General features: G+C 30.7%; 8 protein-coding genes across 11 annotated transcripts; 4 read left to right on the top strand and 4 right to left on the bottom strand.

Annotated features, from left to right (window-relative positions):
• Positions 1-2,776: 2,776 nt before the first annotated feature.
• Positions 2,777-3,307, bottom strand: LOC147808250 (uncharacterized). Its single transcript, XM_087166952.1, has one exon. It carries the CDS (start codon positions 3,305-3,307, stop codon positions 2,777-2,779), a length of 531 nt encoding a protein of 176 aa, XP_087023078.1.
• A 4,026-nt stretch (positions 3,308-7,333) lies between these two features.
• Positions 7,334-45,693, bottom strand: Nprl3 (GATOR complex protein Nprl3). Of its 4 annotated transcripts, none has more exons than XM_016064874.5 (15): positions 45,574-45,693; positions 43,235-43,364; positions 40,066-40,126; positions 38,971-39,009; positions 36,350-36,518; positions 34,547-34,700; positions 33,141-33,216; positions 32,953-33,052; positions 29,865-29,899; positions 28,834-28,990; positions 26,468-26,574; positions 20,233-20,362; positions 18,439-18,574; positions 9,170-9,335; positions 7,334-7,859 (listed from the first exon to the last, which is right to left on the bottom strand). In XM_016064874.5, exons 2-15 carry the CDS (start codon positions 43,350-43,352, stop codon positions 7,697-7,699), a joined length of 1,611 nt encoding a protein of 536 aa, XP_015920360.2. In that variant the 5' UTR covers positions 43,353-43,364; positions 45,574-45,693; the 3' UTR covers positions 7,334-7,696. The 4 variants fall into 4 exon arrangements, with proteins under 4 accessions (XP_015920360.2, XP_042907083.2, XP_015920361.2 ...); XM_043051149.3 differs by having other exon boundaries at positions 45,423-45,654; XM_016064875.5 differs by having other exon boundaries at positions 45,516-45,650.
• LOC147808249 (uncharacterized) lies at positions 10,859-17,144 on the bottom strand. The gene is made up of 2 exons (XM_087166298.1): positions 17,055-17,144; positions 10,859-13,398 (listed from the first exon to the last, which is right to left on the bottom strand). Exon 2 carries the CDS (start codon positions 13,385-13,387, stop codon positions 11,135-11,137), a length of 2,253 nt encoding a protein of 750 aa, XP_087022424.1. The 5' UTR covers positions 13,388-13,398; positions 17,055-17,144; the 3' UTR covers positions 10,859-11,134.
• Positions 45,694-45,887: 194 nt separating the features above from the next.
• Positions 45,888-49,394, top strand: LOC107449373 (KAT8 regulatory NSL complex subunit 2). Its single transcript, XM_016064877.4, has one exon. It carries the CDS (start codon positions 46,126-46,128, stop codon positions 47,464-47,466), a length of 1,341 nt encoding a protein of 446 aa, XP_015920363.3. The 5' UTR covers positions 45,888-46,125; the 3' UTR covers positions 47,467-49,394.
• A 13,597-nt stretch (positions 49,395-62,991) lies between these two features.
• LOC107449356 (uncharacterized) lies at positions 62,992-72,037 on the top strand. The gene is made up of 2 exons (XM_043051141.3): positions 62,992-63,150; positions 71,078-72,037. Exons 1-2 carry the CDS (start codon positions 63,136-63,138, stop codon positions 71,492-71,494), a joined length of 432 nt encoding a protein of 143 aa, XP_042907075.2. The 5' UTR covers positions 62,992-63,135; the 3' UTR covers positions 71,495-72,037.
• A 6,895-nt stretch (positions 72,038-78,932) lies between these two features.
• On the top strand, positions 78,933-85,756 carry LOC122271101 (uncharacterized). Its single transcript, XM_043051140.3, has 2 exons — positions 78,933-79,188; positions 85,379-85,756. Exons 1-2 carry the CDS (start codon positions 79,174-79,176, stop codon positions 85,754-85,756), a joined length of 393 nt encoding a protein of 130 aa, XP_042907074.2. The 5' UTR covers positions 78,933-79,173.
• Positions 85,757-94,770: 9,014 nt separating this feature from the next.
• On the top strand, positions 94,771-102,372 carry LOC107449357 (uncharacterized). The gene is made up of 3 exons (XM_043051148.3): positions 94,771-94,986; positions 100,204-100,883; positions 102,005-102,372. The coding sequence occupies exons 1-2, from the start codon at positions 94,978-94,980 to the stop codon at positions 100,873-100,875; spliced, it is 681 nt and encodes a 226-aa protein (XP_042907082.1). The 5' UTR covers positions 94,771-94,977; the 3' UTR covers positions 100,876-100,883; positions 102,005-102,372.
• A 4,627-nt stretch (positions 102,373-106,999) lies between these two features.
• On the bottom strand, positions 107,000-109,736 carry LOC147808248 (uncharacterized). The gene is made up of 2 exons (XM_087166951.1): positions 108,158-109,736; positions 107,000-107,079 (listed from the first exon to the last, which is right to left on the bottom strand). The coding sequence occupies exons 1-2, from the start codon at positions 109,734-109,736 to the stop codon at positions 107,000-107,002; spliced, it is 1,659 nt and encodes a 552-aa protein (XP_087023077.1).
• Positions 109,737-117,635: the final 7,899 nt, after the last annotated feature.

Raw genomic sequence — 117,635 nt, 5'->3', positions numbered from 1 at the left:
TATCTTTATTATTTTATGAGTTATTAAACATCAAAATGGGTCCGGGACTTTATAAACACCCTGTATAATTCCAATCTTATTATGCAATTTTAACACTTTTTATTTTTCTATACATCCGTAACATTATGGTACTTGTAAGTTTAATAATTAGATTTCCTTCCCTTTCTTTTTTAAAAATCTTTAAACTCAATAAACCTAGTCTATATTTTTCAACTTTTTGTCAGACTTCATGAAACTGGCAGCTTTTTTTTAAATTTTTGACGCTGATTCTGAAAAGGACTTATGTTATTGTCAATCACATCAGAGTTTCTTAAAAAATAGTTATTTTAATAATTTTTAATCAATGTAATCAAGAATCTACAATTGTTTAATAAATTAAAATTTGAAAGTTATGTACCAATTTTTATTCTTTTTTTACACTCAATCAACAAATTACAAGCTGATAAGGAGCATTTATTTTAAAGTTGTGAGTAATTTTATGTGAGGAAAATGTCTAAGAGAGAATGATTTGAAATAATACTTTTAAAATAAGTTGAGTATAATATCTCCTAGATAACTTATAATACCGAGCAGAATAAAACTAATAGTTAGTTGTTACAAACACTTGTTTAAATATAAATACACATCCCATAGGATGAAATTAAAAATAATGCATATTACTTTCAACAATAAATGTTTTTATTTGCAATTGATTTTATTCAATTCAGGATTAAAATTGCATACTATACTGACTTATTTCTAAAATATTTAAGATTTCCGAAATTCGCACATTTTTGAAGTAGTGAACCATAAACAGCTGCATGCAAAAGCTCATAACCTTGAAACAAATTGTCATATAAACTTGAAATCGGATTTAATTTAACTCTGCCCAATATTCTAATAAGTAATAACAATCTGCTTAGTAAATAATTAACGTGGGTAAAATGCGAGAAAATAACATGTAGTGAAAATAGCAGTTTTGTGATCAAACATGAAGAAGTGAGCTAGTACAGTTACTAGTTTTCAATTATCAAATATCTAGCAAACTATTGTTATCAACAATTACATAAATTCTGTAGTTTATTAGGAGAGATTACTTTTTCTTTTAGGTATAAATTCAGAACTATATCCTAGGGGAAGGCTGAGCAGTAGCTTGCTTGTCTCTTCTTCTGCGCCGCCGCGCATGTGCTATTTACAGCCTAGGCCATCTCAGTAATATCAGGGAACTGTGGATAAGCTCTGTAAATATATATATATATATATATATATATATATATATATATATATATATATAAACTTTGCAACAAATATCCAAACGATAAGCATACAGCTATAGTAGAATTTCAAAGCAAAATTGCTATTTTAAAAATCTTTCAATTTTCAATGATTTATTTATAAGAGAAATTGTGAACATTTTTCTCAATTAATCAGCGTGCATACTGCTGCGTTAAAACATATACATTTAAGCAAAATAAAAAGAATAGTTCTATTTGACTGAACTACAAACAATAAAATATACTGTGCATAACCTGATGTAACGATTCACCAGTAATGTTACCCTAAACAGTGACGAGAAATATTTCGGTTATTCTCTCTTATTGCTAAGCCTACAACGATAGCCTCTAAGAATATCATCCAACTTAAATTATTTAAGATCAGGACGCGTCGTTAAAACAAAAATAATAAAATTTAAGTTTCAAAATCGAAGCATACTTGATTAAAAGTGATAAAACTAAATTAATAAATGTCAAGCACACTTACCGAATTTCGAATAGACTTTCAATTGTCAACACACACGCAATTTGCCGGCTCGCATGGAACTCTGGGAAGTGAGTTAGTTAATATGAAGTGTACTTTAAGCAACCTTAAAACAAGCCTAGGTATAAATAAAATGACTTCAACACCTCAATAAATACCTCAATATCGTTAGTAGAAAAAAGGTATGTAAGAGAAACAACCTCGTATACCTTAAAAATCATCTTATCAGTCTGGATGATTTGAAGTGAATTTAAAACAACCTCAAAATAAGCTTAGGTATAAATAAAATGACTTCATATACCTCAATAAATACCTTTTTATCGTTAGTTGAAATAAGGTAAAAAATTTTATACCTCAAAAATACCTCCTTTGTTACAAGTGTAAGAAAATAAATTTGGTATACCTTAAAAATCACCTTATCAGTCTGGATGATTTGAAGTGAATTTTAGACAACCTCAAAACAAGCTGAAGTATATATAAATCAACCTCGCACACCTTAATTACAACATTTACGAGGTATAATTTTTATTGCTGTTTTCTCTGCAACCTTAAATATACCTCAAATATACCTCAAAACAACCTTAATACCTCAAAAATACCTCAAATCAACCTTAAATATACCTTAAATTTTCATAAGGGAAGCCACATCCACTGCTGTGCGCAGATCATCGACGGTTTGCGCCATTGGTCCTCTGTTCATGCCACGTCCAATGAGATCCCATAGGTGTTCTATGGGATTCAGATCTGGAGAGGCTGCCGGCCAGGGAAGGATGTCAAATCCAGTCAGGCTGTTAAGAGTTCGCCGTGCGACATGCGGCCTGGCATTGTCTTGCTGGAATACCGTGTTGGATGCGCCCTGCAACAAGGGCAGAACAACGGGATACACAACTTGTGTGACGTAGCGGTCCGCTGTCAAACTGCCGTGAATGTGTACCAGGGGCGTTCTGCGATCAATCATTATGCCACCCCAAACCATGATGCCCGGTGAAGGACAGTTGTGACGCTCGACGTAATGGGCTGGTTCGTAGCGTTCTCCGGGTCACCGCCATACCCGTCGACGGCCGACATTTCTCCACAGACAGAAACGAGATTCATCCGTGAACAATACCCGATGCCATTGGGTGGTCCAAGTACGATGACGATGACACCACGCCAGGCGTCTAGCCCTGTGTAAAGCGGTCAACGGTACCCCTGTTGCTGGTACCCGTGCACGTAACTGTACTTCGTGCAATCTGTTGCGTATGGTTTGGGTGGACACAGATCCACCTGCTCCTGAAGGCCACCGGCTTCGGATGGCACGTGCCGTGGAGAAAGGGTCTCGAATAGTCCACTGTCGAATACGCCGGTCTGTGCGCTCTGACGTGCACCTGTGCGCACCACTTCCTCTTCGGTGTGCACGTAGACCTTCCTGAATCCATCGTGTGACACAACGTTGGATGGGACTCACGTTGTGCCCAACACGAGTTGCTATTGCGTGCAGCGACAAACCAAGTTCATGGAGTTCGATAATACGGTCACGTTCCACGGTCGTTAACTGATGGTATTGAGCTCGCCGACGTCTCAGAGGCATTTTCTACGCTTTTTCGAAAGTCGCAAATGCTGCGCACAACCTCAGATGCCGTTTATGAGAAGGGACAGTTGCTGGTCTTTATAGCCCGAATATGCGTACCACGTGATCAGATGCGTGCGCAAATTTAATCATTTGCATATCCATCTCACTACTTTCGCTCCTGAAATTTGCATGACGCTACGTGCATTATTTCTTGGTGTTGCAATTTCACTTTTGAGGAGTGTATGATTATCATCGGTAAATATCTTACGTTATAGTAAAAAAACTATTACTTTCTTACAATTTCATGGTTATACAATAAAATTTAATGTTTTAGTCAAGTATATTGCCAGTGTTTTGCACATTAGATATTAATAAATTAAAAACGAATAAATCATGTTCTGTCAGATTAAAGGTTTTTCTAGTCCTGACAAGTCGTCGCTTTGAAACTCAACCGTAGTAACTCAAAAATAATCGAAAAATGAGATATTTGGGTCATTTTGAGTAAAAAAAGTCACCCTTTTAGTGAAACAAAGTGTTATTTTCATAGGTCCATAAAATTAATTTAGAGAGCAGATAAATCTTTATCGCATTGGCGCGATTCGCCATCTTGGTTTTAGGAAATAGTGTAGCAGTGTGCCAGTTGCAACAAAACCGTGGAGGCGATAACGTCGCTTTGAAACTAAACCGTGGTAACTCAAAACAGCAAGTTTTTCAGGAGAGCAATTATTTTCCTACACTGTTGTATGTCAAAATTTGAAATGAAAGATGTAATATTAGGGAGAATACTTTGAAGAACATCGTTGTATTTTGAAATAACTCTCCCCTTTTAATAAAAGTTTTAGAGAAAAGTGCTGCATCTCAAAGTACCTTAACTTATTTCGAAATTACCTTAAAATTAGAAATGCTACAAGAATCAGGCCTGGTTCATTGAAAAATGTAAAGAAACAGGGTTTTTTGAATGTAAACTATTTTGCAATAGTCGCCATAGCTTCGAGTCAACCTGCGGTGGAAGTTCCTTAAAAGTTAGAAATCGCTCTCCTGAGAAACTTGCTTTTTTGAGTTTCCACGGTTTAGTTTCAAAGTGACGAAGTGTCAATGCTGCACACAACTTTAAATTCTCCGTTGAAATGCTAAGGTATTTCAAGAAATTGTTTCAGAAAACGTATTTTTCATGCATTATCTCTTATCAGCAATATATGTCCAATAAAATTAGTCAAAAGATTTTTTAAAACAAAATTAAATTAAGCGACTCACAATAGTATCAAATAAAAGTGAAATTTTGTTGATCAACTGTGACCCCGGTAGCAGAATTTAATAAGACTGTTTGTAGCATCATGTTCATAAATCAAAATGTGTCTTGCAAGCCAAATACAATCATTTGAATAAATTCATTTCAGGCTATTATAGTCTTTCTTCTTTAAACAGCGGCAGACATTGTCAGACTCAGTTACGATTGTCAGAGTTCATAAGATCGACAGACCACAAAAGTATTAACATTAATAACTATTATTTTCACTTTTCTGCAAATATTATGCGAGAGTTCCTGAAGAGCTCTTTTGCAAACAAATTTCTGCGTTATCGCTGAAGAAATCTCCCTCCGAAAAATTAAAAAATTCTTCAGACAGTATCTCGCTAGCTGTTTATATTTTTGGAATCGCAAACGAAAATTAATCTACAAACTCTGTGATAATCTGCAGCGCCTGCTGCCGTGGTGGAGGATTTTTGTTACAGCAATTATTACCAACACTTTTGGTAGCCTTTTAGCCCATTTCCGCAAAATGTCACAACTAGACTTGCAGAGCCGTGATGGATTAAGGGATAGAACGTTCGCCTTCCAATGAGGTGACCCGAGGTTCGAATCCCAGTGATGGCTGGTCGATACGAATCCGCATCCGGCTTGTAACGACCACAGTGCTTACGAGAAATTCTCGTGGTTTTCTTCGCCATGTAACGCAAATGCGGGTTAGTTTCATCAAAATGTCTCCACGAAGAGAAGGGAGAACATAGAATTTCTCCCAATAGTTGATCCAGGCCGGGATAGCCTGGTTGGTAAGGCACTGGGTCTATATCCAAGAGGGCGCGGGTTCGATCCCCGCCTGTCGAAGACTCCCCGTGTAGTAAATGGTGACTGATGCACGTTTAAGTCTGTCGAGTCTCGAAGTCCTATATGTTCCCATAACAAATCAATACCTCTGGGGGTACTGATCCAGGAGTTTCCTTGTCTTCTGGATTAGTTCAAAATTACAAGGCTACTGAGTTGAACATTAGCAGTCGTGAAGCCAAAAGAATTGGGTCGGCTGTTAAACGACGGTTATAAAATAAAATAATAATCCCAGCCTTATGATATATTAAAACATTATAGAAGTAGAGGAATAATATTTAGATGTGCCATTTTTGTCCAAATTTCATTTTTCTCCTGGGACAATTTTGGCTTAATCAGTGCATACGTTTTACCTTAAGTACCAGAGCAATAGTGTTAAGATCTGCCAATGGAGGGGTCCCATCACATATTTTCTTAGAAAATTGGCAGCTTTGATTTCAAACTTTTTTAGTCGTTGGAACAATTAAAAATTATATGTAGTTGTATGAAATGATGTTTTTTTTTTGCGAAAAATATGCTATTTTCATGACTGATCTAAGTTTACAACAGTTACTCATGACCGTTGGGTCAAGTTTAGCCTAGCTTTAGCCCGCGCTATTTATATCATGAAAAAGGTGCAAGACGTCAACATTGTGAAAAGCCAAAGTTTTGAGAAAATAAAAAGGATTTTCTAATACTATAATATTTAAACATTTTACTTCAAGGTTTTTTTTTTCTTTTCATATCCGTCGTTGAACAGCCGACCCAATTTTGGGTTTACGACTACTAATGTTCAACTCCGTAGCTTTGTAATTTTGATCTCAATCAAGAAGACAAGGAAACTCCTGGATCAGTACCCCCAGAGGTGTGATTTGTAAGTTATGAGAACATGGGGGACTTTGCGACTCGACAGATTTAAAGTGCTTCAGTCACCATTTACTACACGGGGAGTCATCGGTCGACGGGGATCGAACCCACGACCTCTTGGACATTGGCCCAGTGCCCTAACAATCAGGCTACCCCGGCCCCTTACTTCAATATTGCTGGCGATTTTTAAAAAACCTTAATAACTAATAGTATATTTTAGTTACTTGTCCTTATTAAAGCCTAGATGGCTTATACAGTATAAAATTATAGCTTTGCTTCAAGTGTAAGGAGCTTAAACTGTAGTTTTTTAAAATTTTTCCTTGAATAGCTTAAAACCATCCATGAGATCCCCTTCCTTCTCACTCCCGTATAAATGACGGGGTGAGGTTTCGCCCTCTATTTCTCGCTCCCGTGAAACTTCCGGGCTTGAGTGTTCAGCAGTAACGAGCCAATAAGAATAAAACTAATTCATTTTTTTCGCCCAGAAAACATTTTATTTCTCATTTTACACTCCAGATGGCAGAACCAGGATATTTTTAAGGTACTTGTAGATAGTTGGTTTATTTTAAACTAGATACTATCAAATACGTGTATTCGCAAAATGGGCACTTTTTATGACCGTTTTCTTGAAAATTAACCGATCGTTAAGGGGTTAAACAATAATTTAACAAATATATTAATTTACTTAGTTTTATTTTTTTAATGCATTTTTTTATTAACAATTTATTAGAATATTATGTCTCTTTGTATACAAAGAAAACCGGACAAGGTATTTTATCCCGTTATGCAAAAGCACACTTGTTCATAGTGTGTCAAAAATTTATCGTTCCTATAGTAATCTCCTTAATGAATCTTCTTGATCTTAATGTTGTTGCAGAGTTGGGCATCAGTTACAGTAATGGATTACAGATAATTACTGCTATGCAATTACTTGTAATCACAAGTAATCATAATTTCATTGAAACATTTTGTTTTCTATCCAATTCATTACTTTTCATGAGTATTACTATCAAATGGCAGAGTAATTTAGAATGGACTACTTATCATTAGATTTTTTCATTTTTGAACTCTGTTGATGCATGAAGGGAAGAAATAAATTTAAGAAAAATAACAAAATACATTTTATTAATAAATATACATTTTTGTTGAAGAGAACTGATAAATATTCACATATTTATTTTATAAATGTCCCTTATCATTTGAAAAAAAATTTTCCATCATCAATTTACAAATGATTCCTATTTTTTTGCTCATTCGAAAAGAAATTAATTGCCAATTTTGAGGTTTATAATTCCTGTAGGATATATGCAGGTGAGAAGAAAGTGTAAATAGGAAGAAGAAAAAAATATTAATTTATCTCTGTCTTTTTCAACTGTAACTTAAATATATATTTTCCGTAAATATCAGGGATTATGTCATAAAACATCAACTGAAAATTGATTTTTAAAAAATGTTAAAGTTCAGATGCGATTGTTGAGAGCACAAACTGCAGCATCTTCAAATTGGCAAGTGATAAGAATTTTTCTAAATTTATCCAAAAGAGAATGAAGATGGGATCGCCTTATATTTTCACAATACATGATCTCTTCAAGATGATGCTGACCTCTGAAGTAGCGACAAAACCTAAAGTATTGAATAAATAATTTGAGAAGAAAAAATTTCATCATAACAAATTTTGATTTACCTCCACTGGTTAAGAGAGTTCAGATACACTAAGAGTAATTCAAGTTTTTTATCAAGAATCAGCTTCCAAACTTCAAAAATTTTAACAAAACTCAAATAACAAGTAATCATTATACCTCTGTGGCAGAATTTTTTTGAGCTATCAGCGACAAAAACTCTCTTGCACTAATATCTTACTACAAGAAGATACTTTTAATAATAACAAACATATGTTACTAATTTAAAATAATAAAAACGCTGTGTTTACAAGTGTGTGTGTATAAATATAGGAGTATGTATATATTTCATTAACATTAACCCTTTGCATTTTGCAAATAATTATTATAATAAAAAAATCATGAAATAAGCAGTAATTGCCGAAAAAAAAGATTGACGACGAAATCATGCAAATCGACACCCCAAATGCGTGTTTTGTTTAATATATCGTTTCGTTTAAAATATCGGATTTAAAAATTATGTTGAAATCAATAGCAATAACAATAAAATTATTGCCTTATTCAATAAAATTATTCGCTTAAAAAAGAAAACGCTGAAAAACACAATTCAAATTTCCATATTGTTTGCAATATTATTAGGATATTTAAAAGCCACATGAAAATCAATATCAATAACTGCCAAAAATACAATCGGAACATTACAACGATTTTCGATACTATCGGCGTAAATTGAACACGTCCAAAAGTGATTATCGAAATGCGCGATTCAGATATTATGTGCAAATTTCTGAAAAAAAAGAAAAATCTCTCTTTCGAGAACTTTGTAACATTCTGCAACAATTTCGCCGCAATTCTGCAATGGGGCATTACACCAGCCAATGAAATTGCACTCACAAACCTAAACTGACCCAACAACTATTCAATTGTGACATTTATAATACGACCAGTTTTCAATAGTTAGTGAGATCATGATAAAAATTGGAGTTCTTGTTTTTAATGATGTCAAAGTTCTCCCCAGGAACAGGATTTGCGAATAATGTGAGATGATAGATGAGTATCTTGATATCTGATATACTTTAGATTTTCTTTTTGACGAAATTTGAGTGTAAGTTTAGTTTGTCCAAAAGGGTCCATAGAAAAAGGTCAACCTTTATCTATGAAAAGGTACCGCAACATAGAATCGAATTAATATGCCTGATATAGTAGAGAATTGGAATTATATTATTGAAATGGTAGATACACTACACTACAACTCCCTCTTGTGGCAGCATTATTGCTGCAAAATGAAATTCTGTGGAGAAGAAAAAGAGCTACCTGAGAAAATTCTTCAAATCTTCCTTGCTGTTGGAGGAGGAGGAAGAATCCCTGAGAATGTCTCTCTCTGTGGGTTTGAGATTGGCCTGTCGAATGGAATCCTGTTCCCTCAGAGAGAGATCTTCATCTTCAGAAGATGCCTTTGAATGAGATTCATCACTTTGATCTGAAAAAAAAAACACAAAAATGAACAGTTACCACAACACGACTAAATATAAAAATTGTTTGCTAATCTCCACTTCTTTCCCATTTCACCCCACAAGCTCCAAACTACGTGGTTTAAACCAGGGCCCGGGGCAAAAACTTCTTTGTGGGCCCCCCTCTGCTTCACTACTTCAGTAATGAAGAACCGAATTTATGAAGGTATTTAAATTTTTCACCTCATTATAGATATATAACAAGAAAATTGACTAGAACCTAAAATACCTATAAATGTCCCCCTCCCTCAAATGGTCAGACGAAATATTGTTCTGTCCATTTTATTGATTTTTTGACATTTCTATGCCCAGCATGCCGAATGCAATTTTCCGATTGTTAACTTTGTCATATAGCTGCAAAAAATTCATATCCTTGCTGACATTAGGGCGGAATTCAGCTAAATTTTTGCAATTACAATGGCTCAATGAAGCCAATCAGAAGCATGTATTTTTGTAAACAACTCACATTTTGCGATATGTAAAAAAAAACTTTTGATTGGCTGAATTTGTCCATCATAATTGCAAAAATTTAGCTAAATTCGGTACTAGAAAGCCGTGGATTTACGAAATATAGTTTTTTTGTTGTTCATACAATAGATTAATGAAAAAGCTAACATAAAATTTTACACTGTACTAATATTTTTTTTAAAAAAAAGTTAATTAAGAAGGAAACCTAAAATAAACATTCTATTCGATGTGGGAGTTCGGGGCAACTGCCTCGTATGCCCCTGTCTTACTCAGGCTCTGGTTTAAACTTCTTGGATTATTTATAAAACAAAAAAGCTGCAACCATCCCAGAGCGTTTGGGTTTAATTAACATAATTGCCAACAAGGATAGGGAAAAATCCAGTAGATTTTACGAAAGATAAATTTCATTATAATTGTTGTAAAATACACTAAATATTTTACACATAGGGAATTTTAGGGATTTTTATAGCCATCAAAATAGAGAAACTGCAATATTTTCCAGTTAGGATTTCACATCAAATGAACTTGAAATATTATGTATTATGTTTATTCATAATTTTGATCAGTAACAGGCATTTAATTCATCAAAGATAGTTAACTAAATCTTATGAATGAGGCTCGCTTCATTAATGACATTATTTAAATAATCATGCAAGCACTAATCTCAGGGCTCCCAACATATTTTAGACAAGAAAAAAGGGAAAAGAGGACCATTTGTAGGAAAAAGAGGACCTAGGAGGACCAATTAAGACTTTAAAAAAAAAAAACTTAGCACCATTTACAATTGTAACAGTTGCTATTGTGACACCCCTGAATACAGTTTGACTCGATATCTTTACCAAAAAATTAAAAAACATCAGTCATAGAAATTTAAAAACAGAATCCTACTAAAAAGATATAAATTTCACAAGTTTCCTTTACCTTAATTTACTATAAAAACAGCTAGATTTTTTTTCCAACCTCTTTTATTTAATCTCCAAAGCAAGACTGGAAATTTACAAACATGATAAAAAATAACAAATAATCACTGAAGTAAACTAACTTTATATTTAAACATTCTCAATACTTATTTTAATTGTACAGAATAGAGAAATCAATTAAAACAGAAAAAAACATTAATAATACATCTGAAGCTACACATACGCTATTACACATATGCTAAACTATTCTTTTGTTTTTGGCTTCTTGTTAAAAAAAGTTGTGATTAAAGAATCTTTTTTTTTCTCAAGTTCTTTTTCTAGGGTATCAACAATCTTACGTTTATTACTTCCCTCTTCTTTAGATTTCATTGCACCTTCAATCATGCTTTGTGCAATTTAGCCTCTGTAAAATCCCCTTTATCGAGAGCTTTCTTCAATCGTTTAATGGCTTCTTCAAGAAGTTTATCAGTAACTTTGATCTGAAGATTTTCCTCTTTTTTCGCAGCTTTCAGCTCGGTTGATAAACTTTTAATGTCTTGTTTGTTCCTATTTAATTTCAAAAGACTTTCTTCTGCTGCTTTTTTCAAGTCATCAGCCTCTTTAATTTTTCTTGCTTCTTCCTCTTTTTTTTTTCTTTCCTGTTCAATATAGTTATTGTAGCTTTTATAAGCTACACTAGCTAAATTGAGGAGCTTTTTTGTCACAGGAACTACTTCTGGTTTATTTTTATATACTTTAAGAGCATCGCTAACAGTCAATCTTGCATTTAACATCCGAATTGACATGGAGGCTCTATCCTCAGTCATTATTCTAGCTGATCTAGAAAATCCTCGCTCCACATCTGCACTACCGTGGATAAGAGTTAATGCTGGTTTAATTACTTTGCTAAGATTAGTGTACTTTAATTGATCTTTCAGCAAAGTGTTCCAATAATGGTCTATCCGACCATCACATTGTTTAATGTCTTTTAATTGCAATAACTTCCACTCATCAATGAGATGATCGGTATTTACTTCTATGGGTAATAAACTAGCAATTTTCACAATATCGTTCAAACTTTGAGGATTCTTGATCTTCTCAGGTTGCATACAACCTAAAGCTTCTAAAACTCCATTTCCAGTGACAATTCTCTTCTTTAAAATGTAATCTCCAGCAGCAACATAGTGCTTTCTAGCACGTAAAGTAAAATTGTCTCTTTCATTTTGTGAAAGTGATGACAGGCAGTTTAAAAGTGATTCGTTGAAAAAAATATCCTTTCCTTTCAACAAATTTTCTGCTTTGAAAGCATCCGGGCTCGGTTCTTGCTTGAATTCTGTTACAGCTTCTGTTTTGCAAACGCGTCCCATTATAGTTAATATTAACTCCTTGATTTCATCAAATAACACATGTATTAATGGCTCTTCTTTCTGAAATAAACCTGTGAATTTAGTGAATAATGAAGAGCTTGTGCAGATAAAATTCAACTCAGCTCTCATACTTTTCTTTTGCAAGAAAGATACAATTTTTTTGTAGCTGATTGTGGCCATTAGTCTTGATTGTTTTGATGGAATATAAGTTAAAAAATACTCCACAATCGCATCCCATTGCTGCAGAACTCTGTTTGCAGCAGGTTCGAGAGTGAGCCACCTTGAAGTCACGTGCTTAAGAAAATGCAAGTGTGGCACTTTCTTCTTAATTTGGATGTTTGAAAAGTCTTCCCAGCGGGATGGCCAGTCTTGGAAATAGTTAAAAAGGCCAATAATTAAATCTGATGCATCGCATCCTAGTTCCCCCAACCCCTTTTGAAATGCATTATGCATGATATGAATATTACAGAAGCCTACATCAAACAGCCCTTCATTTCGAACCAATTTCATTTCTTCATTCATCAGTCTAAATACCTTTTTATTGACATTTGGCCCATCACTTCCTAACATTAATATCTTACAAAGAGGCAGGTTTGCATTATCTAAACATTCCAAAATGTTCTTCTTTATGTCTTCTGCTGTGGCATGACCCATGCAAACACTCTCCAGATGTTTTGTGCACACTTCTCCTGTGGATTCTGACCAAAATCTTATTAAAATTTGCAGTTCTTTCTGTCCCGCATTGTTGGTTGTCTCATCATACTGAATTGAAAACAAAGCTCCCTGTACTTCTGTTAAAAGCATTTCTTTAAAATACGGAGCAAGCGCATCTGTTATTAAGTAGCTTGCTTTGGTTGGATTCAAAGAAAATTGCTCCGGAATAGCTCCAGGAAACATTCCTTTGAATAAATGAGCAATGTCTTTAGTCGTTTCTACCGACATGTTGCATGCAACTACTTTCATGCACCAGATCAGTTCAGCGCGTAAAGCAGCTTCTTTAGAAGAATATAATTGTAAAGATGGCATCTTATTTGAATTGTCTTCGTCAGAAGTCCCGCAAAATGAAAGATGTAACTGCGAGGAGTCCTTCTTCAGTTTAAAATTGTTCTTGTGTTTAACAGTCTCATAATGTTTTTTGATGGCATTGAATCCTTTCTCAATCGAGATTAAACTGTCACATACTAAGCATAATAAACTGTTTTTCTCTTCTTTTCCCCAATCTTTAATCTTATGTCCATTTTCATCAGTTTTCTCCAACCATCGACTGTCAAATTTACATTTTCCCATTTTTGTTAAACCTTAAAAATAAAAAAAAATATTAGTATCTAAACCATAATAGCATTGAAATTTAATATACTTGCAAAAATACAAAAGATGAAGTTGAAAAGTAATGAGCAAACTACCTTATATCCTCAAAATTTGAAGTATTTTAACAGAACCTTAATTTATGGCCTTAGAAAACAAATAACTATTAGCGTTACCAAAAGTATGCTATTACTATTAAAAATATGGCTACCTTTAGAAATATTTGAGTAGGATAAATTTTGGGAAGGCCAAATAGTTAATACCTTCCATTATTCTTGTCCAAGGGATAATTATGTAAATAAATTTAAATAGTTCTAATCTAAGAACATAAACTAACAATGATAGAAAATATTAATGAACATTGTTTTAAATAATAATTAAAATATGTTTCAGTTAAAGAACAAAATTGATAAAAGATATGCTGGCAACTTAAAAGAGCTAATTTCACCTTAGGCTGCCATCACTCATAAAGGCACGCAATGTAATATACCTAGAGTAGTAGACATAACTTTTTTAAAATAGCTTAAATGTATATAAAGCTATGAAAGAATGACTTAAAAATGAGGGACTTTTGCATATGACATATAAATTTAGTTTTACACTGATTAAATATATTTTACTTGTAAATAAATATCTTCCAAGTGAACCTATAAAGGTGAAACAGCATATATATTTTTACTTTAACTTTAAATGAGTAGCCATGACAACACACTGATATTAGCTTCATCTGCTTTTCACTCTACTATTGTCCAGTCAAATAGTAACAAATCCTCATAATCTTTAACATCATCCTAAACACTCAATCTTAAACATGTTTTATAATTATTTTATTACATTAAAAATGCATGTTTTTTTAAACTTTCAAAATGCCATCAATTTTTATAAATACAGAGATCTTTCGAAAACTTACTAATTTTCTTTTAAATCTCCAATTAGGAAAAAGCTTATTTCTTACACGATAAATGCAAGACTATTTTTAAACCTTGGTTTCAAATAATATTTTGATTTAATTTTATCATTGTTAATTTGATTTAATCAAGTCATTATGGAAAAATCTTCAGAGGAAGGCATTGGCCCACATTGGGCTGTCTAGCCAACTATGATTATGATAATTTGAAATATCAAGCACTACTTAATAATTTTGGAATAAAAATTCTTATTTATTAAAATACTTTTTAATAATAACTTATACTTTTATTACATTTATTATTATTCTACAATAAAATACATTTATAAAATTAATAGTGGTTCTTTAGTTTTATATCTTCTGTATGAATTAAACAACATTTTTAAACCTTTGTTTCAAATAATATTTTGATTTAATCAAGTCATTATGGAGAAATCTTCAGAGGAAGGCATTGGCCCACATTGGGCTGTCTAGCCAACTATGATTATGATAATTTGAAATATCAAGCACTACTTAATAATTTTGGAATAAAAATTCTTATTTATTAAAATACTTTTTAATAATAACTTATACTTTTATTACATTTATTATTATTCTACAATAAAATACATTAATAAAATTAATCGTGGTTCTTTAGTTTTATATCTTCTGTATGAATTAAACAACATTTTTAAACCTTTGTTTCAAATAATATTTTGATTTAATTTTATCATTGTTAATTTGATTTAATCAAGTCATTATGGAGAAATCTTCAGAGGAAGGCATTGGCCCACATTGGGCTGTCTGGCCAACTATAATGATGATAATTTGAAATATCAAGTACTACTTAATAATTTTGGAATACAAATTCTTATTTATTAAAATACTTTTTAATAATAACTTATACTTTTATTACATTAATTATTATTCTATAATAAAATACATTAATAAAATTAATAGTGGTTCTTTAGTTTTATATCTTCTGCATGAATTAAACAACAATTTTTAAACTTTTGATTCAAATAATATTTTGATTTAATTTTATCATTGTTAATTTGATTTAATCAAGTCATTATGGAGAAATCTTCAGAGGAAGGCATTGGCCCACATTGGGCTGTCTGGCCAACTATGATGATGATAATTTGGAATATCAAGTACTACTTAATAATTTTGGAATAAAAATTCTTATTTATTAAAATACTTTTTAATAATAACTTATATTTTTATTACATTAATTATTATTTTACAATAAAATACATTAATAAAATTAATAGTGGTTCTTTAGTTTTATATCTTCTGTATGAATTTAACAACATTTTTAAACTTTTTTTTCAAATAATGTTTTGATTTAATTTTATCATTGTTAATTTGATTTAATCAAGTCATTATGGAGAAATCTTCAGAGAAAGGCATTGGCCCACATTGGGCTGTCTGGCCAACTATGATGATGATAATTTGAAATATCAAGTACAACTTAATAATTTTGGAATAAATGAAAATTCTTATTTATTAAAATACTTTTTAATAACAACTTATACTTTTATTATATATTAATGATTATTATATAATTAAGTACATTAATAAAATTAAGAGTGATTCTTTAGTTTTATATATTCTGTATGAATTAAACAAAAAATTTTATTTGCATTTTTCTGCTTTCTCCATTTTCTTAAAGATTCATAACAATTATTTACAAATTATATTAAAATTAAGTACCTGATAAAAACCTAAAATAATTACAACACATTTTGCAACAATTAGTTAACTATAAATAAAAACCCTAGTCAAACACTGACGGTAAAATAAACAAAAAAAAATTAATTATAATAAATATCAGTATTGATAATTAGAGGGGGGGGGGCAAGAATTTTGATATGTGTAAGTAGTAATTAGAACAAATTTTTTGAGAGAAGATTCAACTAAATACTTTCTTTAAGTGAAGAATTTTGATAAATTATTATTTCAAGTATAAAATTATAAATTATGATTAAAGTGATTATCTAATCAAAAATTCTTTTGAAATTACATATGAAACAGTTAATTATATTACTTGAACAATGACACTTATCTTAAATTAACATGCTAGGCAATAAAAACAAAAGTTCTACTAAAGAAAAATAAGTAAATAAAAAAAATATAAATAAAAATGTCAACTAAATTCTAAATAAAATGAAAAAAAAAAAATTTATGATTTTTATTATGGAAAATCGTTAATGGAGGTGCATATCCTTCTGAACATCAGTTAGTTTAATGAAAAAAAGAATAAAAATCAAGGAAAAAAATAAAAAGCGACAATTGGCAATTTGCCAAACATGCTATTGTAGAAATTCAGAAGAGAATAAGAAAGAAAAAAAAATAAAGGGGGGGGGGGAGCAATAAATCGGGAATCGGAACATGTGCACACAATTATCCCTGCAATATTAGTTACCTGATCATACACTGCTACCATAAAGCACGGGAAAGTGAAAAAGATCGCGATATAAAAAATGGATAAAATTGACAAAGTTTAAAATAATAAAACTAGAATTTATTATATTTTAAATTATAAATTTGATTTCATTTCTTAAAAAGAAAATTTAAAAAAAAAAAAAAAACAAGATCTATTTTCAAAATTATGTCGTTTTTGTTGAATTCACATTTTTTTTTTTTACCTTCTTTTAAACATTAAAATTCTAACAGCTTGCATATATACATTTTCTATCCCACTATAGAATTATTTAAAAATTAATGAAACAAAAAGGAAAAAAGTGAAAAATAACTTACTTTATTTTAGAATGCCTTCTCTGATACACCATTAACAAAATATTCTTGATTTGCTGACTTAGTAGAATTCAAGCAACAGCAGCTGAAAGTAAAAGAATCTCCATGTGGCTGTATTTGCAATGTCCCATGAGCCAGTTGCAATATATCACATTTGACACTCCCCTACTTCTTATCTAGTCAGCTTCTTTCAATTTTCTCAGAAGTCAGGTGTCAACCACAGCAGAGAGCTTAACTAATTGGATAAACCTACCTCTTTTTTTTGTTTGACCTTTGTTAAGATTTATGGCTTGTTCCAAGAGAAAGTTTGGAGGGCTGACATTTGATATGATTGGTCCTACATGCCAGCCACCTGTTTTCCAGCCCCCTTTTGTGGGGTGACCTAAGGTTGTCAGCTAAAATCGCAATTTTAAAGTAATTGAGACGCTTTTTTAAAAAAAAATCTTTTGAATGATTTCAAAATAGTACTAAACGGACCAAATCGTTAAAAAGCGGACTAAAACGGACTTAGCTCTGAAAAACGGACTTTAGCGGGAAAATTAAATGTTAGGAACTTCTAGTGGTGCGAACTAGACTAGGTGAATAGGTGACTTTCTAGTGGTAGCGAACCAAAGTAGAAATTTTTAAAGCAAATGGATCTCTCATAAAACTTTTAGCAGAACTTAAGAATCTAGCCATATGGCCTGCACTTTTATAAGTAATAGTGGACAAGTTACGCTAAAATTAATTTTTTTTAAATATTAAGACATTAATTTTGCTACCATCTGAAAAGAAGATTTCTGAAACTACGGAAATTCCGTAGCAGTTGGAGGGTATGCTAGGCCATGGCCTAGAGCCCCCTTAAAATTGATTTTTTGAAAATTAATTTTAAAAAAATTAAGAAAAACAACGATTTTTCAAAATGTTATGATTATTTATTAGTTCTAATTTAATAAAATAAAGTAAAATTTAATTTGTTATTATTCATTTTAATTTAAAATATGCTTTCTTAAATGAAAAGATATATAAATACTTTTATATTTGAATAAATAAAAAATATACGAGAAATTTTTTTTATTTAAGGTCCCCAAAAAATTTAATGGTCTAGGGCCCCGCATACACTTAATCCAGCCCTGCATCGAAGATCTGCTAGGAACCGTGTCTTGACGATCAGTCTACTGAGCAGATTAGGCGAATGACTAGGGGAGTTCTTACTTACACAAACTATAGATCGCTCATAATTGCATTGTTTATTTATATTTATGTTATGTTTAGCATTATGCAAAATTGCATGTTTAGGAGAGTTTTGATTTCTCATCATTATCAAAACTATAACAAAAATTAGAAAATGATTAGAAAAGAGCAAAATCATGAAAGTAGAAATGATAGGGAAAAAAGGAGTGGTCACCTGAGTAGCTTAAATCAAAAGAATGAATATTTGAGCAAGCAGGCGATCTCTCAGATGGAATGAGGTAGACATACGTATGCAGCTGGATAAGTAGCCTATGCTGAAGCATCCATATCACCATTTGAACCTGTTGAGCCTATTTTTAGGGAGGGAAATTAACTTAGCACAATATTTTGAACATGAAATTGCAGGAGCCCATTTAAGTACTATGCAAGCATCAAATGGAGGGAAGGGGTGTTTACTTAGGAAATAATTATAAAATTATATCCAAATTTAAAAAAAAAAATTATGCACCAAATTTTAAATACAAGTTAATGGGAAAAAAAATTGGAAAAAAAATTTAGTCTAGAAATTTCAGAAGTCAAGAGTTTTAACCAGGAGATGAAAGAATATTCTATTGGAGATTTTGTAACATGAATTGACATAAATTTTATTGCAGGCAAAGTTCATTTTTATTTAATCCTTAAGCTTAGTTGCTATAGAAAAAGTCAAAGTAAATAGTATTGTTACTCCCTTGCATAATCATGGAGGGAGGGGGGTAGTAGTTTGCTTAATTTTGCTGACAAATTGGAGTCCAAAATTGCAAAAATCAGGCTTACGTAATATTTGAATGGCCCTTAGCTGCTAACAGGAAAGAAAAAATATTCGTAGATTTTTATAAAATTAGATTTTCTTTCAAACCATCACACATAAAATATTCCTTATATAAGACATTTTATGGAATAAAATAAAAATGAATTTCGATTTTCTATACCTACTAATTTGAATAAGCTAATAATATAGTATTGATTAATTAATTCACATAAATTTACTTTACACTGCTCATCAAAAGCAACACAAAAATAATTTGAAAATAAAATTATTTACAAATTGCTTAATTTCTTGATCAAAAAGAAAAGCACTCCATCTTGTTCAATCTTAAAAATTGAACCGGTTGTAAAATTTTAAGCGGTTTTAATTAATTAATTCATTTATTTTTGTCTCACACAGAGTAATATTTTGAAATATTTAATCAATTTTCTTTATTGGATAATCATAAAACTCTTACTCTATAAAAATGTATCAATAGACAATTTTTTAAACTCATAATTTACATATTTGCATTAAGTAAATAATTCTGCCCAATAAACTCACACTTGAGAATATAGATTGAAAATATTAATTACACAATGAATAATGCATCTTACGATTGGCTATAAAATAAAACATTTAACATCATAAATTAAAACAGTGAGCACCATAAAACATGATTAAAAAAGTTGTTCATTCCTATATGAATAAGACAAGAGTGACACAGCCAGCAAATAAACAAAGATTGATAGTTGAGAAATAATTGGTTACTTAAATCACTCCTGCACCTGTAAGCAAACTTTTGTAACTGAATTTTTTTTATTCTCAAGTATCAAATTTTATCCAGGGTTTTAAGTTTAATGGAATAATATTTGTGATGCGACATTACAGGAGCAGAAAAAATATATAAACCATATACTAGTTCCAGAATGTATTACAAATTATTGGTCTTAAGAAGAAACCAGCGAACAATCAGAAACAAATGAGAAAAAAAACTTCCTTGAGAGTTGTAAGTATTACATTTTTGTAACATCCTTTACTTCAGAATTTTTTTTCCCATTGTGTTTATAAGCTCCTGTGGGCTGCAGGTTGTTCACCCCTATTCGACTGTATTATTACTTTAGAATTGAAGTCATTGCTCAACACATGTGAAGTAAAGATTGATTAGTTAATGCCTTTTACCAAATGTAAATTTATTTTATATAAATAAGATATACATCTTACCTGCTGATAGGGAGAATTGATTGGGTTGTGTAGTCCACTCAGTGAGATGGGCAGGGAGAATTTACTTAGGATCTTGAGAAGGGAACAGTTAGGAAACCTCTCGTTGAACTTTGGCACCAAAGGGGAGTGTCTAAAATAAACAAGCAATAATAAACTCTCTTTTCATCTCAACCCTAAATATATCTAAACTGTGCTAATAAATATGGGTCGAATAATTAGTTAATTATTTCACTCAAAGGCTATTCATTTCACTGAAGCAAGGGAATACCTTTTACACCTTTGTTTACCCATACTTTGTAAACCTTTGAATGTTTTATTATAAACAGATAAATGGTTATTGCTATAAAAAAATTTATAGCAATAAATTAATGTGACGAGGTGTAAGTTTTATGTATTTTCTCCCAAAGCTCCTAGTTTTAGTTTAAAAAATTTCCAACAGTTAACACTGTAATTTCCTTTGATTTTTTACTAATTTTTTTTTACCCTCCAATTACAGCATGAGATAGTGACTGAGAGTGAGCTTTTTGGGAGAAAAAAAAACATAAAACTATGGGATTTTCAGTTGTTCCACTTGTAGTAGCATCTGTTGAAAATTTTACATAAATTCTTAATTACAGTTAAAAATTTACCAAATCCTTCAACTAAAAATAAACATCTTTTAAGAACTTTTTAAACACTCAAAAAATGTTTTTAAACAGTATATACATTAACAAAGTGCAAAACAATTTTCAAAGACTTTACATGATCATGATAAAATAACTAGTTTCTGATAAGGTGTTCTTTTCTTGATTATATTAGCCATTATATAAAGATCAAAAGATTTTTCGGTTCGATATCAGAGAGTGGAAAATGAAACCTGACAATAATCTCACCGGTCCCAGCTCAGTCAATGCACATGCAAACTCTGAAGTATTTCATCAAACATGTAAAATGATTCGCACTTTCATATACTATGAATTGAATTGTGGTTGGATGAATTATGAAAACATTGAATAGAACAATTTGAAAAGGAAACTTTTGCATAATATGTGGCAAAAATCGCCATGGTAAAGAAAAAAAAAATCTCACTTTCGTAATGGGAAAATTAAGCACTTTTTAAAAACACCCAATAGAAAAAGTACCTTCAACGGCTTTTAAAAAACGAAAATCGAAAATAAGCACCTTTAAAAATGCTTTGCAATATGCAAAAATTATCATACTTATTAGAATGCTAAGTAAACAGTAGCATAGCAAGAGGGAGACAATTCAGGCTGTCCTCCTCACTGGGCATATCCTACGGGTGGCAAAATTACTAATGTCAACAATTTCTATAATTTTTTCTACTATTTTTTGTTAAAATTAAGTACAGTATAAGTAACAATTTTTTTTGAAAAAAATTAGCTTTATCAGAGAAAGGTTTTCTTTTAGACTAATTAAGATTACACGATATATTTCATTTCATAAGTTTTTAATTCCAAATATCTCAGTGTGGATAAAGGAAAAATATGTACATAATACATATTTTTTTAAACAAAATTATATTTCTTGAAAAATATTAAAATTTAACAAAAGCAAATGCTAAGTACTAAAGTTATTAAAAAACACCTTTTTTAAGAAATGAAAGAAATAAAGAAAAAGAAGAATTAGGGCAAAATCCAAATACACTCAAATATTTTGTGTTTTACCTCACGAATATACTAAGAACACAAAGATTGAAAAAGTCAAAATGTTTGATAGCTTTTACATTGATGGACCAACATAATCTTGATGGTAACCATCAATAATTCCATTAGGAACCACTATATTTTTTATGGTAAATAACATAAGTAAGCATGACCCCAATGTAAGAATTCAGACTGATTGATAACGGTCCAACATAAGAATAGCAACTTGTTTCGATGGTTTGTTCATGTCGTACCATCAGAAATTTCCATCATAGCTTCTTAGAAATGTTGGTGGAAAGATCATGAAGCACCATCACCCTACTGTAGGAATTCAGACTGATTTATGATGGGTCAAGATTAAAAAGAAACAAATTGTTTTTAAGTTATATTACTGAAAACCAACAAGAATCCCATAAAATAATCATGGAAATGTATAATTGGAACCATCAAGGATCATTATGGATTGTTGGTCCATGAGAATAAAACTTCTCTTGTCTTAACCATCATCGTATTTTCTTGATCTGGATCATTCAGCCATTCGGCTCAGCAATTATTAAACAAGATGTAAAATGTGAGGAATTGCTGTTATTGGTATTAAAAGTTGAGCTTAATGTTAAAAGAATAATATTATTGAAAAAATCATATTTGTAACAGTATTTTGATAAGAAAAATATTAATACAGTTCATAGAAATATAATTTAAAAATTGAATTGAAGTTTGTACAGTAGGGAACCGATTATCCGAAACGATCGGGACCATCGCTATTCTGGATAAATGATTTTTCCGGTTTTCTGAATCGCTACTAAAAGCTGTCTTTTTCAATGTTAAACCCAACTAAAAAAAAATATTATTTCGAAATAATCTTAAAAAGAAGAAAAAATGATTAAGTAATACACTAATGATTATTTCCAAAATGATGGTAAGGTAAACATATTTCAAAATAGAAAGAAAAATCCTAAAGTCTTATGAGGAAAAAAACATTTTTTTAAAAAAATGGCGGGAAAATTTATCGAACTTTCTTCCGGTTTTTTGGTTTTCTGATTTACAGATAACGGGTTCTGTACTGTATTTCAAGGAGAGTTTATATTTTAAGAACTCATGTAACTTCTTCACTTTTTAAAACCAGATTTAGTGAAAGTGAGAAGTAGTATCCAGATTGTCAGCCTCTCAGTTAAAAAGATATTTGAAAAATAAAGGCCATCCTAATATACATATAAATGCACTAATATATATTATATGAAATAAAGGGCAGATTATAGGAGCTCCACTCCAAGCGGCAAAACCTTACACCACTGCCTAGAAATTAAAAAGTTTGATGTTTGCACCCTTTTAAGATGTTTAAGTGTTACAATTACATTCTAATTTTCTAAACTGGTTAAGTCAGTAGTCTATTGGAGAAAAGTTCATTACGTGGACGCCATACTGCAAAAGAAAATGTTGCAAATTCTCTTTTTCCTTCATTACTAATTTAAAATTGAAAAGAAAGAAAAAGTAAGTTCAGACAAACCTAGAATAAGCCATAAGGTTTCTATTGCTGAAAAAACTACTTCAAAATATTAAAATGCAAACAAATTATTAGAAGAGAACTTCTCCATCACGCAATCCTAAATTATCCTCTCATAGTTTATTTTCATTTGTATATTTTAAAATTTTCTTTTCAGTATTTGAAACATCCTGGCTTACTCTAGGTTTGACTGAACTCACTTTTTCTACACTTTAAAATTTAAATTAGTAACGAAGAAGAAAGGGAATTTGGGAGGAAAATTTTCTACCATGGTATGGCGTCCTCTTAATAGATGAGTTTTAAAATATAAACAAGTAACCAACAGCGAAGCAATAAATTACAAGAACTGCAAGCGATATTAGTCAAAAATATCTAAATCACAGCAGGCAACAAGAAAAATAAAGGAAATCAAGAAGATTTTATAAAATAGTGCACATTGTATGCAAACTCGATATAAATTAGTCTGCACAAAACTAACTTTAAAAGCCAAGAATTTGAGTTAAAATATAAATAAACATTACACCACACTTTAGTACACTACCACTTTTTGCACAATTTAATTTATACTATTGATAGCTATATTTTTTATATTTGATAAACGTAAAATAGACTAAAGTAACAAATTAAAGTAACAAAGAGACCTACAAAAGTGTAGAAGGTAAAAAAGGATTTCTTAAAAAAAAGGAGAAGAATCATGATTTTTTTTAAAAAAGAAGGGAAAAAAATCCGATTTATTTGGCCCAATTTAGAATTTGCAAAAAATTTTTTACATATAGCAATTGAAGCATCTGATAAAATGTATTAATAATATCTAATGTTATTTAAAAACAATATAATAACAAAAATAGGCAATATTTTTTAAATAATTGGTATAATTATTGTGCTTATTTATCAGAAACTAATCACTGTAAAATCATAGTTTTTTTCCTTTTGTTGTTGTTCAAGCTGAAATATATACATATATATATATTTAATGGCAGGCACCTGAGTCTATTTCTCATTGGCCTCAGAAATGCCAGAATTGTTACTTTCTAATCGTTACCCAGTGGGCACCTGTGGCTAACTATGGCAGTGGAGTAACGTCGCCCAAGTCATACAACCACAAACCGGTTTATAGGGCAGGTTACATTCACACAGAAGAAAGGACATGGAACACAGATGGAGAGAAAGTTACATCAATTCCTATTGTGGGATTCAAACCTACAATCACTGGCTCCGTAGTCCAGTACAGTAAAGACTAGACCAGTGATCAGCTATCTTAACATTCTTATTGAATATTAAGGACAGGAAAGCAATTTGTCAATAATATATCCAATGGAGAGTAAATTAGTTTAGATCAGAAAACATTAGGGAAAAAAAAATTATCAATTATTCTAAGTTATTCCGGGTAAAACAAATCTTTTTTCATTATTGATACTTACTAACTATACTGAATAAATTTTAAAATTATTTGTATTTAAATAAACTTAAAATTTAATGAGTATAATTGCAATAAGTTTGTTACCAGCAAATTATTTTCCCATAAATACTGGAAAATTAAAATGTGAAAGTTTAAAGCTACTCTTATTCACTTTTGGAATTTTATTTTTTTCTAATGTATTTTGGAATATAACCTCATTTTCTTTTCTATCTTTTCTTAATTTTTTTTTTTTTGATAAAATTTTTAACAGCAGTGAAATTAGACATTTCTTTACATAATAAAAAAAATTGCACACTTAAACCAAGTTTAATAATGATATTGTATAAAAAATATTAAGACATATATTGATAATTTAAAAAAAAAATCATATTTGACTTAAATAAGTAATTTTTTTTAGAAAAATCAAGTGGTTTAAATCATGCCAATCTTACTATAAAGATTATTTTTTGAAAAAGTAAATTCGAGTAATATTGATTCAGAAATTAAACTCTTGGTTTAATCGGATAAATAAGTTTTATTTCATGCGATTAGAAAGCTTTTTGAGCAGATTAACTGTCTGTTACAGATGTAACACAATTTGCTATTTACTTTAATAAAATTAAGATTCATAAAATTTTTTAAAATTTTAAAATTTTTTAAAATTACTAAAAATAAGGTAAGGTATGGCACAAAGATTTATTTATGGTAGAAAGGTTTATTTTCAAAGACTTATTTATGGCACAAAGATTTATTATCACAAAATTTTTTGGAACTACTCTATTATTTTAAAATTGAATTTTATGCTTTTAGAGTCTACAAATACGATATTCATTAATGGTGTAATTGCTCTGACCTAATCGGGATTGATTTCTTCACAATTAGGGAAAACACCACATCATTTAAAGACAGAAACTTACATTTCAGTGGGTGCATGGCGTGAGGTAACATAGAAATTACTCTCACAGATAGGGTTTATTATTGTGGCTTATTTTCAGATTTTTTATCACAAATTTTTTTGGAACTGCTCAAATATTTTTAACTGAATTTTAAGCTTTTAAAGTCTACAAATGTGATATTCATAAATGGTGTAATTGCTCTGACCTAATAGGGATTGATTTCTTAACAATTAGGGAAAACACCACATCATTTAAAGACATACAATTAGACAGAAACTTACATTTCAGCGGGTGCATGACGTGGGGTAACATAGAAATTACTCTCACAGATAGGGCTTATTATTGTGACTTATTTTCAAAGATTTATTATCACAAATTTTTTTAGAACTGCTCAAATATTTTTAACTGAATTTTATGCTTTTAAAGCCTACAAATATGATATTCATAAATGGTGTAATTGCTCTGACCTAATAGGGATTGATTTCTTAACAATTAGGGAAAACACCACATCATTTAAAGACATACAATTAGACAGAAACTTACATTTCAGTGCATGACATGGGGTAACATAGAAATTACTTTCACAGATAGGGTTTATTATTGTGACTTATTTTCAAAGATTTATTATCACAAATTTTTTTGGAACTGCTCAAATATTTTTAACTGAATTTTATGCTTTTAAAGTCTACAAATATGATATTCATAAATGGTGTAATTGTTCTGGCCTAATAGGAATTGATTTCTTAACAAGTAAGAAAAAAACAACATCATTTAAAGATAGACAGAAACTTACATTTCGGTGGGTGCATGAGGAGAGATAACATAGAAATTACTCTCACAGATAGGGTATATTATTGTAGCCTTGCCCCAATACAGCAGGTGACTCACTAATTGAAAAACCTGTGAGAGAAGAAAGATTAAGACACAATATTTCAATTTCATTTCAAATTTTGATATTTTTTTACATTTTCAAACAGCATTTCAAAATTTCATGAGTCGTTTATAATAAAAAAAAAATAGACTTCCCAGGCAACGGATTTCTTGGAATTAAACACTCATAGTTACACTTTCGCAATTAAATGATCTTCACAATGGACTTTTAAGATGTGACCTAGCTTATTAATTAATAAGTTGTGTAGGCAGATCTACAATTTTGTGTAGATTGCCTAACAGGAAGAGATATTTTTAGTTAGAGCTAGTACCTAAAACACCTTCTGATTAACAAAATACTTTTAGTTATTTCAAATTCCACAAGTATTTTTACATAACCTGGAAGCAGAGTGTTCATGATTTAAACCGTGATTTTTTCTTTTATTTATTAGATTCTTTTTGATGTTTTAAGTTGTTCCAGAGGATACATAACATATTTTGAAGTCATTAAATATTTATTGGATTATTTCAGAAAAAATAATTTATGTTTAGATTTACATAATTAACTTCTGCATTAAGAAAGAACTGATTTACACATGTTATATTTTTTATTCAATTTAATGAAGGATAATATGATTAGAACAGAAGTGATAGGATATAAATAGTTACACAAGATCGAAAAATAACTTGCTTATTTCATAGCATTACTTTTAGCATAACTTTTTAGCTGCAAAATAAGTCATTTTTATATACACTAAAAAAAATTTTAAAAAATTAAAAAATAACTCTGAAACAAGAGTATTCTGAGAGTGAATGTAACTTTATAGTAAATGCAAATCTATTATCTACATGTTTTTTCACTTACCCAGCATTGCTTTAAGAATAGTTAGCTTACAATTTATTTTATTATTATTTTTATTTTTCCAGTCAATATTTGTTATAATGCTATACTTACATAAATTTTTTTAAATAGTTCTAAATACTTTTCTTAAGAAAACCTGACAAAATATCTTAAATTTTTTTTTTTTTTTTTTACCTTAGATTAAAAAAAATGATTGCGAAAATTCAAGTGATTTATATGATTTAGGTGTAGTTTTCTCTAATAAAAATACAACTAAACACTTATCAGAACCATAATATATTTAAACTAATAAGAGGTTAAATTAGCATGCTTTGAAAGCTAACTAGAAAATAAACCTCCTCTTAAAACAGATCAAAGAAATAAGGGAAACATAAAAACTTCTTAAATTAAACACTTTATTTGATACATATTTTTTTTTTTTTTTAAAAGAAATTTGATTTTTTTTTTGCAATTCTCTACTATTCTAAAGGACAGAAAAAGATTAAGATGACATTAAAATTGCCTACATTTTTGCAATTTCTGTTTGGTGATTGAAAGAGTTTTCAAATCTTTTTCAAGATATCTTCACTATTTTCAACTTTCTGTCAAATTTTTAATATACATGACTTGCATTTATATATAAAAAAGTTCTTCTACAAACAGGGGTGAGCCACGACTTTTGAAGTATAGTTTCTTTCCTTACTCACATTCAGTGGCATATTACTTTTTGGTGCCATTCAAATATGACTTTTAAATAATAATTTATTTTCTTATTGACATTCAGTGGCATATTACTTTTTGGTGCCATTCAAATATGACTTTTAAATAATAATTTATTTTCTTATTGACATTCAATGGCATATTACTTTTTGGGGTCATTCAAATATTATGTGAGAGCTTAAAAGGCTTTGTGGATTACTCATTTTTACTGACGAAGGGGGCAAGGGGTTTGAGCAATACTTAAAAAAGACCCTAACATGCAATTATTTAAAAAAAAAAATTTTAAATGCAAAAAAATGAGCATACAAAAATTTGGAAAAATTTACCATTGCAAAAATTTTAAGCTCGAAATAAAAGTTAAATTAGGAATAAGAATAAATAAAAAAAAAGAATAAATTAAAGAAAGATTTATTCAAGAAGTTTCAAAATTTTATATAACTTAAAAAAAATATAGATCTTCCTTTATAAAAAGTTAAAACTTTTATTTGAATTTATTCTTGAACTTCATAAAATTAGACTATCATAGGTTACACTAAAAACAGGCAGGCGTTGCGACTTTCTAACGTAAGCATGGGTGGGGGGTTTATAATATGCATATTTTTGTTAACAAGAGGGAGTCATAAAAATGATAAAAACATGCTGTTAATTACATACATCAAATAGAATGGAAACATACTGTACATAAAAATTGGAACTTTTTATAAAAATATTCAAAAATATCGTTTTACGTGCGTTAGAATTATGTCAGCATCAGCAGCCAACTGTTGAAAGTTCTTTAGGGGGCTTGTCACACTGATAAGTCTTATGAGAGCAGGAGAGGAATCTTCAGGAAGAGAACTCAGTAATTCTGTTGCTCCCGTCAGTAATAATAAACCATGGTAAGGCCTACAAAACATATTTTCATTTTTTTAAACAAAATGATAGTCTTAAATTTCACACAAGCATTTATAACTGTTAACATAGAAACAACTCAAGTATGATGCAATTTCAATAACATATAGCGAGTCCCTAAATCAATTTATCTGAAATTGTGACCAAGTAAAATAGCATCAAGTAACTGATTTAAGGCACAAATATATTACATAGCTATTAAGAAATGGTTAAGGAAAGTTGTATTCATCTGAAATAAAAACTATAAATTTATAAATCTAAAAATTTATTATGTTTGATCTATTTCTATAGCTTTTAGAAACAGTTTACAAAAAAATCTTAAATAAAAAGATAAATTAAATTTTGGAGGCAGGAAAGTTAATGCATGCATGTGAACATTGGAGAAATAAAATAACAGAGACTTTACTAGTGGTATTTCTTAAGCTACGAGCAAAGTTTTGATACATTATGCATAATCATTTAAGTAAAAAAAAATTTCAAAATTAAAAATAATAAGCACTTACATTTAGCGAAGAAAAAAATATGTATATATATCTTAATCTAAAGAAGATTTTTTTAAACCATTATTTACAATAACTTAAAACTATTCACACTCAACATACTGCAGTACTGGCAATAGCACCATTTGTTGAAGAATTAGAGAAGTATTTTTGCCATCAGCGAATATTTTATCGAAAAAAAAAATTTCTTCCACAAATACAGAGAAATTTGAGAATATACGGGTAAACAGGAGATAGTCATAAAATACAGAAGACTTCATTAAAAAACAGGAGACTTGGCAAGTATGTTAATGTTTCAAATTGACAATATGTATTGAAAAGCTTATTTAGTAAAATAATATGGCCAAAATTTAAATTGTAATACCCACCTCAAGTTCTTCAAACAAGCTTGAATACATGCAGGCTGAAATAAAAAGTCTTCAATATATCATATAAAATAATTAATTTAACACATAATTATTTCAGCACATGATATAGTACTTTTCTTAATCATAACAAAATAAGAATTTTAGTTAAAGGTGAAAAAAACATGGATTCCATCCCATAAATTATTTAAAAGTGATATAATGAACTATTTAAAAATAGAATTAATTTAAATTATTTTAAAAAAATTATTTCGATATAATTAACGAAAAAGGAAGCACGGTTTTTTTAAAAGATATTGACGAGGGAGTCTATGGAAACCAATTTACAAAATTCACAGTGCGAATTATTAATGTTGAATGAATTAAAGCCCTATGTCGTTGGAATTCTAATCACAGATTAGAGTTCTCTTTTGTTGAAATCAGTCAACATTGCTCGATTTCTGGTAATCATTCCACGTTTTGAAAAAAATCTAATAATTTGAATAATGATCTTTCCAGTACCTCATACTTTCGCATTGTTTGTAAATCTATTTAAAATTCATTTTCCACACCTTCCTCACAAGAGTTTCCACCCATGCCTCACACACTTGTTTTTTTACATCCTTTCCTTTATTATCTTGTTCAAGTTCATTCCTCTTCCCCAATTGATTAAACTACAATGCATTTGTTTGTTTTGGTTTCTTTTCTACTGTCCTTTTGTGTTTAGACACTAAAGAAGGTTCTTGTTCACAGAACTGCAACTATAGTATATTCATTTGTGCTTTATTCACATTGTTTTTGTTTAATTCACAGAGCAAAGCCTCTTAAATTCTCTACACTTGGGACTCTTTTGAAATTGTGGCGGTAAATTTAAAAATGAAGAACATTTTTCCCATTGGCTAAAAATCTATTGAATAAAACATATAAAACCCACAAAGCGGACAGTTAATTGTACCCTAAGAAATCTGGAAATTAGATATATAACATAAAAAACACAGCTAAGTTTTTTTACGGGCTTAAGTGCAAAATTGACAATTTTAATTAAATTCATTATCATTTGTATTAAATTCATTCAAAATTTTCAAGCAATTTCTATTAATTTAAATTATTTGATTTTTTTCCTCCTTCAAAAAAAATCTTTTAGGTTTAGACTTTTAGGTTTAGAAACTTGTTTTAAAGGATTTGGAATAAATAAGTATATTAAATGTATTTCGATCTAAACTTATTTCACATGAAGCTTATAGCTGCTGCATATTGCGACAGAATTGTGGCGACACAGCGACGTTGTTGCGTAACGTTACAGAAAGATTTTTCCTTTGGGAAGTTAAAAAATTTCGTTTCTTTGACTGCAGAAATATTTGAAACCTAACATTTTTTCCCCTGCTGAATCATATTCAAAACATGCCCATTTTTCACGATCAGAAGGAAAAGAAATGTTTGCATTTTTTTTTCGATTCTCATTTGAAAATGAAAAAAAAAATTATGACTGTCTTAAGCTAGAATTTCAAATAGATAATAGCAAAAAGAAAAGAAACCTGAAATGACAAAAGTTTAAAAGACAGCTTACTCTAAAAATCATGTTCATACTTTCATTTTTTAACGAATATCGTATTTTATATTTTAATAAAATATGACTGTGAGTGGGAATTTTGTTATGAATTCAGATTTGTAGCAAAAGAATTATTTAATCAATATGGTACATTTGCCCCTATTTCTTTTAAAATTTGGTTGAAATATAATCAATCCAATATTTTTAACATAATACGCACAGAAAATTTTTTAATATATTACACATATGAAAATTTTGAATCACACCTTTCAGCCTTCACTTTATTACTCACAACTCACACCAATCACATTGTAAATATTTGTAGCGTTTTGATATTTTTTCCCCGGTAATTATTCCTACAAATTTTTACATATTTAAATTTTTTTTTTTCAATATCGATTATATTAGGCACATGAAGTTTGAATAACAGATTCAAGGAATCTTAGATACACTCAGTTTGTGTTGATATTAGTGTTAATCCATGTGGTGTTTCAAACATTCTTTCAACAGTTATTGCTATGAATTTTCAATTTTTTTAAAAAAAAATATCCTCAAGCAAAATATATAAAAATATCCTATAGCAAGCTCAATTAAGCTGATAGTATCATAAACCCATGAAGTGTTTCGATGGTAATTTTTAACAGTTATTAATATTGATTTTCACATGGTTTTTAAATATCCCAATATATTTCAGACAGTATAGGAAATTTGAATTGTGCAGTTGAGTATTTACTTTTTAACACAATGATGCTATCAATGTTTTGGCAGTTATTGCTAATGATTTCCACGTAGCTTTAAAAATCTGATATTTTTAATCCCATATCATTTATCACAATAGCAGAATCTTGAAACGAAATAAGCATTTGGTAACCCTTTTTTGAAGAGTCAAATAAGCATGATTTCATCATAAATTTTTTTCGGTAGTTATTCACGTATTTCACGATTTTTAATTATTTGTTTTATTGCAGTGACGATTGCAAAATATGGAAAAGGAAAAAATTGGTGTGTTTTACCTCCAATAAAATGTGCGAATAATGTCCATAATATTAGACTAAAAATATATTACATATTCAATTAAAAATATTATCTACAGTTTTAAATTATTTATTAACTTATTCATTTATTTATTTATTTATTGTAAACACAGCTTCTGTTACTTTCAATTAGTAACATATGTATTTCTTATGTTACTAAGCTACAAGTGCTTAAGAGTATTGTTGCAAAAAGCATGAAAAAATTCTGCACAAGGTGCATATAAAGTACTGATATTTCAATTATAATTATACACACATAAAATTTAACTAATTATCCCTATAAAATTTAATAAATGTCCCAAAATAGCTTTAAAAAGCATTGATTCAAATCAAATAAATCAAAATATTTTATAATTAAAAAAAAAACACACACACAATGCAGTGGAACTTAGTAAATAAAGTAACACTGCAAAACAAAAAATAAAAAAGAATGAGGGGAGATTAAATATTTTAAATGACATCAGAGAATGGAGGACTGTATTCCGATGGAGAAAGCTAGCAACTTAGCACTAATGAATGGTGATCTTACCTCTATCAACAGCCTCTCCTCTTCTAATGTATTGGGTAAACAAAAACTAAGCTCGATCCAGCCATTTATTTTGAGGCGAACCATTCCATTTGTTTTCAGACTTTAATAGGTAAAAAGAATAGAGTTTAGTATGGAGCAAATAAAAAAAGGGCAAAAACAAGAGAAAAAAGTGACAAAATGAGACTCACTCAACAAAAGCCATTTTCAGTTGAACAGCAAGTTCACTTCTTGAAAGGATGAGTTGGAAAGGAGACTCCTCATTATCTGCCAATATTTCATTTTATACATTAAAATAATAAATATAATTATTCAATTACAGCCTGCAGTTTAAAGTTAGAAAAAAATTTTTGTTCTGATAAGGTAACCTAAACAGACATAAGGAGTCATTTAAATATTATGTAAGCAACAAACAGGTGGAGAAGGTTTACGATTGGCTTATTTTTGCTGACATGGGGAAATGAAATCCCCTTATTTTCAAAATTGTTTTAAAATGTAAAAAGAAAGAAACAAAAAGATTAAAATTGAAATACCGCAAATTTGGAATTCGATTCAGGATCAGTTGGAAAAATGTCTTTGAAGAATTTTAAAAGTTAGTTAATTTTGGAGAATTTTAAAAGTTAGTTAAGTTTTGCCCACAGAAGGAAAACACAAGAGGCTGCTTATAAATATTCTACTCAAAACTTTATAAAATTTTGTGCAAAACATCTTTAATTTGAATTTAATCCTTAAATTAGATTGCTACAAGTAAAAAAAAAAGTGAGGAAGGTATTGCTTCATGGAAGGCATTTATGATTAGCTTATTTTTGCAAAAAAAGGAGAAGTCCAAAATTGTCCAAAATATGCTTACATAATATTTGAATGGCCCCAAAATATCTCTTCAAATTCCCTCAAATGATGTTTTAAATGGAAAACTAAAAGAGGTTTTAAGTGTTTTAAATATATAAATTTTTTTCAAAAACAAAGGTATAACATCTTAAAAATGTTTTTCCAAAGTTCGAGATAAATTTCTTATTCTGAAATATGTGGACATGATAGAACAAAAATCAATGCTCTGATCTTATTGAAATTTCACATTTAATGAAGGATTTTTTTTTTAGTGCTACTTACTTTACAAAATAATACAAATTACATTACCAAAACAAAAATCACATTTCTTTTTATCTAATCAATTTTTTTGAGAAAAAGTGTGCTAAATTTCAATAAAATTAGTGTATTAGTTTTTGATAAATTGTATTCATAGCAAGAACCAAAGTTTTTTTCAAAAACCAGGAGGGCTAAAAATCTTCCCTCAACTACTAAATTTTCAAAATCATTTGTTGGAAATTTTACAAAAACATTGTTTCATATGCTTAAGTATTTGAAAATATTTTTTTTTTTTTTTGAGTTGTTCATTTTGTTCAATACTGGAATCCATGACTTTCCATGATTTTTCATGACTTTACAGATGCGCAGATACCCTGAATATGCTGAAATGTGCAAAAAAACATGTGGAGATTCAGTGTTTCTTGAATTAGATTATATTCTGTTGGAAAATGAGAAATATATTCCTGAATAAAATCTGATTTTAAAAAAAATCAAAACAATAGTGAATTACCTTCAGGTAGAGATGCAATCTCATCGTGAGCACTCTGCATAAGTTTGACCTGCGAAGTGAGGTAGTTACATCGGCTTTCCTCGTGCCTGATAGCAACAGCCAATCTATGACTCAGATCATGATAACAGGACACCACAGAATAACTTGCATCTGCCTACAAAATGAATTATCTTATTTAGAAAATTAGTTTTTTTAAATAATAAATAATTTTGTTTAACAGTTGTACAAAATTGAAGCAAATTACATATATACACTAACATTTATAATACTTTAAAATTCACATGAGCATATATCTCTAAAATATGAAACAAAGATACAAGAAAACAAAAATTAAAGAGGTATACTTAGTAATCAATAAAATAAGAGAACAACTTTTCAACAACTAAGTCATTCTAAAAAATAATAAAAAAAACTAAATTAATAAAAATATTATACAAATAAACATTATTTGTTATTTGAAATTATATTATGTTACTTGAAGTTAAAAACGTATTTATTATGTTATTTGAAATTAGAAACGTATTTAAGCAAGAACTGTGTTATGAACAGAAGAAAAAATATATAAAAATGTAATATGTTAAGATTTTCTATTTAAAAGAAAGAATCATAAATAGGGTGAATAGAAAAAAATATGAATGAAGATGGTAAAACCACGAAATTAATAAAATAATATTAAAATAACTTATTTTAATGATAAATACCAAATCATGATGTAGGAAACAAACAAATAAATAAATTAATTGAAGTTATTATTTATTTGAACGTAAGCCAAATTATAATAAAACTCTGATGAATCAGAGTTTATTCAATTAAAAATAATGTTACTTTCATAGATATTAAATAAATAAACACAGCAGACAATAAAGAAAAAAACTTTTTGTCATAATAAATCAAGGATAAAGAAAATTAAAAACAAAAGTGGATTCTTAACATAGCAATGCTTTCAAGGCAGAAGTTTTAAGTTTCTTAACTCAGAAAACCAGTTGACAACACACCAAAAACACTTAAGAATAACAGAAGAATCTTGAGGATATAACTAATGACAGTTGGGCAGGAAAAAAATTTGATTATTTTTTTAAATCCTGTATTGCACAAGCATAAATTACTGTATTGAAAACGGAAGAGTAAAATATCACAACTTGATTGGATGTTAAATTACCTAACAATTCCTGGTTTTGGGGAAAAATTTAATTTTTCACTGACAATTCCCTGATTTTTTTAAGAATCTAGTTTTCTCTTACAATTCTCAGCTTCCCCTATGTTCCTGATACATACAAACCTATCATTATTATTTTTTTTTAATAAATATAACAGGGACATGTAAAAGATCAGTAAAAATGAGAGGACCCATAACTAAATTTTCACCTGACAGATACATTTATGCATACAAATTTTTAAAACAACACAAAGAAGCAGGGGAAGAGATTTAATTGCATTATGAGAAAGAACCAAAAGAGAATAAGAAGGAAAAGAAAACTAACAAAAGTTTTCTCGTTATTGAGAGAATTAAAAAGCTAAAATAGCAATGTGCTGGCGTTTTTGATTGACAAACAAATAATTATTACAACATCTTGGACATGTTTTCACATTGCATTATGGATATTATATATGTATTTGAGCTATAAAATTATATTGTCCGACAGGTTAAAAATTCTGATTGAGTATACGCTAGCAACATTTTTGTAAAGTGATAAAATGCTAAAAGGATTACATTATAAATTATGTTGAGCAAAGCGTTGACTTATTTTGTCTCTAGATAATAAATGTTTTTAAAATGTAATACAATATGAACAATCAACTGACCCGAAGAGCAAAAACAACATTAAACATAGTAATTGTAGAAAGTTCTCGAAAGGGATCATGAGGAAGACGAGTTGGGTGCCCAATAAATCTAACATTTTCTATTTTAAGCTCGAGTTTTTGGCCACAAGGTCCTGGTTTCAACAAAGTGGATAAAAGCTTATCATCAAATCTGAAATTAAAAACAAAAAAACAAATAAATAAGGATGCTCATACAAAATGTTTTTTCCAAGTTTATTTAAATAAGCATGAAACACAATTAAAAAACTTCTCATTATCGTTAGGTAGTGTTTTTCACATTAGCTTTTGGTTGAAATGCAGGGGCAAAACAAAGGTGAAGTTTACTTATTAGAATTTATAAAAAGATGGAAAAAATTGCCCTAAGTTTACTTAAGAAACAAATACTTTTGTTTCAATGGAAATGTTTTAGAGTTGGTCTCTAAATTTAAAAAGCAATAATTAAAAATAAAAGAAAATTAAAAAATAATTAATCATTAATAAAATTAGGAAATAAGACTTTCTCCATAGCTTTTGAAAATGCTTTTCATAATTAAAATTATAATACATAAAAATTAGGGAAAATGGGTTGTAGTTTTTGGCATATCTATATATTCCTACATAATTAGTGTTCTTTCTTAAAAAAGAAATAAGAAAATATTACTTTTATATCACATTTTAAAACCTGAGCATTGCATTAAAGTTAAAAAGAATGAAGCAAACCAGTGGCTAACCATTCTAAGAAAACTGCAACTATCTGAAGAAAAAGAAACTGTGTTCCAATTCAGACTTTAAAAACATGAAAAGGTGAAAAATATTAATAATAGGCTGGTTAGGCTGTTGTACAAAAAGCACTTTTTGACATTGAAGTCTAATAAAAAAGACAAGTCTAATTGGTTTTATTTTAGAAATTACATAATAAATAAAAGAAATATACAAATTTAGGTTTTATTATTAATAAATATTTTTAAAGGTCCAGTCAGTTTATGTATAACAGAAAATGAATTTAAAAAAAACACTCGAAAATAAATAATTAACAATCAATATGTAATTAACGTGGCTTTTGAATTTGTAGTTGAATATCTCACTCTACAATGAACAACCATAACAGGGCAACTAAAACCATTAGGATTGTCCCTTGACTATGCTAGCTTACGACATCTTTGTACTGAAGTTAAGCAATGATGCTTTCTATCGTAATTGTGTTTAGTGCCGACGAGCAATTATAAAAATGTACATGCTTTACAGGAGATCTCGAGAAAAGCTATTTGACAACAACTTTATTTCTCTTTCTAATATTATCAATGCAAATGTATAATTTCAGATAACTAATGAAAAAATTAATTTAAAAAAAATATTTGCAATATATAGCTTACAATACAAAATTGTTATACAGTGCAACGTTGAAAATCCGGAATGCTGGGGGGTTTGGAAGGTCCGGATTTCCGAAATTTCCGGATTTTAGATACCTTACTTAAATTGATAGAATTATCGAACTTTCGAAGATGCCAGACCGATTTCGCGATTAAACGTGAGTGTGTAGACCTTCAACGTCAATTTTAACATAAATATACTCTTTAAATAATAAATAAGAGACATTAAAAATCAAACTTTCGTCATTTTCCCCCGTAATCGATCATTTCGATAATAATATTAGCAATTAAAACAAAAAATATAGGCTTAAAACGCGAGCTGAATTTCAACTTATCGCTGAAACAGATGCTTCTAGAATAGACTGTACCAGCTGATACTAATCCTTTTTTTGTTGGGGGATGAAAGAACTTGTTCTCGCCTCCTAAGCTTCAAGGTTAAGAAAGAACCAGTTTTCTTTCTTCACAAGGAGGAAAAACAGAGTGGTAGAAGAATTCCTCCTCCTGAGGGGATTCCCCTTTATATTCTTTGTTAACTATACAGAGCTGATAAGAATGACTGGAATTTCCTTATCAGCTATGAGCTTTCAGTCACTCCCCACCCCTACCTCTTCATCTACTTCTTCATTGCTGGAGAAGAGTTGTGGGATTCCCCTTCAGTAGGAGGGGATTCCCCTTCATATTCTGTGTTATCCATACAGAGCTGATAAGAATGACTGGAATTTCCTTATCAGCTATGAGCTTTCATTCACTCCCCACCCCTACCTCTTCATCTACTACTTCATTGTTGGAGAAGAGTTGTGGTTTTGCACTCTTGCATTAAAATTTTTATTTTAAGCGATTTTTTTAAACTTTTTCTTTTGAAAATATTTTCTGACGAACTGGACGTATGAGTCCGGATTTTAGAGATTTCCGGATTTCAGAAGTCCGGAATTTCGAGGTCGTACTGTATATATATAAACATCTCAAATTTGAATTTTTTGTTGCTTATATTGATTTTTCTATCACATGGCACAGAACATATGAAAAGGGTTTCTACAGATTTTGACAAAATATCCAAGGATGATGGTATTTTTTTCGTCAAATTTCATAATAGTTTAGTAAGATTTCATATGTCCCTGTTAAAACTCCATTGTGCCTTAATGTGGCACACATGGCATGTATTGGTAATAATATACAATTTAAGGAATATAATCCTATTTAATCAACAACATCTCAATCAACATTGAACTCTAAAAATATTTTTTAACAACTTACCCGCTTAAATTACATTCTTTAGGATCCAATCCTTCTTCTCTAAAAAAAAAACAACAAAAAATATGAAAGAGCACCATTTGATGCAATACATTTTACCAAAAAGGTAATATATAGGCAAGTTAAAAAATAACAAATTAGAGGCAAAAATAACTATAAACTAAAAGAATATTGCACAAAAACATTCAAGTTCAGTTAAATTAATTAGATAGTTATCTTAAAATGTAAAAAGATAAGAAGTGTAGGGAAAGAAGTTATCAACAATGTCAACCTTCATCTATGAAAAGGTACCCCAACATAGAATCGAGTTAACATGTCTCTTATACTAGTGAAATGGAATTGTATTTTTGTAGTGGTAGATACACTACAATATTCCCTCACCCGAATCAAACATGCATCCTAATTCATTTCTTCAAAATACCTCGAAATTATACCTATTGTTAATTATTGTTTCAGGAAATGTACAGTAATAAAAAATTGACTCCACAATCATATTAACTCTTTTCCCCACACTATAAATCTAATTCTTAACTTTTAACAAACATACAACATTCAAATTCAAAACAGCGCCTACTATAACATTCATTCCAAAGAAGAAGAAAAAACTATGCAAAATTCAATCCTAAAACCAAAATTTAATAATAAAATTTCAGCAGAAAATGTTAAGTAGAAAAACAGAACACCAATAAAATATTCATTACGTCAATACTCTTCTCCTCCCATTTGTGCAAATAAAAATCATCATCACAGCATCGAATATCCACTTCCAAAACAATCTCCTTATTTTTGCGACATACACAATTACAAAAGTGTCATATACATCATTACGACGTCAAATATCCTTCATTACAACCTTTGCCTAAGTCATTCAATTAGTTTGATTTTTACATAATTCTATTCACGTCTTCGTGATACTACTAAAAAAATTTATATCATGCTAAATCTTCATTTAAAGATAGCAAACTCTATCACCCTCCCAAATATTGCCAAATCAAAGAATTAAGCCAAAATCTTTTACTCGATCTTGTATCACATTTGTAAAAGAAACAAAAGAAAAATAAACACTAAGAAAGTAGAAGTAGAAAAAATATAACTTACTGGGAAATTCTCAAATCATCTTTATGATCACTTAGTATAGCATAAGGACTCTTCTTGCTACCTAAATGTTTAAATAAATGTGAGTAAATTTTTCATACACATTACAGGGTATCATACACATTAACTATTAAGCATTATAAAAGAAAAGAATCTTAGTAAAAATATTGCATATAGTATAGCAAAAAATGAACAACCACTCAAACAATAATACAATAGAGAGACTAAATAAAAAAAAATTATTTATGGTGAGTAGTATGTGAAATCTATCAACAATCTCCAAGATCCAGAGTTGTTCATATTAATTATGAGAGAAATACTTGATTGAGGGAAGTATGGCTATGGTTAGCAGGATGTAGTTTCTGTGTAGGATTTAAGTATTATGGTTGGTTCAGATACATTTAAATTTGAATATGATGTAGGGATATTTAACAAAGAAAAATGAATAAAATTGATCAGGAAAAACTGATTTACTAAATATATATAAAATTAAACTTGCCCACATTCCTAAATTATAAAAATAAAGAAAAGAAATCTCTCAAAGGGCTCAAGAAAATCATTCTCTTCACATAATGAATATTTGGTAAAAATAAAATAAATATTTAACGGTTGGGACCAGGAAGCCGAAACCTCTGGTCTAATCACCAATAATTCGAAATTAAAAGTAAATTAATTGTTCCCAACGGACAGTGAGGAGCATGGGAAGAGATCCATGGTTGGTGATTTATCGAAAGATAACATAGATAAAAATAAAACAAACTCCCCATAATCAAATTAAATTTGAAAATAATTTGGCGAAAGCAAATTGCCAAAAAGATTATGAGAATTAGTATAACCATTAAACTGAAACATTTTAAGGTTGTAAGAAATAATGAATAAAGAGTTAAAAAACAAATTTTTGTTTTTGACTTAGTCCAGACAGTGAGTCTTACATTAGCATTCAAACAAAAAGTTAGCCATTACATTGACTGTTAAGAAAATAATAAAATATTTTATATTTGCTTTTGATAAAATGTAATAAGAATAAAATAATTAGCAATAAAAAATAAGTTTAAGAAATTAAAGAAATTTTAAAAGATAGGAAATATGTAATGCCTATTGTGATATCACAGGAAGTAACTCACATTTGTGCTGCAATTTAATAATGAAAATGTTACCATTCAAATGTGAGCTTCACAATTTACATGAACACAAATTACAATAAAGCACCACGAAAGTTAAGATTCCCATGCTTTTTTTTTTAGTTTGTTCATGATGTGAATAAGACTCGGGACATAACATAATAAAAGTGATCACCTAGTTACAAGGTTTGTACAAGTATTATAATTACAAGCATTGGAAACTAAACTTTCAAATACATTGTTCTCTTTGTTGCATCAAGAAAGATAGACCAAAATTCTAATGCATCACCATTGAGAGACACCGTATGAGTCTAAGTTATGCACATAAACGATGGGTGTACATTTGGTATTTTCGAATTTTCTTAAAATTACATAACAAAAGTAATTTTATATAATCCAAATTATTTCTAATCTAAAAGGCAACAGTTCCAATTGGTTCAGATTTTCGAAGTTCTTCTGTAGCTGTGTCTATTTATATATATTCATGTTTATATAAATAACCTAAATATAGAATAGGTGCCTAAAATACTCGGTAGCTCAATGTTTCATTTTGCAACAGCTACACCACATTGCAAAAACGTAATGAATTTTTGTCCAATTGAATGCTAGTAAATATGGTCAAGTGGAACATTTTTAGAGGACAAGAGCAAAAATTACAGTAAAGCTTTTTTGGTTCAAAAATGAGGAACACTCTCTCTCTAGATCTATATACAGTTATAGTCAAATTCTTAAGAAATATAATATTCTCATTTTCAGACAAGTTAATGAGACAAATAAAAGAGGATGAGATAGTTCCTAATATAATAAGAAATATTTTCATTGAATAAAAGAGGATGAAATATATTCTCATTCATTTTCAAAAATTTAAATTTTTAATTAATCATTGCTCTGGAATATTTTTTATTAGATTTTTAGAACAATTTTAACTTTCAGTTTAAATCAATTTAAATTAAGAGTTTAAGGTATTTTTTGCTTTAATATGTTATCATAAAATGTAAGATTACACACTCATTTTTTAAAATATTTTTTTCATAAATTTTTTTTCTTTACTTTAACTTAGTAAGAAATAAATTTATATAGATTAAAACTCAGAGCATGAAAGTTATTTTAAATTTTATCTTTAACAATAAGTAATGAAGAAAACAATTATACTTCATCAGTATTCAATGACTTTGTAGTAGTTTTAAAATTGACAGTTTCTCTAGTCTCACATAAACATTTACATATGTTTGAAAAGTTGAATAAAAACAACTAACTTGCCCATTCCAGGCCCGCAAGGCAATCAAAATGATTATACACAAAACAAGTCAAATAATTCAATAATTAACTTTCTTATTTTGTGCTCTTCAACATTGCTGTTTAATTTAATTTAATATAGTACAAATATACTTTTTGTTCAAAACAAATATGTTATGTTTCCTCATTAAAATGGTATATATATATTAAGGTTTAAAAAAGAAAGAACAGTTGTTTAATGGAAATTCACAAAAAACAATGCAATTATTTCCAAAAAAAATATATTAAAATGCAAGAAGTATATTGAAATGCAAAAAATTAAAATACAAAAATAAAATAATAAATGTCTACAATAATATGATAGCAATTAGAGTTCTGTTTGCGGTAATGTCATTAACTTTTCCAAATTAGCTGTGAAATATAAATTTATGTTTACACACACATTATAAACAAAAATTATATTTTCTGCATTTAAATTGCTACAAAGGTCTATAGTTCTAAAAAAAAAAAAAAAAAATTTGAATTCTTAATATTTTAATTCACTCTTTCATTGCCCCAGAGTAAGAAACAAAACTTAACTGAACACTAAATATACCATAACCGGTCAAATGACCGGTGTTTTTAACTATTTTCCTTCCCAACATTCATATTTCACACCATCAACCAATAAACATACAGTCCGGTCATTTGACCGGCTATGGTAGAAATAAGTATAGATGAAGTGTTGGTATGTTTAGTGTTAATAAGATCAAAGAAATTGTTTAGTTGTTAAAATAAATACATCCCGTGGATTAAAAAAAGAAGAAAAATACTACCTTTAACACCATTTTCTCTATTGACATCGAAAATAAAGGGATAGCGAAATAGTAAACGATCTCCTTTACTACCAGAGGTGACTAAAAACAATCCAATTGGAACTGTCTCATCTACCATTTTGTAAATTATCTATTAAAAACAAAAAAAATTTCAATTTATAAATTCAAAAGTTCTATACACAACTATTAAATTTAAAATTATTAAAAATTTTGTACAGCTAAACTTAGATAACCCAAAGGAGTGTCAAAAATCGAAAGTATTTCAAGTTATTGAAGTATATCTTTTCAACTAACAGAGAATTGAAATCATGCTAATAAAAATTATTTTCAATATATTTTCCATACCATTAAGAACAAAAAGAGTTCTCAAAAAGAATAAGAAGAAAGTGAATTATATTAAAAAATATCAAGTAATATAAAAGATATGACAGGGTGCATAGTCAAATCTTTCAACTAAAAATAAGCACCTTTTAAGCACTAAAAAAAATATTTTTTGATGTGATCCCTGTATTTCTGACAGATATTTCATTGTTATTCAAATACGCGGCAATACAGTGACATTGTCCCAGAACGTTACAGAGCTCTTGCAGAAAGAATTTTCTTTTAGAAAGTAAAGAATTTTGCTTTTTTTTTCTGCAGAAATTTTTTATCTCTAAAATTATATATAAATTTGCACATCGGAAGAGAAAGAAATGTTCGCGATTCTTTGATTCTTATTTGAGAAGAAGGAAAAATATAGAATAATGAAGTAATAAAATTTCTTTTCTGCAGAAATCATTCTTTGAAGCGTTCATTTTGCTCCGATATTCTCGTTGATCCAGGTATTTCAATCGTTCTTAAGACAGTTATTGCTACGAATTTTTGCTTTGTTTTTTCGAAATCTCGATGCCTTTCATTGCTCAGTTATCCCCAGGAAATTTTTTAAATATACTGATATTATAAAGGCAAGTGAAATTCGAATCGCGGATTCGAGACAAGCATTCATTGACAAGCTCGTTTCGCGCTGATATTCTCGTTAATCAACGTGATACATTTAATTTGCATGATTTTGCCGTCATCCTTTTTTTGGTAGTCACTGCTACGGACTAAAAAATTTTTACATTTTATTCTTCGATGTAATGATGATTTACAAAATGCAAAAAAGGAAATAATTAGGGTTTTGAAGTCTGTAAATAAGAAAAAAATAATTGGCAAGCAAAAGTATGAATAAAATAAACTAAACACATAAAGAGATAAACAACAAAAATAAGAGCAGACGATAAAATTATAAAACGTTTTGTAGAACAACAGAAAGTTGTTTGTTTTTTTAGAGATTAGTTTGCTTTGGAGTTTGAGTTTTCTTATAACCCGCTACGGGTTTCTCTAGTTTGTTTTATAATATTTTAACTATCCCGTTACGAGTACTTCATATTTGTTACTGTTTGTGAATAAAAAAAATTTTTATAAGAAACAGAACTGTTATTAATATAGCTTGATATGTTACAGGGTGTTTTCTTCGTTAGTAAAATGTGAGAATCCCGCCCATTATATTAGAATAAAAAAAATATTAGGTACATATTTCTTTAAAAATTAAATAAAATTTCATTTTATTCAAATAGGTTTTTTTTGTAAACACAACAGTTTGGTTACTTTAAATTTAATTAGTAACATGCATATTTGTTATTATAAAAGCATCTTGCAAAAAGATAATATAGTGTAAGAGAGGTTTGTCACAGAAAGCCCAAAAATTCTGCCACAGGGTTCAAATATCATGGAGATCACTGTTGGATTTGGTAATATTCAGCTTTTTCATAGAAGTTCTCAAAGATGTCCACAAATGATCTCAAAGATATTTTGGGAACATTTGTGTCTGTGTAAGGTGACAATCATCACAGGTTTTTGTCAGTCTTAACCAAATTTCTGCCCTTGGAAAGTTTAAAACCAATTTTTGAAGCCAAAAATCCAACTCAGCTACCATTTTAAAAATCTGTAGCTTAAAAAAAGGCTGATAACTTAAAAAATATTTCTAGAAGGATTTTAGAAAGTGGTTGTCTTATAATACAATGGTGTTAAGATTTTTTATAAGAATTAATTTATATACATAGGTTTTAATTACTCATTTGTCGGGGTAGTTAAAGCAATTTAAGATTTAAATTTTAAAATTAAGATTTTTATAATAATATAATAAAATAAATATAAATATTTCTACCGCAACGAAAAAATTTCTCACTTGGCACCTTAGGAAATGTATTGATAACAAAAGGTTGATTATGATAAAAAGGTTAACAAAAAGAAAATATACTGTAACTAATATCTTCAAGCTTCATAGCAACTGTTACAATAAGAATTTCCTTATTTACCCAATGAATTTCATTTTGCTATAAATTCTGCCAAGTATTATCTTCGTTTGTTTGGAGGTTTAGCACAGGTCGATTTTAGTTGCCTGTTTCTGCTTTGATGAACAGTAACCATAATTTTTTATAAAAACTAATATTTAAACTGTATAACTTTTAATTTTAACATTTGATCGAATTTTAAATGCAGCTAAATTTTTGAAAAAACATGTTAGATTTAAAATAAAATAAAAAATACAAAGCATAATAATGACACTCATGAGAGTATTTTTATTTTTTAAAATATTTTAAGAGAGACTTTCAGTATGCAGAACTAGACAACTAAAGTCGTTTCATTACTTTAACGAAAGAAGTAAATAGTCGTCAAAAATGGTGAATTCAATGATTCAAACTTAATTTCTTTGTATTTTAGCTATAAATAATTCTTCATTTAAATACTTGGCATTAAAATCCCTAAGTTAATAGTTGTTTCATTTCCTTAGAATCAAATGTAGAACATTTGACCTACTTTTTCTATCTGAAAATATTTAGTAATTATATAATTGAAAATATATCATTATGGCAAGCTCAGCTTCAACGAACCGCAGTTCTCCGCCTCAACGATTTTGTAAATATATTCATCGATACTGCAATCAGACACGATTAGAAGGATATGATTATTGTATTCGGCATATTTTAGAAGATAAGACTGCACCTTTTAAGCAATGCATGTATGTAAACCAGCCAAACAAAAAAAGATGCACAAATGCTGCTCCTAAAAATGATAAAAACGATAAACGAGAGAATGTCTTCTGTCCTTTCCATGCGAAACGTGCTATGCTAAAAGTTAGAATTTCTGCACCTAAAAAGAAGCTTGTGGAAGGCCCTGTAGCACTTCTTAAGTCTCTAGAGCATTATTGTCATGATCCAAATCACGATTCCTCCAGTAAACGTGATGCTGCAAATTTTGATAAGTCTGATATTTCTGCCTGTAAAGGAGAAGCTCCTACTACCTTAAGTGACCTTGAACCTGCTCTTGATGAAGACAAACCTGTACAAGAGAGAGCTCGTATCGACAACGTCGACGACGACTTCTGCTGGGTTGAAAAATTTGGAGATTCCTTAGCAAATGCTGGAGCGTATACTCATAAGGAAATTTTGACTATTGCAAAAGAGAAAATTCTATATTTACAGCAGCTTTATTGCGAGGAACTAAAAGTTGTTTATCATCAGCTGAAAGAAAATCGAAGGGAATTTTTATCAGCATTGCACAGTTCACAGGTATCTACCTCTGAATTGCCGTCACAAAAATCAGATGAAACTTCTCTTCATGCTTTAATGCAGCATCATCGGCGTAGCGGGGCAGAGAGAGTTCTTCGTCACAAAGTGCAAACAAAACGACTTAACACGGATAAGACCTCTTCGGTGCAACAAAATTGCACTTATGAAAGGAACGGTAAACAATGTAAACACGTTGCAATAGTGTTGACTAAATTTTGCAAGAATCATATTTTGTTTGATCAGAACCAATTGTTATTCAAGCCCTGTCCTTCAGGTTTGAAAAAGAAATGCAAAAAGCCAGTTTTAATCCTCGAAGAGGATGAGGCATGCGATATGCATCTTCACAGATTATTAAAATCAAAGCTGGGTCAATCTCGTCGGCCATCTTCGACGGAGGTGGCCCCTAAAGCGGTCCAAGTAGAGCCAGAGCCATTCCAGTCAATGGATGACATAGCTTCTTTAGGCTTAGATGCTACCGATCCTGGTTCATTATTTGGTTTGGATCAATATGGTGAACCTGGTGAATCTACAGATACTGTACTTTCTGAGGATCAGGCAGATTTGATGCAAATTCAACCAATATCTCTGACACCACCTGCAGATATATTGAGTGACAGTAGAAAATCAGAATCTGAATGAAGTGATTTTTTTTTATTATTCTCAGAACAATTTAGAAATATTATTTACTTATATGTATTGTGTTTCAAAAAAAATTAACTACTGTACATATGCTTTTTTTAAAAAATGTACCATCTTTTTTTGTGAAATTTAATTAAAAAGTTTGCAAGAGCTACTTTGCTATTACACGACAACAATGCTTAGTGACATTTTGACTTGAAGTGTTATTTTTCTATAAATATGGAAAACATCTATATATCAAGGGTAGCTTTTTTTTATTGTTCATAGAAAGTGCCACAATTGTGTACACTGCAGTGCTACTTTTAAAATCAGTATATGACAATAACATAAAGCGCATTAAGAAAAAATTGATCTTGATATTTAAATAATAACTAAATACTTTCGTAGTTTCTGATTAAAAGCACATCCACAGAATTTCCCTTTAGAGGAAGTGGGGTCCATCCAGAAAGAATATTTATTTCAATATTTAAAAAATCTGTAAAAAAATTTTTTATTGTTTTGTATTTCTTAGAAATGTTTTTGTGTGAGAGGTTTTCTCAAATAGTGTCAATAATTTAATTAAAGCTACTAAAGCAACAAATATCCATCTATGTATGTATACATATTTTTAACAATGTTTAAATTTTAAAACTAAAAATTTATAAAACTCTTGCTTTATTTAGATTCTTTAAATTAAATAATTGCAGAAAAACAGAAACTGTGAATTCTAGTGTTCTACAATACTTTTTTTTTTATTCTCTACTCAAGTGTTTTTTTTTATTTATTTCTTAAAAATATTAGTTAATTATGGCATTAAATTCAAAGCGGCAACTTGAGCACTTATTTAATGTTAATGAATCCAATTTGCCGTTTAACAAGCACAATTATTTGTGATTGTTTTAAATAGAAAAGTTAATTACTTTTTTAAAAACTTATATTTTTTCAGGTGGTGCAAGTGCACTCTCTTGACCACCTTGGTGTCCTGACCCCCTTATCGGAGATCAACACTCAATGCATTGTTTATTTATAAGTTCATAATTTATTTAATACTTTTTAACTTGATACTTAGCTTATTTACATTTTATATAGATAGCCATTAAATTCTACATTTTATTTAACTCTGCTAGAGCACCAAGGCAAAGACAAAATAGGCATATGCCTCCATGTTTGAAAATATGTGTTTCACTCCTGTTTGGAAAAATATTTTTTTTTTTTTTTTTACAGAAAATTAGTTCAATTTTTTTTTTTAATTTAAAATAAGTTTCCCCTTTGTATTTTGTAAAAAAAATAACAAACTTCACAAGAATTTTTCCTGATGCTTCCATTGATTTAAAAATATCTTTTAGATTCTAAATCCTGCTATGAAAATCTTCTGAACAATTCAATATAAAATAACTTAACTTAAATTTTGCAAAATACTTACTAAAACTATCATTTTATGTCAGTATTTACAAGATTTTATATATAATTACAATAATGTGTAAAATATAATTACCTAATGTATTAAATTTTTTATAAAAAAGGTTTCTTTAACCGCACAAAACCACCTTTGACTACAACCTCTACGATTATAGTGAAATCTCTACCTGTATATTTTAATTATTATTTGTATTTTTTGTATTCATTTATGCGCATTTAGTTTTGACTATTTATTACTTGCTTTGAATTGCAGAAATTTTAATTGTAAATTGCCAAGCTTACATTTTCTATATTAGCATTTAAAATTATCCCTGTTTTTTTTTTTTTTTAATGGTTTATTGTAGTCTGTTTAAAACTAAGCTTCAACTGTTCCTAATAAACAGAATGAACATATACTCTAATCTTATTTTGTGTTTGTATGAAATACATTGTGAAGTGAACAGTGTTCATTACCTTTTAGCACATGCATGTGCAATGTATAAATCTTAGGTGACTTTTGAGCAATTGCAATAAAGTTCGTTAGTTGTGTATTGCTAACTTATTTTTTTTGTATCCATCGTGCATTTATATTAACTCACCAGTGCACACCATCAACAAGGTGCGTAGCGTTCTTAAAAGTGCTTAAATGTGCTTATTTACATTTTTTAAAAGCCCTTAAAGGTGCTTTTTTTATTTAGAGTTAGTAAAAAGTGCTTAATTTTCTATCTTTTAAAATGAGATTTTTTCTTTGCCATGTCGATTGCCGTTCTAAATTACAAAAAATTCATGATTTTTCACTATTTTCTCTGCAATATTTATCAAAAACTAGTTATTTTATCATGATTATGTAAAATTATTGAAAATGATTTTGAATTTTATTGATTTTATGTTCATAAATTAAGATTATAAAATATATTATAGATTAAGATCATAAATTTTGATTATCATAGATTTTTGATAAAATATTTTGATTAGATTATCATAGATTTTGATAGGTTATATCATAGATTAAGATAATAAATTTTTTTGAGTGCTTAAAAAGTACTTGAAAGGTGCTTATTTTTTGTTGAAAAATCTGGCTACGCACCCTGGTCAATTTTTTTTTTTTTTTTACACTTCGTAAAATGAGTCAAAATTATGAATCAAACTAGTGGTGATTTGTTTTTAAGTGTTTATTTCTTTTAAATTTTATTAATCACAGCCGTTATCAAATAATTGGTTGAAAACTGAGGGTTTTTTTTTTTTCTTCCTTTTTACTTCAACTTGAAAGAAATTTTTTGCATGGTTAAAAAGAAATTAGTTGAGTTATTTATTGATTAGCAGTTTTATACAATTTTGAGAAATTTTTTTCCTATCATCTCACCTAATTTCAATTTAAATTTTACTACTATCAAAAGTTTGTAGAGTGTAGGAGGCATAATTATACTCTGTTGCAAGTTAAAAAAAAAATTATCTCTATGGAGAGAGCCTGTTTGCATCTAAGTGCATGCCAAATGGATGCTAACATATACCAGCGCGAACGTATACCAATATCGTGAGCCTTCTTTTTGCCTGCTTTCTTAAATTATGTGAAATGAGGAAAACGAAACTTATAGAATAATCATTTAACTAGTAATAAGGATTAATAAAAAGTAAATCGTTACAAATATACCTCTTTCTGTTATGGAAACTGATGAAAGAATACTAAATATATTACCTTGCAGAAGATTTTCTTCTACAGTGGAATAAGAGTAAAAATTCTTTATCTCCCATTTTATTTGGTTAAGCCATAGTATTTTTAGTGGTCCAAGCAAATCCAATATTCTTATGTCATATAGTTGTTTCTTTTTAAAGAACAAATGTTCTTATTTATCAAAATATGTTGCCAAGTCTAGGATTAAAGTAAGGCTACAAAACTGTAACCTTTTTTTAATAATTCTATAACATGTATCGTAAAAGATAGCATGAATTAAATTTTTGTCTGACGTGTTTAACTTTTAAAAATTTTTACATTGTGTTGAAAGCATATATGTGTAATTTGATGATGAAGTAAAATGGGAACAATATGCAGTCGTGGATGATTACTTAAATCCTATACATCGATGATCTTTTCTCAAATTGCAAGGGAGTACGGTTTGAATTAAGCTATTTGCCTTCTTGTGACAACCATTAAAATTTCACTTAATATTTCCTATTTTTAAAATCAAAATCCTAACATTTGCCTTTAAATCTGCCATTCTCAATCGAACTCAGTTAAAATTGTATTAACATCTTTGCTCTCATTGACCCTGATAGTGATTGGTTAGAGTTATTTGCTTAAATTCAGGTATGACGCATTTCCTCCACTGTGGAAAACACTGTAGGGCCATAACTGTGCTGGGGCACTTGAAGTTGTCCCAGGGATCAAGGGAGTCCCAAATGCAAAAAACACATACTTTCAAAATTAGGATGTTTTAAGAACCATTTTTTCTTATATTTTTTTTAAAAAAAAAGAACAGCAAGTTAAGAAGATAGTATAAAGGAAGAACTGCTAAAAAGAAATTTTTATTTTTCAGTTATAAGTTAAAATAGGAAATGAGAATTCTTTTCCCTCTCAGAAGAGCGGAGGGTTGTATAAGAGGTCAAAAGCATTCAGTTGATCCTATGAGATCCTGCATCATTCAGTCTGTTGTTTTTGACAATTTTTTCCTCAATAATCTATTCTGGCCCCTTAAGAAAGGTATTACATATTTCCATTTCTGAGAAAAAGAAATTTCTCTAGAAAGCAGAAATTATTGAGCGGTGTATGCCCACCTTTCTGTCCCGCAGTGGACTGATCGTTAAGACACGGTTCCCAGCAGATCACCGAAGTCAAGCATTACTGGCTGCGGGTAGGTGCCCACTTGGATCAGTCTGCGTAGGGACAGAGGGTGTGCAGTATGTGTCCTCGTTAAACTGTTCTACCGTAAAATGCTCGAATTCGCGTGCAGATCGTCGGGCTACCGAAACGGGGGCGCCGTCCCCTCTGCAGAGGATCTAAATTGTGATGGCATGTCTTCAGATCATCCTCAGGGATGTTTCCCAGGCCATCGCCAATTGTGCAGCTCTAGTGCGACGTAAATGAGCTACAACATGCCCGCTTTCTTGAAAGTAAATTAAGTGATACTGACATCGTATTGCACCAACCATGCCACTGGAGATTTAACCTCCATTGTTTTCTCTGACTGTCACGGCGGGCTGTCGGCAGAAATTATTTACTTTCTAATGAATTTTAAATGTTACTGATTAATATAATCATGTTTGCAATTTATTTGCTTATTTTATTTTTTCATTCCTACTTATTTTCAATTAATGCTTTTTTTTAGTAAAATAAAAGTGTCTTATAACAACTTTAGCAGTTTAATAGAGTTTTCGAACATGGGTGCGTCTAGATATAAATGTTATTTTTGACACCCACATGCTACGAGTAATAATAAATTTAAATAACGAAATTTTAATATAGAAAATAAATTATTTTTTAGATTCTCCCCAATAGACTACGTTGAAAAAATATATATTCGAGCATCGAAGTTTATATACTTTAAAAGCGATTAAAAAGGAAAATCTCAAGTAAAATATTATTTGCTCGCATGATCAGCAAGATATATGTTTTGTTTTGAAAAATTTTGGGTTACAAAATTTGCCTAAATTTTTCAAAGGGCCTCTTATTCTTGGAGTTTCTTTACCGCGATGGCTCAGGGGATAGAGCATTCGCCTTCCAATGCAGCGAACCTGGTTCGAATACCAGTCGATACTAATTCAGCATCCGGGTTGCACCGACAACATTGCTGACGTGAAATATCCTCAGTGGTAGACAGATCATGGGTTAGAGTCCCTTTGCCGTCAGGCTAACCATGGGAGGTTCTCGTGGTCTTCCTCTCCATGTAACGCAAATGCGGGTTAGCTCCATCAAAAGTCCTCCACGAAGGCAAATTTCTCCCAATACTCGATCCCGGAGTTCCCTTGTCTTCTGGATTGGGTTCAAAATTTCAAGGCTACGGAGTTGAACATTAGTAGTCTTAAACCCATAAAATTTCGTCGGCTGTTCAACAACGGTTATAAAATAAAATAAAATGAAATTCTTTACCACTTCTCTTATCAATTTTTTTGAAAAAAATACACGAAATCAACATATTTTTTTATTTTATTAATAAATGCAGGGAATTAAAACAAAACATAATGCACAAGTTTTAAGTTGAAATTGAATTTTTTTATGTATAAAAAAACATTTAATTTGTCATGTGTAAAAAAACATTTAATTTGCTATTTGTAAAAAAAAAAAAATAATAATAATAATTATTCGCCATTTTACTACCCCGATTTATGTAATGAAAAGAGTTAAATATTAGTCTTTTTATGATAGTTTTTAAAACGAGGGACAATACAAAGTGATACTTTCCGAACGCAGTAAAGTGATACACCATTTTTTCCACTTTTTTTATTTTTTTTCTATGTAAATCCAGCATCTAGCGTATCGCACAAAACACGGTTACAGCTCCACAATCCAACAGCAAAACTCCTAAACAAAAATTGACAAACTTTCAATCACAACAGATTATCTTTTTTTGCTTCCAGTCGAGTAAAAACACTATAAAACAAAACGTACTGACGAATTCTGCTATGCCCGAGTTTTCTCGGGATAATAAATATTTACAACATATCGATACCCGAGTTAACTCGGGATAACAAATATTTACAATATATCGATACCCGAGTTAACTCGGGATAATAAATATTTACAATATATCGATACCCGAGTTAAATCGGGATAATAAATATTTACAATACATCGATACCCGAGTTTACTCGGGATAATAAATATTTACAATATATCGATACCCGAGTGAACTCGGGATAATAAATATTTACAATATATCGATACCCGAGTGAACTCGGGATAATAAATATTTACAATATATCGATACCCGAGTTAACTCGGGGAAATAAATATTTACAATATATCGATACCCGAGTTAACTCGGGATAATAAATATTTACAATACATCAATACCCGAGTTAACTCGGGATAATAAATATTTACAATACATCAATACCCGAGTTAACTCGGGGAAATAAATATTTACTATATATCGATACCCGAGTTAACTCGGGATAATAAATATTTACAATATATCGATACCCGAGTTAACTCGGGATAATAAATATTTACAATATATCGATACCCGAGTTAACTCGGGATAATCAGGGAAGCTGTTGCTGTCTTTCAACACTTGAAAAAAAAACTTCTCAATGATGATAAGTTCAAATACTGAATATTTCGTATTATTAAGTAAGCACTTCAAAAAATTACCTGTATAATAATTATTATAGTATTAAATGATATTGGATAGAAAAAAATATTAAATAATAAATGTTTTGATATATATTTATTTAATTATTATTTTTGGCTTTATTTAAAACGACGGCCGATTGATATTTAAATAAGGGAATGTAAAGTTTTACATTTAAAAAAATAATTGCAGTTTGCAATCAGGTGAACTAGTAATTTGTTTTTAATATTTGTTGTAAAAAACGATTTATAAAACTTTAAAAGTAAGAGAAGTTTTCTGCTCAAATTTAAGCTTTGTCGAAGTTTTTCAATTCAACAATTTTATTGTTTACTCACAAAAACTTAAAAGTCTTAATAAATGTTTTTAGGAAAATAAAATGTATTTATTCTTTTCAAAAATTCTTATTATTATAATCCTCTATCTAATTGAAGAAATAATTGTAAATATTAATTTAATCGAATCGACTGAACGGGTATCTTCCTATTTGTTTTTAGAGCATCAACATCCCGTTTAAAATCTTTCCATTTTTATTTATTTAACTTCTCGTTTTATCAGCATCACATTTAATAGTATGCGAACGCGAATTCACCTTGGCACCGAAATATGCGCAGAGTTTAACGCCTTTTTTGTTACGAAACAGCGTATTTGATTTTTCAGATCGAAAATGGGAACGCTGGGAAATTCCATGGTATCGGCCACAATAATGAATCACCCTAATTTAATTCATTTTCAAATGATTCATGAATTTATATGAAGTTTGTTGTAAGAGTAAAACACATAATTTTTCGATATTAGCTATTTATATTATTGAAACTTAATGAGTTTTGTTTTTGACATATTTATCTCTTCATTATTTCAGAATTTCATAATTCAATTATTTCGCTCTAGAAAATTTAAAATAAAAGGACATTATATAAAACGTAACATTTCATAACATTATGCAGTCAAACCCCGCTATAGTGAACATTCAAGAGACCGAAGTTTCGGTTCACTATAACCGGAAGTTCACTATATCCGTACTGCGATCAATTTTAACTAATTTTTCCGAAATTCTCCCTTTTATTACACATTATTTAAATAAAAAACCAATAAAAAGAAATACAAAAATGTTTAAAAAACAATATGTATTAAACAAAATGTGTTTATTTTTATTTTTTATTACTCTTCGTATTGCGTTCAAAAAATTTAGGATGGGAAACAGATAGAAGAAGCAAACAAGAAAAAAATTTTATGTCTACATTCCTCTCAATAGATGGTTTTAAAAATCGGTATGTGTATTTTATGTAGACATTTCAAAATTACCAAAGAATGAAGAAAAAAAATCAGTTGAAGACATAAAAAAGTTCGTAATATTCAATTTCCTCTGTTCTTTTAGTTCACTATATCCACAAAAAATAATATTATACGTGTATAGTAGTATGGCACGGGAGCGAACATTTCGTTCACTATATCCGGGAGTTCACTATAAACCTTGCTCACTATAACGGGGTTTGACTGTATTATGTAAAAAAAATAATAAATACTGTAGCAAGGTTCGCGAGCAACTGGAGAAAATTAAAAACTTCGGTCAATTTTGTTATAAAAAAAAAGCTAAAAATTTCTTATAATCAGCTTCCACTTTCGAATTAAAGTTTCTTATGATTCTCCTTCGGAACTTTACTTAGAGAAAATAAAAAATTTTTGGTAGCAAATATAATAATAAAACATTTATCAACATTACATTAATTACACTATTAAATAAATTACATTACACACATTCATAATTTACATAAATATTACTGCAACTTTTTAAGCTTCCAGGTGCCTAAGAGCCCTGTGTTGATTTTGACTGATTTTTAAAATCGTAAATAAAATATATTTTACTCCGTTCATATTTATTATTATTCCTAAATGGAGAAGGGCGTTAAAAATATTTTTGCTTACACGTGCTCGGGCCGGCCTTGGCACGAAAGAAGTGGTTTTTCTCTCTTCTATTGCGATGGTTTATGAGAATATGTTCTAAATGAGTAGATGTGCTTTTAAGAACATTACTAACAAATAGTGTGCGTGTGCATGTTAATGCAGAAATGGAAGGAAAAAAAAAAAAAGGGAAAGTATGAATGTTGCTTCAGGTTTAGAATGCGATCTACAAACAAGTCGCAATTATAAGATAGTATATTTGATTTGATGGGGCGAAAGATTTATTTTTAAATAATATCCTAAAAGAAAATTATCCAGGGGCATTATTTGTTTTATATGTGTTGTTTACTATGGGTACACATTTTTTGATATAGGCCAGTGTTTCCCAAACTTATGACTTTTGTGTACCCTTTCTAAATTTTTCGTAACGCTGTGTACCACTAATGAAAAAATGAAGGTATTTTTTACTATAAAAAAATTGCACGAAAGTTAAAAATCACAACTGGCTGTTGATACCACTCATTATTAACTGTTAATTCTGCAAAAAATAGCCAACAGAAAAATACGTAATCGTAAATTTTCATGGCTAGCTTTATTTTTAAATAAATTTTTTTTAAACTTTCGTTTGTTGCAAGATATTTCGCCTAAGAACGCGTACTCCCGCTAAACTGTTCCCGTACCCTACCCCTGGGGGTACGCGTGCCACACTTTGAGAAACACTGATATAGGCTATTGCAAAGCACAAGTAATTGATATTCGAAATATTTCATGATTACGAAAATGACAGTTATAGGTGTTTCAATGGCAAAAATATTTATTGATTTCTCTTAAAAGTTATTAATTTTTGTTTCTCATCTTTGATATTTAGAATTGATAATACAGTCAAACCCCGCTAGAGTGAACGCGGTTTATAGTGAACTTCCGGATATAGTGAACAAAATGTTCACTCCTCTGCCTTGCTATACACATATGTTATTTCTTGTGCATATAGTGAACGAAAAAAAGAGAGGTTGGATATTATGAATTTTTTTCTTCATTTTCTGGTAATTTTGAAATTTTTACCCATAATACATATACCGATTTTTAAAACCATCTATAGACTGTAATGTATAGCCGTAAGCATTTTTTCTTGTTTGCTTCTTTAATCTCAATTTCTCATCCCTAAATAAAAGCCATCCCTAAATTTTTTGTTCGCAAGACGAAGAGTAATAAAAAATAAAATTTAACACATATTTTGTTACTACATAATATTTTTTAGTCATTTTTGTATGTCATTTTATTGGTCATTTATTTAAATAATGTGTAATAAAAGGGAGAATTGTTTGCAGTATGGATCTAGTGAACTCCCGGTTATAGTGAATCAAAATTTCGGCCCCTTGAAGATTCACTATAGCGAGGTTTGACTGAATTTTTATACACTAAGCTTATTCACATTGTTTAACATATTTGTTTATTTCAAAAATTTGAATATATGTTTTAAACTTGTAACAGTTTTCGAATTTCTTTATTTTTCTCAGGAAATTTTTATTTTCTTGATTCGGTAAAATAAATATTACAATTAGTAGGGGAGAGTGGGGTCAATTGCAACAGGGTACGATTGTAACAGAGCAAAAATTTCGAGCGTCGGGTTCTAGATTTGGTTCCTAGGTGGCGCACAAGGTGTATTTAATAAATCTACATGTACACCCCTGCTGGCAACCATTTTTATGCACTTTTGAAAGAGTTACATCACAAACGATATTTTCACGCTACGTAAGTACTTTTTTTGGTATTAGAATATTATATTGTAACAAAGTAATTTTGTTTAAACAAATAAATATTATTAACCGAATATGTAAGCGGACACCGTAATTAACATTTCAAAGAAAAAAGATTAGTTTTGTTAATTAACTAACATTGTTTTTAACAAATGAAGCTGAAATGGCGTCTTGGGGACGATTGTAACAATAAGTAAAGGGACGATTGTAACAGCTGAAAATAAATAATCTTATGTTTACAAACTATTACTTAACTCTTTAAGAACCACCAATAGTTTCCTATATCATTTATATTATGTTGCATGTGCATTATTTTATTTGTCACCTTTCACAGCATAAATTAAAATTTTTAACCCCTTAAAGTTAAAAGTTAGGTCTCTAGGTTTAGGTAAAGTTAAAGCCCTTTAGGTCTCTGCTCATTATCCTTTTTACTCCTAAAATATCACTACTATTTTGATCAATAAAAAAATATATCACAACTATGATAATATGTATAATTAACTATGTTTTAGTTGAATTTATGAACTGTTACAATTGACCCTGTAAGTGGGGACAATTGTAACAAGTGCACGACTGTCAAAAATTGTTAATAACTAATATAATAACATTTAAAATAAGGTGTTTATTTTTTTTTTCTTGTAGAGGATAGTCTACTTTACTCGTCTGTGAATTAATACTAATAATATATTGGATTTTTTGTTAGTTAAAAATAGTTAAGTAAAAAATGTTACAATTGACCCCACTCTCCCCTATAGAAATATTGAAAGGTTTTATTATCTATTTTTTTGTTACCTAAGTTACAGTGTATATGGTTGATTTATTGTATGGGGGTGAAATGTAAATTTTAGTTGCAATATTGTACATAAGGTTAAGAAAAAATAGCAATTAATAAATTTGAATATTTTTTTTCTTCTAAATGTTGGCTGAATTTAATGGCTGAAATTTATTTGAATTCCCTAAAGGGGTGGAAAAAAATTTAAAATACGGCAAAGGATTTGACTCTTGTTAACGAATTTTCCCCAAATATGGAAGCGTCGAATAGTGTAAAAATTTATGCGACTAATTTGGGGAAATGAATTACCAGTTTTATTTTGTAACCATTCGAATGAGTGATGACAATACAATAAAAAAGATGCTACTTTTTAAACCCACTGGAACAAAAAATCGGGGAAGGTGGAGTCTGATTTTCTTACAATTAATGAAAAGCATTGGAGATCAAAGATAAATCAGAAGTTATTATGGAAAAATCTTCAGAGGAAGGCATTACCCCACATTGGGCTGTCTGGCCAACTATGATGATGATGATTTTTTATAACCGTCGTTGAACAGCTGATCCAATTTTTGAGTTTACGACATCTAATATTTAACTCCATAACCTTATAAATTTGAACCCAATCCGGAAGACAAGGGAACTCCTAAATCAAGTTTTGGGAGACATTTGCCTCCGTGGAGGACTCTTTTTTGGAACTAATCTGCATTTGCTTTACATGGAGAGGAAGACCACGAAAACCTCACACGGTTAGCTTGACGGAGGGGGGACACTAACCCATGATCCGTCTACCACAGAGGATATTTTAAATCAGTATTGTGATCGGTGCAAGCCGAATGCGGAATTCGTATAGACCAGCCATTCGAACCCGGGTCACCTCATTGGAAGGAGAACGCTCTAAATACTAGTTTTCAAAATTTAAACCAAGATAAAGCGAATGAAAACGCGGACATATTAATGTTTGAGCCTGACATTAGTTTACATCCTGGTTCAAACATTTCCAAAAACAAACTAGAGATTCTGAATTAAATGACAAGTGGAAAAAATTTTAAAATTTTTTGTGTGGTTCAGATATGAAATTTTTTGTTAATAATTGTTTAAAATTGTTATTCTTTCGAGGAAATAGTTCGAACTTTTTCAAGAACATTATTTGTTCCCCTGCATTTGGCTTAAGCGCTCAGGTTAAAGATTGCAATAGTAGTATTGATAAAGAAATAAAGTCATTAATAAAAATAAGGAATGCGAAAATTAAATAAAGAAAGGAAATAATATTAAATTGAAATCGCTATTAACACTGTTGTTAAGAAAATGTTCGACAAAATATTAGCAGATTTAGACATACAGTTCCTGGTCAAATTATTAGACGCACTATAAGATTCTACTTAAAATCTTAATTATCAGAGGTGATACACTATACAGCTTTATTGTTTTTACGCAAATGTTTGCACTTGTTTACGATAGTGTATCAATGGGTTAAATTAGACGATATATAATATAAATTGGACGATAGGATAAATTAGACGATATATAGAATATTTATTATATCAATCATTATATTAGTATATTATAATAATTAGATCTAGTAGTTTTTTAATAATGACATGATTTGCAAGAGATTATATGCAATACTTTTATACTTAAACATACATGTAATGGGTATTTATTCAGGATATTATTTATAGACTTCCCATTTGTATTTATTTTTAACGTATTGCATTACAATGTTAACCAATGGGTATAGGAGCGCAAACAAATGCAAACCGGTTTCATCCGAGTAAAAACAATAAAGCTGTATAGTATCACCTGATAATTAGAATTTTACATAGAATCTTTTAGTGCGTCTAATAGGGACTGTAAACATAAACAAAATTAAGAAGGCCAAAAATGTAAACAAATTAAACTTAAAAAAAGATAAAGTAAAAAAAAAAAAACTTACAAATAAGGATTTAAATAGCAAAACTGGAAAAAAAATTGAATTTTTAAATATTCTAGAGGCGGAATGTGGTTGTGGAACCCCCACACTATCATAATCAGGTAGATGGAATATCACCAATTCAAGATAATGAAAAACAAAAAAGCCTACTACAGGAAATTTTGAAGGAATACACAGATATTTTAGCTTAAGGTAAATACGGCGAAAAAATTAAATCTTAAAGGGTAAGATTAACTTCAGATTTACCAGCGTCCTTACAAGCATATAAAACTTCCCCAAAGCAGCAAAAAGAAATAGAATTATTAAAGCATAACATAATTAAAGAAAGCTCTTCTCCCTATTCAGCTCCAGTAACTTTAGCTTATTAAAAAAGAGGAAAACAAAAAAGGTAGATAATGTGAAAACTCTGGAAAACTAATTCGAATTACTTAATCCGATGCAGAAGCATTACTCCCAATAGGAATTAGCATAGATAAATTAAGGCAATTGTGTTTATTTTAGCCGCCTGAATATGGTCAGCGGTGTTTGGAATATCCAAATTCACCTTTGTGCAGTGCTGGATTACCCGATAGACCAGACTAGGCCATGGCCTGGGGCCCCCAATGATTAGGGGCCCCCATAAAATGTTTTTTTTGAAAATAAATTTTTAAAAAATTAAGAGAAACAATGATTTTTTTAAAAAATAAATACATTTCAAATATATATTCAGAAAATACGATAATTTTTTTACATAATGTTAATCATATTTATTTATTGCTTATTTTATTACTTGTTTTATTATTTATTACTTTTATAGTAGAGTTGATTTTGTAAAGTGCTAATAAATTTAAAATTTTTTCAAAATGTTATGACTATTTCGTAGTTCTAATTTAACAAAATAAAGTAAAATTTAATTTATTATTATTCATTTTAATTTTAAATATGCTTTCTTAAATGAAAAGATACATAAATACTTTTATATTTCTTGTTGTTGTAGTTCATTTACGTCGTATTAGAGCTGCACAATGGGCTACTGGCGACGGTCGGGGAAACATCCCTGAGGATGATCTGAAGACATGCCATCACAATTTTGATCCTCGGCAGAGGGGATGGCACCTCTGCTTCTGTAGCCCGACGGCCTGCATGCGAAGTCGAGCACTTTACGGTAGAACTGTTTAACGAGGACCCATACCGCACACCCTCGTTCCCTACGCAGACTAATCCAAATGGTCACCCATCCGCGCATTGACCGCAGCCAGTGGTGCTTGACTTTGGTGATCTGCTGGGAACCGCGTCTTAACGATCAGGCCACTGCGGGACCTTTTATATTTGAATAAAAAAATATACGAGAAAAAAATTTAATTTAAGGGCCCTAAAAATTTGAATGGCGTAGGGCCCCACGTACGCTTAATCTGGCATTGCCTTTGTGACACTGAAAAACTTGCATTTGTCACCATTAATGGGCTATACCAGGGATGGGCAAACTTTTTTGGTCGAGGGCAAAAAAACGAAGAAAAAAAGTTTGTTGGGCCAAGTAAAAACTTCTAAAATAGAAAAACGATATGCAAGTTTTAATTTAAATATTTAATGAGATGAATGAAATTGCGATTTCATTTTTAAAAGAAGTTTATATTGAGGTTCCAAGTGAGATGTACTTATTTTAATGCTCAAAGCTAAATGTTAGTCTAGTTCTGAAATGATTTTTTCTAAGGTTTATACTTGAAAACACTTGTTCACATTTATAAGATGAAGCAAACATACCATTGATTTTCTGGACATGAATATTAAATTTGGGAAACTAGCTTTTGGTAATGATTTGTAAAACTCTAACTATGGCATATTTAGAAACTGCTTCAGATGGCGCCAAAGTACGATTATTCTATAAAAAGCTTTTGCTTTCAACATTTTATCAATTGATGCTGCATATTTCCATCAATTTATGTTTTGTAGAACAAAAATAGAGAAAGTAAAAAGGTCAACAATACTTTGTTAAAAAAGAAGGAACAAAAATAGCTTTAAACAAACTAGACAAGAAAATGGATGTATATTGCTTATATTCGTCACAAATCGGCAAGTAAAAATTCTATTCGCGAGCCGGATAAAACCTTACGGCGGGCCACAGTTGGCCCGCGGGCCGTAGTTTGCCCATCCCTGGGCTATACAAATGGTTAAGATTGTCATTTGGGTAGAAGAACGTATTTTTCAGAGAACAATACGAGGAATTTTCACTAAATATAATAAGTTTTTTTATCTTTCATGTTTTTGAATTTCACTTTTGTGAAATGTTAATAAAATATTTTTAAAAAAAATTCGAAAAATTTTATCAAATATTTGCGTTGAGCTTTAACATTCACTTATTTTAAATCTGTAATTAAAGGTAGCTGTATTGAAAAGTGAAAGAAATAATAATTTTCTCCCTTTTCATTTCTTTTGTTGATTCGTGAAAGAAGATGTTCATAACGCAATCGAGTGTAGAATTACGCAAAAGTGCCTGTGAATGAAAATGGTGTCATGCCCTGAGCGCGTTCTGGAGGCTGTAGTAAAAGTGACCGCCCTTGAGGTCACGGCGAGGAATTCCCCGTTATTCCAAAAGTATAAAAACAGAAAGATAATTTGGATATTTATTTTAAGTTTTCGAAATTAAAAGTATCGTTTTTCATCTAAGAAATGAAGTGTTTAACTGTAAGTATTTTTTTTCTTAAAAAATATAACTCTTCATTTACTCTTTTAATAAATCATGTATCTATTACTATAAGCAACATGATACGCTTGGGAGATAATGTTTTACGAATTGTGTTTAAGTATAATAGTGTTTTCACTTCCTGTAAAAAAAAAAAATCTTTTTTTTTTTCATTTTTTTTATCGAAGTTCTTTCAACAGAAATTAATTCCGACCATTAAGTCAGCTTATATAAATTTTATATAATTCCATTGTTTTCCTTTGTAGTATATAATATATAGCCAGGTTTTTTCCTGTTCCCTTTTCTTCGAAAATTATTTACAGCATTTTTTATAACTTTTAGTGAAAAATTCAAAATAATTCCGATTAAAATCTAATAAAAATAATACATAATGTATTTTTAGGGAAATAAAATAATATATATATATATATATAGATAGATATATTTGTATATATTCAAGGCCGGATTAACCTATAGGCACACTAGGCACGTACCTAGAGCCTACGAAATTCAGGGGCCTAGGAAAAACTTGGGAGAAAAAAATTTTTTGACAAAAATAATTTAGCTTTAAAAACAACAAGTGTATTTTGCACAAAATTATGAAGATACAAATACAAATATAATATTTTTCGGTAATAAATTATTTTGCAGAATCTTATGATACTTTATATTACTTTTTTGGATTCAACGAAATCTTGTATTATGCTGTCGAATTCCAAACTACGCAAAATGTCGTATTCAATAGACATAAGTGCGAGAGATGACCAAACGATCTTGATTCATTGTTGAACGCAAATAATTTTTTATCATATATTTTGAAAAGAGGGGAGGAGTGGGGGAAGGAGGGGAGGGCCCAAATACGGCTATGCCTAGGGCCTACGAAAGGTATAATCCGGGTCTGTATAGATTGCAAACTGGCCAAATTATTAGACGCACTATAAACTTCTATGTAAAATCTTAATTATCAGGTGATACTATACAGCTTTTATTGTTTTTACGCGACCCAAACCGGTTTGCACTTGTTTACGTTCGTGTATAAATTGGTGAAATTAGACGATATATAACATAAATTCGACAATTGGATAAATTAGACGATATATTATATAAGTATTGAATACTTATTATATCAGATATTATATTAGTGTATTAAAATATTTAGACCAAATTATCCGATGCACTGTTGTGTTTTAATAATTGCATGTTTTGCACGAGTTCATATGCAATATTCTTATATTTAAACATAAATGTAATGAGTTTTTATAGAGGAGATTTCTTATAAACTTCCCATTTGTATTTATCTTTAACGTATTGCATTACAATGTTAACCAATTGATACACGAACATAAACGAGTATAAACTGGTTTCAACCGCTCAAAAACACTAAAGTTGTAGCGAATCACCTAAGATTTTACATTGAATCTTACAGTGCGTCTAATAATTTTTGCCAGGGACTGCGTGTATACATATACATGGTGATTCTAAAAAGATGGGCAAAATTTTAGGAAGTGATAGTACACACCCAAGCAAACAATTTTTATCAAAGAATGCATGGTCAAAAACGAAACGCAAAACCGCTAGAGGACGTCAAAGTTTATGTTCTTATATGAGGCAAAAACACACAAAGAACGATGAAGTTATAAAAGCAAATTTAATGGCATGTGATTACAATAAGTGTTCAAAACAGTGGCCGGCAGCTGCTACGCACGCAGTACAACGGTGAAGAAAAGATAGGCGAACATTCTGAAACACACCAGGCACATCACGAACTTTCCCTGCAGCCGCCGAAAACTTGGCGACAAGTTCATACATAGAAGCCTTCAGCTGTCCCCACAAAAAGCCAATTATTTTTTAAATATTTTTAGACATTGTAGCACTCGAATCAGCAGCTTTTATGTATGAATCGCGACGAAAAATTTGCATACGAGCTATTCCTCTTCCCATAACATGCAAATAATAACTCACAGCGCAGTAACTCGCAACAGGAATGGAGCTTTCACGTTTGAATCAAGCAACTTTCCAAATGCGCCAGCACCTTTGCGTTTTGTTTCCGACCATGCATTCTTTGGTAAAAATTGTTTGCTTGGATGTGCACTATCACTTCCTAAAATTTTGCCCATCTTTTTAGAATCATCCTGTATATAACATAAAAGACAAAAAGGATAATAGAAAAGAAAGTTATACTTGTTGTAACCGCCCGCGCACCGTACGAGGCTCATAATTCAGAGGGGACCTTCGGATCTACAGTCTGCTATTCTGAAACGGTTTTTTGAATTTCATTTCATTTCAGAATTTTTTTCCGTCTTATAAAGCGTATGGCTGTAAGAAATGTAAAACTTGGCTCAATATTGACAAAAAACATATAATTGGGTATAATATGAAAAAAACACAACTACTTCGATTTAGTAGGAACAACATATGACGCAATGCTAAACGAATGGAATTTAGTTGTTGTTTATTTAGTTATTGTTATTAGTAGTTGTTGTTATTTGTTTTAGTTCTTGTTGTTTATTTAGTTGTATTTAGTTTCAATAACTTTTCTTTATAATGCAATAAAATCTGGCGAGCAGCTATTTAAACGATCGAACACTTCGTTTGTTTATTTGTGGCTTGAAGTTAGGCTCGCAGAAAATGCCGTTCATGGGTTAAATTTAGTAGGAACAACACAAACTGTGACGTAGGCTATATTATACCCAATTAAAAAAAAAGATAGCTGTAAATATTTTTGTAATAGAATAATGTTATTTATATGTTAACCTGTGATTTTTGCAATAAAAAAAAAGTAGGACAAACTAGTAACTCTCTTAATGTTAGAATTAATCAGCATTGTTCAGATTAAAATAGTGATAAAATTATTAAAATTAATATTTCAGATTAGTACAAGATATTGATTTAAGACTGAAAAGAGAAAATAATTACATGCTTTTAAGCAAAACTATTTTGCCATATCGGCTAAACGATACCTTCCAACACATAGATATTAACTTTATAATTCCTCCTTTTTTCATGTTTAGTCAAATTTAATCATTTTTGATCAATGCCAATTTTAATCAGACGAATAGAATTAAAAGAACTTGTAGTAATGTTTATTTATGAAAAAATAAATAAATAGACGAACTCTTCCAAAATTTAATAAAAAACAATTGAATTGGTAATTAAATTCTATGTAAAATCGTTGAGTTAATTGCAAGTTTAATTAAAAATTTCTTTGTTAACTAAATTTATATTTCGCCCATGTGCAAATCCGTGGCTAAAATCTTCAAATATTTAATGAAGAATTTTTCGAAATATTTTTTAAAATAAAATTAAAAAAAATTTTTTTTTTCATCATTAAATGTTAATAATTTTTTTAAATTCAACATTATTAATATTAAAATTTTGTAATTAAAATTAAATAAAAACTCTTATTAATTAAAAACTTTGAATTATACAGTATAATATTATCTTGCCCACATCCAGATTCGGGATAATCTAATTTAACTAATAACAAATTAAACACGCTTCTGTACTTCAGTAAAAACGCGCCATCAGTTGATTCCCTTCATCTTCTATTTCCGCTTCTATTTTCATATTTTGTAATCTGGGAAACTTGTTATAAAAACGTTTTTTTTATATTATATTTTATAACCGTCGTTGAGCAGCCGACCCAATTTTTGGGTTTACGACTACTAATGTTCAACTCCGTAGCCTTGTAATTTTGAACCCAATTTCAGAAAACAAGGAAACTCCTGGATCAAGTATTGGGAGAAATTTGACTTCGTGGAGGACTTTTTGATAGAACTAACCAGCATTTGTGTTCCGTGGAGAGGAAGACCACGAAAACCTCACACGGTTAGCTTGACGGAGGGGGGACATTAACCCATGATCCGTCTACCACTGAGGATATTTCATGTCAGCACTGTGGTTGATGCAAGCCGGATGCGGAATTCGTATCTACCAGCCATCGCCGGGATCGATAATTTCTAACTTATAGTGATAATTGCTGGTTTCTAGAATGATAATTGATAGAATGATAATTGCCGGCCAGGTGGCCGAGCGGTTAGCGTGCCTGACTGCGAAGCCATAGGCTGCGGGTTCCAATCCCGCTCTGGGCATGGATGTTTCTCTCTCTCTCTCTTTGTGCTGTCCTCTGTAGTGTGTGTGTGATGTGTGAATGTGGCCCACCCTATAAGCGAGTTTGTGGCAGTGTGGCGTGGCTTTGACTTTGGTTCACAAGTGCCCACTGGGTAACGCGAAATGAGCAACAATTCTGGCATCTTCATAGGCAAAGATTCAAATTCTGTGCCTGCCATTGGAAGAATAAAAAAAAGAATTATAATTGATTGATAGTTTCGGTGATAATTTTCAACTATTTGAACAAAAAAATAGTTTATTGAACACATTTAAAGATTTATTTATTTCATAATCGCTGCGTCAGATACATTCAATAAAGAACATTACGTGGTTGCACGTGTGGTCCACTTCACCAAATTTATACTTTTATAGCTGTCTGATGTCACGCACATTTTTTTTTTTAAATTCCTACTATTAGTTCACACTCTCCCTATATATATATTTATATATCTATATATCTTAATATTATATATTTATATATCTTTAATAACATACATTTTATTCCTCTATTCAAGTTCAAATACATTTTTTTTTAAACTTGTAGTGGATGACACTTAATGTAAATACAGTTTTTTTTACAAGAATTAATTCATTTATTAAATTTAATATTGTTGTTGTAGTCCATTTACGTCGCACTAGAGCTGCGCAATGGGCTATTGGCGACGGTCTGGGAAACATCCCTGAGGATGATCCGAAGACATACCATCACAATTTTGATCCTCTGCAGAGGCTATGGCACCCCCGCTTCGGTAGCCCGATGACCTGCATGCGAAGTCGAGCACTTTACGGTAGCACAGTTTAACGAGGACCAATACCGCACACCCTCCGTCCCTACGCAGACTAATCCAAGTTAGATTATTTAATAAAAAGTAACTGATATAAAAATTTTCTTTGTGGACCTAAGTTGAAATTGACTTTTAAAATTTTTTTAAATTTTTTTTTTAATATTACATGTTTATGTAATGATGCAATAAAATAACAGATATTTAATCTTTCACCTGTAAATTTGAATAATGATTTAAAAAATATATAGATTAGAGCTGATATCAAATAATTCGTTGGTTATTTTTGTGATGTGCAGGTGTTTGATTTCTCCATTAAGGATCACGTCATTATTTGTTCGATAAAAATATCGATATGATAGTGTAATCGATACTCCGTTCGTTGTAAAAAATTTATTTGCTTTTCCCAGATATTTTTCTGTGCAGTAAAAATTCATTTTCATTTCATTCAAATTATTGCAAAAATTAAATTTTAGGAATGTAATATTTCTGAATACGCATTAAATAAAAATTCTTTATTTTTACCATGAAATGTTTATTATTTTGTTAGAGAATAGGAAGATATCTAGCCTATTTGTCTACTGCATCTTTTTAATCACAATTACTTAAAGGATTTCTTTCGTTATTTTAAATACATTAACATGGTTTTTAAAATCACATACTAAAAATGTAGCCATGTTTAAATTATTATTTTTTTTAATCAATAAACTGTTGCGATCACAACAAACAAACCTTACAGAAAGTCTTGCTGCCCTTTCCTGTGTTGAAAAAACAATTATTAATGTTTTTATTAACCATGTAAAATATTTGAGTGGTAACGCTTCGTTCAAAAGCGTTTAGAAAAAAAAATATCGTAGAAATGTTCTATGAAGGTAAAAAGTAGCAACCTTAAAAAGTGAAACCTAAAACCTACTCTGCGTACGCTTTTGTGTATATATTTTAAGTTGTATTAAATGGTTTGTTTGTCAACGAATCCGTAATTAATCGTTCTTAAAACCACTATTTTAATAACTCTGACGTCATAGCAGAAAGTGACTATTTCTTTTTTTTCCAGTTCTTTCTTTTTAATGCATTTATTACGGCTTTGAATTTGGCGTGATGGATGTTTAGAGAATTTAAACATTTAATTTCAAATAACAAATTAATAGACTTCGACGTAGAGTGCACCCAAAAGCATAACAACTGCTGCCACTTGCAAACGAAATTTCCGCCATCGAAAACAAACAATTATATAAGTAAAAAGAAAAAAAAATGCGTTAAAAAAATGGAAAAGAATACATGTGAATCTTCTACCGGAAGTTGAAACAACTTATGTGTTCAGAACCTGACAAAGGCAGGGGCATATGGGGCAGTTGCCCCACATCAGAGGGGGCCCTCAAATCGAATAGAAAGTTTATTTTAGGTTTCCTTCTTTAAAGAACTTTTTTTGAACAAAATATCAGTACAGTGTAAAACCCGTCAATTTTATGTTAGCTTTTCAATTAATCTATCGTGTAAATACGAAAAATCTATATTTCGTAAATCCATTGCTTTCTAATGCGGAATTCAGCTAAATTTTCGCAATTTCGATGGACAAATTCAGCCAATCAAAAGTCTGCATTTTTACTTATCACAAAATGCGATGTGTTTACAAAAATACAGGCTTCTGATGGACTTAAGTGAGCCATCGTAATTGCGAAAATTTAGCTGAATTCCGTCTTATAGTCAGCAAGGATATGAATTTTTTCGAAGGTAGATGACAAAGTTAACAATCAGAAAACTGAATTCGACGTAACGGACATAGAATTGTCAGACAATCAATAAAATGGACCGAACGTTACTTGTCTGATAATTGGAGGGGGGGGGGACTGTATAGCTATTTTAGGTTCTAGTCAATTTTCTTGTTACTTATGTATAATGAGGGGAAAAATTTAAATACCGCCATAAAGTTCTGTTCTTCATTACTGAAATAATGAAGCAGCGGGGGCCTCAAAGAAATTTTTGTCCCGGGCCCTAATTAGGCTAACTATGAGTTGTTCTCAACCTTACCGTTGAGAACACGAAGACCGGTCGAGAATAAAGTGATGTGATAAAATAACATGAAATGATGAAATGATATAATTTAAGTATTAAGTAACACTTAATAATTGAGACTGCTGATTTATTTACAATTATAGTTATATTCATTTTTATACCCTTTTTTATAATAGGTTACAACCAAAAATTACGTTTCACGATGATGAAAAAACTTATATAAAAACAAAACTTATTATTAAATAATTTCGTTAAAAATTTCTTTTTTTTTCAACCGTATTTTTGGATTCAGGGCTTAGATTTGTTTTAGCTTTCAAAAGACTATTAATCCGCATATTATCCGATTATTTAACATTATTTTGCACCTATGTTGCTTTGAATAGTTAAAGTAAATTTTAAAACCACGAAAAATGTATCCAGTCTCTGGCCAAATTATTAGACGCACTTTAAGATTCTATGTAAGATCTTAATTATCAGGTGATACTATACAGCTTTAGTGTTTTTGTGTGACTGAAACAGATTTGCACTTGTTTGCGTTAGTGTATCAATTAGTAAAATTAGACAATATATAATATAAATTTGACGATTGGATAAATTAGACGATATATTATATAAATATAAAATATTTATTATATCAAGCATTATATTAGTATATTATAATAATTAGACCAAATTATTAGACCTGACTGTATTTTCTTAAAAATTGCATGTTTTGCACGAGTTTATATGCAATACTTTTATATTTAAAAATGGGGTTTTTATTCAGGAGATTTCTTATATACTTCCTATTTGTATTTGTTTTTTAACGTATTGCATGACAATGTTAACCCATTGATACAGGAGCGTAACCAAATGCAAACCGGTTTCATCCGAGTAAAAACAATACAGCTGTATAGTTCCACCTGATAATTACTATTTTACACGGAATCTTATAGTGCTAATGATATGGCCAGAGACTGGATATATTTCTCTTATAACTGTGTATGCATCCATTGTTTCTTAGTAATAGATGGTATCTTTTCAGTGGATTTTCCTAGTGATTGTATTTGAAACAGTCTATGCTGTGACATCTGGGAACACTTATCAACACAGTCATCAGCACAATCATCAACCTACTCATAAATTCTACGTGAAAGATTTCTACTCACCTAGCTATGGTGGATATGGATTAGGTGGATACGTATTAGGTGGACACGGATTAGGTGGACATGGATTAGGTGGACACGGATTAGGTGGATATTACGGATCAGGTGGATACGGATTAGGTGGATACAGGCCATCCGCCTATAAGAATTATAGGCCACACTACGCTGCCTCTTATCAACCTGATTACTGGCACGGATCTGGTTATTTGTACGATCCTTATTTCCACGGCAGTTATGATCACGGCATAATCCCTGTTAAGGTTTCAGGATATGATTACGATGATTGGAAACAGTAAGCATTCAAATATATCAGATAAATTGACCTAGTAAAATCGAAACGTGGTTCAAGGCGTGGAATTATAATTTAAAATAATGAGTACAATCAAACAAAAAAAGAATATATGACATGCATTTCGAAGATTGTACAGTAAAGATAATGAATGGTATGAAAATCTCTATCAAACTTGCTCTGACTGTATCATAATGCAAATAAAAGGAATTAAAGACATAGGTTTAATAATAAAAAAAAAATCATACTTTCGATAAAGAGGAATAAATTGTAATTATGTTATATTATTTATCAGAAATGCATTAAACATTTTCAATGGAAATTTTTTGACATTTTAATCATGTGCGAATTGTTTACTTCAAAATTGCAAAATGGTCAATCAATTTCTCTACCTCTCAAGGATTGTTTTTTATTAAAAAATTGTTAATATTTATTTATTTTTTATTGTTGTATATTATTGAATATAGTTATATTTAGTGGAATGGATAAGTGTGATTGTACTGTTAAAAAATTTTCCCGAAGAAAAATTTGTATTTTTATGTTTAATAAATAAATGTTTTAAGAAAAGACTTTGTGAAATATTTTCAAACTCGTTGCGACAAAAAATTGCTCATATGATGTGTATAAATCTTATATAAAATATTTCTGTGCTTTTCATAAACCAATCACTGGGCGTAAAATCTGCATAGTGATTCAGAAATAGGTTATCAATCCAAGTAACTTTTGATCTAATGATTAGATTATTGCGTATCTTAAAATGCATATTTTAAACATGATGATTAATTAGCATTTTATATGAATTAAGTAACGAAATCGAGAACAAAAGTAAATTTTGTCTCAGTAAACATAATTTTTATGGGCACTTCTTAATCCCCAAAATAGGGTACGTTTGCAAGATAAGAGTTCCAATAGTTGATCAAGAAAGTGGCCAAAATTTTATCCCATAAATGCCTTTTTTTGAGCCGTGATAGCCTGGTTGGTAGGGCACTGGGCCCATGTCCAAGAGTTCGTGAGTTCAATCCCCGCCGCCGAAGACTCCCCGTGTAGCAAATGGTGATTGATGCACGTTAAATCTGCCGAGTCGCAAAGTCCTCCATGTTCCCATAACAAATCAATACCTCTGGGAGTACTGATTCAGGAGTTTTCTTGTCTTCTGGATTGGGTTCAAAATTACAAGGCTACGCAGTTGAACATTAGTGGTCGTAAACCCAAAATTGGGTCGGCTGTTCAACGACGGATATACAAAATAAATAAATAAAAATACTTTTTTTTTCTCGTTTAAAAATATTTTTGTACCTCGAGAACTAATAACAGAAATCAAAGCTCTCGCTTTTAAGCACAAAATAACTTTTACTCGTCCATTTATAAAAACTATTAATTTATTAAACGAAAAATTTTGAAATTATACGGTTATGCAAATTTTTACCCTTTCATAAATAACATTATTTTTTAATTGAAAAATGCTAAATTTTCCGAAAATGAAGATGTTAATTCTAAGATTTTATCGTTACAAAGTTACATAATTTTTTTTTCCTTCCAATTTTGGCTTAAATATTCTAACTACACCCCTGTGAGAGGGCAGGGAATTGATTCGCCATTTTCAAACCTTTAACTACGTAATCACTTTTTTTTGCAGAGATCCTCAAGTCTTATCTTTTGTTTACATTTGACAGTAACTTTCTTTTTAATTGATAAGGCTTGAGTAAAGACTAAAGCGTCAACCTTCACCTGTTCAATTTCCCCAGTGAAGAATTCTTAATACAAAAAATAGAATGTTATTTTTTCTAGAAAAATAAAGGAATATGAAAAATAAATTGATATCTAAAATAAATTTTTTTTCTAAAATCAAGAATCTTCTATTCAGGGCTACAGTCGAACCCCTCTATAGTGAACAAGGTTTATAGTGAACTCCCGGATATAGTGAACGAAATGTTCGCTTCCGTGCCTTGCTACACAAGTATAGTGTTATTTTTTGTGGATATAGTGAACCAACCAAAGAAAGGAAGTTGGATATCATGAACTTTTTTCTGTCTTCGCACTGATTTATTTTCTTCACTTTTTATATAATAATTTTGAAATTTCTACTTCAAAATAAATACATATACCGATTTTTAAAACCATCTATTGCGTTGAATGTAGCAAAAAGCATTTTTTTCTAGTTTTCTTCATTATTGAATAGCATTATTGAATTGATTCAGCATTAAAAAAAGTCGCAATCTACCAGCATCTGGACAAATGTTTCAAATCAAAGCAGATGAATTTGCTGAGTGATTTTGTGAGACTACTTTTATGCGTTCGAATGGCTGGTTAGACAGGTTTAAAAAACTGAGTAATATAAATTCTGGAAAAATTTTCGGAAAGCCGGGAAATGTTTCCATACCTGCTAAAGATAACTAATTTTTTTTGGGACGCAAGACGAAGAATAATAAAAAATAAAAGTTAACACATTTTTTGTTGCTACGTATTATTTTTCATTCATTTTTGTACTTCATTTTATAGGTCAATTAATTAAAGAATACGTAATAAAAAAGGGGAATTTGGAGCTATTAGTTAAAATTCCTTGAGGAATGGATATAGTGAAGTCCCAGATATAGTGAACCGAAATTTCTATCCCTTGAATGTTCGCTATAGCGGGGTTTGACTGTATTATACTGTACCTCTTAATTTAGTAAACGTTTATTTTGCTCGAAGCGATAAATATTGCTCGATTGTGGTAAACTTATAAGTTGAACTCGAGCAGCAACTTACCGGCCAAATATATACAGTTTAGAGCTTTTAATTTGATGGGATGAACAACTAAAAACATATTTTGCCTAATCTAATAACGTAAAGCCACCACATGAAAAGGCAGAATATGATATTAAATGAAACAACTGGAATTATTTTAGTTTTACTAATTGTGTTGGTATATGTGTTACAGTTTTGTGTATAATTTCTTAGTGTTTTCAGTACTGATATTTGTTTTTTTCCCACCTCGCAGGAAGAACGGGTAATCTACTATATTTTCAATATTCAAAGATTCAAGTCATTAAAGTACAAACAAACAAATTCATCTATCAAAATCAAAGAGAGAGAGAGAGTGTGTGAGAGAGAAAACTCTTTGTTAACTCTAAATTTATATTTTTACCATGCGCAAATCCTATTCGGGCAAATCAGTGGTTAATAATCTCCTAACATTTAATAAGACATTTTTACTCAAATTTTTTTTTCTCCAATAAGTGTTATAATTTCTTTAAAAATCATCAAAATCTAAATTCAATCTTTCATTATTTATAAACTTATATTTTATTTTATAACAGTCTTTGAACAGCTGACGCAATTTTTGAGTTTACGACTACCAATGTTCACCTCCGTAGCCTTGTAATTTTGAACCCAATCCAGAAAACAAGGGAACTCCCGGACTAAATAATCGGAGAAATTTGCCTCCGTGGTGGACTTTTCGATGGAACTAACCCGCATTTGTGCCACATGTAGAGGAAAATCACGAAAACTTCCCCCAGTTATTCTGATTGCAAGGGGACTCTAACTGGTCCGACTACCACTGAAGATATTTTTAAGTCAGCACTATGGATTCATTTCGAACAGAATTCATTTCGAACAGCCATCGCTGGAATCGAACCCATGTCACTTCATTGAGCGGTGAGAGCTCTATTCCTTGAGCCATCACGGCACTGAATTATCCAACATAATATTTACATCCACTATCCTTTGTTTAAGCTTTTATTTTCCTATTTTGCAATCTGGCAAACTTAATACGAGAGCCGCGATGGCTCAGGGGATAGACCCTTCACCTTCCAATGAGGTGAACCGGGTTCGAATCCCACCGATGCTTGGTCGATCCGAATCTGCATGCGGCTTGCACCGATCTCAGTGCTAACGTTAAATGTCATCAGGGGTAGGCGGATCATGGGTTAGAGTCCCTTTGCCGTCAGGCTAGCCATGGAAGGTTCTCGTGATCTTCCTCTCCATGTACCGCAAATGCGGGTTAGTTCTATCAAAAAATCCTCCACGAATGCAAATGTCTCCCAATACTTGATCCAGTCTTCTGGATTGGGTTCAAAATTATAAGGCTACGGAGTTGAACATTAGTAGTCTAAGCATTAGTAACGGCCGACCCAAAAATTGGGTCGGCTGTTCAACGACGGTTAAACGAAGGAGAGAAAAAACTTAATAGGAAAATACAGGGTGTTCCAAAATTATCTTTACAACTTCAAAAATTCATAACTTCAAACATAAACAAGATATTTATATTCTGTCATTTGCATGTATTACTGCAACTAATAAAGTTTTTTTTTCAATAGGCTAAAAAGTTATAAGTGAGGATGTGGACACCACAACAGAAAGCTCAATGCGTCTCATGGTTCATAGAGACGAAATCAGATACACAGGTTCAACGGAACTTCAGGACAAATTTCCAAAGAGACCCACCATCCAGACCCTCCATCCGTGCATGGCACACAAGCTTCATGAGCACCGGATCAGTATTGCATAAAAGTGGAGCCGGACGATCCAGCACAAGTCCAGAAAATGTGGAGCGAATACGGCCATGAGACGCATTGAGCTTTCTGTTGTGGTGTCCACATCCTCACTTAAAACTTTTCAGCCTATTGAAAAAAAACTTTATTAGTTGCAGTAATACATGCAAAAGACAGAATATAAATATCTTGTTTATGTTCGAAGTTATGAATTTTTGAAGTTGTAAAGATAATTTTGGAACACCCTGTATTTAAAATCATTTTTGCAAGATGCTGAAAAGTGGAAGCACATTTAAATTCGCTAGTCGCTTTATATGCTGAACTTTATGTTTTTTTTTTCTGTATTTCTTTTTACTTTTTTTTTCTATATTATCCTCATACTATTTAATTGATATATTTTGCTTTCGGCTATATTAATACAATATTAGAAAGCACACTTTTTTGCGAATATAAATCGTGTGAACTGGTGACGAAATTATATCTTTTCCCTATTTTGTTTTCCGGCTTTTTAAATTTTTAAATATTTAAAAAAAATTTCATTAATAAATTTTCATTTTAAAAACATTATTTTGACTTGTTTTCTTTGTATTTCATAGGTTTTATGTACATACTTGCAGCTAATGCGCAGTTAATTATTTATTATTTTCTTTAACTTATTATTATTTTTATTTTTTATTTTCTTCGTGAATGTTTTGTTTCTTTTATTCTTTCTTGTCTCCTTATTGTATTATATATAGAAATAGTAATATTTCTTCATTTTTTTGTTTACTTGTCATTGTTTGTCTTTATCCTGAAGCTCTCTATCCAACGAGATTGATTAGATGTCTTCAGAGACACATTTTAACATTTGCATCGAAATTTTTAAAACTATAAAGACTGAAGAAGGATAATTTGAACAGTTATATTATATAAGGTTCTATCGTTAACAAGTAAAATTATTTCATATTTCTTATTGTGTCGCACATTCTGTGTCCCGAATTGTAATTTTTTTTTCAAGTACAGTAGTTTAGTTCTTAAACACAGGTATTCTTTCATTTCATAGAGATTAACATATTAACAAAATGAGATTACTACATAAATTATAATAATCAGACATTTCAAGAACAAAATGATCTTTTTGATCAACTACAGTGTAGTGAACCCTCAAGGGACCGAAATTTCGGTTCACTATTACCGGGACTTTACTATATCCGTTACGCAAACAATTTTAATTAATCTTTCCAAACTCCCCCCTTTGGGGGCCGGGATAGCTTGGCAGGTAGTGCACTGGGCCCATGCCCAAAAGGTCGTGAGGTTCAATCCCAGCCAGTAAATGGTGACTGTCGCACGATAAATCTGTCGAGTCACAAAGTCCTCCATATTCCTGTGACAAATGATTCCTCTGGGGGTATTGATTCAGGAGTTTCCTTGTCTTCTGGATTGGTTCAAAATTACAAGGCTACGGAGTTGAAAATTAGTTGTCGTAAACCCAAAATTGGGTCGGCTTTTTAACGATGGTTATAAAAGAAAATAAAAAAACTCCCCCCTTTTATTACACATTATTTAAATAAATGACCTATAAAATGAAATACAGAAATGACTAAAAAACAATACGTAGTAATAAAAATGTGTTAACTTTTATTTCTTATTACTCTTTGCCTTGCGTGCAAAAAATCTGTAGCTGATGTGCAATCCTCAACATCAGATATGGAAACACTACCCGACTCTCCGATAATTTTTTCTCAATTTATGTTACTCCGGTTTTTAAACCTGTTTAACCATCCATTCGAGCACATAGAAGTAAACTCACCAAATTGCTTAGCAAATTTATAGGTCTTGACTTGAAGCATTTGTCCATATACTGCAACATTGCTGCTTCTTTGAATGCTGAACCAATTCAATAAGGAAGCAAACAAGAAAAATGCTTATTGCTACATACCATGCTATAGTTGGTTTTAAAAATCGGTATAGGTATTTATTTTGAAGTAAAAATTTCAAAATTATTACAAAAAAATGAAAAAAATAAATCAGCCGAAGGCAGAAAAAAGTTCATAATACCCAATTTCCTCTCTTGTTTTGGTTCACTATATCCACAAAAAATAACACTATACGTGCGTAGTAAGGCACGGGAGCGAACATTTCGTTCACTATATCCGGGAATTCCCTATAAACCCTGTTCAGTATAGCGGGGTTTGACTGTATTAAGAAAAAAAATGATAAATGAGCAACAAACGCATAAGCGAAGTGAAGAGGGCTGTATATTTACAAAAACCTAAACGCATGTTTCCAAGTCATTTTTATGTAAAGGCAAGCAGAAATTTTTCTACTGTAAAAAACTAAAAATTTCCAACAACGGTTTTATGGTTTTATTTTTTTTTCAATATAAAGAATGTTCACATTTTAACGACATTAAACTTCATTATTAATTTTTTTGAAAATCACAATTTATACTTCATACTCTTCATTAGATAGTGAAAGTTTTTCGTTAGATTGATTGGAAATATTTTGTTTCAGCCAAATAACTACCTCTAAAATGTAAATTCAATGAAAAAAATAATTGTACTAGATTTAAAGTTTTAGTGTCCTTAGTGATCAAATGGATCTTCCTTTGGCTTGATACTTGAAACCGGTGCCCCCCCCCGTGCATTTGTTCCCTGTTTGCAAGACACTAACCCTTTCCTTAAAATCTTCGTAAACCAGGTAGTGAATTTTAAAAAAAATTCCAAAAATAAAGAAGAAAAAAACTTTTTCGGCAATTTAATAAAAGTGTCATGAACAAAAATTTTGTTAATGTTTTAATGACTTAACTGTAATTTGTTTTGCATTTTTTGGTAGGAAGTCTTATTTCCAAGAACTGTTGCTTTCCCGTACTGGAAAAAAAACTCTAATTATCTTTCTTAACTCCACAACAATTAAGAGGGGCGTGCGTTTTAATCGTATCGGATTCAACTCAGTGAGCTGTTTAGTTAGCTAGTTCTTTCATTTATTTATTTATTTCAGCTATTATTTATTTTTAATTTAAATTTAGTTTTGTTTGAGAACGTTTAATAGGGAAATGTAAATGTTAATAGGATTCTAGTTCTCATTTAATAAATGAAATTCCTAATTTTATGCACCGAGAATTTTCAATGCTTAAACTGAATGGATAGAATAAGTTAAGCTGAGTAGCAGGAAAAGAACGGAGTAGTATATAAATGCAGGGGTTAAGGATTCACTCTTCGAACAATTCACCATGATGAATACATGGGTAAGTAACTTGAACTGTTTTATTAATATTTTGAAATATATCTTTGTATATTAAAAATATCTTAAGGGTCGATGCGGCTGTTTTTGGCTTTTAATTAATGTGTTTATTTACTGGTAGGAGCTATTTATTCACTTGGTTATCTTACTATTTGTACCCACAAAACCTTAAAACGATTCCCTTTCTTACATAATTTGCATTTTACAACAGATACGTTGACATTGTCATTTACCAAAAATTACGGATTTTAAAAATATTATGAGTTTTCTAAAGACAAACTGTGTTTAGTTATTCATTCACTGATCGTTATACCCTCTATGAAATATAATAAATTCCGGTGTTAAAAATATTTGATAAAATTTTCAGGAGTTGGAGTAGTAATAGCAGGGTACATGTACCCCCCTAACGAAGCCATAACAACAAAAAAATACCATGAGCAAAATAATTTTTTTAAAATAACTTTAAGGACTACAGTCATAGTTATGTAACATTAATTGCGATTTATACTATGAACAAATTGTTTTTTTTCCCCGCAATAACGCATATAATAATAGGGAGATTTCGTACTTTTAGGTTAGTTTCCGAACGCTCCCGTAAGTAAGATTGAAGCAACTGCCCATGCTTACGTTTATTTCAGATACTTTACGTAATGTTGGCGTGATTTTCGCTATAAAGACAAAGCTACAAGCACGCTGTTTATAGCTGTTAAATGATGTTTTAGCCTACCTTCGAAATAAAAAAACATGAACATAGAATGCAAATTTGAAGAAATGCAATGATGAGGTTTAGAAACGAATCCTGTGATCTTACAATAATCTTACAACTATGGTTCTCTAATTGCACAAATCCATAGCAAACTAGATGTATTTTCGCTATTTCAAAATTATAAATTATATTTATTTTAACTATACAATTTAGTTAAAGAAAGTTAAATAATCTATAGAAGTTCAATAATTTTTTTAAACATTAATAATAATAATAAGCTGCATTCTTTATCGCTGAAATTTCATCTAAATCTATAATCTAGCACATTTTTCTGCTCACAGATCTGCAGTTTTACGCAGTGTAAAGCATCTTGAATTGTATGTTGCAGCTTTAAAGAAATAGTCTGCATGCATTGTAAATGTTTCTTTTGATTTTGTGGTCGAAGTTAAAATATTCTACTACATTATCATTTTTAACGTACGGATTTTTGCAAAATCTCTTATTTTCACTTACGTTAGTTTGATATTTTTTCAGGGAGCATGCGCATTTCACCAGAACAGACGCATGCGCACTTACTTAAATTTTCGAAAACTCCCTAATAGCATTTTCTACATGAGCCTTTAATGGATATATATAAACCTAGTAATTAGTTTACTACAATTTGTTACCAACCCTTGAGAAAATAAGAACTATTTCAATTATCTATTTCAAATGTATGTTTTGTTAAGGAAGGGATATCTGATCACTTTCATTGTGGTTTTACCCAAGTGCAAATGTGATTAAACATGTGTAATATTAATAATGTAGTAATAATATTTTGAAAAGTTGCCCGAAATTTTTATCGGATTAACTGAAAACATCTTGGGAACCATAATTTGTAAACCATCCTTTTCACGTGGGCTGAAAAATAGCAAATAGAGATCCTCTGGTGGGCTCTTTTTGAGACTGGGGGATGAATTCAAGAAAGGGAACCGCTAATCCCTAAAACAAGTCAAGTGATGAGTGTTAAACATCCCCGAGAGTTTTATTCTCCCTCTGTTATTCTAAACGCCATTTGCTATCTTTTACACCACCGCAGTTCGGGATAATAGAAATACCACTGGGGGTGGATTCCAGTTTTTTGTTGACAACTGAAAAAGCGCGGGAAAACTTCTTTGGTGGTTTTATAGGATTCAGGGTAAAAAACTACATTCCGAATGTCACATGTCGACTATTTATAGTGTTTTACAAACATTCAGAATTATTACGGTGTGTCACAATTTCCTCATTTTATTGTTTTAAATTCTATAAACAACACATAATCCTAACCATAGTTCCGAAAAACTATTCATTAAGCTGACTACAAAAGTATTATGCATGCACACACACAATCAATATATATATATATATATATATATAGGACAAATAAAAAAGAAAATTATAAATTACAATGTCAATACCTATTTTAAACTATATTAACAATTAAAATCTCCATCATGAAAATAATTTTATTGAATCTTTTATCTTTCTCACGTTTGATTACTATTAAAGGTTGTTTAAAAAGTTTTTTTTTCGTTCTATCAAATATTTTTCATCATATATTTACTTTAAAATTAGTGTAATTGTAGTGTGTCATTGCTTTACATTAATACTTTCAACGTATTTTGAAACATTTAAACACTTTACTGTTTAAAATGTCGAAGTATTATAACACATTTGAAGAATAGTTAAAAAAAACTTTGTTCTTTGGAATATTGTTTCAACGGGTAACTCAGTTTTTGAAAATTTCAGTTTGGTATCGCGGGCGTTATTTAAATCAGTTATTAAAGTTATATCTATTTTTTTATAAGCTCTTTGATGCCATATTAAAACGATTGGTTTATTTACATGTTTCCGCAAAAAATAAACAAACTAATGAGGTGCACAGTGATAAACACTCTTTTATTGAGTTAAAAAACGTCGGAAATTTTGAGGACCAAAGGGAAAAGCTTGGTCCATATCCATTTTTCAAGTAAATAATGGACAGATCTTCCTCTCTTGCATTTTGGGGATTTATATATGTATGGGGATATATATATTTTAAGTGTGAAATCAGTTCTTCCTGAGAGTTATCATGCCGTGAAATCGGGTCATAATGCGGAAAAACCCTTTTGTTCGCGAGTAAAATCGACTTTTCTTTGAATCAATTTTTATATGCATGAAGAGTTTTTTTTCGTGGTCTTAATTCATTTAATTATAAATATCTATATTATACAGTATAAATATCAATATTTTAATTTATAAATATTTGTAACATTGCTGAAAATTTAATATCTTATCGAAAGATACTAAATCTTAGGAAAGAACATAAATAATTGTAATGTCATATTTTTGTAGACAGGTCTCTTCAGTCTGAGTTATTAGTGAATGGATTTAAGTCATAGCCAATGGAAAAGAAAATATAGGAAATTTAATTTGGTATTAACTCTTTGACTGAATTATTTTATTTTCATCTTTTTGAGCTATCGACTTATGAAAAATACCGGTCATTTCAATAAATGATAAATATTTTTTCTCTTTATTCAGCAGAATGATTTATTTATTATTGTTATTATTATTATTGATAATAATAATGAAATAAGATAGCAAGGTAAATGAGGATAATTTTGCCCTAACTCCCGGCTAATTTGAAAGATCCTCTCTTGTTAAGAAAGTAAGATCATTTCGATTGAAAATTATGTTATCAAATAAATTCTTCTTATTTTATAAATTTTTAAGATTTCTTAAAAAATTATAAACTATAATAACTTTGTTAATTATTTAAAAATAAACATAAAAAATTTTTTGAATTAATTTTCAAAATAGTTCATAATAGTTTATATCATTCCTTTAAGAAATATCTTATGCGTTTGCCGAACTCTAAATTTAAAACACGATTCTTAGCACATTTATCCCTTTAACTCTTAGTTAGAATCTAATATGCGTTCTAAATTTCAAACAAAATTTTTCTTCAACTTCCTTTATGTCTTTTTAAAATAGTTCCAAGAATGCGAAAACTCATAAATATTTCAGTTAATGTGCTTCAGTTGCAAATGATTAACATATAACAATCGGGCTCATTTCTTTTATTTTGCTGCAAATATCATGAAAAGTAAGCACTTTATAGAAACTGCATAGCATATATAATTTTTTTCCCTAGCATTTTTACATTTTTTTTGAAAAACATAGTCATTCACAATTGACTTCAACTTACTCATGTAAGAGATTTGTAGAATTTTATTGTTCAAAAATTTAGCTTCAATCTTATAAAAAGATACAAAACTGAGATATTAAAAGAAGTTCTAGGAACTATAACTGAAAGTTATACTGTGTGTAGAAAGATGGAAAGAAAAATGAAAATTGCCACAAAAGGAAAATGGTTTTCTTAAGAAAATTAAAAATAGCGTTTATGATTTCAATTTCTTAAACATAGAAAATACATTAGTAATTATAAATTATATATTTATAAATGTGACATTTAAAATATTTATGTATCCAAAAGTGTAAATACTCTTACGTAGTATTAAGTATATATTTTTTTCTTCGGAAATGCAGATATTTATTTAAAATCATGTAAGAAAATTTTTTTTTAACTGCAGGAATTATAAGCAAAATTTCAAAATTCCAATAACTATATTAATAACACGAATTTAAAACATAACCTAAAAAAAAAAACTATTTATTTGAGTTTATGTAAAATATATTGCTTTGATATTTCATTTCAATTTGATTTAATTTACTTAAAAGAGCGCTTTTCGATTCTGATTATTCCATATCTTTTACATACAATTGAAAATATTCGTTAAATTATATTTGTAATAAATAAATTTATTTATTCAAAATATAACTCACAACTAGAACGAAAAAATTTGTACAAAAAAATAGCAATAATGAAACTGACTAAAAAAGACCTAAGAAAACGACAGACAAACAAAAATGTTCCCGAACTTGGAATAGATGTTTGAAGGTAGGTGGGAAATGTAAAAAAACTTTTCTCCCCTTAACTTAAAAAGGTGAGACCTCTCGTAGTGACTAAAACAATAAAACAAATCCCACTGTAACTTGATACTGTCTCTTAACTGAGGAGGAGATTTTTTCCCCTATTCTTTCGCTGAAAGTGTCACATGCCCACCACAGGATCCCAAGATCAGATGTGACAACTGCTGTCACAGCCCCCCGGAAAAGGTTAACAATTGAATAAGTAAAACAAACGTTTGAGGTTTTTAGCAGTTTCAATTAAACTGCTATTTTTTTTTTCATTCCTGAGGAAACCCTTTGAGCGGGTGGCCTTGAGTTACACCCATTAAAGCTATGATGCCCCTTGGTGAAATAAACTTTTTATAAAAAAAAAAACATTGCTTTTTGAAAACGTAATTTGATTCTCAAAACATTCATATATTGCGTTTTTATTATTTATAGTGACAGTTTTCAATCACAAGTGATTGAAAGTGAGCGTAACGCATTTTTCACCAGAAGCCGAAAATTTCTCTCATTTTGTAACTACTTATTCTGACCAAAACATTCAACTAAATTTAATGTTCAAGTACATCACTTTTTGATGGAACTAATCTTCATTTGCCTTACATGGATAGGAAAACCACGAGAACCTACCACGGTTAGCCTGACAGCAAGGGGACTCTAACCCATAATCCGTCTACCTCTGAGGATATTTCACGTCAGCACTGTGGTCAGTGCAAACCGGATGCGGAATTCATATCGACTGGAATTCGAACCCGGTTCGCCTCATTGGAAGGCGAACGCTCTATCCCCTGAGCCATCGCGGCTCGACATATATCATTATTTTTATTTTTATTTTATCCGTCGTTGAACAGTCGACTCAATTTTGAGTTTACGACTACTAATGTTCAACTCCGTAGCCTTGTAATTTTGATCCAATCCAGAAGACAAGAAAACTGCTGGAGCAGTACCCCCAGAGGTATTTATTTGTTATGGGAACATGGAGGACTTTGCGACTCGACAGATTTAATGTGCATCAGTCACCATTTACTGCACAGAGAGTCTTCGGTCTGCGGGGATCGAATCCATGACCTCCTGAACATGGGCTCAGTACCCTACCAACAAGGCTATCCCAGCCTTGACATACATCATTAGACAAAATTTAACTCAGAGAAACATTTAAAAGCTAAAAAAAAACAAAAAATTAAAGAATCATTTCAATTCAAAACATTTGAATCAAGAACCTCTTGTATAAGTGATCGATGCAATGACCATTGCGTTACGGCAGTTCAGATCTAGATAACTATTGGAGTGAAACAACGAATTCGATTTCAGCGTCTCATAATGTAGAAAAAAAGGCTTAGCTTGACATCATGATTCTATGTTATATAGTGAATTTATGTTACAGGCCGTCAAAATGAAGATCATTACTATTTTTAACGACAAAAAAAATCGTTACTGACTTAAACTTTTACGATGAAGTGTAAATTATTTCTACAAATGTTTTTTTTTTTTTTTTAATTTAATTTTGTAGGTTTGGAAACTGCTCGTGACACTTGTGCTTTTTCATTCAGCCCTAGCTAGAGGAGGACTGGGTTACGGCGGTGGTAAAGGTATAGGACATGGTGGTCTAGGTGCTTACGGTCCAGCTTTGGGACTTGGATATGGAGCCGGTCTTGGAGCATATGGAGTTGGTTTTGGAGGATACGGATCAGGTCTCGGAGCATATGGAGCTGGTTTTGGAGGATATGGAGCTGGTTTAGGAGTTCCCTTTGGACCTGCTGGAGGCATTGGAGTGGGTTATGGTGGAGTTGGTTTAGGAGGCATAGCAAATGGACAAGCTGTGGGCAATTTGGGAGGTCCACTTCTTGGTGGTTACGGTCTAGGTTATGGACCTGGTCTCATTGGATAAATGTTTTTTTAAAGTGTTTGTTTTTTGTTATATTTTGTTTAATAAACAGTGACAATAAATTTACGAACTAAAAGTGAAATTTCAGTTTTTTTGAGAAATTGGTTGAATTGTTCTAAATTGAAAGTGTGCTAAAAAAACCGTAACCACAATTACGCTAAATAAATAATAGTTAAAATGGTGGTTTTGGTGGTTTAAAGGGTAGTTTCGCCCAACTTCTTGAGAAAAAATATTTATAGCATTTTTTAGGCATTATAAAATTCCAAGTCAACATTGTTTGACAGCTTGTAAAATTTTTCTTCGCTTTATGCATTATTATTTCTATTTAAATTGTAAAATAAATATTTTATAAATGATTCTAAAGAATAAACAAAGCCGGTATTATCTTCTTATTTGAAGGTGGTTTGACTCGCTATGAGGGAAGACTGACTAACAGGGAATTAGAAGAGATTATACAGCAATAACTAAATGTTTAAGAAAATATGCTACAGTCAATAATTGCGTCAAAAGAAATCAAATATTTATTTACCGATAAAAAAAATAAATCTGAAATTAAATTGTTACAGGAATTAAGTGTGTACCAGTAAAATGAAACATCAAAATACAGATGAGCTGTATTCAGTATCATCTAGCATATGCTCGATGAAACTCATGATATTTAAAATTTACGTAAAAGACCTGTCTCAGAAATGTACAGTATTGGTGCAGCAGTAATCGGCATAAAGTTAATTCATAAAATACTTCGCATCTATACAAATTATATCTGGTATAAACTGTACCAAGTTACCAAAATTAAGCATCATTTGTGTCAATAATAGTATGGCGACTTTTTACGGTTGCCCGTAACGAATAAGTACATTTTCTCCATTAATTTTGCGTTTTAGTTCAAAAAGCATTTTTTTATTTCAATTAGTATCTACTACCAAAATTAATTAAGCATCATTGACGTCAATAATTATTTGGCGATATTTTACGCTCTCGTAAACGAATTAGTAACATTCCTACATTAATTTGGCCTCTTTTTTATTTTATATAGTAACTATTACCCCAATTAATTAACACATTTATAATATTGGTGTCTTCTTATGTTTATCCTCAAAGTTATCATTTTTATTTCTCTATCTATTTTGCTTTTCAGTACAAAACTTTTGTTTATTTCAACAGCCGTTAATTTTTAATTATTTAGCTTTAGAGTAACAATATAATCCCCTTAAACATATAAAAAAGGTCTTTTTATATGTTTAGATAAATACATACCACACAGATTCTTGAAGTAGTCAGAAGTAGTTTATAAGGTAAAATCCAAAATTTGAACGGTCCCGCAGTGGACACGGCTCCCAGCAGATCACCGAAGTCAAGCATCATTGGCTACGGTCAGCGTGCGGGTGGGTGACCACTTGGATCAGTCTGCGTAGGGACCGAGGGTGTGCGGCATTGGTCCTCGTTAAACTGTGCTACCGTAAAGTGCTCGACTTCGCGTGCAGGTCGTCGGGCTACCGAAGAGGGGTTGCCATCCCCTCTGCGGAGGATCAAAATTGTGATCGCATGTCTAAGGATCATCCTCAGGGATGTTTCCCAGACCGTCGCCAATAGCCCACTGTGCAGCTCTAGTGCGACGTAAATGAACAACAACAAAATTTGAACGAAATCAGTCAAATAGTTCCTGAGCAGGGAATAATTTTATTTTAAATCAATTACAAATTTTGCTAGCGGTTCCGCAATATACAGTTTGTGATGCAAAGAATTCAACAAAATCATTGTTATTGAGGGAAAAAAAACAATTATGGAGTGCTAAATATATTTATACTCGTAAGATAGTTTAAATACTAAAAAGCGGGATTTGAAATGAGTCAAAAGTAATTTTATAGATCGAGATTTTAAAAAATGCCCGGCTGAAAGTAAGAACAAAATTAAATAACTGATAAGAAAACTATTAGAGAATAATGTTTTGTTTTACGAGGACATAGTAACGAATTGAGAGTGCTTAGTTCACGTGTTGTCATGACACCATTTTAAAAATATCGTTATTCGAAAAACTATGTAAAAAAAGACTGTAAAAACGGAAAATATTTGCCGAGAAAATAAGCAGAAAGGGACGTAAATAAAAGGATGGAATTATCGCGAATGAAGTACATCAAAAGATAACTCAAATTCAAAATTCGGATGACGAATGATCGGCCGAAAAATCGATAAATTATTTCTAAAAAAAAGATTGAAAAGCGAGATGGATTAATGACAGAGTTGAATTGAGTGCGTAAAATTTATTACTTGAATTTGAAATTCATGCGTAGTAATAACATTGTATTAAAAGTATCGGAATTTGAATGACCCTGTAAAAATGTCAAAAATAAAAAAATGAAAAATAGCTGAAATAACTGGAGAGAAAACGACCAGAAAAAGAGGTGAATAAACGACTAGATAGTCGAGAATCATGCGCATAACTGAGATTCTGGCTTCGTTGCCGCAATGTTAATCAATGTGAAAAATCATGCAGAGAAAATCATGTGCAGAAGAAAAAAAGATTATTAACTACAGAAAAAGTGATCGAAAATATAAGTTGAGGTTTAAACCTTAACTTATCGTAGTTAATCGAGAATGTCAAGAAGTGGTTCGGAATTCGCGTATCGTATTAAAAACAATGGAATTTGAAAGATAACGTGAAAAAAGACGAAAAATCGATGGCAAATTGCAGACCATAAGAAGTAACAAGCAATTTTTTCTACTGCGCTATTCTGAAATTCGCATTTGTTTTTTTCTCTTTTAACTAGCAATATGTTACTTGCTAGTCTATGAAATCGCGCCATGTTCCTGATAAATCAAACTTAAAATGTCAGATTTTTAAAAGGAGAAAAAACAATTATAAAACAAATAATATAAAAATATTTAATAAGCTAAATTTAAATATTAGTCTAGTTTATTAATACCTTTTCTTTACTTTTATCTCATACTGTCACTATTACACGAACGTGACATTATTTATGGACTACCAGATAAATAAATGAAATAATAGGTAAAAATAATTCCGTTTTTTCAATTAAAAAATTTTAAAAAAAAGTTATAAGTTCAAAGTTATGGAATGTAAAAACTCCACTTTCTTTTATTTTTTAAACAAGAGCGCTGTAAGTCAAAAAGCATTTTTTTTCTGTTTCAACTTTAAGAAATGTTTTAGTTTCAAATCAAATAAACACGATTAACATTCATGTCTAAAAGAAGAAACGGTTATTCAGGGGTTAGAGCAGTTTTCGTGCAGGTTCGAATCCCAGCGATAACTGCTCGATACGAACTCTGCTCTCACCGATCGCAGTGCTGACGTAAAATATCCTCAGTGGTAGACGGATCATGGGTTAGAGTCCCCTTGCAGTCAGGCTAACCGTGGGAGAATTCCGTGGTTTTCTTCTTCATGTAACGCAATTGCGGGTTAGTTTCATCAATAAGTCCTCCACGATTTTAAAATTTCTCCCAATATTTGATCTAGGAGTTCCCTTGTCTTCTGGATTGGGTTTAAAATTGCAAGGCTACGCAGTTGAGCATTAGTAGTCGTAAACCCAAAATTGGGTCAGCTGATCAATTACGGTTATAAAATAAAATTAAAAATGTAGTAATTTTGCGTACTTTACTGCCAATTAGTCGTAGAGTTCATTCAATTATTTTGTACATTTAGAAAGTGTCCAACATTACAATTTTACAAATTTTGAGGAATATGAAATAATGAAAAATTACATATATTTTAAATGAAAAAAGAATAGTTAAGCTTATAAAGTGCAAATGCGGGTTAGTTCCATCAATAAATCAATCCTCCACGAATTCAAAACGTCTCCCAATATTTGCTCTAAGAGTTCCCTTGTCTTCTGAATTGGGTTCAAAATTACAAGGTTACGGAACTGAACATTAGCATTCGTAAGTAGTATTTGACTGTTCAACGACTGTTATAAAATTATATGCTTGATCCAGGAGTCCCCTTGTCTTCTAGGTTGGATTCATACCAACAAGGCTGCGGAATTGTATATTCGTAATCTTAAATCGAAAAATAGGTCAGCAGTTTAACAACGGTTACAAAATAAAATAAAATATAACCCATGTCTGCAGTTATGATACTAATTGCGATTTAGTCATCTTTTATCAATTCTATCAGGTAAGGAAGAAAAATGAAGGAAAGAAAGTAAAATAAAGAGAAAGTAATTTTCAGAGTGGGATGCTGAGAGGAAGAGTCCCGAGCATGGTTTCCCATCTGAGGTTTTTGTGATTTTCCTCTGCATGTGAAGCAAATGTGGGTTAGTTCCATCAAAAAGTCCTCCATGAAGGCAAATTTCTCCCAATCCAGGAGCTCCTTGTCTTCTGGATTGGGTTCAAAATTACAAGACTACGGAACAGAAGATTAGCATTCGTAAGTAGTATTCGACTCTTCAACGACGGTTATAAAGTAAAATACTTGATCCAGGAGTCCCCTTGTCTTCTAGGTTGGTTTCAAAATAACAAGGCTACGGAATTGTATATAGGTAATCGTAAATCGAAAAATAGGTCAGCTGTTTAACAACGGTTATAAAATAAAATAAAATATAACCCATGTCTACAGTTATGATACTAAATGCGATTTAGTCATCTTTTATCAGGTAAAGAAGAAAAATGGAAGAAAGAAAGAAAAAAGAAAGTAATTTTGAGAGTGGGATGGTGAAAGGAAGTGCCCCGAGGAACAATCATAAAAGAGGAAGCTCTTTAGAATCTCTCAGACGTGTAATTGGACTCTTTTCGAACATTTTCACTCATAGAATGTCACAAAATGAATGGATTCCCCAAGGACGCTACAATGATATTTATTTATTCCCAATTTTCCTTTTTATGATTCGTCTATCAAATATTTTATTTAAAAAAAAAGGTACTTTTTTTTAATCTGATATTCAGTTTCATTTTTACTGAAAATTATCGCTTTAAAAAAAGTATTAAGGCGAAAACAATTAGCAAAAACTTTAATAATTTATTGAATTTAAAATGCACTGAATAGCTTTAATTCAATCATCAAAATTACGAATTTTTTTTTTTTTTGTTAAAACAAAAAATAAACGAAAAACGATTTATAAACGATTTTAAAATAAACGAAATACAAATCAAAGCGAAATAAAGAAATAGAAAAAGAAAAAATATTTTTAAAAAAAATAATAAAAAATATTATGATAATATAATTTAGAGTTAAAATTTTTTTTAAAAAAACGGGAAGATATAGTTTTGTCCTCAACTCACACGATTATATCTGCAAAATAGTGCTTCCCAATGTTGTATTAATATAGCTGAAGCAAAACATATCAATACAATAGTGTGAGGAACAACAGAAAAGGAAAGAAAGAAACCGATTCTAAAATAAAACAAATCAAGCAAACTACATCAATCAGAAACAGGAACACATAAGGAGCTTTCTTACTAAAGTTCAGAACAGCTTTTGGTTTGCTGTTACTGTGGATTAACCCATAGAGTTGAAATACTGGGAATACTGGTTGAAATATTTCAACTCTATGGATTAACCCGAAGCTGGATTTGCGCAAGGAAATTATATATAATACTGCTTTATATAATAATTATATATATAATATATATAATATTATATATAATATCACTACACTTTCTTTTAATTCTATTTACTTGATTAAAAATAATATTTAAATAACTGTTTTTAAAAATATAAGAATTCCGTGTAATTCGTTTATTTACGTTAAATTTAAAATCATTCCTTTTATTGTAATATGTCAACAATGCAGATAATTTTTTCTTTTTTAATACTTATATCCATAATTCCGACTTATATCCTAAGCACTTTTATCCAAAAAGTTAAAATTAAAAATATAATCCTGATTACGAGGCAAGATTGTTTCCTCGGGGTTAATATTATTTAACTAATTTTAAATTATATAATTATCTAATTTTAGAAATTGAAGATAATTAAGCCATCAATAAATCTGAAAACAATTTTGATACTTAAAGTTTAATTTTTTGCATAACAGTGTAAAAAAGTAAGTTTAAGAAAACACGAGATCCTTTTGTTATTCCATTCATTTGAATAAAAAAAGGCGGTTTTTTTTATAAAGATAATTATTAAAGAGACATATACTGATTAGAATTTGTCATTAATCAAATTTGCAATTAATGATAACATAAGTATGTAACGCAATTTTAAAAAAACATAATGTAAACACACTATTCTACAATAATGAAACTATAATTCTTTGACATTTTTTAAACTTCTTACGGAATACTTGGAAGATTATTTTGTAATTTTAGAAGTGTTTAGATCTAGCTATTTATTTTACTTCATAATACAGTTTAAAACTTTCACAGAACAGTAAAAAATGACGAAAGAAATTTTTGCCAGAAAATACATATGCCAGAAAATACATCAAAAAGCTAAAAACTTGCATCAGTTACTTTGGTTGTTTTTTGAAATAAAAGTATAATTTTTTGGTAACCTAACTGAATTACTTATGGAGCTATGGGCATTTTTATAAAAAACTAATATTCTCTGTTTTTGTTATAGCTTTATAAGCTTGAAAGCTACTATGACAAAACTGGAGGAAAAGTGTATCGCAATATTTGAGAGAAAGATTTTACAGAGTATACTTGGTGGTGTAAATTAAAACAATAACTGGAAAATGAGATTTAACTTTGAACTTTACAAAATTTATAGACACAACCCGATATTATTAAATACATAAAAATAAATGGAAGGGAATGGATGGCCCACTTGATTCGAATGAGTGATGACAATACAATAAAAAAAACTGCTTTTTAAACCCACAGGAACAAGAAAGCGGGAAAGGCCGCGTTTGAGATGGACTGACTTGGTGGAGACTGATTTTCTTGCAATTAATAAAAGGAATTGGAGATAAAAGATAAATCTGAAGTCACTATGGATAAATCTTCAGAGGAAGGCATTGGCCCACATTGGGCAGTCTGGCCAACTATGAGGATAATGCTTTATAAATATTCAAAAAAATTAAACGAAATTTTCGGAGCAATCTTTAATTAATTAAAAAATAAATATTTCAAAATTTTTAAAAAAAATATTAATAATTGCAAAAAAATATACGCATTTAAAGTATTTCGTTCGTACTGCGTATGTGCGGAAGAAATTTTAAAAATTTCATAATTTTGAAGTGAGTGTGAAAAATTGCGATTTGCTAATCTTCAAAATTTAAAAAGTTGCTAGCAATTTTTCCGAAAGAAAACTCTGAATAATAAGAGGCCTTTCGCAATTTATATTTTGTATCATAAGGTAAAGTTTAAAAACGAATGATAATAATAATCGTCCGTGCACGAAATGTGATAGTATTAGGATAGAAAACAGGGGAATGAAAACATACTTTTATGAGAAATAATTCGCCACAATACCGGGGTCATTTTTAATAAATCTTGTTTACGGACACTTATTCTTAAGTATAATCATTTATCATTAAAATTTAGTATCACGCGAGGAAATTAAATTTGTAGAAAACCCCTTATTATTCAGACCTTACAACAAAACGAGAACAAAAACTTAAAATTTTCAAGATACTGAAATCGGACCTTTTTTCATTAGTTGCTAGATACGATTCCTTATAAAATTATGAGTCGAATATTTTAAGTATTCTACTTAATTAGTATGAAACATATTTACATATTTTAACTTTAACAGTATGAAAGAACTATTTGCTTATATGCTTATATCATACGCAATTTAAAAAATTATAGAATGATAATTTTGTCATTGATAAAAAATAGCACGAAATTTTTTTTAAAATTATGTTGAAAATTTAAAGTTACAGCAAAGAAGTAAAACAAAAATTATTTTGTTTTTATAAAAAAAGTACATATCTCCATAAATGTTTAATTTTACGAATTTGTTTGCAAATATTGGAAATTACGACCAAAGTTATAGATGCATGTTATAAGCGTATTGCTATATTTTACGGCACAGGGTGTTCAAAAATACTTGTTTTCGAACGAAATTTACTGCCAGATTCTCAAACCTCTGAAATCTTTAAAATTTATTGTTTAGTGTAAGAAATCGCTTAACCTACAGTCTCTGGCCAAATTATTAGACACACTATAAGATTCTATGTAAAATCTTAATTATCAGGTGATACTCTACAGCTTTATTGTTTTTAGGGCGCTGAAACCGGTTTGCACTTGTTTACGTTCGTGTATCAATTGGTTAACATTGTAACGCAATACGTTAAAAATAAATACAAATAGGAAGTATATAAAAAATCTCCTGAATAAAAACCCATTACATTTATGTTTAAATATAAAAGTATTGCATAGAAACTCGTGTAAAAACATGTCATTAATAAAGAAACATCAGTGCGTCTACTAATTTGGTCCAGTTATTATAATATGCTTATATAATACCTGATATAATAAATATTCTATTTTTAAGTAGTATATCGTCTAATTTATCCAAGAGTGGAATTTATATTATATATCGTCTAATTTAACAAATTGATACACGAACGTAAACAAGTGCAAACCAGTTTCAGTAGCGTAAAAACAATAAAGCTGTATAATATCACCTGATAATTAGGATTTTGCATAGAATCTTATAGTGCGTCTACTAATTTGACCAGGTACTGTAGATCCATCTAAAGTTAAAAAATAATCCTCGAAATACTTCTTAAAACATGTTTAAAAAAATGAAAGCGACTCTTTCATACTGAAGGGTAGGTACTGTATCAATTAGTCTTTTTGTCTAATGAAAATTATGATTGTTCTGGCACATTGCTCATTTAAATTGAACGTTAATAAAGCAAGTTACAAATGAGTAGCCCATATTTTGGAATATTCCCCAGAGAACTTCTTCCCATGCAAACAATCGTCGAGTAAAAATGTTTACACACACATAAGGGACTTGTTTCCATTCACAAAGGGCAATTCTTCCCTTTAGTGACGAATACAAACGACTGTCGTATGTGACAATTTGCACCATAAAATAAGATGAAGACATAAAACACCTTTTTTCTTCTTCTTTCTTCTCCTTATTATCTTAAATGAAGGTCGGACAAGTAGAAGAAAAGCATAAACTATGGATGTCCTCTTTTTATGCCTCTTTATTATATGCTTATAAATGGCAGGTTTAACTTAAAATGGGGGTCCCGAATAAATTTTATTCGTTCTGGTTTTTAAGTTCGCCTTAGTATATAAAGCTACCGAATACTCGAAATGGAATACACACTCTCAGCAGTCGAAAAACAACAACGTTGAAAATGGAATTGGTGAGTAACATTACAAACTTATTTCGTTCTATAAGTACCTGAATCCATAAGTACCCGAAATTGTACATATTTTTTTAATATCTTACTCAAACTGAATGCCCATTCTTCGTAATAGAGACGAATTTTATTTTATAATCGTCATTAAACAGCCTATCCATTTTTGGGTTTACTACTACCAATGTTCGACTCTGTAGCCTTGTATTTTTGAGCCTAATCCAGAAGACAAGGGAACCCCTGGTAGAAATCCCAGTGGCACAATCGCAGCGACATTGTCGCAGAGTTCTTGCAGAAAGATATTTATTTTGACAAGCAAAAAAAATTACTTTTCTTTTCTACAGAAATTTTCACGTAATATTTAATTCGTGCATTGAGATAATCGCTTTTTGACAAGCTCAGTTTAAGCCGATAGTATCGTAAATCGACGGGATGCTTTGATTGTATTTTCGGCAGTTTACTGACATTGATTTTCATGTGGGGTTTTAAATATCACGTTATACTTCAAACAATATGGGAAATTCGAATCGCGCATTTGAGTATTTAATTTTTAAGGCAATAATTCTATCGAATTTTTAGCAGTTATTGCTATTCATTTCTCCATAGTTTAAAGTCCGATATTTTTTATGCGATACTATTTATTGCAACAACCTAATCTCGAAACGAAACTCGCATTTGAGGAGTCCGATTTCGACGTCGATCGTTTTTTCATCAATTACTACTACAGATTTCATGATTTTTACTTCTTTTTTATTGTGATGATCATTTACAAAATGCGAAGAAGGAAATAATTTGTGCTTTCCCACTCCCCTAACAAAATGCAAGAATATCACCCATAATATTAGAATAAAAAATTATTACATGCTCAATTGAAAAAATATATACTATGGCTTTTTTTCGTAAACACAGCGCTTTTGTTATTTTAAATTAGTAACATATATATTTATTATTATTAAAAGCATCTTCCAGAGAAATATTAGTGCTAGAGTTTTGTCGCTGATAGCTCGAAAGAATTCTGCCACAGTGGTAGAAATATTCCTTCGTGGAGGACTTTTTGATAGAACTAATCCGCATTTGCTTTACGTGGAGATGAAAACCAGGAAAACCTCTCACGCTTAGCCTAATGGTTTAACTGTAACCCATGATCCGTCTACCACTGAGGATATTTTTCGCCAGCACTGTGGTCGATGCAAGTCGGGTGCGGAAATCGCATCGACGTGCTATCGGTGGGATTCGAACCCGGTTCACCTCATTGGAAGGCAAATGCTCTATCCCCTGAGCCACCACGGCTCGTATTGGAGATAAAATCAATAAATCAGTATAACATTCTAAAGCATATACCGAAATATTTAAGAAAAATAATAATAATTTCATTTATCGCCTTTTTTTGGCGACTTTTACACCATAAGATAAACGAAAACACTCTTATGAAAGTCAATTTTTTAAATAAACAATCATACTTCAGCCATTTGACATCGAAAATCATGCATTAGAGGCGAGAAACGTATTTTTTAATTCCAATTACTTAACATTATTTAGATAGATAGAAACATTTTTAATAGCATAGCTATAAATAAACAGATAATTTTTCTGTTTGAAACAAACAGAGAGTTTCAGATAGCTTTAAAGATACTAATTCAGTTTAATCACCTCCAAAAGCCATCCACGTTGATTTCACTTGTGCTCAAACGATATTATCAAAGACAAACGATTATTAAAGAAATTATACAATAAACTCTTGCGCAACTAGTTCTTTATTAAATAGAGCTGTTATTTACCAATCAAAGATGTTATCTTCGAAATAATTTTGCTAACAGAACCGTCTGCAATGTATGACAGTAAACTAATCTTATAAGAAAAACTCGTTTTTCTTTTTCAAAACCCTCTCGAACTGACTAATTAAAATTTTTGATAGATTTTTCAAGATTGGAAGCTAAAAAGATTTCCTTCAACGCACTCCTAAAAATTAAGGAACTTAGCTCAAGCGGCTCTGGATTTGATTTACAGATTGTGATTTACTTGCAGATCACCACAAATGTTTATTCTTAAAAAAATTTAAATCTTGATATTAAATTTTTAAAAAAATCTACAATACAAAATTAAAGAGGAATTTTTTTAATAATGATATTTTTTTCCAATATCCTGAGTTAAATCAGAGAACGGACGAAAATTGTGCATATAAGAAAAAGAAGAAAAAAAATTAAAAAATTACGAAAACTAAATTCTCGATAAATGTTGTGAAATTTATTTAAAATTTTCATTAAAATCGATAAAAGTTTAGCTGTAAGTACTAAAATTTAAAAATTTTATGCTAATTTTTTAAAAATGAAATAAAACAGTAACTAAAAGATTCAAAAATTTCTCCCTTGAAAAAACGTACCTTTAAAAAAATCCATATACTTAAGCAATCCTAACAAAAACATTTTTGACCGGTAATAACAAGTGCTTTAATTAATGATTAATTGCAATTCTTCGTCTCATTTTTTCTTTATCCGTTTATTGTTTGTATAATCTCAGTATCTAGTGATTTTTGTGCTTGTTATTTTGATAAATTTTTAAAAATTCGAATTTTCAAAAATTGTTTTTTTTTTTTTTTTTTTTTTTTTTTTTTTTTTTAAATTTAAAGTCAATCTTTCGGCATAAAAATGGAAATTTTCCTTTCTATAAATTTTTTTGTTTAAGGTTTGAGAAAAAGTGTAATTTTCTTATTTTAAATTTATTATAATTATATCTTTTTTATTATGGTATACAATAGAATTATGTAATGTTGCTAAATTTCATGGGAATTTTCCTATCTGTAATTTTTTTGCTTAAGGTTTAAGAAAAGCCGCAATTTCTTATTTTAAATTTATTATATTTTATGATTATGTGTTTTTTATTATAGAATGCAATATCATTGTGAATGTTGCTAAATTTTATTGGGGTAACAAAATATCGATGACAATGTAGAAATAAGATTTGTGAGGGAAATATCGTAATATATTTTTGACAGTGCATCTTGATATTTGTACTCATTATTTATGGGTGTTAATGCTGTGCGGATAACAACTCAAAAAAGGAGTCGCATAGTCTTTATAACCAATAAATTAGAGGTGAGAGTTTTTCCAAACGTACGTAAATCATGTATTTGAGTACTCACATTCAAAACTTAAATCAGTTAAGTCTCAATATTAAAGACAGAAAAGTCCTTAATTGCAAAAAGAATCGTCCGCCTAGGCTTAAAAAAGTTAAATAGAACTAGTTGACAAGCTAAAGTACATTTTGATTACCAAATAAATGTAAAGACGTACTTTTTAACGTAAATACTAATTTACTTAATTATTTACTTCTTGAGCAGCGCCATTGAATCTAGAGTTTTTGTTCATCGTTTACTTTTTGCTTTACATCTCGCTTTTAACTTAAAGAAGTCTGTAACAGTTCGTTTTGTTTTAAAAGAAAAATCCTTGCAGATGAAATGAATTGGATCACTGAATTAATAACAGCAAAAAAGTGCACAGCTTGATTTCGTCATACTTGCTAATTCGATTTATTAGTCATCAATGGCACCTGCAAGAAAATTAACATAATCTAAAACTTCATTCGATTCAAAAAAATATACGGTATGAAAATTACGTTTGCCATGTTTCAAGCACTCAAAAATAGGAGCCCATTATCGAGACTTGCAGGCGTGAATGAAGAAACAAAAGTGATTAGAAATAAAAACGTAAAGTTGCCAACGAAAAATTTAAAACTTAAGCTGGAGCCGTGATGGCTCAGGGGATAGAACGTTCGCCTTCCAAAGAGGCGAACCGGATTCGAATCCCAGTCGATACGAATTCCGCATCCGGCTTGCACAGACCTCAGTGCTGACGTAAAATATCCTCAGTGGCAGACGGATCATGGGTTAGAGACCCCTTGCAGTCAGCAGGGATGAGATTGGCCAAAAGGCAAAAAAGCTGAATTTTCATGGGAGTAAATCGTGATTTATAGCAAAAATATCAGTAACATATTCTCATCCAGTTTCGCTGATGTCGTAATACCTACATATAGCAATAATCGTCGATAGAAAAACTGTCACATTTATAGGAACTAATTCAAAAAAAAATTACTCTTTACAAGAATCGCGATCTTGGATTTTAAAATCGCGTGAATATAAATCACGATATTGAAATCACGTGAATGAAACTCAATATTGGATTTCAAAAATGTGAAAATACAAATCATAATGCGTAATTTTCAGATCGCGTAGATACGAATTACGATGCATAATTTCTAAATGGCGTGAATACGAATCCAAAGGCTAATTTTTAAATCACATGTAAATACGAAAATAGATGTTGAATATTACAAATGAATCACGACATTGGATAAACTCGCCGTGAATACGAATCGTTACATAGAATTTTAAAAATGCCTCAATACAAATCGCGATATTGGATTTTTAAATCTTGTAAATAAGAAACGCAATGAACGATATTGAAATCGCGTGAATAAGAATCGCAGTGAACAACTTTTAAATCAGGTAAATACGAAAATCGATGTTTGATATTAAAATACGAGCTATCTAACGGAAGGGGGAAAATTAAGAAAATCTTATTTTCTGCTCGTAAAAGCTAAAATAAGTAGATATGTAGAAGGGTTAGCAGCTATGTAGTTTGAATTTTCAATATATCTTTCGATATATTATACCTATATATCAAATCGGAAATAAATATAATTATTTTATTTCAACGACTTAATTTTCAGAAAAGGCGAAACATTTGATTGAAACTTTGAGAAAATCGGAGTTTTTGACAATAAGGCTGAAATTCAAGAGACAGAAGTGAAAAAGCGGAAAAATCTCACCCCTGAGTCTGGCTAACCGTGGGAGGTTCTCGTGGTCTATCTCTCCACGTAACGCAAATGTGGGTTAGTTCCATCAAAAAGTCCTCCGCGACGACAAATTCTCCCAATACTTGATCCAAAATTACCCAAAAAGGAAGAACAAAAAATCAGTCGAAGACAGAAAAAAGTCCATACTATCTAATTTCCTCTCTTCTTTTGGTTCACCATATCCACAAAAAAATAATATTATACGTGTGTAGCAAGACAAGGGAGCGAACATTTCGTTCACTATATCTGGGAGTTCACAATAACGGGATTTAACTGTATATTGATTTTTTATTGCATTTCTTCACTATTTTAAGAATAATTAACGGAACTATTAAATGTTGCTAATACACACATTTTCTTTTTTATTAATAGGCTTTGTGGATACTTTTTTTCTTCGTGAGTTTGGTTCAAGGTAATGACAACCGATACTTGGTTGAGTCAGAAGAGAAATCAAATGATCAAGAGGCCTACGAAAGCTACAACTCCCCAGTCATTGGTGCAAAATCTGGAAATTATGCTCCAAAATCAGGTTACCCGCTCCCTCCAACTGTTCCAGCAGGATATTCTAATTACCTTTCAGGATTAGGCTACGGTTACGGCCTCTCTCCTTACAGCCGATACGGTGTCATGCCATCTCCATATCTTAATTACGGAAGTCCATACAACGCACTCCCCTACGGCTATGGTGCAGGTTTGAACTCAGTCCTAGGTACCGGCTTGGGTCTTGGAAACCCTGTTTTAGGTAACCAAATTCTTGGAAACCCAGGATATGGTGGTTTAGGTTACAGATTTGGTGGATTGGGTTACAATGCTGCTTACTTTAGAGCACCTGGAGTTCCAGCACCACTTCCCTCTCCTTACGGCGCTGCTCCAGTACCTGCTGGTCTAACAAATGGTGTTCTACCATTGCCAGCGTCTTATGCAGGAGCTGGAGTACCCGTTCCAGGCCCAGCAGTAGCAGGTAGACCTCCAGTAATAACTACCCAAGGAAAAGATGGTTCTCTAAGATATGCGTATTCTCCTCAAAGAGTTCCTGGTTACTAATCTTAAACGTGAGTATCATGTTTTACATAACTTGCATGACACAAAAATGTATCTCTGTATTGATCTGCTTTAATATGTATCTGCAGGAAGTGAGAAAATACTCAAATGCTGCACTTTGTAAAGTCTAATGCGATAAACTGCACTGGAAAGTACTTAAAATTAAAATTTTATTCCTTTAAAATTAGGATAAAATTTATTAATGGAAAAAGGAAAAATACTGCACAGTAAAATTAAAGTATTTTCGATTTCAATTATCTTATTTTATTGATGTAAAACATGCAAAAACAATTTAAAAAATTCAACTCAACACTGGGTAAATTAACTCATTATAAAACCAGTTTTTTCTAGTGATTAATAGATTTATGAAAAGCTATACATTTAGTTTATTTAAAACTTATTGATTCTTAAAACATCGTTTTTTTCTCTTTTTGGCAGAAAGAATTTGATGGGATTTTTACCCTCTTGCTGTAAAGAATAGGCCATAAATTTAAACTTCTACGTTTATAATTTACCGAATTCATAAATTCTGTGAATATACAAATCCGTAAACAATAAGCATTCCATCCTTTTCCCCCTCTATCAAAATATAAATAAAACTCCAGAGCGCTTACATGAAATCAAATTAAAAAAATAAATAAATAAATACTCGGAACCGAATAGTTAAACGTCTGTGATACGTTATTCGAAATTATAAAGGACTTAAACCGCCATTTAAAATCGTTTTAAAATTTTTATAGTTTACCAAATTTAAAAATTCTTTGAATACACAAATCTATATCCAAAATCTAAATAAAACTAAAGAGCGTTTACTTGAAATCAATTTAAAAAAATTAATCGGAACCGAACAGTTGAACGCTTGTGTTACGTTATTCGAAATTATCAGGAATTTCAACAGTCATTTAGTATCGTTTTAAAAGTGAAAGAAACCGTTCCAAATTGAAATACGTTCGTATAATCATTGACTGTTGGAGACGCAAATGCTCTTCTCGTATGGTGGGCCGTAAGAGGAGAATCACGTCCTCAAGTATATTTTGATTACAACCCTGAAAGGGTTAAAGTGGTACAAAACTGCAGTAATCTTCATTTCCTTCCATTTTAACTAATCTTAATTTTTTTTTTCACATTTTAGGCGCCAAAAGTTGGAAGTTGGAGTGATGACTGCAACAGGATTGTATTTTCTCAATTGCTTGAGATTTTTTTTATACTTCAAAGTACTGTTATTTATAAATAGATTTGTAACACTTCATACATTGTCACCATTACGTTACATTGTATTTAGTACCAACACGTGCATTGTATGTAATATTAATTTATGTAAGCAATTTAACAAACAGTTATTGTTTTTCAAAAATAAGTAACAATTTAATTAAATTTTAGTTTTTCTTGTTTTTAATTTTTATTTACAAAAATATCATAAAAAATATTTTGTAAAATATAACTATAGAATTGAAATTCATATTTTATTGGGTTTATCAATAAAAAAGCACTCCATTTTTCTAATTATGATTTCGTTTTGCTTTTGTTTGTGTCTTTTAATTGGAAATCAATGTTTAACTATCAATAATTTTTTTACCGTTCAAAGATACATATGACAAGATATAACAACATTTTAACTATTAAAAAAAGAAATATATAAACCTCAGTAAAAGTTATAAAATATTGCATAAACAAATTTTGTATTAATGTAGAAAGAAAAAATACCTAACATTAAGTGATAAATATAGAAAGTTAATAATTATTAACTACTTCAGTAATAATTTAGCTAATAATTATTTATGTAATAAGAAATTTTTTTTTAACTATAATAAAGTCAAAACAGAGAAAAAGAATTATCAAATCAAAATAAAGAATAGAATAGAGAAAAAGGATGATTTTGTGTTTGTTATTTCAAAAACTTCACATGTCATGAATTTAGCCGTTCGAAGCTGTGTGAACGATCTGTCATATCACGCATGCGCAATCGGATCTGAACTCTCCCTCTAAGTTTTAGATTAGATTCCTCACCAGCTAGTGTTGCGTTAAAAACGCATCTTTTGTATTCTAAATTTTAAATGTTGTAAACTATTAATAAATTGTGCTTGTTATATATAAGAGTGTTTATTCCTTAAACCCCAGAGCTATGGAACAGCACATCACATTTTCGATGAATATCAGAGTTTATAACATTGTACACTTAGTTTTGAAGACTAATTAATTCTAACACATGATCCGTCTACCATAAAGGATATTTCGTGAATTTAGAGTTGAGTAACTTTCAGATATTATAAAATATACCATAATAAAACACAAGATGCTAATTAAACATTTAAATAATAAATGTATTATTAACTCAATTGACTTACTAATCATAACCTTTGAAACAATCGGTATGATATATATATATATATATATATATATATATAACGTCGTTGCCGAGTGGAAGGATTAAAACAGGTCATAGGTCATAGGTCGGGAAGGAGGGGTACAAAATTTATTTATTATTAGACAAGAGCAGTCATGAGAATGAGTAAAAGTCACATGAAAAGTTGCGCTCCTTGGTTATATGTTAGGGAAAATCTTGCAAAGTAAAATCCGTAAAACGTCTTAATTTAGGGAAAGAGGGAAATCTTAGTAGTTGCTATTGGTTTATGAAATAGATCGAATGTTTCCCACACAGAGCAAAGGGAAATATGTCCTGCTTTTAATTAAATGCATACTTGAGCCAAAAATAGATTTAAGAACAGGATGTGGCTTTTAAAAGTGTGAGAAAGTATTTCGATTAGAATAATTAATTAGGATGAAGTTTTATAAAAGAATCTAACATAAAAAGATTAATTGAAGCTTTTTATGTTACATATATATATATATATATATATATATATATATATATATATATATATATATATATATATATATATATATATATATATATATATATATATATATATATATATATATATATATATATATATATATATATTCTAATAAATTACGTTTATCATTCTGGCTTTTTGTTTCCGATCACTTTTATTACTTTTTTTTTTACTCAAATAATTATCTTACTCTTTCGACGCGTGTACTCTTTCTCTTTCGACGACCAATGTAATCTCTCTTTAACACTTGCATAGTTCCCACATTCAGAGAGATAAAAAAAAAATGTTTTATAATATATCAAGTTTGGAAACATTCCCTTCTTTTCGTCATTTAAGTTGAGAGTAAAATAGTAAACTAAAAAAGACCGATATGAAGATGTTCAGTTCGTTTATGACGGTGCTCGTTCTTACGAGCGTCGTGGTCGTAGAATCGGCGAAGCCTACTCGCGATCGCATCCGAATACTGATATCCAACCTAAACGAAGAGCGCACCGCTGAAGAAATCGAAGACTTCACGAACTATCGTTGCGAAAAAATGGTGGTCATACGAAACAGAGCACAGGCCGAGTTTCGCGTGACATGCAAATCCTTTCACGATTCGACAAAGGCCACCATTCAACCGGGTGATGCCTTTCTCTTTTCATTCCGACCCCAGAAGAATGGTGGCACTAAATTCTGGTGCGTCGTGGAGTACAAGCAACAGTACGCAAGATTCGACGTGTACAACGAAAATTCCACTCACATGTGCCCTCGTGAGTTGGACGAGGTTTACCAGTACACAGTGACTCATGACGGGGTGTACGTTGACGGGAAGAAAGGCAGCGAAGGTAACAAGATCCGGGCCCTTTTTAAGGGTCACAACAAGTACATCATCTGGGAAGAATACAACAAGGAAACAAATGAGACGGATGGTTTTCTCATCAGTGGACTCGTGGACGGTGGTATGTGCGACGATATTCCTGACCAATTCAATGACAAGACAGCCGCCGTGACCGTCTGTTACAACCATTGTGTTCATCTTTATGAACACGTAGGCTGTCAAGGAAGTGTTCAGACTGTTCAAGCGAACGACGAGTGTGTGGATGTGCCGCTCAATGATGAGCTTGTAGGAAAGCTCAGTGCCATCAAAGGCTGTTGAAATAGAATTGGTACCTGTGTGGTTTTATTTTTTTTTTTTTTCTGCAACGGAAATAATTTAAAAAAGGTGTGTTACCATTTTAAAAAAAGAAACAATTAACAAATGAATATAAAAATATTTTGATTTGAGATTATTTAAATTTTGTTTACGCAATTGTTTATATAATATAATAAATATCTAATTTTCAATTTTTTAAAATTATTTATATATTTGAGCATTTGCTGAATTTTTTTTTCACATTGAATCAATTTGAAAAGAATCTTTTCTTAAATTGACCATTTTATGAATTACACAATAAAAAAAAGAGGCAGGACCTGTATTGTTTTGTATAATGAAAGCAATTTTGAATTGTTTTGTTGAAGAATTAGAAAAAAAATCAATTAAGAAATGAATTTGAAAATAATTGATTTGAGATTATTTTGTTAACCTTATTTACGCAAGTAAATTTGGTAAAAATAATTATGAAGTATTTATAAACATTATACATTATTTTTGTATTATTATTTATATACACTATACATTATTATACATTTATTATACGTTATTATAGTATACATTATTTTTGTATTAATCACCTTGTAGAAGATTTTTTTTCCTCTGTGAATCAATTTGGAAAATTTCCGTTAAATTTGTCTTTTCACGTTTTTCATTATAAAACCACATAATTTTAATTTATGATAAAATTTGACTTTAACGTTTCTAAAGCAGTTTTAGTTTCTATTTTTGATTCAGAAATTCTCTCAAAATCTTTTTGTGCTACATAATTGCTAGCTTTTTTCACCGATGTTTTCACATAAATGGCGAAATTTCAATCAAAAATATTTTCGCTAAAACTACTATTTTACTAAAACATGAATCCTGATTAATTTAATGATATTCCTTTTATTATTCAAGATAATTTAAGATGAGAGTTTGCCCAAATATTTATTCAAGATAGTTTTATCAATTAAATTTTAATGATCTCTGGTATATTTTTTCCAAAAATAATTGCATCGTTTCAAATAAACTTTATTTTTTTTAAAAAAAAATCCTCCTTAAATTAATAAAAAGAACATACTTATTTTGCGAAAAAAATATTTCTAGCTGTATTTTTATGTATTGTTAATTTTTCGAAAACTGGATAGAAATCACAACCTTATGATTTAAAAAATTAATGAATTAGAAATTATTTCATGCAAGTAAGCTTATAAGAGGGAAAATAATTACTTAGTGCTCCCATACTGTAAAAAATATATTCGCGTATCTGAGCACCAAAAAATGGTGGCAACTACTTACACCAAAATGGTGTGTTTCACTACACCAAAATCCGAGAATAGTTCCCAGTGTTGTAAAACACCGAGAATGTTCTACTTAGTGTAAAGTTAATGCCGCCATGTTTATTATTTAGTTATGCCAAAATTTATAATTACTGTAAGTTATTATACTCTTAAGAATCATTCAAGTTATTTTTACGAGACGTTATAAAGTAAGAACCAACAAATTAGGTTGCGAATGCATTAATTCTCGAAATAAAATGAGCTTGTAAATTAAACATACGCGTAGCAAAGAGAATATTAAGATGAATTCGAACTAGGCTTAGCACAGCAGGATTGAAATTATATATAAAAAATTTTTTCAGTACTACAGTTTACAGAGACAAGAAAATTGAAATATAAATATCCTAATTAGAGAACTGAAAACATACATACATTTTTTTTTAACGACGAACTTTAGTTTCTGCAGATAAAAAGCAAGATTAAAGACAGACGCAAACACATCACCAACTCGATACCGATTCTAAAAAATTACAGACGAAATCAATACGTGCCAATATTAGAATTTTCGGACAAAAAACTATTTAACGTATGCGGTGTTAAGGCGAGTGATGTCAATGCAAATTCTGGTATTTATGGAGCTTTACATCTTTAAATTTTATGATGAGATTATTGTGTTAACTTGAACAATATTGACTATTGTGAACTTGTTTATCTCGAACAATATCGATTGACTGTAGTTAATAGTCAACACATGTGTTGACTATTTACTGTGTTTACTTGAAGAAAAATGTTTCCTTTTTTTAGTTTTACTTGATTCTTTCGCATTAAAAATATACAAAATGGGGGAAACAGTCAACATTTTCTAAGCGCTTAAAAACTTAAGCAACTTTTGAAAATAGGCGTCTGTTTTTGAACACTGAAAACATGTCGACTGCTATTTCCAATGGCGAATGAAGTTCTGAAACAACAAATTATATCATACCCCATTCAGCTACTTGGGATTATTTATTTAACTTTTAGGATTGTTCAACTTCGAAAGAGAAGTTGTATGACAGTTTTTACATAATTTTTTTAATAACTAGGAGAGTAACTCAAAAATGGGATAAATATTTTTTTTAAAAAAAATATTACATTTTTGAGCTAAAGAAAGATAAGTAAGAAATTTTTAAAAGTTGAAACTTAACTTTTCTTCTTTTGGAAATTGGGTCCAAAAAAAGTTAGAAAAGGACACAGTTACACAAAACAATTAATGAAATCAACAACACGATTAGACCTTAAATATAGTTAATTTTTGAAATTTTTATTCAAAATATTTTTTTTTGAGCAATATCGAAGTTCGCAATCTTATATAGTATTCAATTAATTAGGAAAAAGTAAATGCGAATCATTTTCAAAAAAGTATTACATTAAAATTATTATTAGTGAGTTGTTTTTATGGTTCTTTCAAAATCATAATTTCATAACGATATTTAGTAATACTTTTTCATTAAAAATAACTTTATTTTATTAAAAAAAACTTTTTAACAAATAATTATTCAAAAAATAATTTTAAGAGATAAGTATTTTATAATTTTTTTAAATCCATTTTTTTATTATTAATTTTAGATGAAACATAAAATATAGATTCAGGCATTAGAATTAGATCTGTTCATATCTCATAATTCAATTTAATACATAATTTATTTTATCATTTAAATAAAGAATGTAAAGTAAGATTGATTGATTGATTGAATGTAGAGTTTAATGGCACAAAATCCAAATGTGGACATGCTGCGCCAAACAATATGTTTATACATGTCAAAAATGAAGTGCATACTTATTTTCCTAAATATAATTAAAAATTGATAAAATCATATACAAACAATCAATGGTAGTATTGGAATAAAATCACGTCAAAGTTAAAACACAGTAAAATAGTATAAAGGTAAGAATATCCTTCTAAAAATGAATAAATTCATGAACAGAATAAACTTATATACAATTTAAAATGCCAATAGCACGTAAAAATGCAAAAATGTTCGGATGATGAGAGTCACCTAACAAATCTCCCATAGATAAAATAGAACTGCCAAAAAAGGCAAGACGATGTCTGTTAAAATACGGGCATGTGATTAAAATATGGTGAATCGAAAGTAAAACATCACAAGTGTTGCATTGAGGAGGTGGTTCACCAAACAACAAATGTAGATGGGTCAGTCTGGTGTGTCCGATTCGCAGACGGGTAAGCTTAACATCTGCACTACGTAGTCGCAACACAGGGAAGGGTTCCAAATTTGACTTATGAGCGTGCAACTTATTATTCACTTGGTTATCCCACTGCTGCTGCCATAAAGATTTTATATACTTTTTAATATGTATTTTTACATCTGAGAATGGTATAGATAAATTTAAAGTAGTAGTAGCAGATCGCGCTGCTGTATCGGCTAAATCATTGCCAGGGATTCCAACGTGACTTGGAACCCAGCAAAATAAAATATCGAAACCATTTTTATGAAGATTAAATAGCAAATGCTGTATAAAACACAAAATGGGATGAGTTTCATTGTCAAAATGGTTGAGTTGGCGCAACACGCTCATACTATCTGAGTAAACGCAGTATTTTCGATTCAAACTAGCTGAAATAAGCCTTAATGCCAACAGAATTGCAACTGCCTCAGCGGTGAATACGGAACACATAGTTGGTATTTTATAACTGTAGGTGTCGTCAGCAATAACAATACCACAGCCTACATAGCCAGGACATTTTGAGCCATCTGTGAAAACCGGAACATGTTGACGATATTGATGACGATGAGCTTTGTATAGTTGCTGAAAAATGATAGGCGCAACATGAGATTTACTATGTACATCGAATGGAGAATGAAAATGATATTGTGAAACGTTCCAAGGTGGAATAAGCGAGTGATCGACACATTGTGTTGTTGAGTCACAGATATTGAATGATTGGTTGAGCGAGCACATGCGAGCATTAAAAGGGCGAACATGTGAGGGTCGAGCATCATAAATCCGCTCTAAACTTACTGGAAGTGTTTCACGTTTAAGAGGGTGTGATGTGGATGAGACTACGTGAAAATAATATGTTAGACTGAGCTGCATGCGTCTCAAATCTAGAGGCAATTGGTGACACACAGCATACAGGCTTTCAACTGGAGAAGTACGAAATGCGCCGCTACATATACGCAAGGCAGTATGATGAACTGTATCCAACCTTTTAAGGTGAGAAGCTGAGGCAGTGCCATATACTGCACAAGCATAATCAATACGTGATAGAATAAGTGCTTGATATATCCGTAGTAAGGCAATACGATCTGCACCCCAATGCGTATTTGAAATGACGCGTAACATGTTCATAGTTTTCTCACAGCGTTTTCGCAACTGTCTAATATGAGGGCCAAATGTCAACTTCTTGTCGAAAATCACTCCCAAAAATTTAGCTTCTTCAACTACGGGTATAGCAATGTTATTAATATGTATGAAGGGATCATTATGCAGCCTGCGCAACCGACAAAAATGCATGCATGAACTTTTGGAGGGGGAAATTGTATGCCCGTTCTCATCACACCATTTGATGGTTTTATTCACAGCAAGTTGAAGTTGACGTTCAATCACTCGCATGTCAGATCCTGAGCATGAGACGTTGAGATCGTCAACGTATAGTGAACCAAAAACTGTAGGTGGTAAAATATGTAAGATGAGAGACATGAACGATGAAAAGTATGACACTCAGAACGCTACCCTGTGGAACACCTTCAGATTGAATGTAGACATCAGAGAGTGTATTACCCAGTCTGACTCGAAAATACCTCTGTCTCAGAAAGTTTTCAATAAATGCAGGGAGATGACCTCGAAGACCCATGTTAAACAAAGCCTTTAGAATGCCGTAACGCCATGTTCGATCGTACGCCTTCTCAATATCAAAGAAGATAGAGATAAAATGGCTACGTCGAACAAAAGCATTACGAATACGCGATTCCAAAGCAGCAATGTTGTCTATAGTCGATCTGCCCTTGCGAAATCCACTTTGAAAGTCGGGGATTAGATGTTTCCTCTCTAGATAATAGACAAGTCGAGAATTTACCATGCGCTCGAGAGTTTTGCAGAAGCAACTCGTCAGCGCAATCGGGCGATAGTTCATCGGATTTGTCGCATCCTTACCTGGCTTCAAGATAGGTATGACAATTGCCTCACGCCAATTAGTTGGAAATATCTGTTCTAACCATATTCGATTGAAAAGATCGAGAATATTGCGCAAGGAGACAGTATTCAAGTGGCGTAGCATGCAATACGTAATTCCATCGGGGCCAGGGCTTGTATTGGGAGATTTCGTAATTGCTCGTAGTAATTCTGTAAAAGTAAATGGTTGATTATACTGCAGTTGCTGTCGAGTCACAAAATTTAGTTTATTTTTTTCCGCAACGCGCTTATGGCTTTGAAATGCTCGGCTGTAACTGTCAGGACTGGAGACGGCAGCAAAAGCTTCACCTAGGATGTTACTCACATCTACATGATCTGAGTAAATAGTACCGTGTCTTTCAAATACCGGAAGATGGAATTCACGGTACATACCATTCGCCTTTTTAACTCTCGACCAGACTTGTCTGGGAGACGTTGTAGATGTGATAGATGAAACGTAACGCTTCCAAGACTCCCTTTGACTTTGGCGCCTTGTCCTACGAAAGAAAGCTCTAGCTCGTTTAAAAGCCACAAAATTAGTGTTTGTTGGATAGCGACGGAAGATGTTCCACAATCTCTGCTTCTCTTTGCGAGCCGCAGAGCAATCGGCATTCCACCATGATCGGCGGTGACGGGGAAGAGAGGTAGATGTTTTCGGTATGCTAACTTCGGCAGCATGCATTATGACCGAAGTTACGTTTTCAACTGCATCACTTATATTGCTAGAGTTAACCATATCTTCAGTGATATCAGCAAGCTGATTAAAGAGACTCCAATCAGCATGATGATATATGAAGACAGAGGGTCTAGGAGTGATATTACTAGTAGATGAATATGAAATGATGACAGGAAAGTGGTCGCTGTTATGAAGGTCATCATCAACTGAGAGTTGTGAGAATGGTAAAATTGCCGGTGAACATAAAGCTAAATCAATGCAATGGAAAGTCTGTGTGGGTGCATGAAAATATGTGTCCTCTCCTTGATTCAGTAAACATAAGTTATGATCAATAATGAGTCTTTCTATTTGACATCCGCGTGCATTGGAGTCGGAACTACCCCATAATTCGCTGTGACCATTAAAATCCCCTAATAGTAGAAAAGGTGTGGGCAGTTGATGAATCAATGAGTTTAAATCGATTTGAGTTATAGCGGCATGTGGAGGTAAGTAAACAGAGCAGATTGTAATGGAGATATTAACGTAAATTTGAACGGCAACAGCCTGTAATGGAGTCGACAATGAAATGAGAGATGATGGGAAACTTGTAGAGATTAATATTGCAACACCACCGCTAGGTCGATTAGTATCAACGCAATCCTTTCGATGGCAGACATAGTTGCGAAGTTTAAAATTGTCTGATGAAACCAAAAATGTTTCTTGAAGCGCAAGACATAAAGGTTGATATTTAGATACAATATCTCTGATATCAGAGATTTTATTTCTTGCACTGCGACAGTTCCAAGAAATAAGGGAAATTGTCATTATTTCTTTTTCTTGGATGTAGAAGTAGATGTGGATGGAGGTGCGTCATCCATCGGAAGTTCATCAAAAAGCGATTCATCTTCTGAAGGATGTAACGTTAAAATATCATCCGCCTTCTGTGCAATAGCAGAAGCAGATTGATTAGAGTACTGATTAAATTTTGGATTTTTCTTTTTCCGGGTGAGTCCCGGTTTTTCGCTAGGAGGGAGTTTTGACTTCGAGCGCTGCGTAAAGTCAGGCCGAGGCTTCACTGAGAAATCTGTCCGAGATGCTTTTGTAGGTGGAGGAGATGTTGAGACAGGTCTACGAGGTGCTGAAGGTCCAGTAAAATTAAATATGGGCTTTTTGCTGCTCTGTGTCAATGGAATCGGAATTTTTTGATTTTTGGGCTGTGAGGGAGGGGTTGGTAGATTATCTGTTTGAGTGCTCACTGAATTATATGAAATTTTAGTAGCCGCGGAATAGGATACACCCGGGCGAGGAGTACGGGCGGTGACTATCCGGCGAGCTTCACTGAACGTAACATTTTGCAACACTTTTACACTTTGTATTTCCTTCTCTTGGGACCATTTTGGGCAGTTCCTGGAGTATGCTGCATGCGCGCCATTGCAGTTACTGCAGAGGGCTGGCAGCTCACAGGAAGTGTCACTATGGTCAAAACCAGAGCAGTGGGCACAAATTGGCTTGCTACGACAAGATGTTTTAGAATGGCCAAACCTTTGGCACTGAAAGCACCTTAATGGGTTTGGCACATATGGTCGTATGGGGCAGTTATGCCAGGCAAGCTTAACCGAAGATGGTAGTTTCGGCGTGTCAAAAGTAAGAATCAGATGTTTCGTTGGGATAAGTTTACCATCCCTACGTATCTTAATTCTACGGACAGCAGTTACATGTTGTTCTTTTAATTCTTCAGCGATAGTTTCCTCTTCATCATCGAGGAATTCTGATTGTGATATTACACCTCGTGAAGTGTTGAGAGTTTTATGAGGGGAGACAGTTACTGTAAATGAGCAGATTTTCTCGCATGTGGATAATATAGCAGCTTGTTTTTCGGAGACCTCAACTAAAAGGTCACCCGAACGCAATTTTTTCACAGAAGCTACTTCTCCCAATACTGACAGAAGAGCCTTGTGGATTAAAAATGGCGAGACTTTCGCAAACGAAGTGTTTGGAACAGTTGGATTTGTCAAACTTATTATGAAATATCGAGCGTGTTCTAACGGTAAAGGGGTTGTTCCGCTGTTTTTGCTATGGTGTGCAGAACTAAACACCTTGCCTCCATTTTCAGCCATAGAAAATTTCAAAATACTTCCACTATCAGCGGCATCACCCACCACGGAGTCCTACATGGGGGATGCAAGTAACAAAAATGAGTAACTTGACACCGATGCTAACCAATAGCTATACGTCCGCGAGTCACCCCTGAAGCAGCCTCCACCCTTAACGAGGTGCCCAGTAAGTGACCCCGGACTTGACCCTAGCCAACTGATGACGGTCGTGACTAGCCGGTTGATGCATACAGGCCAATATGCACCTCCCGTTTACCTGAAGCACGGGCCGAAGCAGTGTATTGGGGTACCAGGATGCCCCTCAACTGCCAGGATCCCCTTTTCCAGGAACACGGGTCTCCACGCACGGCAAACACGCGGGTGGTCTCTTCCCATCTGAGTCCGATACAACAGGGTGGTTATCGAACACAGACAAAAGCCCTCACCAGTTAATGTGGCAACCACGACAAGGGGGAAGAGAAAGGAGAAAGTGGGAGAAAAGGGAGAGGAAACGGAAGGGAGGACAGATCACTAGGGTACCCCGGGGCGTGACTCCCTGTGTTTACCTAAAGAAGGTAAACCCCCTCAGGGGAATGTAAAGTAAGAATGATAAAATTTATTTTATCATTCTTACATAGAAGATCTAAATTAGAATTAAATCATGTAAATGAGGCTAGCTAATTTTTACGAATTGTTTGACCTTGATTATTATTACGTAATTATTTTTATACCAGGGCTCGAAGAAAGTCAGAAATTTTACCCGTCCCCGAGGACGGCTTGTCCAACAATGTAACCGTACTCCTTTGAAACTAACCCGTAGCTACTAAATAAATAAAAATATAATTTTCACTTATTTATTACAAACATTTATATAAATTGCACAATGAATTAGTAGTTACTAGGATTACAAATGCTAGGTTACTAATAGTAAAACCTATTATTTCTTTTATGAAATAATTTATTTCTTTTATGAAATAATTTAAATGACAAAGGTCAAGTTATCTGGAATGTCAATTTATCCGAGGGTACTTCGTTTTTTAAATGAAACAATTATGACGTTTGCCAGTTCCACAATCAAGCCAATGATTTACAGAGGTTTCTGCACAGAAATCTGAAAGGGGTTTTCCATTTAGGTGAATATTCATAGTTGCGTTTAACGCTTCTTGTTTAAGACCAGTACGTAATGTGTTTTTTTGTAAGCTCATTGCTTAAAAGCCTCTTTCAACCACTGCAGTAGTCCCAGACAGAGAAAACATCAATTCCACCAAGCGCAGTATGTTGCTGTATTTCTAGATTAGAGGGTCATTTTAGAAGTGAGGCGCTAGACTCTTGTAAGATAACAAAAATTGAAAATGTATCCCGAATATTAATGGGAAAATGGCCGTCCGCACGGACGTCGGATTCGAGATATTTGTTGTCCGCAGGGAATTTTTGACCGCCGAGGACGGGCGGACGGGTGGTTTTTCGAGCCCTGTTTTATACCAAACAATTTGATTGATTTCTGCTCTTTAACCATCTTTAGAAAAACAACGACAAATCAAAAGATTTATACACTGTGTTCTGTAATCACCACCATCAATATGCATTTTAAGGATTTACTTAAAAAACATATTAAGAAAGTAAACACATTAAGAAGTTTCAAATTAATCTTCAAGCAACGAAGAAACGAAGACGCTACCGAAATAAAATCATTAGCGAGGAAAGTGTGATGAAAAACATTCCATTACATACTCGATAACCTGATGAAACTTGGAGGCGTTTCTAATAACCATCTATCAATTTTTTCATGTTTCCCCCGGCATTAAAACAGGTTTTGATGTCTTCAGTCTGATTATATTTCAAGTCTGATTATTAATTTACGACTCCCTAATGCATTAAACTTTTTTCGATAAGAAAAAGCTAAAAATATAAGCTAAGGCTGATGATTACGAAGCACACTATGTAAGAATACCATATATGTAAAATATAGATATAATATAGTTGACATTAAAAAAATTTACTGGCTTCAGGAATAAATATTTAAAAGATTAATTTTTAATTTATATACAGTCAAACCCCGTTATAGCAAACTGCCTGGTATGGTGAACGAAATGTTCGATCCCGCGCCTTGCTATACACATTATTTTTTTGTGGATACAGTAAACCAAAAGAAAAGAGGAAATTGGATAATATGAACTTTTTTAAGTCTTCGACTGATTTTTTCTCCTTCATTTTTTGGAAATTTTGAAATGTCTACATAAAATACACATACCGATTTTTAAAACCATCTATTGAGAGGAATGTGGCCTTAAGTATTTTTTCTTGTTTGCTTCTTCTATCTCAGTTTTCCATCCCCAAATTTTTTGTACGCAAGACGAAGAGTAATAAAAAATAAAAGTTCTTTTTGTTACTACGTATTGTTTTTTAATCATTTTTGTACTGCTTTTTATAGGTCATTTATTTAAATATTGCGTAATAAAAGAGAGCAGTTCGTAAAAATTGACTAAAATTGTTTGCAGTAAGGATATAGTGAACTCTCGGTTATAGTGAACCGAAATTTCGGTCCCTTGAAGGTTCACTATAGCGGGGTTTGACTGTATAATGTTTTGAAATGTTGCGTTTTATATAATGTCCTTTTATTTTAAATTCTATAGAGCGAAATAATTGAATTACGAAGCTCTGAAATAATGAAGAGATAAATACGTAATGGAAACATTTCTCATTCATTTATATATATATTTATTTGTTTGTTGGGACAAAAAGTATATGTACTTTTTGTGACACTAAACCTGATCTAAACTATAAACTGTTCAAATAAAGGTTCTCAGATAATTTTAACAAACAGTAGTGGAATTTAAAAAAAAAAAAAAAACGTTTTTGGAAAAATTGAGGATTGTAAATTATCTTACATAAATTAAATTATTATTCAATATATAAGATATTTAGATTATTTTCAATGGAAGTTGTAAAAGTTCATAGATCTGTTTTTTTCTATAAAAAAAATTACCGAAATTTTGGTTCAATTCTGATGAGCAGCGTAGAGCATTATACTTCAAAGAGCCTTATTCCCAAGATGTATTTTTTCAGTCTTAAATGTGACAATTGTCGGTGGTTGAGGTGATAGAGCGTTCCCCAATGAAGTGATCCAGGTTCGAATCCCATCAGTGGTTGGTTGATACGAATTCGGCTCCCGGGTCGCACTGTCCACAGTGCTGACGTAAAATATCCTCAATGGTAAACAGATCCTGGATTAGATTCCCCTTGCCTTCGGGCTAACCTTGGGAGGTATTCCAAGTTTTCCTCTCCATGTAACGCAAATGCGGACTAGTACCAATAAAAAAATCCTCGGTAAAGGCTAGCTTGTTTCAATGCTTGATCTAGGAGCACCCTCGTCTTCTTAGTTGGATTCAAAATAACAAGGCTACTGTGTTGAACAATGACAGTCGCCCCCTGACACACAGAATATGACATAAAGTCAGACTTAAGGTGACTTTTTGAAACTTTTGTAAGTTTGGATTTTATAAAATTAAATCCATTAGCTAGTCTTGCCACAACTAGTAAGCTTTTTCACAACTAAATAAGTTTTCACAACTTTAAATTAACATATCTCGGTAATGTAAAAATATTCATCCGATTTGATTTAAAATTGAACGGCTACTGTTACTTATGTAATTTCTATTACACTTGGATGTTTATTATTTTTGATTGAAAGATAAGCGTTCATTGTTTCTTACTGTATCACGAATTTGAAAAATAATAAACCTACTTGTAAAACAAGCTACAATAACAAGACACATCCTAATAAAGTTTTAGGTAAATGGAATAATAACTTGATGTAGTTATTGCGCCCTGCAATTAGCAAGTGAAACTGCGGAGGGATTCCCTTGTCTTCTGAGTTGGGTTCAAAATAACAAGGCTACTGTGTTGAACATCGACAGAATTTTTTTGTAATTATCTTTTAAAAATTTTGGAGGAGGGTACTTGCGTCTTCTCTTGCCTCCAGTTGGCTACGCTACTAAATACCAATAATAGGAATCTCGATTGATATCGTCTGCTTAGATGTATTAAATACTTTAGTAATAAAAAGTGTATTATTTAATTTTATCCGGGTAATATTTCCGGAGATTTTTTTTCGCGGAAGAATTATACATCATATTTTTCATTATATACATATTTTTCAGTGCATTTTTTTATTGTACTTAAAAATTGTGAAAACTTGTTACATTTTTTTTCTATTTCTCCCCATATTATTAATTAAATTAGAAAAAAATTAGCAACAGTTATTCATTTTTTTATTTCAGAATTTCTAAAATTATTAGATTTACGCGAATATTTGCTTAACTATGAGTTGCATTTACGTTGCTGTTAATATACGCTGCACATTTAAAATTAAAATTAATGATTTTTTCAACTAACTTTTACAAGATGAAAAATGCAATAAAACTCATTGATCCACCCATTCCGACAAAAAATTGAGGAATTAATTTAAATTTAAATTAATTTAAATTAAATTTTTTATTAATTTAAATTAAAAGAAGCTATTTAATGTTTATAGCATTAAAATAACTTTCAGTAATTAAACAGGGTGGGTAGTCAAATTATTCAACAAAAAAT

The sequence above is a fragment of the Parasteatoda tepidariorum genome, chromosome 6 (assembly GCF_982258835.1).
Source record: "Parasteatoda tepidariorum strain Cologne lab strain chromosome 6, Ptep-v5.0, whole genome shotgun sequence".
NCBI lineage: Eukaryota > Metazoa > Arthropoda > Arachnida > Araneae > Theridiidae > Parasteatoda > Parasteatoda tepidariorum.
This window is presented reverse-complemented; position numbering and strand designations above follow the sequence as displayed.

Bases quoted from the DNA above. Each gene is read 5' to 3' on its own strand.
- LOC147808250 (XM_087166952.1), bottom strand. From the start codon at position 3,307: ATGCCTCTGAGACGTCGGCGAGCTCAATACCATCAGTTAACGACCGTG.
- LOC147808249 (XM_087166298.1), bottom strand. From the start codon at position 13,387: ATGGGAAAATGTAAATTTGACAGTCGATGGTTGGAGAAAACTGATGAA.
- Nprl3 (XM_016064874.5), bottom strand. From the start codon at position 43,352: ATGGTAGATGAGACAGTTCCAATTGGATTGTTTTTAGTCACCTCTGGT. The intron at 39,010-40,065 runs GTAAGTTATATT...TTTTTTTTTTAG, and splicing joins GATGATTTGAGAATTTCCCA to AGAAGAAGGATTGGATCCTA. The intron at 20,363-26,467 runs GTAAGTTTCTGT...TGTTTATTTTAG, and splicing joins CCTCATGCACCCACCGAAAT to ACACTCCCCTTTGGTGCCAA.
- LOC107449373 (XM_016064877.4), top strand. From the start codon at position 46,126: ATGGCAAGCTCAGCTTCAACGAACCGCAGTTCTCCGCCTCAACGATTT.
- LOC147808248 (XM_087166951.1), bottom strand. From the start codon at position 109,736: ATGCGAGTGATTGAACGTCAACTTCAACTTGCTGTGAATAAAACCATC. The intron at 107,080-108,157 runs GTGACTCTCATC...TTGTTGTTTCAG, and splicing joins ATCTATGGGAGATTTGTTAG to AACTTCATTCGCCATTGGAA.